Consider the following 121,896-nt stretch of genomic DNA (forward strand, 5'->3'; position numbering starts at 1 on the left):
TAATTGTTGGATATTAAGGGTACAGAAAATCAGGAAATTTAGGATATAGTACCTGAAATGAGCCTTGTAGCTGCCTTGACATCTTCAGCAACTTTTTAAGACCTCTTCTCACAAGAAGGTGAGCAGTGTGACCAGAGGAAGATTTTCTTGCAAAATGTAATTCTTTCAGCGACCAGGCCTGAGCTGCCTGAGTGTGAAACTAACAATCCCAGCCATCATACTACCATGTGTATGTGTGAAACAGTGAATGTAAATGATTCTTCAGTGCTGTTATTTTTGGTAAAGGGAGGGTAAATTCTTTGTTTTTGTGAGACATCTTTGAAAAAAATACATTCATTTATTTAAAAATTTACTAGCACAAATTGATTTACATGATGTACAGAGCACAAAAATATTTTATAAACAATATAATACATTTTATATAGCATTTTTTCCTCAGGTTTTCTTTCCTTTCCTGATATTTCTTCAGTTCACTTTGGAAATTAATTTATCTGAAACTGTAAATATTAAAAGAGCTATGAAAAGTGTTTGACTCCTAGAACAGTTTTTGACATTTTAGCAAATTTTTTAAATGAAAATCCCCATCCTCATTTGAAGAATGTAGAACTGTTAACAGAATTGATTTTATGTAATTAACTAGTAGGCCTACATTTAAAAACATTAAAAAATATAATGCCATGAATATTCTAATTCATTAGGAGCTGGGAAAACACTGTTGGCTGTAGGATGAGCTAACTGGAAAGTCTTATGACGATGTTTAGGGCAAGCCCAAGAGTCACCGGTGACTGGTAATGCTGACTGTTTATACTCAAGTTCCGTTTTGGTTCTTATCTCTTTTTTACGTGTGTGATGTAATGCTGGTCTGCTGGTTTAAGTTGCATGCAGATTTTCTCATGTTTCATACTGATTGTCTTTCATGTGTGATAATTACGTATAAAAGAAAAAACACTGGTCAAGAAAAAAAGACATATCCGTAAATTAACGACTTAGTAAATGTGTCCCTGGCATTCTGAAAATGGTCACTGATGTATTATAAGTTCCTGGTGCAGACATGTGGGTTGAAGCATTGTGCAGTAAAGTTGGTTGGGAGTACGATGTTGTTCAGTATGCGTTTGCTATATTCCTTATTCAACATTCACACAGGGATGTGCATGTAGATGCTCTTTAATGCACTATAATGTGTTATGATAGCCTAAGCTGTCTGTGGGGACATGGCAGTAAGAAAAGAAAACCAAAACGTTACACTGGATGAAGTCACACCTCTTTCAGTGTGTTGTGACAATATATGAATTACTGTGCCACAAATGTTCCTTTATTAACATCCCTTTCCTTCTTTTTCTTTTTCCTTCTACTTTGAATTAAACCTTCAGCAACAATGTCATAGCTTACAGCAGGCCTGCATTGAGAATTACAGTAAGAGTCTGATTCATCAAATTTGGTGAATCAGATATCACATACTAGATTGCAAACTGAAAATCAAAAATTAGACACAGTACCTCAGGCAAATACCACATTAATGAACAGCTTGAGATATAAAATAGCAGGATAGGAATGAGACTGCTTACAGTGCAGCAAGGGGTTCAGGCCATGTTCTGGCCAGGCAACCCAATGCACCAGGTGTGATCTCAATTAAATGAAGACTTTGGAGAGGCCTAGTCAAAGACTTGACCTGAATCCGATTGAGATGCTGTGGCATGACCTTAAAAATGCGGTTCATGCTGAAAAGCCTTCCAAGGTGGCAGAATTACAACAATTCTGCAAAGATGGGGCCAGAATACTTCCACAGCGCTGTAAAAGACTCATTGCCAGTTATCGCAAATGCTTGACTGCATTTGTTGCTGCTAAGGGTGGCCAAACCAGTTATTAGTTTTAGGGGGCAATCACTTTTTCACACAGGGCCATGTAGGTTTGGATTTTTTTCCCCCTTAATAATAAAAACCTTCATTTAAAAACTGCATTTTGTGTTTACTTGTGTTATCTTTGTCTAATATTTAAATTTGTTTGATGATCTGAAACATTTAAGTGTGACAAACATACAAAAAAATATATATATCAGGAAGGGGGCAAACACTTTTTCACACCACTGTATATTGACCTAGTGTTAAGTCAATATCACTAACATTAATGATTAGCTTTTACTGCTTAGAATTAAGTTTACTTAAATATTCATTAGGCCATTCAAAGAGATTCTAGCCCAATGCTAATGCTATTCACATTAATACGTCTACAGAGGTAGCTCAGTAGCTTGGAAAGTTCCCCCGTGTTGCGGGGAAGGCTTGTACTGTATGTCATACTGATATGCAGCTGGAATCAGTGACCACCTTTGCAGCCTAACTGCTGCTAAAGTAGAAACTCCTATTTTGGTCTTGGTTTGCACTTCTGTAGCATGTTGTCTGTTGCACTGTTGTTTTGTGTTGCACCATGGTCCTGGAGGAACATTGTCTCATTTTTGTTGTGTACTTGTATATAGCTGAAATGACAATAAAACCTCTTTGAACTTTGAACTTGAACTTTGAACTTGAGAATCTTCACTATTAGCTTGTGGTCCATGACCAGAGTAAACTTATGTCCATACAAGTATTCAATAACCTTTGTCTTGGTCAATGTGTGGGAAGTGTACCCCATAAGGTTGAGGCATCACAAGTTAAATCAACAGGCAGTCTGGGATTGTAATGAGTTAACACTGGGGCAGACAAAAGGTGTGCTCAAAAGCAACCTGGCACTTTTCTGTCCAGGACCACACTTTGTCTCTATGTTACAGCTCAGTCAGTGGTTTAATCTGTGTAGACAGGTTTAGTATGAATTTGCCATATTAAATGAGCATTGCCAGAAAAAGCTCTGACACATTTTTAGGCACTGGTGCCTTTTCAATAGCTTCAGTTTTTTCTTTAATGATGCTTCACGTCCAAGTTTATCACGTGCCCCAAATATGTAACACTGTTCTGGAAGAAAATGCATTTTTATTCACCCTTAACCCACATTCTTCTGACCTCTGTAGCATTTAAAAAAAAAAAAAATTCCTAAAATGCTCCTGTGTCTTTTATTTCAAAATATCATCTAGCAAACATACAACACCATGTAGCCCTTGCAGAATTTGGTCAATGGTGTACTAAAAAACTGCTGGTGTACTAGCAATGTCATATGGTAGCTGGTTGCACAAATATAACAGAAAATTAGATGATAAAATACATTAAAATGGTATAGAACAACTTTATTAAGCATATCTACTTCCCAGGATGTGAAACCAAAGGTTTTTCATTGTCACAGTTGATGCATAATAGCTGTGGACTCCAGTATGAGTAAGAAACAAGCTAATGCTAATTCTAGCTGGCCAAACGGCTAACCGCATAATGGAGCTTTCATATTCCCTTGTATTAACTATTCCCTTATATGCTGTAGGTAAAACATTTGGATTACAGGGCGTTGGGAATAGCACTGCTTGGGTTCATTTGACCTAGAAACACAGCTAGATTCTTCCATCACCAACACTGAACCGGCTCACTACACAGTGAGGTCGAATAAAACATACCCATTCCATGGTGGTAAGGGCATTGAACTGTTGTCTGACACTGCTGGAACTATATGGACAAGGGCTGTGATTAATTAGAAAATTTACAGTTGAATTGAGAACAGTGAAACCACTGTAAAAACATTCTCTGTGAATGATAGGTTAATGGCCAGTTGTGATATGTATGTGTGTGTGTGTGTGTGTGTGTGTGTGTGTGTGTGTGTGTGTGTAGAGAGAGAGAGATGTTCAGAAAGGTAGTGAAGTACACAGTTTTCAGAGAAACATTTGGACAGAGGTCCTTCATCAGCTATTCAAGCAAAGTGCTTCTCAATTAGTAGTAGGAGGAACCAATTTATATATAAAAACATAGATTCATTAATTCTGTGGGGTTTAAAGGTTCCAAGAGTATAGATGATTCTTTTTCCATTCAGTTTTTCTAATTTTATTGGTGCCATAGCAACAACTGGCAATGCAAACATATATGTCATTAATGCAGTGTCCATTAGTATTAAAATGCTGGGTGACACTACTACCAAAGTCAAAGAGGGAGACAGAAGATGAATGAAAACCTGGAAGTGATTTGGTTGCCATGACAGTGAGGGATGCTTAGGTCTGTGAATGTAACATGCCATTGTTGGGCCCCTGAGCAAGGCTCTTAACCCTCAATTTCTCAAGTTGTACTCAGTCCTAATTGTAAGTTGCTTTGGATAAAAGCATCAGCTAAATGCCATAAATGTGACACTATATGTCAACTCTGTGCTAGTTTCCACTGATATGGTGTCTGGTACTCAGACAAACCAGAGGATATATATCACTGAGGAATGCATAAAGGACGTCAGACACTTAATCCTGACAAAACAGAGGTGCTTCTATTAGGACCTCACTCTCTAATTACTTATTGAACCTCAATGGTCTCCCAATCACATCTTCTCTAACAATTGGAGTTATTATGCATCCCAGTCTCATACGATGCTCATGTAAATAATATTTCTAGGACCACCTTTCTTCACCTTTCTCCATCTCAGCAAAGACTAAGAACATACTCTCATCACATGATGCAAAAAAGCTTGCCCATGCATTTATCAGTTCAGGATTGGACTACTGTAATGCCTTACTATCTGGCTGTATCACTAAGTGCCTAAAGAAGCTCCAGCTAGTTCAAAATGCAGCGGCCAGAGTTCTTACTAGAAATAGAAACTTTGATCACAACAGTCCTATCTTAGGTACTTTATATTGGCTCCTAGTAAAATTTGATATTGAATAGAAAATACTTCGAATGACCTATAAAGCACTGAATGGTCTTTCCCTGTAGTACCATAACAAATGTGTTTATGTACTTTTTTGCCTAGTTTTCGCACTCACCCTGTTAGCCTGTTATTCTGATGTTAACCTGTTTGTTCTTCTTTCTATTCTGTGCTGTTGTTCTGTTTCTGTCATTAAATTTATTTATTTATTCTATTTGATCCGCCCGCCCGTTCCTTATGGCTTCCTTCATTAGTTCCATTACTTCTCACGTCCAAGGTGCCGGTAATTCACAAGTGTGTTCGCACAAGTGTGTTCACACAAGTGTGTTCGCAAGTGTGTTCTACAGTCTCCCTTGGCTTGCTCACTGGGGGCTTGGACTGGGACATTTGTAAAGTTGCTTTGTGACATCTGTTGTAATAACCGCTATATAAATAAATTTGATTTTATTTGATTTGCCACTGGAAACAACAAATCCTTAATTCTGATGGTCCGAAGGTGTTCAACAAACCAGTCAGCAAGCCTTCTCTTTATTTCCCCAGTATAAAGCTAATTACATCTCTTCCAAGTCATACAGTAGACAACTACTGCACTAATGTATGAGGAGGACTGGGTGATGACAGTTAATCCTTTTGTGCAAGTTATTTTAGTGGCAATGTTAATACATTTACATGTAGCACATCTACAGAGGTACCACAGCCATTATTTGAATGATAATTTATCTCACTTTGGACAAGCATGTCTTTTATGTTTTTGTCTCGTCTGTAGGCTGTTAGTGCAGGATCCTTAAAAAGGGTTGTGGTCTATGCATTGTCCCGGAGGATTCTGAAGTGTTTAAGTATAATATCAGCTATTGTTTTAATTGTAGGATCATAAGTCAGCACCAAGAGAATTCTTGTAGTCTTAACAGCAGATGGTTTATAGGTCACTGTGTCTACTCTCTGAATAGGTAAAATATAAACAAGGGCATCATCTATGACTTCCTTAGGAAACCCACAGTTTTGAAGATATTCACACAATTCCATGACACCAGGTATCACCATAATACCATAGATACCAGGGCACGGGCAAGCTATTTCACAAAAAGAGCTGAACAGGGCATCAGCCCAGCAGCAGGACAAGAATCATTTCCTTTGTGTGAGGTGGAACCAGAGGAGCACTGCCAGAGCCCTACAAAATGACCTCCAGTGGGCTACTGGTGTGCATGTTTCTAACCAAACTGTCAGAAACAGACATCATGAGGATTGCATGATGGACCATCATCCTCTAGTGGGACCTGTGCTAACAGTCCAGCATCGTGCAGCTTGATTGGCTTTCACCAGAGAATACCAGAATTGGCAGGTCCCGTTCTCTTCACACATGAGAGCAGGTTCACCCTGAGCACATATGACTTGAAAGAGTCACTGTGTTTAAGATGCCTGTACTGGTACTGTACTGGTACTGGGATTAGAGCCATTATCAGACCTTATTCTGGTGCAGTGGGCCCTGGGTTTCTTCTGGCGCAGGAGAGTAACCCAGCCTCTTGTGGCCAGAGTATGTAGGCAGTTTCTGGATGTAAAAGCATTGATACCACTGACTGGCCCTCATGTTCTCCAGATCTGAATCCATCTGAGAACCTTTGGGGAATCCAATGTCAAAAAGTAGTGCCACAGATGGTCCAGGAGGTTACGAATGCCCGGATCCAGGTCTGTGAGTACATTCCCCAGGACACCATCCATTTTCTCAACAGGAGCATGCCAAGACTTTGCTGGGAGTGCATATAGGCACGTGAGGGGCAGACACAATACTGAGTTGCATCGAGTTGCCATGAAATTCGCACAAATATTTTATATTGATTTTCAATGTGATTTTGAATCCAGCCCTCAGTGGTTTGATGATTTTTGTTTCCATTTACTGTTATATCATTTTTTTCTCAATGAACTACACAATTTATATCAACAAAAAGTTGAACTTGAATCTTTCGTTCAAGATCTAATGTGTGATTCAAGTATTCCTTTAATCTTTTTAGCAGTGTGTGTGTGTGTGTATATATATATATATATATATATATATATATATATATATATATATATATATATATATATAAATACATTTTTAGAGGACACATGTGGAGCTCCTGACTAGCATTTAAGAAGTATTGCCTGCACACTGCTACAAATGTCAAAGTCTAGCCAAAATATATTTGTTCTATAAGAAATACCAGACACAAAATAAGCAAACATTTCAGCTTCTTGCTATCATAGTGCTCGCAAGGCAACCCTCTCAAACCACTCTCCTTTTAAAAAAATACAATTGTAACAGCCCGAGTGCCATAGGGCAAGGAACAGGATGCACAGGCTCCCTTGAGTCTGTTTTATATACACAGACATTACAAGACTAAACCATGTGCAGGGGTGTGCTAATTACAAAGCTGTGGTTACAATAAAAACAAGACAACCAAGACCATACCACGTGAATCATGGGAAGGGGAGCATTCTGTGACAGAACCCCTCTGCCCCCTTCCTGGGACTGTGAACCCCAGGCCACCATATACACATATACAAAAAAATTCATATACAGCGCACGGCAATGCCCGGTGCCCACCCAATATTAGGCAGGCTAGGAGCCACTAACAAGGGAGGTCTCTCAGTATATGAGGGGGAAAGGCAAAGTCCATACTTCTCCAAGGGCAGTCTGGTAACCCTCCGTGGTGGGTTCACAAGCTCCAAAGGAGTGGCCACAACATTCAGCAACCAGACCAGAGGTGCAGCTACATCGTTCAGCGGCTTTTCCACAGCTATGTCAGTCAGTGGCGACAACTACTTCAAGTACCTAGCCTAGACACAACACATTGCACCCACATGCATTATGGATGCACACAACAGCAAGTAAATGCGCCTGTAAACACACACAGAAGGTGCACAGACACTGCGCCAGCTGGAAGTGCAGGCGCTGGAAATGTGTCCTTGGACCTTCAGGACATGCAGAGAGGCACAACTGCCTGGGTCTGGACATGCTGCTACAGATTACAGCAATGACTGACAATGCATGCACACTCCCACAGCGGTTTAAGTACACACAGACATTACAAGATCAAACCGTGTGCAAGTGTATGCTAATTACAAAGGCGTGATTACAATACAAACAGGATAACGAACTCCCACAGCATGCGCTGAGCTGTACCACATGAACCGTGGGAAGGGGAGCATTCCGTGGCAACAATACAATACAAACACCTGTGCAGGTACTGCTGAGGACTTCTTAAAGTGACAGTACATTAAAAAAATCTAATTCAGCTCTTTGAAGAGAGGTGGGGAACAAATGTTGGTTGGCAGGCTTTTTGTGGCCCTTCACCCCTTCATGCAACATTTCATATAAAGAACGTGAGCAGTTGTGTTTGCTGTTTTGCTTATAGAAGCTGTAAATGTCTTGGAGGCCATTTCTAATCCTCCCATTAATCTCTCATTTTATGTTAATTTGAGCTGTAATTTGTGGTCTGATGAGTGAAATGGTAGGTCTGAATGGTTTATATTAATTCCCAAGAAGTCATTCACTTACTGACCACCTGAGAATTCTGGGATCTATACAGCTAAAATGTATTCCATTGAAATAAATACCACAAACTTTATTCTTGTTTAAAAATAAAACATATTCACAGATTAGGGATCTATTTTAGTAATATGTAAGTAAGCCTACTTTAAGTAATCTGAGTGGACATTTCTCTCTGATAGAGTAATATCATCCAAGATTAGTGCTGATCCATGTTCCAAACAAAATACTAATAAATGAATAAATGACCAGTCATTATTTACTGTAAACAATGACCGTTTGATAGTGCATCTTGTGCATCGCAATTTTCTATGATTTTTATGATTTTCCAAAGATTGTATGAAGGACACAAACTTTATTTCCACATTGAGGCTGTTCCTTGACAGTTATATAATGCGATGTAAAGAAGAGGTTTGATTTCATTGTGCTTCATGAAGCCCTGCTTTAAATATTGGAATTGTGAGGTAAGTGCACATAAATGCCATCACAATGTCCTAATTAGTCAGGACGTTGTGTTTGAATCCAGAGTTTACATGTAGGGAGTGTTGATATATGGTGTCGATTTAAGTCACAATGGTTGCCAATATGGATGTTCATTCATGGTACAGGATAAGATGTTTTGTTGTTGGTATCGATGATATTAAGTGTTAATTTTGTAGAATGTTACATAGGCTTACTAGCTCCAGGCCTATTTACTGATAGATATCCACCAAGAGGGAAGACTAATACATTAATCTTATTATCTAAAATTTTGAATGGAGCTTTACCTTTAATAGATGCATATACTTCATCTGTTTCTTATACTTGGTTTAAATCTGATACAACCCAAAGGTCCCACACAGATCATAGATGTCTTATTTCTACCAATTTGTTGCCACAATTAATAGAAACCAATATTTCTACTGCTCCTTTAATGGAACATTTCTGTATTGATATATGGTTGGGTGACAGTAGATTTGCACAAAGAATAAACCCAGGTTATTGTAAAATGAAGTACTTTATTTCAGAGTGAAGGGTATTGTGAGAAGATAAAGTCATGTTTAAAAATTATTTTATTTAGTGATTTTCAGGAATACACAGGATGCATTCACAAAAAGAAATTCAGTGGGAGAAAATCTACATGCTCCAGTGGAAAGCCATACACAGATATGTGATACAAAGAAAACCGATATGGGTAACAGATAAAATGAAACTAAGTCAGGGCAAAAAAAAAAAAAATGCAACAGAGCAAAGCACTTAGACAAGAAACAAAGCTGCATAATTAGCAGCACTACAAATGCTGGAAGCACGCCTAGTTAAGGCAGAAAAGGAAAGGGCACCTTTTTTTTTTCTTCCAAATCTCTAACTGTAGGAAAGTAATAATTGCCTTTAACCATCTTTGAAAGCTGGGTGGAGAAACAGACTTCCAGTCCCTTAATGTAACACTCATAGCTAGTATTTTTCCAGTGGCAAAATCATGTTGTTCACTGTTGGGCCATGAGCTTCCAACTAACCTAGAAAAGTCAATTTAGCATTATGAGTGAATAAAGTTCACATGTGTTTGTCTACATGCTCAGTAAATGAGCAGAAATGGAGCATGTGTGCCAGTGTACTCTCAGCACATTTAAAGGTTCTTTGTCTTCTTTTTTTTTTTTAACTCAGCCAATTGCCTCTAGCTAAGCGGTTAAAACAGACTTGCGTTTCATGTTACGTTATTTAATTTTTTAAAAATCTTTGTTTAATTTCTGACCCTCAGTGCCATCTACTGTTTTACAGAATATGCACTTTGCCATCCATATGGCCCAACAATTCGTAATATTAGCCATTTCCTTTTTACGTTACCAGTTCGTAAATACTTGATTTTACTGTTTATACATCAAAATTGGATCCTTTAACTCCTTCCTCACATCTGCTATGCACCCTCCTCAGTCCTATTTAGTTCCCCCTCAGGTTGTCTCACAACAGTCTCTTCTTTTCTTCTAAGTCTTCCTGTAATACTTTAGTCATGCTCCCTGGGTGGAATTAAGAAAGATACCTTGGGAGCATTAAGAGAAGGGTAAACACCTTATCTGGTGCATCGCTGTTTCAGTGACAACAATGTTACAATGTAACATTGTAATGTTGTAACAATGTAATGTTACAATGTACAATGTAAAATACAAGTGAATTGTTGAAAGAATGCCTGGCTAGTAAATATTTTTCCTTTATTCTTGCAAAACGCTTCATTTACCTGTGGCCAAACTGTTAGACGTGATAATTTGATTGATATTTGTATGATGAATGTGAGACAAAAAAGCATCCGTTTATAAGGAGTTTTTTTTTAAATGCATCAGCTTAATGATCATTACAACTCCTGGAATGCAATTTATTATTCCTCGCGGACGGTCATTACAGACCTTTATTGTGAAATTTATAGATCGCTTGCGACAGAAACTGTTGTGCATCCGGATGTTCTAGGTGTTCTGTTGGCATCCGCATCTAGACTTACATGTTGGCTAGCTAGCTAGCTAGCTTGATGTTCGAAGTTTGATGATTAGCAATGGACGACTTTTATGTTAAGCCAGGTACAAATATTAAATTAATATAGCGTGTGATGGACACGTGTCAGTAATTATTATTCCTATTGCTGTATGCTTGCTAGCTAGCTAATTACCAAGCATATCGATGGGCAGTCCACGTAACTACCTTAACCACGTAACCACAGCACCGGCTTTTTGAAAACAATTTGTCATCGATGTCCTGTTGAGTAAACTATGCTCTGCGTTAGTTATAGCAGTAATTTACGATGTCTTATGTTGCTTAGGAAACCAGGAGCGGGGATGGAACGACCCTCCACAGTTTTCATATGGTTTACAGACACATTCTGGTGGACCGAAACGCAATGTCCTCAACAAGAGGGTGCCCCCACCACAACTGACAGGTCAAAGTAAGTCAAGAGTCCGTGATCTGACCCTAGGTTCAATGAGTCATATTACACTTGAGCTGGACTGGGAACTACCTGTCGAGATGTGGAGATATTTCATATATTGTGTGTAGTTTATTTTATATTCTTTAAAAAAAACAAAAAAACAAAAAACATCTCTGTTGCACACAGTATAGCAAAGGAACATTCCCAACTAGCTCCTCTCCCTGTTTATAACATGTACCACTAATCCTGCACTAATGAGAATTCAGTGTTGATGAAATAAGACATCAGACTAGAAAGGATGTGGTCTCCTCTAGAAAAAAAACAACAACTGAGAAGTTTAAAGCAACCCCACTGCTTTACACTTAATAAATGACAATGGTAAATTTAGTATTAATGAAAGGGAACGCATTTTCCGTGTTCATGATGATTATCACAGGATTATTACAGGAATATCCTAGAAAACTTCTATGGAACCATCACTTTTTATTGAGTAGTCCTGTAAAAAATAATTTAATAGTCAGTAATAGTCAGTATCACAAGACACATGGAACCTAGAAATGAAATCTATGTTACATAGACCATAAAATTTGGCAATGATTTATATTTACACTATCACACGAGTTTTTTCCTTTGCTGTTTGGACAGCCGATGTAGCCTGTCTTCTAAGACTTGCCTTGTAACCCACTTGGGCCCTGTTTCCCAAAAGCACAGTGTTAAAATCATCTTAAATCATCTGAAATTGGAGTATAATTTCAAGATTAAGATGTATATTTACAAGTCCATCTTGATTATTAAGATTATTAATCTTGCATAATGTTTTGCATAAATAATAATAAATAATGCATAATGTTTTGCATTAAAAAAAACCATTTAATTTAGAATAAATTTTCCTTCATATATTTTCAGCAAATTTAAAATGATCATACCACAGTGGTACATTATGTTTTCAGGTCCTGGATTGGGATCACACACTTCTCCAATCAATACGTCAGTCCCTTCAAATAACCCAGTGCCCCCTACCATGGGTGGACTGACCCCACCTCCTCCCAAGAGTCACATGTCCTCAGGTGGAGAAACAAGCTCACGCCCCTGTTCCTCAAAGATTCAGAATGACTCCTCTATGCAACTGGAGAATGAACTCAACCTTACTGATGTTCAGGCACCTCTTCTCTGGGCGTTGACTGCATGTAGACAATCTGTAAAGGTATTAATGTACAACAAAAATTAGAATGGACTAAATTATAAATGTTTTCTTTGTTTGTAAAATGTTCTAAAATGTTCAACTATTTCTAAAAGTTTTCATGCCAGTGTCTGTGTCTCATCCTGGACAGTTCTGCTGTGTGTGAATGCACACCTTGACTGCTTCTTCTTAACCTCATGGAAACAGTGCAGTGAGAATTGTCAGTGCCTCAATTGTCAGGGAACTCAGGAGCATGAAGTCTTCTCTGCATTTTCCTCTCACAGAAACAGGTATGTGATGACGTAGAGCGGCGGTTGAACCTTTTTGAAGACATGTGGAAAGGTGGGAAACTCTCCCTCCCAGTTAAATGTAGGATGAATGGACTTTCCCGAGGTGAGTTGTCTTATACCAGAAATTGGAGAAGTCATAAAGTGTGTGTTAGACTAGAATTACAAAATGTTTTTTTTAACCCCCCCCCCCCCCATAATTTTGGTCATGTGGAGTTGCAACTCACTAGCTAGCTCTCCTCCTAACACTGGCTGGGGAGGGCTAAAACATGCTTCCTCTGAAACATGTAAAGCCACCAACTATAATTTTTCAATGCCTGTTCATGCCATTGGACAACAATATATTTGGAGAAAAGTGCTAACTGCTCATATCTATATATGTGATGTAACAGATGTCAGTACTTAACTACAATGATATTTTATTCAGTGGAAAATGCTTCTTCTTTTATATAGTTTTCTGGGCCTACCCCTCCTAAACATGTGGCCTAATATGATTGTTTTAGATATGATAGTTGTTGTGTCTGTGTGCACATTGGCTAGTGGTTATCTGAAGGACTTCTCTCTTGTGCACATAGCATGATCAGTGCCTGAGTCTACCCTACCATTGTCTACAAACTACATCATCCGACACAAATACAAAGCAGTCTTAAGTGTATTCATTAAAGCATACAGATGTCTGATGAAATGAAATATATCCAAAGAGTCTTTGTGGTCAGACGGTTCAAGTGAAGGTGAGATATGATGTCATCCTAGTACACTGGAGGGTATCCTAAGAATGGTCCAATATGTGGGGGCATCTTCCTCTAGTCCAGTGAGGGTCTGCTTCTTTCTACAGGCCTAGCCTCCAAATATCGACTATTCCAGTACATATGTACAGCTTTCCTTTTGCTAACAAACCAGCTGGAATACAGTAAGGGTGTTAACATTTTCCTCCAAAATACTGATGGAGAATGAATTCCCAATGCATTAATTTAATAGAGCTCTATAGATCTAACCTTATCTTCACCCCTGTGGCCTTGTCTTGTTGGCACCTTTCTTTATAAGGGGCTAGGTGTGGATGGGTGGGTGTGGGTGTGTGTTTTGGTATTATCTTTTAACTAGTCATGCTCTCTGACTCCAAGCCACAGGTGGCTGTGAAGTTGTCGGGATTCAAATTCATAATCCGATAATATAATGGTATTGATCCGAACGGAAATTGCTTCAGAGTATTAGAGAATGAAACCTTGATGCATCAAATGGCAGCATATACATTTCCATTTAAGCTATACTGGCTTTAGGGTTCCCTTATCTTAAACCACTTAAACACATGCAAGGCCCTTTAGAATCTGATTAGTCCCACCAGTCATGGACCATAGTTAGACTAATTTCTGAACATCATTTTTCTAATTTTTTTTCTTAAGAATGTTCTGTAGTTCCTAAATAAGTCATAAATAGACATGAGGAACATGATGCTAGGCTGACACTCTCATTTTGCTTAGAGCTGAGAAGCAGGAGATGGGATGCAGCAGATGAGATTCATAGAGCTCTGATGGTGGACTATGTAAATGAGGTGAGTCACTGGATGGTGGGAGTCAAGCGACTTATTGCAGAGACGCGTAACTTGAGTCCAGAACTTCTCATGGCAGACGTGCTGGCTCAGAGCTCTGATGAACTGGTGCAATGAGTTCTTACAGGGATGTTTTGTACAGATTACTGTACAATATTCTTTGAAACCTCTTTTCATAACTGCTGTGAGACAGATCAAATCAGACATTCTTGATCATGTGAGGGGAATTAATACTTTAAAATCTGCATAATATTGCAACTGGTTAAATTGTAACTTTTCCCATACCCTGTTTATCTTAAAAGTCCTCTTCTCGCTGATTGCATAGTCAAAGAGTTGTTCCCGGAAGTTAAGATTGGCTAAATGCGGTGGGCTTAATATCACCTTACTTGGGATCTTTATGGCAACTTGCTTTTTCAAAGTGGACATCTTCCAAGACAACTGTGGATTTAGCTGACGTGCAGATTGTCTATGCAACTACACCTTGTACTTTTTTTCTCTTTTTTACACAGCATTACTTGTTTTGTTCATTACGTGTCATGATTTTTGTGCTATTTTGTTAAACAGTAATTTACATGGAAAACAAACCTGTTGGCTTCAACCTTCAGTACTGTAGAGTGGGAGTGTGGCTGTTTGTAGCCCATTGGCTAAATATTCATGTATATAATACCCTAAGAATTAAGGAGCTATATGGCACTTGTGTGTATTTCCAACATTGTAGTTCCCACTTCCATTTGAACAAATCTGTGTATTTGTCAATATATTCAAATGTTTAGCATGTTTTCTTACTGTGTAAATAAAATGAATGATATAAATAACACATTCAGTGTTATCCTTATACTGTGTGGTATGCTCAAGTTAGAGGTTTTGATTTCCTAGTTTCCTTTATTCACATTTAGGAAGCATAGAAAATGTTCACTTACAGCCATTACTGAAACAACAACAACAAAAAAATCATGCAAGTGTTTTAATAAATACCCTGTAATTTTAACATATTTATTTCTATGTAATGCCAGAATCACTAGTGAAAATATTAAGTGGCTTGTGTATTTTTATATAAATACTGGCTACTATAACAAAAAAAATGTGTAATAAATTCATTCATATTAATTATTCTAAATGTGGTTTGTTTATATATACAATGACTAAGCACAAAAAGTAAGTGACAATAAATGTCAGAATAGGGTTATGATAATTTTATATTTTTAGTAGTATTGTCTACTCTTTGAAGTATTCTGTCTTCAGGCCAGAACGTGTGTGTACTGTGTACGGTTTCCCTAGCTGGTAGTTACATATGGCACAATGGAACTTAGTTGTCTATCTTTTGATTGTCAGAGATGCAGTGAGTCAAATCTATTCCAGCTGGATGTCTCTTGTACTGGATGTACATTTGGTGCTTGCGTTATAAAAACGCAGAACATAAGCTTAATGTGAATGGATTGAATGGCTCCCTGTAGGAAGGTGAGAAAATGCATTACTCACTGGATCAGGATATCACTCAATCACCTCCTGCTCCTAATGAGGAGCATCCAGGAGTGGGCATCCAATCAAATTCAGTCCAAGCTCAGACCATATAATGCTCAGGCACCGAACAACATAAACATTCCATGCCACTTGACAAGCATGGTGGAGAAGGGGTGATTTGAGTTTGTTTCTCAGGAACTGCATATGATGGGCAAAATGTGAAAATAATAAATCGCTTTCATAAATACTGTTTAATACTTTTTCATGGTAAAAATGACTTACTGCTCCTTTAAACTATGCATTTACAAACATGAGCAATGTATTGAACATGTAAACCTAAATGGGTCAATTATTAGATTAATATGAAATATGGAACAAAAATATTACAGAATGTAATTACTTCGTAAATGCATGTCGCGTCTGCTATGGCTTTTTAAATCAGATGTAGCTGGAGGTTGAAAATTTATACGGTAGCCATAAAAAAAATCACCCCTAAGTAAGTGTACAAGTGCAGGTGAAAATGATTAATAATCAGGAGAGGCTAAGGTAGAGAGGTGTGATTGGTGGATCAGGGTGGAGTGATGGATGAGCTTCTGACAAGTATGCATGCTGTGAGATGAAGTCCATGGCAGGGGTACAACCAGCCTCAGGGCTCACAGGGAGCATGATATCATCCAAATGAAAATGCCTCAAAAAAACAAGATAGCCTCATTAAACGCTCCATTTGGGTTATTAAGTCTAGAAAACAAATACCTGTGGCACTCATTGCAAAAACCATTTAACCTATGAAGAAAGCTATGAAACAGCACCAGCCTGTTTCAACTAGTATCCAAGTCTTCAAGAATTCTGATTTCCTGTCCTTGAGCAATGTAGATATCTTATGTCCTGCCAAATTTGATCCCAGACAGTGTGCAAAAGGAATTGCACTATAATACAATACTCTGACCCTGCGTTATAGGATCGAGAACCCAGTAATCTAGCCAATTACCTATGTCTGGAGAAACTTGAATGAACAATATTATTCATTGCATTGTTCCAGGATCCCTGCAACACATAGGTTCCACCTCCTTTTGTATACATCCAAATCATCACATCGTTTACATTTCTCTCATTTTCTATAAAGATGGTTGTCTAGGAGACATTGCAGCACCTGGCAGACATGAAAAATGTGTTCAAGTGAGCAAGAATAAAGATGCCATCTATGTTTCGGCTACTGTTGGATCAGCATGCCTTGTAGTATTTCATTACAGAGACTAAAGGGGCACAAAACAAACAGTATGACATCTTGGTGTCACATCTGCTGCAAGAGCACCATCTACTCAGGACTATGTTACCCATAAACCTCCTGTTTGTTCCCTGTCACCAGATTGTTAGTCTTACTTGTGTCTCGTTATCCTTATGCTTCTCTGTATGTATATATCTGTCTGTGTTCATTGTGTTTTCATGAAGTGTTGTTTGCATGTCTGACATTTTTGAGCATTTGGATTGTTATGTTTTCTCTGGTTACTCTGATCTTTGCCTGCATTTTTTAGATTACCCTTTTTGCCTGTTCCCCATTGGATTCGTTTGCCTGGTTGGATTGACTTTGGTTATTTAGTACTGCCTGTTTTTGACTATGACTTGGATTGCCATTATCGGATTAAACTACTCTGTTTTACTGCAATTGGCTCCATCTCTCTTCACCAAACATTACACTTGTTACACATAATGGCAACAGGTTGTGATGAAGAAGTGTTTCCATTTGTGTCCTTTGCGATTGTGTATGAGGTTATAGGTGCTTCGCAAATCAAGCATAGTAAAAATCCACACATGGAGTTGTTCTATAGCCACTGGAACTAATGACAGTGGATAGTGGATTTTCACAGTGATTGCATTAAGACAATACAAGGATATTGGTAGTAAATACAGGGATACAGTCCCCTATCTTTATTTTTCTCCACAATAAAACCCCCCTGCAACTGCCGAAGATGCTGAAGGATGTATATATCCCAACTCTAGTGCTTTCTTAATATATTGGTTTCATAGCTTCAGTTTCAGGCATAGAAAGGGGGTCAACTCTACCTCTGGGGGGAGCAAAGCCTTGTACCTGCTGGATCAAGCAGTCCTAAGGGTGATGGGGAGGGACTAACATGGTCTTAGACTGGCTAAAAATATGTTCTAAGGGAATATTAGGGACATCTGTGTTCACTGGACTTTCAAGGCTAGTGGAATGACAAGGCAGGGATAAGTAGGCATTGTGGCAATATGCAATCCCCTGGATCAGTTCCCTTGTTGATAATGATAGGGTAGGGGCATGTTTGGATGGACAGGGGTAAGCTAATACTATGGGGTTGTCAGAGGAGTCAAGAGCAAAAAACAAAGTCTCTCCATGAGGGAGTCTCAGATCTCATTCTTACCATTCAGCTGACTTCTAAAGACTTCCCTCACTCTTTCAGAGATTTCGGCCCATCATGCAGTTGCTGCAGATACACCATAAGGTGAATCTCTTTTCCAACACATCCCAAAGGTGTGCTATAGGACTGAGAAGTGGTGAATGTGGAGGCCATTTGAGTACAGTGAATTCATTGTCATGTTCAAGAAACCAGTTTGAGATGATTGGAGCTTTGTGACATGGTATTATTATACTGCTGGAAGTATCCATCAGAAGATGGGTATACAGTGGTCAAAAAGGAATAGACATAGTACACACACACACAAAGTAGGTTACATCAACAAATACCCTATAGAACAATGACATATAATTACAAAAACATTGAAATCAGGATGTTTTTGAAAAGGAGACAAAATATAGAATTCCCAGTTCTTTGGAGTCATAAAGGTTGTATACAACAGCACCATCTTCATTGCTTTGAGGTATTTCAAGTACAGTGTACAGTGACCATGTATTTCACAGTGTATTAGAATTAGAGTTAGTTATTCTGTGAGGTGAAAGTGAGGAATATGCAGTAGTAACAGCAACAGGGAGTGTGGCTTCCCTCACGCCGGGAATGGGAACTGGCTGGGCGGTTTCCTCCACAGCAGAGACAGGAGCTGACAGGGTGACTGTGAGGGCAGTAGCTGCAGCAGGGAAACAGGGAAACTATGAAAACATGATCCTAGAAAAAAGCTGTAGCTCAGCAGCTAAGCTCATACCTGAATCAGAACCAGATACATGAACTCTATCAGTCAGTTTTTAGGCCTCATCAAAGTACAGAGACAACACTGATTAAAGTAATTAATGACTTGTTGGATTCTGACCAAGATTTGCCATGGTGTCCCACAAGTATCTATACTAGGGTTTCTGTTTTTTCTTTATATATGCTACCTATAGGAAACACTGTGCTAGTTTCCTCTGCTATGCTGAAGATACTGAGCTACATGTCTCAACCAAGTCAGATGACATATATCAGCCAAGTATTATTGAGGTATGCGTAAAGGACATCATACACTGGATGTTGAGAAACGTTCTCTCACTTACTCCTGACAAAACAGAAGTGCTTCTATTAGGCCCACAGACAGCTAGGACCTCACTTACTTAATGAACCTCAGTGGTCTGCCAATCACATCTTCTTCAACAATTCAAGATCTTTGAGTGTTTATAGATCCCAGTCTCATTTGAAGCTCATGTAAATAATATTTCTAGGACTGCCTTTCTTCACCTCAGGAACATTGCATGGATTAGGAACATATTCTCCTCATACGATGCAGAAAAGCTAGTCCATGCATTTATCAGTTCAAGATTGGACAACTGTAATGCCTTGCTATCAGACTGTACTACTAAGTGCCTAAGCAAGCTTCAGCTAATTCAAAATGCAACAGACAAAGTTCTTACTAGAACTAGAAAGTTTGATCACATTACTCGTATCTTAGCTACATTGCATTGGCCCCCAGTAAAATTTTGTATTGATTATAAAATACTTCGAATGACCTATAAAGCACTGAATGCTCTTTCCCCACAGTACCATAATGAACTCCTAGTACATTGTAACCTACTACGTCTGCTCAGATCAAAAGGTGCAGGCTCTTTACTAGTACCAAGAATAAGAACATCTACCAAAGGTGGCAGATCCTTTCCCTATAAAGGTCCCATATTATGGAATAATATTCCTGTAAAAATTCAAGACTCACAGTCTCAATATTTTAGGCTGATAACCTATCTGTACAGTCAGACATTTTATTAAATACTTCCCATCTTGGATAAAGTTGTAGATCTGAGGGTCCATGGGCATTGACAGCTATGGTAAACTGGGATGTTATGATGTTATGTCATCTCTTTTTTGTCACTCAAGTTTGTTGACTGAGAGAGGTGGAGTACCAATGTTCCAGGGAGCCCTCACGGCTGTGTTTCCTTCTGGCTCCATTCTTTTAGCTGTGCTGCCATAGCTAGATCTGCTGGAGTCCATCTTTGCATGTTATACCTCCCTAATAGTTCCTACACATCTTCATACCTGGACATGCCTAATAATCTATTCTCTCTTTCTGCCGAGGTACACCTACTCCTGATGTGATGTTGTTACTGAGCCTCAGCCCATCTCAGCTGCCATGGCTCCTCCCACCACCTCCTGATGCCTCCCTGCTGTAGCCCACCACACTTCCACCTCAGCCAACTACTTCTCTATTGCCCTGGACAGATGTTCTCATGCAAGATAGGTTTCAGACACATGCACATCATTCATTCATTACTTATATGTTTCTTACTTATTTTTTTTCTCTCACTACTTATTCTGTTCTTTATTATTTATATTGTTGCTTTTGTAGTGTCCGTTGTCGGCCAGAGGAGAAATCTTGTTTCCTCTCAAGGTTTCTTCCTCATGCTCCATTTCCTTGCCACTGTCTCCCTTGGCTTGCTCACTGGGGGCTTGGACTCAGACATTTGTAAAGCTGCTTTGTGACAACATCTGTTGTAATAACCGATATATATAAATTAGAATTGATTTGATTTGCCACTGTAAACAACAACTCCTTAATTCTGATGGTCCGAAGGTGTTCAACAAACCAGTCAGCAAGCCTTCTCTTAATTTCCCTAATATAAAGCTGATTACATCTCTTAGAAGAAATACAGTAGACAACTCCTGCAGTAATACATGTGAAGTGGGCAATCACAATTGATCCTTTTGTGCAAGTTATTTTTGTGGCAGTGTTAATAAATTTACATGTAGCACATCTACATTGGTTGCATGCTACAGTACCACAGCCATTATTTGAATGATCATTTATCTCACTCTAGACAAGCATGCCTTTGATGTTTTTGTCTCATCTGTAGGATGTTAGTGGGGGATTCTTAAAAGGGATTTGATCTCTGCAGTAAAGAGCTGAAGTAAAACACACTATATATAAATAAATTTGATATTATGTCAATATTTTTTGTCTGCTGCTAATGACAGTGACTCACCTTTAAAAATTACACATCATTAAAGCTCAATCAAATTCATCCACTTCCATGTACAGTGACCTTTTAAATGAGCTCTTTCTAAAATACTTAATGACAATTTGTTACTTATCTATCAACATGCAGCAAAATAACAAATAGGCCAAAATAAAATGAAAAAAATGTGAAGGTGAAAAAATAAATTTACAGATGGTGGGAACATCTAGCAGATGCGTTTTTTGGATGCTTTCTCTATGCTTTCTCAGATGACTGTGGTGAGGCAAAATGAGTGGCTTTGTGCAGAAGCCTGTTTTAATTTCAAGCAAATATTGCTCACTTTATAATACTGTTGCTTCCTAAAATATGTCAGTTTGAGGGGTAACCAATTAGTCTACATTTAGCCTGTTTCTAAACTTAGAACGCCTGAATCAGAAAGAAAGAAGAACGTCCGTTCTGATCGAGATGTATGCACTGGAAATAATGCTGCTTTCATCTTTGCAGCCTCCGTAACACCCTTTGACCAAATTTACAGTGTTATTGCCCGAATCCGGACGTTGTCATAAACAGCCAGACTCCGAAATATTATGGAAGGCTAATCACGTCCTAGTGGCGTGAAAAGCAAAGCCAATCACATCAAGGCTCAGCAAGACTATCCAATCAAAAGTTGAAAATAGAGTACACATGTCCAAATGGCCAATCAAAGACCGTGCAAAAATTGGTTCTGTACCACATGGAGTTAATCAATAGTCCATGCTGGGAGGAGAAAGTTTGTCGTCTAGGTTTTAGAGACTGCGCACCGTATAATCTGCGGTAGTTTTGTTTAAAACAGAAAAGCATTATTCACACAATGGAAAAGAAAAACATTATTAATTTTGGTGCAGGACCTGCAAAACTTCCACCATCCGTAAGTTTCCAGTTGGATTCATGCATGGATTCATCAGTTGGATAAAATGACGTATATTTGATTAGCTTTCTTTTGTAGCTTTTGTGAGCTCACATAAGGCTTTGAGTTGATCTGCATCTAGAAAATTTTCGCCCGCCGCCATCTTTCGTCTTCTTGATGAAATGTATCAATATATTTACTGACAATCAGCCGACTTGTTACATCAGGTGGTTTGGGGCTTGATGAAGTGTGAATTCAAATTAGCTGCAGTAGAGGTGGACACAGGATCAAGATTACAACCGTCTCCAGTGATGGGTGTTGATGTTACATCAGCCAGTCATTCGGTCTTCAAGCACAAATCGTCAATGCCCTCGTTCAAATGCTTGTGACTTGATCGGCCGTAGTTACTGGTAGTGAACTTCAGCGTTTGTAGATCGTGAAATCATTTTCAACTTTAAGCGTAAATCAACTGTTATTCACAACGTGATTATGCGCACGTCTTTTGCTTATCGTGACGTACATAAATAGCTCAAAGTAAAATCGATTTACAGTACTTGCTTGTAAAATATCGCTTTGATTTAATAGAACAGTATTAAAATATCACTTGTCTTAGGATTTACATGGTTTAACTGGATTTATGCACCATACTTGTCTTTTTCTCTTTTTAAAGGCTAGTGAAGCTTTCAGGTTAGGCGATGTGCTAAATTTACTGCAATAAATTAATTATCATTGGCCTGGAGGGTATTATTTGTATCGTCAGTTCGACTAGACTTGGCCTATAGGCCAATCGTAGGTTTCTTTTTTAAAGAAGGCATTCGGAGTAAGAAAAGACAAAACTAGAGAGCAACGAATGGTCTTGGTCAAACCTCAGTACTAAGTAACTCATTATTACCTCAGTGACTCATCACGAAAACAACCTAGAGTTTGTTAAACTGAGAGAGGATTTATCTGCCTTGTCTCACACAATTGCAAAAAAAGTTTTTTTTCAGAAGGCTCTGCCAACTGAGATAGATGATGGAAGATTGAAATCTCTGATTCTAAAAATTAATACATGGAATAAAAGTTTGCTACATTCATCTCTATTATACCTTAAACAGTGCATACCAGAGAATCATGTCTGGAAGGTTGTGAGATTTAGTTACAGAGCTGTCGGCTATTTCTGATTTGAAAGGTCCACATTATAACTGAAAATCTAGAATGATTTGGGAGCCACTACCTCTTCTGCTCAGCAAACCAGTTACCCATATAAATATGTCAAGCAGTTGCATTAACACTGCAGAAATCAAACAAGTGCACATGAAATGAATGCAGGATAAATGAGTTAAATGTTGAACTTACAAAAATAAGGTTTTTCTCATTTTTCAAATTAATCTACTAGCTCTAATGTTTTGTTGCACATATAATCGCTTTTGTATGAGTTGCTAATGTGATGTTCATTTCAGTTGATCATTTTTAAAATATACATTGTGGAAATTCATTTGCAGCATAGTTGCATGAAATTTGCTTAAGACATCATGCATAAAGCAAATCGATTATCTATTCAGTTTTATAACTGATGGGATGTATGAATATTTGTTTTTATTTGTCCTCATTAAGGGTATTCTATGGTGAGTGTCTGATGGAGGAAGACCAAACTCTAAATGCAGGGCCTAGGCCTTGCTCACAGCCCTTCTGTCACACAGCTCAGCTACAAGAAGTAACAATAATCTTGCTAGCTTGGTTTATAATGCTGTTTAGATTCATCTTATGTTTCACATTATAATTTTAAAACCAACAAATCAATGAAAAATATAAAACAAGCTTGTAAAACATTTCCATTAAGGTTTTTTATCAAAGTTAAAGAATGCAAACTTTCTCAGACAAGACAAATTCTGTAGGCCCTTTTTACACAAATAATCATTCTGGGCTTGCAACAACTTTGTTAGTTATTGTACCTAGGTACTTGTATTCATTAACCCATTCAACCTCTATTTTTATTTATTTATTTTTTTTTTTTATTAATGGTTTTGTCCTGAGCAATGTGTTTTTGTCTAAAATCAATAAGCATATGTTTTAGCTATTCTGATGTATAAAAAGCCTCATCACACCATTTGATAAAATATTTCACAACAGAACCATGTCCTTTTTCATCCTTGGAAAGAAGGACAGTGTCATCAGCAAATTTCACTATATGCCTATTGTGAGTCATGTGTGTAGAATATGTACAATAGAGGAGAGAGTACACAACGTTGTGGTGAACCAGTGCATGACCTTTAATTGTTTGGAAAAATGGCTGTTTACCCTTACCTTTTATTCTGTTTTATTCAATCACTTTTCTTTAAGCAGCTTTTTAAGACAATTCAGAACTATGTGAGGGCTACCAACCTAAAACCATTGAGTGTAGTGCAACATTTAATTTTTGGAACCAGAACTGTTGCTAGTTTACACAACTTTGGCACTGTCTGATAATTAAGTGACGATTGAAAAATATGGCAGAAAATTGGACCCAATTACTCTGCACAGTATTTAAGCAGACTATCTCCTATACCCTCAGGGCCAGGGCTCCTTACCTTATGATGTTTGAATATTGAGCTGATTTGCATCAACACAATTCTTTCCCCTATTATCAATATTTTCCCTTGAAATGTTTCCTGCTTAAAAAAAAGTGATCAAATCTTAGATAAATTTATGTAACTAATTTGCTAGATTTATACCAGAATAAAAAAATAAATCCAAAACCACGCCTCTTTAGCCTATGACTTTAAAACCCATAATAATATACAGCCCAGATTATTATTTCTCAACTTCATTTCCAACTTCTCTTTATAGGTTCGTTTTACTTTTTCAATTGCTCAAGGACACACTTGATGGTTCACTTTCCTTGGTACATAGTGTATCTCTCTCACCATTACTGTTTTACACCAGATTTCAGACACACAAAGGCAAATATATCCAGCTTGCTCTTTACTGGTTCCTCTGGCTTGGTGAAGAGAAGCTCTGAAACTCTGCCTTGGTCCATAGCTAGCTCAGAATCAGCATCTTTTTGTGTAAACCAGGTCTCAGTAAGGCCATTATACAGACATCCCTATAGGTGTGTTGAAACCTCAGTGCAGCTTATAACTCATACGTTTTATTTTGTAGGGACTAAACATTCACTAAAAGTATAATGGGTAAGGAAAACTGAGAGAGATCCATTTTTCTTAATCTCTGATGAATCCCATCCTTACTTCCTCTTTCCACTGTGGAATAGTTGGAGCAGTTTTAATGCTAGTGTTTGATTTGCTTTGCTTTTGGATCCTTGACCCATTGAAAATATGCTAGTTTAAGATTTTTGGCATGGGTGCTCAGATCTCTATTTCCTTCATTTCCTGCTGTGCAGCAGTGTCACACTTTAATGGTGTGCATTGGTTGGTTAACTGCATTTCATCTCAAAGTTACAAAGTTTCCTGCTATGTTCCTGATACTGAGAAATGAACAAGTTGTACTTTAATAGCCATTTTGACTAGAAATTAAATCAATGTAAGGGTGGACTTTAGTACTCCATCCCATAATTATTATTATTATTATTATTATTATTGTTGTTGTTGTTATTATTGTGTATGTATGTCTGCTTATTTAGTGTAGTGGTTAAGAGGTTAAGACAGCTGATTTGCACACAGAATGCCACTACTGTAGGCTCCCCTGATTTAAGATGGCTTTACACTGTGATTCCAGTGGTCTTCCAGTGGTCTTGTTTGTTTATTGCATGTTACACTATGAGATGGTACATCTGAAATCGTGACCAAAGTCAATGACCGACTATACCACTTCACTTGTGCTGAAAGTCAGACTATATAATAGTAATGCTAGAAAATCTTTCTGCTTTTGTCATCCATATATATATATATATATATATCTTATTTTTGCCAAAAGGAGACATCAAAAGGCATGCTTTCTGCTGCCACAATCCCACAATGTTCTTATTTTGGGTCCAACATATTTTGTTGTGATACATCAACTTCAAATCAATAACAAATGTATGGGTTGTGCATAATTCCAGGCCTCTCCCTATAGGTTGTTTTTAGACGCATGTAGCAGCGGTCACACTGAGATTTTGGAGCACTGCCACAAGATGATCATAGCTTCTTCTGCTCTTTGGTTGCAGAAGAACTACAATTGCTGCAGAGGAGCATGACCTATTGTACATTCCACGACCAAAAATTTTAACTCTCTGCCAAATAAATGTTTCATTATCTGTGATTGCCCTGTGTGACAGCATTGTTACAATGACTGCATAGTATATACTTAGCTTTAGTGGCAAGCAAACCATCATACAGTATGCAAGCAGATATGAATGCTACAATAAGCAAAGAGCTCTACTACCAACAACCAGTATAACTGAAACCAACAAACTGGTATATGCCACTGCAATAGTTATGGTAGGGATCCTAGGCAACAAAATACAAGCCATGGAAAACTGACCTTCCCTCTTGGAGACAGAGGCTGTAAGCCAACATAAAAACAACTCTGATGGAAGTCAGCAAATTGACAGAGCTTTGGAAGGGCATAAAGATCAAAGATGGGGTCTGGCTACAGAAGGATTACAACAGGGAGCCAATAAGTGAGGCTATAAAATCTGCTAAACAAAGGTTAAGAGCACTGGCATCAAGACATGCCTACAGGTTAAAGAAAACAGCACTGAATGGCTGACTAGCAGAATAAAAGAAACAGCACTTTAAAAGCTCCCATTCAGGCTGGGACAATACTAGTCATGAGGGGTCCCAACAAGGGATCCAAATGTATCCAGCTACAGACCAATAACCTGCCTGGCTACAACAAGGAAATCCATGTCAGGAATAATAGACACCAAGCTGAATGAGCACATATGCAAGTATGAGCACTGCTCAGAAGGGGCAAACCGGAGACTCAAACCATCACCTGCTGAATGATGGAGCCATCTAGCAGGATTCCAAGACCAGACAGACCAGCCTAAGTGTTGCCTAGATCAACTACAAGAAAGAATGCCTAGCCCCGGATAAAGTCAGTGAAGCCATAAGGGCTAGAACGCTGTGGAATGCTGTAGGATAATGCTAGAAGCCAACTCAGACAATTGACAGAGTGGTATATGTCAAGGAGATGTACTGTCCCCACCACTGTTGTGCATATGCCTGAATCCTCTCAAACAGATTATCAATAAGTGAGTGTGGGTAATTCTGCTCCTTAATCTCTACCATCAGCCATCTCCTGTACATGGATGACATCAAACTATATGCCAAGTTGGAAAGTGACATTTACTCAATGATTGATCTACGGAAAGGACATAGGATTGTTATTCAAATGGGAGAAGTGTAGTCAGCTGTTAGTAAAAAGAGTAAGTGATCAGGGTAGAAGGAATGAAGGTGTGCCTCAGTCAGATGGGGGATGGGGCTGCCATGCATGCAGAGGAGGTTCCATTGTATAATGGGCCCCTCTGTGGAGTTTACCACCAACAAATAGCAGAGGTGACTGACATGGGGTTGAAGGACAGCGGCAGACCCAAGATGCAAACATTACAGAGTAGCCTTTGAGGCAATCCAGAACCTAGAAGCGGTATGCCAGGTGCTGGCAGGGAAAGCATAAGTTGAAAGACAGAACCAAGTGGCAGGGATCATATTCAGGTCCAAATAGCAGGTTGTCCACACATGCATCTTAAATTCGTTTATCCAAACACAAATCCTTAATTTGTCTTATGTCTTAAATCCATCTTGCCTAGGTCTTAAAATGCCACAGTTTTTGTTTTTATGCATTGCATTTCACAATCTCCAGATTTCATATGCAAGTTAGATTCATATGCAAGCTTGTTTTTAAAGGCTGACTGAACTTGGATGAAGCAATGCCAATATTTTATTTTACTTGCTTTTAGCTAGCAGAATCATTATGACTGTAGGCGTTGGGTGAAAATGTAATGGGAACTGGTTGGATAACCCAAATGAATGTGGTTAAAGCCAGTTCTAATCAGAATAAAGCACATTGCACAATGTGCAAGATGTTATAACTATAACATTGCTCATCAGTATACAGTGTGAAAGGCCCCCCACTTTGTTGCAATGTAATGACCTGCTGCTGCAATGGGACTGTACATATCTAGTGCCTGTGATTTGCATCCATGAAGAACAGGAAACCACATGCAGAAAGTTGATGTTCTAATCAGAAGAAATCTGTAGAGCAATTCCTCTGGCTTTCCTCAGGTTTTGATCCAAGCACAGAGGGAGCTGCTGAATTATAGTGGCACTGGGATTAGTGTTCTTGGTAAGGATGATATTAAAAATTAATTATGGCATTAAGTTTTATATGATTGCAGTGGTAATGATCCGTACTCATTATGTCTAGAAATGAGCCACAGGACATCAGATTTCAGCAACATCATAAACACCACAGAAAATCTTCTTCGTGAGCTTCTGTGAGTTTTATTCCTAATGAAAGTACATTGACATGGCTTTGATTGATAGTCATATAATTGCCAAGTATCCATATTAACATTCATGTTTTGTTTTTACCTATTCTGTACACAGGAATATACCTGAAAACTACAAGGTATTGTTTCTTCACGGTGGTGGAACAGGGCAGTTCAGTGCTGTTCCTCTAAATCTGATTGGTCTGAAGAAGGACAGGTGTGCGGATTATATCGTGACTGGGATTTGGTCTGCAAAAGCTGCCAAAGAGGCAGAGAAGTATGGCAAAGTGAATCTAATTCACCCAAACCTGGATAGATACACAAGTAAGTTCTTTAGAATTTTCCTTTTGAAAAAACTGCTGTGAATGACCACCTGATTCTGACTGTAGGAATGGCACATATTTTAAGGACATTATTATGGAAATTGCTCTGCTTCTAAAGAGAACTCAACCATTCAAATTAATAAACCAATCATCCACTGAGGAATGTCCAAAATGCAAAACGATTGTGTATTTGAAGGTAGTTCAGAAATGTTCGATTTGTATACATTTTGTTTTCTTTTACTTCTTGTTGAATTTAACAACAAATTTTTTCAACTATTTTCAACCTGTTTATTTTCACTATTATTGTGTTTAAGAAAAACTGCTAATTAGCCTAACAGTCCTAATTTCACTTGATGAATTGTCTTCAATGCTTAATGCAGGTTTATGATTTTTGTATACTTTGATTTTTGTATTTTTGCATATAGAAAAGGTGACAGACATTTGGTAGAATATTGCTCTGAAAGAAAAATGGAAAGAAATGTGTAGAGCAAAAATTTACATTGGTATAAAGTTTAAAAATGTTGCAATATGTAAAGTAAAAAAGAAATTCCCTTTAAAATACCGGTAAAAAGCTTTTAGCTTTTCATGAATTCTAAAAATAAATGTGGATGTTTACCTTCAGGTATTCCAGACAGCAGCAGTTGGTCATTGAATCCTTCAGCGTCCTATGTCTACTACTGCTGCAATGAAACAGTCCATGGTGTTGAGTTTAATTTCATTCCTGAAACCAAGGATGTCATTATTGTCAGTGATATGTCATCAAATTTCCTGTCCCGACCAATAGATGTATCAAAGGTTGGCGTTATTGCTACTATTTAGGTTTTTCCATTGTGGAACATCTGATTAATGATAAAGTACTATAACTTGTTTTATTTGTTTGTTTTGCTTCATTGGTTTATTTCTGAAATTTGTTTGTTTTTGGTCCAAGTTTGGGCTAATATTTGCAGGTGCCCAAAAGAACATAGGATGTGCTGGAGTCACTGTTGTCATAGTGAAAGAGGATCTATTGGGAAACGCCTTGAAGGAATGCCCTATTGTACTGGATTACCAAGTACAAGCTGGAAACAGTTCCCTCTACAACACACCCTCCTGCTTCAGGTAAGTCTTACTGATGTCCCCCCCCCCCCCCCCCTTTCTTTCAGTGCTCATATGCCTGTTTTAAGTCTCTGGATGACAGTCACAGCAATAACATATTTGTAAGAATTAACACTAAAATAAGCATATAGCATTTAATCTAAAAATTCAGCATGAGAGATTATTTTGCATTCTGCACTCAGAGGTCCCAGGAGTAAACCCAGTTTTGATGAATGGCACTCATGGAATAGTTCTGTGTTTGTATTCCTTATTTATATAGTTGGAACATTTAGAATATCTAGATGTAGAACATCTACAGTTGAACTATGTCTCTTTGCTTATGTCCCTGTAATTCTACTACATACTGTGTAACTGTGGCATGTACACGGTCATATAAGAATATTATGACCATCTACTAAATAGTGGGAATAATCACCCTTTGCTTGGATGACACTAGCGAGACGTCGTGGCATGGACTGTATTAGGTGATGGACGGTATCCAGAGGCACTCGTGCCCATTCCAAGTGTGGCGGAGCACTAAGGTCCCTCAGGTTGTGTGTTTGTGGGTCAGCACGGTGATCCATGTGTTCTCAGATGTGTTCCACTGGATTTATAGCAGGCCAAGGAAGGACACCAAAGTTATTGTCATGCTCCTGAAACCACTCATGCACCACTCTTGTGCAGTGAGTTAGAGCATTATGCTGTTGATGGGTACCATTTTACCATAAGATAAGAATGTACATGTGTATATGATCTCCTAGGATTGCCTATGTACCCATTGGCATTGAGAGTTGTATTAGTGGTCCAAGATCATGCCAGGAAAACAACCCCCAGATGTGTACTCTTCCACCACCACCCTGCCTTTGGCCCATAGTTCTCTCTTGGAGGCAGTTCTCATGCATTTGGTTGTGTATAGACCACTGTCCAGCCACTTTATGTAGCATGAGCCTGGATTTGTCTGAGAAAGCAATATTTTTCCAATCCTCCAGTGTCCAATTATGGTCCTCCCGTGCAAACTAGAGGTAGTTCTGACGATGAGCCTTGGTCAATCTTGGTGCCTTAACCATACTTCTGTTTCATAGGCTCAGACATACCATTAAGCGAACATGGTTGATCTCTGAGACTTTCCTCATTGCTCCTGTGTTCATTACAGAGACTGATTGGTCCACTGTGTTGTGATGAATGGCCTGTACTATGCTGGAGTCATTGTTCCTCTCTGGCATGAATAGCTTATGGGGCACCACTGTTATTCTGTTGGGAGGCACTCGATGTGCGAGGAGTCCATTCTGAGTACACCTTGACCACAGCGGCTCTAAAATGTCCCCATAAAGTTTGCAGTTTCCGAGATGCTACCACTTTTCGCCCGGTACTCTGTCATATCCTTTTTGACATCAGTCATATCGCATCCTTTGCCCATGACTGGAGTGCTCGCTTATTTATACATGCAGAAAACCTTGTTACATGGTGTCTGTGGCATCCCAGGCTGGGTTCATTCCAAACCAGGGGTCATCATAATATTCTGATATGATCGTGTATTACTTCTGTTTTTACATTGCAAGTGTAGTTGAATTCATCATACCAGATGATGGTTTTTTTGAAGTCTCTGTGGTAGTAGACGGTGCTTTGAGGGCTCTTCAGGAGCAGAGTTGGAGCTAATTTCCTGCATGTGGCATCATATCTGTCCAGTTGGGCTGCCGCTTCTTAATATTTTTAATTCAGGGGAATTCATGGTATACAATGATATAAAGTAATAACAGTCAATATGGTCTCTTTCTTTTTTTTCTTTTTTTTCTTTTTTTTAAAACTTATTCCCCAACAACAGAACAGACACTGTCTTCCCACAGAAGAAGAGAGGGAGGGAAAATTAGTTTTATAAATAAATAAACAAATAAAACTAAATGAATAATAAAAAGGAGGGGCAGAGAGTGAAAATAGAATAAATAAGTAAGTGCTTTTGCAATAAATACAGTCATGGCAAGTTTGAGTTTGGTGTTACTTTTTAGTTAGGCCTATTCCTGAGGAAGGCTGGATAACTTTTTAACATATATTGACAATATTGGTTTCCGAGGCATAATTTTTAAATGAACACTTTAAGGGAGTATTTAATATTCTCTAGCTTGAGAAAAAGCATTGTCTTTCATCCATTCATGATCTTTTGCTGGGTCTCTTGGTTTCCAGTTTAACAACATTCTTTCAAGCTAGCAATGGTGAAAAAGCTAGAGCATCCTTTATTTTGTTAGTTGTGCAGATGTTAGGCTAGGCTAGGCTGAAGTTCAACATTAGAAATGCCTCAGACAAAGTTGTAAATACTGTGAGACAAAAGTGCATAAACTTGGGACAATCCCAAAACACACAAACTGAGCTGGCCTTGTCATGGTGAGTTATCGCAAATTTCATCTGTATTCGAATGCATCTTGGCCAGCCTAGTTTTACAGTAGTAAGTACAATGTACAATCTTAAACTGAAAAAGTCTCAAACAAGCACAAGATGCTGACCCATTGATTCTAAACAGGGCAGTTTCCCATGTCCGCTCTGGTATCTCCAGAAGTTTTTCTAGTGATTGTTTTTAAGAGCCATTGTACTTGTATACAGTTTTGAAATTTAAGTCCTTTTAAGTACACTTGGATGTCTAGAATGGCTTCTATTACTGATTTTGGTAATAGGTATGTGAAAGTTTATGCCGTGCATTCTCATGAAATGTTGAATTTGTAAATAGTGGAATAAGTGAGAAATTGCAAGCTTATATTTGGTGGACAAGAAACATGAAATGGGTGAAAGTCCTGTCTTTTGGTCTTTGAGTCTGCAGAGGTCCACTTTCTGCCATTCCATAAAGATGGAGTCAAGGTTAATAGGAAGAAACGTGGTTGTTACGAATGGGTCCTTGAACAGACAAATCCATCACTTTTTTTTTATTTTTTATTTTTATTTTTTATTTTTTTCATAGTTTTTCCTAGATTGTGCGCAAATTCTGAGCATGGAAGGAATGATTGGACATGTGATGTATTGTGAAATAGAAAGGGGTAGTTTTACTGTCACCAAATCTAGAAGGGAAGAAGAACTGCAAGAATCAGGCAGACCAGTCTGTCTCTGGGTCCAGTGTTTTTTTGGGTTTTTTTTTTTGTATTTTGATCAACCACCCAGTAATAATGCCTAAGATTGCACCCTGGAATTCTCTCTGAAGAAATTCTTTATGAATGTTAAGAATCCCATCATTCCTTAAAAAGCATGATTTTTTTTAGACTTGGAAGGAAAGACGGGGAGATGGTGGAATAGGGTGTCCTCTTTTAGTATATTAATTTTAATGCAGTTGATTCTGCCTTTAAGGGACAGGTGTAGAATGTTCTGATTTTTTTTTTTCTCTTCCATTCAGATATTTTGCTGGTTTATACTCTCCATCAACCTATTACAACTGGAACATGACCTTTAATTTTATTTGCCTGCACAACTCCTGCCTGTCTATGTTCTCTGCAATAAGAGACACATTTGCACTACGAGACTTGTACAAAGGAATAATCTTTTCAAATCTACTTTCAAAATCCACTGTGTCCCCTATCCAGCTCTGGTTCTCTGCCTATTATATTGGGTTTATTTGATGAGAACTATGTTAAATTTGTATGCTACAACTTACTGATGAGGCACCTCCTGACCAACAACTTAATGGTCCAAAAAAACTGACCTGTCCTTTCTCATTGATGCATCGCAGCAGCCTGGGGACTGTTTGCATCTTAACACACTCACACTTGGTGGGTATAAATACTTATTTAAACCCAAGCTGAAGGGTACAAGTTGTGGGCTTTGTATTTTTAAAGTAAGTATCTTAACATTTTAGTCACCATGAGTTCCATGATGTAATGTCATTTCAGTAAATAGCGTTGAATATTATTTAGCATCTCTGCTTCCTCAGCTGCCATTTCTTTAACATGTTGCTTGTTTTCAGATGTTCCAAGTTTAACCTATTTCTAATGCACCTTTTCTAGATGTTTTGTAGGAAGGTTTTTTGCCTCACAATTATGTACATTCTTTTTTTGTGGTGATCTTTATGAACATATTCGATCAGACTTTTGTACATGACACAGCACCAATAACCTCCTGTCTTCTGACTTTGGGGTCTTAAGTATTCATCTTCTTTTGGGTCTCTGCTTTTGATTATATATGCCTACTTGTGTCCTGCCTCTCAGGTATCTATCCCTTGTCTGGGTCAGATCATATCTTGCAAACAGAGTACTAGAGTTCTGTGTCTGCTACTGTAGCACAAGATGTTCCTCAGGGATCTGCCCTCTATTCTTCATTATTTACTTGCTACCCCAGGGACACACTTTTTCTTCTCCCTTATCAAAATTTTCATGTAACAACTAGATTTATATCAACATTTACCTGTTGTCCACCCATCTGGTGTCATGTATTCATGACCTTCATATGCAGATGACCTTAAAACTTCTGAAACACTGACCAAATTGAAATTTCACTCATTGGTGCTAAGTCCTTTATAGCAAAATGGTCTGACCTTGCAATTTTTATAATGGGATCAGACAAAACATTGAAACTTTCTTCTGTAACTAATTTCCTTTTCATGGCCTTTCTGACTCTACATGGTTTACTCTCTACATTTATGGCATTTAGCTGACACTTTTATCCCAAGCGATTTACAATTATGACTGAGTACAACTTGAGCAATTGAGGGTTAAGAGCCTTGCTCAGGGGCCCAACAGTGGCAACTTGGCAGTGGTGGGGCTTGAACCAGCAACCTTACAAGTCAAGTACCTTAGCCACTGAGCTACCACTGCACTCTCTAAGGGTACACACCACAAAAACAGTTCACAGGAATCATTTACACAACTACCGGTATATTCATGCATCCAATGCAAACTGTTACTCATGACATTTTAAAGCCTTACTTGAACTTGTTCTGTGCTATTTCTCTGAGCTTCTCCTTCCTTACATACCCTTATGTGCACCTAGGTGCTACGATACTTTTGGCTCTTTACTGTCTAGGAGGTTTTTTTTTTGTTTGTTTGTTTGCCATGGGGGTCAAGTCTTTTAGTAACTTTTAACCCTACCATCAGGAACATCTCATTTAATAAAGGGTGGTCAGTATAATACGTTTGCGATTTGGTTCAAATACCTGTGTTTTTGTTTTTTTTCCTTCTCTCTGTTGTTGTCATTTTACAACTTTATAGCATCTACATCATGAAGCTGGTTCTGGAATGGATCAAAAGTAATGGAGGTGCAGAAGCCATGGAGATATTGAACAAAAAAAAATCATCTTTGATCTATGACATCATAAACACCTCTAATGGATTCTATTGGTTAGTGAAATTGCATGAATAAAAGTATTAATATCTATGAGGAATGTTAATATTGTGCAACTATTTGAGTTGTTGTAAGCAATCTTGCTGTCTTTTTATGGTAATTAAATGTAACTAATTTGCGGTTCCAATGTAATAATAGCAAGTTTCTCCTCTCATTTAGTACAAAGTTTTCAATTAAAATGCCAGTAAAGCTAAAAGCTTTAAATCTGGAAACAAATTGCTGTTAATTAACTTTCTGGTATTTTCTCAGCACTTGCTCTGAAGCAGTGAGAGCCTGAGTACTGGAGCATTTCGGTGTGAACCATGCTGTCCCCCTCACAACCCACCTCCTTTTTCAGTTGCCCCATTGATGTGTCGTGCCGGAGCCGCATGAACATTCCATTCCGCATTGGGAAAAAAGAGGGAGATGAAGCACTGGAAAAACTTTTTTTGGATGGTGCTTCCAAACTTGGAATGATATCATTAAAAGGACACAGGTATTGGACATGCACAAAGATAATCTGTAAATAATTTCAAATTACATTTTACATGGGATCTTAAAGTAAATTCCACTCTTCTGTATCTTTCTGCATGTTTTAGTGTATTCAGAGCTAAATGTAATGATTGCCTGAATACCCAGGACAACAAAACAAGTAAAACGTCAGGACAGCATGAAATATCGCTTTACTAATCGTGCAAGCAAATGTTGGAGGGTGTTTAATATATTAACTGAAGAAAGCATAATCTTTGTGACACTGAACTTGGTTTCCTTGAGTATGTATCACCCTGCCAAAATCTTTTTTATTAGTCAGAACAAATCAAAGGCAATATTTGGTGCTAAACACTGGTAAATTGAGTTGTTCACTAAAATGTCAGCAAAGCACAAGTCTGCAGCTGTGTCCACAGTTTTATTTTCTTACATAAAACTTGGATTCCTGGGCGGAATTTAAACACCATGCCAGAAAGGTTCAGCAAAGTTTGTATTGATTGTCATAACCAAGTTTTTGTACTTTAGATTAACCTAGCTTTCACTGTAGTAATTACTTTCCAAGAGGGAGATTGGAGATTAATTACCTGTGCGGTTAAATGAAGGCGTGTCTCATGTTTTTCTCATGACTGTATAATCTTTGTCTTAACTTTAATAGGAGGCCCCTTGAAGCATAGATGCATTAACTTTTAGAGAACACAAAAAGAACAAAGGACAGCCTCTTTGAATTTTGTGGTTTTATGTATTAGTATGTGTATCTGTAATGGTGAGCATTAAGGAGACAGACGCATCTGTGGAGAAGAGCGAGATTTATTAAGGGAAAATCCAGAGTCATAGTCATCAGAGTAGTCCAGGGTCAAAGAACCAATATGGAGAGTAGGAGGATGCATGATTAAACAAAACAACATCCATTCAATGAACAGCAGAGACACAGGGAACCAGACAGGGTTTAAATGTATGAACTAATTAACACAAAACCAGACAGGTGAAAGAAGTAATAACAGGCATGGTAAAACAGATGTGGTGGCGGAGAAAATGAAACCAAGGAACTGGACTTTGGCTAGGCCCTTTTGTTGTAGATTTGTTGGTGTGCTTGGGATTATTGTCCTGTTGCATGACCCAATTTTGGCCAAGCTTTAGCTGTCAGATAGATGGCCACACATTTGACTCTAGAATACTCTGGTATACAGAGGACTACATGGTTGACTCAATGACTGCATGGTGCCGAGGTCCTGTGGCTGCAAAACATGCTCAAATCACCACCCCTCTACCACTGTGCTTGACAGCTGGTATGAGCTGCTGTGTTTTGGCTCTGTGAATTATGGCCAAATGAAAAATATTACAACAGAGATTTTTAATCTTGCAAAGAATACTGGGGTACTTGAAGCAAAGTATAACTGGCACACGTGATTTATTCTCTGAAATTGAATAAAAATGGACAGAAGTAAAATCCAGAAGAAGGGTGTCCAAATGGACATGGAGAACTTATATTACTAGTGTTACATAAAATTAAATACAAATACTCTGTCCAGGAGAAATCGCTGTGGTCTTCAGTACAAAACAAATTCTCATTGGCATGACTGAGGAGTTAAATTCATAATTGTAGAAGTATGTTGGTATCAGAATCAGTTTGTTGTCAAAAAATCAATAGCTAATGTGTAATTACAAAATGAATCAAAATTTATGTATTTTTTAGCAATTTGATGTCTTAATTCTCCCACTGAGATGCAGAAAATCACTTGAGCTACCTAGTGGCTACAAGAAAATAACCATGATTTGTAATGGGATATCATCATTTATTGCTATAATTCTGGAGATTTGTAATTGTTTGTATATGTTTACATTCACCCTTGCCTATTACCGAAGAGTTTATTGAAAATGTTTGCATTCAAATGGATGTAGGAAGAGTGGAACCATAAATTAGGCTCAGGCAACTTATAAGATCAAGTTCTGTTCTTTATTACCTCTCATCATAAGATGGACATAATAGCACAGCAGTGTAACAGAACTAATAGCCCATCTGATATCACGAGCATTAACAGTGTATTAAGGTTTTAAAGTCAAAACTGTAGTTTCATTAGTTGTCCATGGAAGCCTGTAGTAGCTCATTTTTGCGGAATTTTTTGAGATGAAAAAGCCACTACCGGAATTTGTATGTAGTGTGTATATAGTAGAGAGAGATATTTATGCATTGTACTGCATGTTATGTAATAGGGTATGTAATGTGTGTAGCGTTCATACCCACTGGCAGATTGCCTACTAGAAGGATGAGACTGACTGTGTATGTATACAGAGAAGTATATAAAGCGGTGAATACTTGCTTATTTGCATTATGATGTCATCCTCACTCTTGTTTTTTGACAGATCTGTTGGTGGAATACGAGCTTCTCTGTACAATGCTGTGACTCTGGAAGATGCTCAAGCACTCTCTGCCTATATGAAGGAGTTTCTAAAGGATCATCTTACGGAAATTGATCATTAGTCATATTTACAAATTCACTTAGCCACTTTTGGCGGTAACAGCTGTCCTCTTTAACTAGCGTTGTCCCTGGGATATGTTTTCTTAGAATTTTAAATGTTTTATTTTTAAATTTACTTTTATGTAGCTAGAGAATAGTTCTAATTTTATAACTTGGTTTATTTAAACAACACTACTAAACATGAATGTGTCAGAAAAGAATACCCAATTGGGTTTGTCACTCATTTGTCATTTACTCTGTAAGCTTGTAAACCAATATTAGACTTTTTATCTAAATATACAATGTACCTTTACATTTGTATCAGAAAGCTTTTATGTATATATCTAATCAATTTAAATGCAGAGATATTTGTGCCATGTAGTTTCTTAATATGTAAACAAAGTGGCATAAAAGATTTAAAACAATAGAAATTAAAGTGACAATAGAAATTAAAGTAAAAGATGTTTGAGCACATTTGATGTTTTTTATTTTCTTCCAAAAATTAATTAAAGACCTGCAAAAAGCTTAGTCATTTTATGGCTATTATTGATGTTGACAAAACATGGACAGTGAACTTTATAACGCGCACACACACGCACGTGTGTGTGTGTGTGTGTGTGTGTGTGTTTTAATGTTAATAATATTAGAATAATCAAAATGTAAAATGAATAATTATTAAAATGGCATGAAAAAGTATTGTGCCTGGTTAAAATGGCTTAAAAAGTATAGTTTGTAAACAAACTTGAATTGGCTTGCCAAAGCTTGATTTAACAGTACGGAACCTATGAATGTAATAAATGACCATCATACTATCCTACAAATAACGTATATATAGTTATGTATATATGTTAATGTGTTATGAATTTATTACATCAAGTTTTATGAGTCCATAGTCCACAATAATTGTCTTCTTTTAAAATTCATGCAGCATCAATGGATTTCTTTAGGAGAATGGATGGACTAAAAAGTTGAACAGGATACATTTAGTGTTTAAGGTCAACTCTGGTTTTTTTTTGCCAAGTTTGATGAATGTATTTTAAATTCAGTAATGAAATTAGTGGAACTCTATGGAAGAATGGAGAGATTTAAATCTGTACGATGTATAAATTAAATCTGTACTGATAGGGTGGTAGATGAAATAATGAAAGGGTACTCTCTTCCAGACTGTAACTGCTTATTTCTTGCTTATTAGGAAACGAGTTTCACTGAAAGACAAATTATTTTGGAAACATTGCATGTCAATAGTTAATTACAACTGAAATTAATTTAAGTCTGTAGTGGCTTAGGCTAAATATGAGTCTGGGAAATGGCTCTTAAATGTCTTAAATTCTGGATATGTTCTTATAATTATCTTATTGTATATGTACTAGAATCAAGTATGGCTCAGAACCATTATAGAGAATTTAATAATTTAATGAACTCTCTTGCTTCACATTTTATAGGTTGATCTCTAGTATCAAGCAAACATTTTCACAAATAAGAGTTTGCACAGGGAATTTAAACCAGGTGGTGCAGTCATGCATACACTGAGTTGATATACTAATCAGGAGAAATCTGTAGAGCAATTTTTCTGCCTTTCTTCAGGTTTTGAACCAAGCACAGAGGGAACTGCTGAATTACAATGGTACTCAGATTAGTGTTCTTGGTAAGGAGCATTCTTTTATGAAATTAAATTGCTTATGTTATATATGTGCTGTAGTATTAATTATCCATTAATGTTATATTTAGAAATGAGCCACAGGTCATCAGATTTTAGGAACATCATAAACAACACAGAATGTCTTCTTCGTCAACTTCTGTGAGTTTTAGTCCTTTTGAAAGTACATTTACATAGCTTTGATTGACAGTGATATGCTTGCTCATATAACTATGTTAACATCTATGTTTTCTGTTCCTATTCTGTACACAGGAATATACCTGAAAACTACAAGGTTTTGTTTCTTCAGGGTGGTGGATCAGGGCAGTTCAGTGCTGTTCCTCTAAATCTGATTGGTCTAAAGAAGGACATGTGTGCAGATTATCTTGTGACTGGTATTTTTTCTGCAAGGGCTGCCAAAGAGGCAGAGAAATATGGCAAAGTGAATATGGTTCACACAGAATTGGATAGATTCACAAGTGAGTTATTCCAAAATTATGGTGTAAATAACTCTCAGCCAAAGACAAAAGGAAATGAGAATTACAATGAATGCAAGAATGGGCCCCCATATAGTAGTAGTAGAATAGTAGACCTTTATTTTCATTACAGCTATATACAGTGTGCAGTGCACATCGAGATGAAATAACATTTCTTCTACCCAGGTGCAAGATACATTCATATATGTATGATGCAGACTTTACTGACAGTGCCTAAAGAGTACAAAGAGGAAGGTGTTGGGGGAGGGGTGTGATGGGGCACAGTTCTTCACACAACGGTATTGGAGTAGAGCATCTATGTGACATTTAACATGACAATAAGATATTTCCAGAGAAGAATGACATGTGAAATTAAACTGTGACATGCAATACTGTGACATGCAGTACTGAGTCACATCAGTCTGTCTTAGTGCTGTAAACATTAAGTTCACAAAACACACATGGTGTTTAAAGTCTGACAGTCAGACTTCTTGAACTGCAGAGGAAATAAAGATGCTGCTGGGCTCTCTTGGCCAAGGAGATGGTGTTGGCTGTCCATGTGAAGTCTTTTGCAGCAACGTGGTGTTCATCACTCTCTGTACTATGGAGCCATTTATACACAAAGGGGAGTAATCGGCATGGAACCTCTGGAGTCGACAATCATCGCTTTTGATTTGTCAACATTCAAGGACAGATTGTTGTTGCTGTATAAGGCCGTGAGATAATGTCTCCCCTCTCTGTTTGATTTTTCATCATTGTCAACGATTAGTGCAACCACTGTGGTATCAGTGAAGTTACCAGTGTGGTTTCAACTAGTTCTGGCAGCACAGACGTAGGTCTGCAGCATGAATAATGGTCAGCTGAGCATACAACCATAGGTGGACACCAGTGTTCACAGTGATGATGATGGAGGATGCAGTTGCATAGCAAAGAGCTAAAGCCCAACAGGTACAGCTTATAAGTCTGATGTTGAAAAATGATTATACTGAATGCTGAGCAAAAATCTATGAACAGCATTATGACAAATGTATTCTTGTTGTTGAAGTGGGATAATGCAAGGGGAAGAGCATGTGAGATCACGTCCTCTGTGGGTGATGCCAGGGAAAGAGCATGTGAGATTGTGATTTGGGCAGTACTGCAGAAGGTCCAGTGTCAGGGGAGCCCGGTCTTTATGTGACTCATGACTAACTACTGGAATCATTTCATGATGTTTGGTGCAAAGTGGTATGCAATTTTTGTTACTGTTAAAAGCTAAGCACGTAAGATGACCTGATTTCCAAAAGGCATAAAGTTAAAGTTGACACATTTATTTAATATTTTAAGCAAGATTACATTCTTATTTCCATCTTTTTATATCTATTCATAGATTTTCAGTGACATTTAGGTCAAGGCACTGTGAGGCCCACAGCAAAACTTTAAGCTTGTGCCTCTTGAAGTAGACCATTGTGGATTTTTTAGTGTTTAGGATCAATTTCCTAAGCCATCCTCTTTTCATCTAAAGTTTTTGTGTTGTTTTTTTACAGCTAGTGTGATTTGCCTTTCTAGAAATCATATGAGCAGTTCCCTTGGAAATATTTCTTAGTCTTTCATATAGCCTGACCTCTCTGCCATTTCTTAATTACATTACCAAATGAGGAAATGGAAATACCTGAAAATGCTTGCTTATAGCCTTCTCTTGAGCTGTAGGCATCAATTAATTTAAGATAAATAAGGTTTAAGACCTTGGTAAAAGTTATTTTGTATCCTTAGGGGTGCCCAAACCATTGCTTGGTGCTGGTTTAATTTTTTTTCACTCTAAAACTGTACAAAAAACCCCAAAACACTAATTTGCTTAAAATGTTGAAAAGAACCTTTTGGAGATCAGTTCATCTTCTACTCATTTAACCATTCACAGTAATAGAAATTTTACCACAATGACAAAGCAAAAACATTTACATGCCATTTTACATGCTATGGTGGTCATTGAGGCTTCAGTAGTCACTGCAGACTTCTTTGGCAGCTGTAGTCAGCATATAGTTATACATAGTTCACCAGAACTACTAGTAATTGGAAGCTGTTGTTTCTCTTCTCTTCAGTCTCGAGAGGAAAAATCTAACTAATTGTTTGTGTTAATCTTAAATACCAAAAAGTGGCACTAACACACAAGCATAGCTCAGTTCAGTGTTCCCTCTCAAGTCAGATTATAAAACACAGAAATGGATTATTATATTGTATAAGTATGTAATATCAAAGTAGAAAGATTTGTATTCTGATGACTGTTTCACATAGCCCTCTTTGCTCTTATCCAGTGGCCCGATGAGGTCCACATCAATTATTTGGAAGGTGACCTCAATCAATAGGAGGAGACTCAGTAGCTCATTTGGTATGGTGTTGAGGTAACTGTACATTTGGAATGGTAGTGACATAACTTCACATTTGGTATGGTGGTGAGATAACTGCACATTTGGTATGGTGGTAACATAACTGCACATTTGGTATGGTGGTGAGAACTGCAGTGCATATGGAAAGTCTTCCGACCCTTTCGAGTTTTGCACACTTTGGTATGTTTCAGATTCATCTTAAAATGGATTAAACTCTTTTTTTTCCTCACTAGTCTGCACACAGTACTCCACAATGACAAAGCAAAAATTGATTTTTGGAATGTTCTGAAAATATATTAAAAAGAAAAAAATAACTGACATATTGCATTTGCATAAATATTCAGACTGTTTTTAACACTAGCTATTGAGCTCTGACTTCTATGGTCCTTTAAATGCTTCTGCAAATTAACTGGTGTCTACCTATGTGTAACTGAACTAACTGTATTAGAAAAAGCAAACAACTGTCTATATAAGTTCTCACAGTTGATGGTGTGTCAGTTTGAAAGCCAAGCCACGAGATTGAGAAAACTGTCTAAAGACCTGCGAGACAGGATTATGTCAGGTCTCAGTTATGGAGAATACAAGAAAAAAACTGCATTGAAAGTGCCCAAGAGAACAGTGTCTTCCATCATTCTTAAATGGAAGAAGCTTGGAACCAACAACAATTTTCCTACATCTGGCTGCCCAACCAAACTGGGCAAATGATGAAGGGCTTTGGTCAAACAGGTAACTCCACAGTCACTATGAATGAGATCCAGGGCTCTACTTTTGTGGACACAGCACCACCTTGTCACATTTCTGTCTACCAAATTAACAAATGATGATACATTTATGTGCACCCTATAAAACCATTAAAATGCTGTGTTGGGTATCTTTAACACCTCAGCACAGCCAAAGAAATTGAGCCTCCAGAGTTCTATTGTGGACATAGAAGAAACTTCCAGGAGAACAATCTTCAGTGAATTGACCAGACAAATGCCAATGCAATGGTCAGATGGAAGCCATCCCTCACTGAAAGGCACATTTATTATAGCTTTAATCAAGTATTAACTGACGGGTCTGTATAATTATGCAAATAAGAGTTTTTCAGTTTTTTATTATTAATAAATTGAAAAAAAAAATCCAAAAAATGTAAATTTGCTTTGTCATTGTGGAGTAATGCATAGACTGATGAGAAAAATGAGTTCATTTTAAGATGAGTCTGAAACACTACATTGCAGAAAACTTTAAAACTTTTCATATGCACTATAGCTCACACTGGTGCATAATGCACAGAACCTGCATTCATCAGCTCAATTGCCCAGCGAATAAAAACTGTTGATTAAAGGTGATTTAGTGTCTTATATTGCCCTATATGCCCTGCCATGAGATCATTAAGACTACAACCCATTGCTAATAATAGAAAAATGGGGATATGAAAGTGCAGTCCCTGGCGTCAGGATTTTATTCCACAAATGCACAAAGGGAAAACTCAGAGATGAATCCTAAAGGAAAGATGGCTGGTGTGAGAATGAAGTGGGGTGAGAGTGAAGTGGAGCACTGGAGATCTGGAGCAGGCTTTGGAGAAATTGGTGATCATTGCACTGTTTCTTTCCCAAGGCCTCAATGAAGGTGTTCCTATTTGCAGTTAAAGGCCTATTGTTGGGTTTGTTGCGGGCTAAAGAGAGATGTGACCAGGTCACTGAACAGTGGGCATTTGGTAGTGATGTACATGCATCCTGATCCTGGGTTTTGGTTGGTTTGTTAATGACCTCCAGAAGTCAGTTTGGGATTATCCTGGTTGCATGAGTGGCTCATATTTTATCTGATGGCATTATTATTATTTTACCATTTGCTATTTCTTGTGTCAACCAGAGGAATATGTTTTCCCCTTCTAAGCCTTGCTTCCTCTCAAGGATTCTTTCTCTAGCTCTTCAAATATTTTTCACCTTTGGCCTTTGATTTGCTGAAACACCAATTTCTGTAAAGCTGCTTAATGAAAACACCACTTGTAAAAAGCAGTACAAAAAAAATGTAAATAAATTCAGACACAGCAGACAGGGCTTACTCTGAGCTAACTGGAACTTAAATATTTAGATCAATAAACCAATAAACTAGCCACTTCCAGCATCAAGGTTTAGAATATTTCAACTTACACATTTTTCCTTTTAGTCAGGCATTTGTATATTTTTTACTTATTTGTACACCAGTTTTTCTTTTTTTAATTTCCTCCATTTTTCCCCACAATTGCTGCATTCAAGAGAAACTCAAGAGATCATTACCTTCAATGAGTGTTTAATGCAAGGTTATGTATTTTTAAGACTTATCTACCTTTGACAACTATATTGCACTGAAATTAAATGGAAAAATTTAATAAACTTGCATAATCTTATTGTAAATAGATTAAAATGTATTTCAGAAAAAGACAGAAAAAATATTATTGTTTCATGAAATCAAAAATTAAAATATTTTCCCTCAGGTATTCCAGGTACCAGCAGTTGGTCACTCAATCCTTCGGCATCATATGTCTACATCTGTTGTAATGAAACAGCACATGGTGTTGAGTTTAATTTCATTCCTGACACCAAGGATGTCATTCTTGTTGGTGATATGACCTCAAATTTCCTGTCCCGACCAATAGATGTATCAAAGGTTGGCATTATTTCTGCGGCTTAGGTTTTTAATTTGCTGTTGCACAACTGATTAATGTTAAAGTACATTGTTTGTTTGTTTTATATTTGCTTAATTTGTTTATTTAAGAAATGTTGTCATTGGTCCAAGTTTGGGCTAATATTTGCAGCTGCCCAAAAGAACATAGGATGTGCTGGAGTCACTGTTGTCATAGTGAGAGAGGATCTATTGGGAAACACCTTGAAGGAATGCCCTATTGTACTGGATTACCAAGCACAAGATGGAAACAATTCCTTCTACAACACACCCTCCTGTTTCAGGTAAGTCTCATCAACATGTTTTCTTTAAGTGCTCTTATGCCTCATTTAAGAATGAATACCAGCCAATTCAGTAGCATTTTTGTCAAACCTAACATCAAAATATGCATATTCAGTTTTTTGTAATCTAAGTCAAATGTATTTATGTATTTATTATTTATAGTTGTCATAAGGCCATTTTACAAATGCATGGTTCCAAGTACCAAATGAGCAAGCCAGAAGCCAGAGTAACAAGAAAAAATTCCATTGACGGAATTAAGGAAGAATCTTAGGAAGGACCAATATTCAAGAGGGAACCCATTCTCCTTGGGCAGCTCTGCTACTAATCAGTCTATATTTTATACATTATGTTTGGTCCAAGTAGCCACTTCAGTGTATATGTGGGAGTCTCAGCTACTCATTTCTACATCCATTGGAGTAGATGGAGAGCCTGGATTGATATGGGAGCTTCACTTCATCTAGAATGGTGCCCGGACATTTTCTGGCATCATCTTAGATGCTTTCTTAGCAATGAGCAGCTCTGCTTCAGTATGTGCATCATCTCCACTGTAGCATACAAATAAAATAGAAAGATGTCATTAGATTTGTAAAGATGAACAATGCACAACCAGTTTATATTCAGTAGATATGCCAATGGTAGCAGCATAACTAAAAGGGAGGACCAAAGGGTGACCACAATCCTGAGGGCTCTCTGATACATTGCATTCGACCCACATCTTTGTTACAAACCTGAGTAAATGCATGAAATGGCTGGATGACATCAACTCAATGTCTGGGAACCCCAGGCTCTGCACCTTTTGTATACAGGATGTTAATTATTTACTCAGGTTTTTTGGGTAACTTTCTGTTGCAGGGTTTGCCTTAGCTCCTAAAATTAGTAACATTATAACTGGGGGAAAAGCCTTCTCCTATAAAGCCTCTCAGTCATGGTCCACCCTTCTAGCTTTAATTGGGGACACACTGTCAATTTTTAAATCCAGGTTAAAGATTTAATTAATTACTCAGGTTTTTTGGTTAAGTGATTTGATTCAAAAATCCATATGTTCTTTTTATGCTTCTATTCTTCTTTTTGTTATAATTTTACAACTTTACAGCATCTACATCATGAAGCTGTTTCTGGAATGGATCAAGAATAATGGCGGTGTTGAAGCCATGGAGATACTGAACAAACAGAAGTCTTCTTTGATCTATGACATCATCAACATCTCCAATGGATTCTACTCGTTAGCAAAATTGCATTCATAAATAGATTTAACATAAATATTTAAAAATATATGATTATTAATGTTAAAATAATGGATTAAACTGAAATCTGTATATTACTAAGGCAGATATCTTGCTGAATAAAGGTTTGAAACAGAGGGTGTTTCATTGGTAGGTTAAATGAAACACATAGCTGTTGTTCCTTTCATTTAGTACAAAGTTTTAAATTAAAGTACCTGTAAGGTTAAAACCATCAATTCTAGAAACAAAGCACTGTTTTAATAAATGAATAATCAATTACCTTTTTTTGATAAAGGTATCATTGGCTAATGTTATTCATTGCTTGCCATGACCTTTTTACAGCAAAAGGTAGCCATATAAGTACAAGAAAAGTAAATAGAGAAGTATAGAATTTCTTGAATGACTAGTTAAATCAGTTCTGTATAGAATGATCTTGACATTGCTTCTGCTTGGAATGATCTTGGCATTGGATCTGACATAACAGTTGGCTTGGTAGTAGTTTGGTTTGAAATTAAAATGTGTTCTCAAGTACACTCACTTTTCTCCCTTGTATGCAGCTGCCTCACTGATGTAGAGTGCCGGAGCCGCATGAACATTCCATTCCGTATTGGGAAAAAAGGGGGAGATGAAACACTTGAAAAACTTTTTTTGGATGGTGCTTCAAAACTTGGAATGATTTCATTAAAAGGCCACAGGTACAGGACATTATACAAAAAAATAATATGTGGATTACACATTACATTTTACACTGGATCTAAAGAAACATTCCACCGTTGCAAAGCACGTTTCTGCATATTTCATATTTTTATAAGATGATCTGAGAGCCCTTGAGGGTACATGCCTTGTAATCATATTGCTAAGCTAAAGAGGGGCAAGCCCATGTAAGCATTTTAAAATGCTTCTGCTGACACTTAAGTCCATTCTGAATGACACAAGTATCCAGTGCAATGCTTTAAGGATTGGTGTAAAATACTTGCTCCTCTTTGCATGTTCTGCTTCATTCTGTTCCCTTTGTAGCCTTGAAATACTTTTCTATTTCTAATGAATGTATAAGCTTTTCATTCAGTTGCTGTGGGGATTGTTCCGGCCTTGGCTATGATATGCAGATGTTAGACTGCTCCTCTAGAGACATTACAAACACCACCACTGACTTTGAAACAGGAGATTGGGGGTTCAAATCCTGACCAAGGTGTCTCCAGTGTGGTCCCTTAGGCAAGGCCCTTAAAGCTATCCACCTACCTACCTCATTAACAATGAGAGATTGGAAAATGACTGTGTCAAGATCCCATGGGACTTCCAGATAGAGACAGACAAAATTGTGATGGCTAACCAACCGGATATAGTAGTGGTGGACAAACGGAAGAGCGCTGTAGTGACAGATGTGGCAATCATGAGTGATAATAGAATTATATATATATATATATATATATATATATATATATATATATATATATATATATATATACACATTTATATAGCACCTTTACCACATTCGAGGTCACTTTAAAATTTATAAAAAGAAAAAGTTAGGAGAAATAGGCAGTTATAAAGTGAGTCTTAAATTGTGAAAGGACAGTCACAGAGGTTCTGAGAAATAACAATGCAAAGATGAGAGGGCACAGCACTAAAGGATCTGGGCCCCCTGATTACAGTATGCTCTTAAAAATCACCAGTAAACCAGTATCAGAAGACCTGTCTGTTTGAAGTGGTTTGTAGGGCTACAAAAGCTCAGAAAGATAAGGCAGGGCAAGACCGTATGGTGCTTTTCAAGAGGAAGAACTTTATACTTAATTTTGAGATAAAAGGATAGCCAGTGTAGTTGATACAGAATGGTAGTGATGTGTGCTGATTGTCTCGGATGAATATGGACTCCTGCTGATGTATTTTGAATAAGCTGCAGTTGATTTAAAGTTTTACAGGCAAGCCAATGAAAAGGGCTCTACAGTAATCTAAGCATGAGGTTATGGAAGCATGAACAAGTTTCAGCACGTGAAATGAATACGGGAGGCATACGGGAGGTGATTTTTGAATCATGATTTACATGTCTCTTGAGGGGACAAAAACCACTAATACTGAAACATGCAGAATTATTTTTAATAAACATATTTGCATTGTTAGTGTGTGCTTGCATGCCATATACCAACTGAATTCTCGCTAGACATTGTATATATTCAGGGCTCATGTGTCACTGAATTATAGCAGAATGCTTTGGAGAAATACATATTCAGCAGTGCTGAACACTTGCGTAGTTGCATTATGATGTCATCCTCACTCTTGTTTTTTGACAGATCTGTTGGTGGAATACGAGCTTCTCTGTACAATGCTGTGACTCTGGAAGATGCTCAAGCACTTTCTGCCTATATGAAGCAGTTTCTAAAGGATCATTGTCATTTTAAAGAAAACGATCACTAGATGATGTCTAATTTACAAGTTACAATGTCCTAGTTCACTAGCATTGTCCTATGCAAGAATCCTTATTATTTCAATTTTTGTCTTCTAATTTCAGTAATTTATCATTTGATTTCTAATTTCAGTTCTAATTAATTTCAGTTCAGATTTCATTTATCTGGAGAATATTTCTATTACATAATATCATAAATAATCCAGTGCCAGTAACTAAGGCAAATGTTAGGCTTTACTCAGTGTTTGGATAAGAGTGTCTAAATGATGTAAATTATGGAAACAGTATTCCAGAGTTTAGGTTTCTATCACCTATGGTGCACAGCATAGAAGGAACTATTGAGAGCAGATGGGTATCAGAGGAATAGGGCTACACAAAGATGACTATGCATCTAAAATTGAATGTCTGGCAACCAGAAAAGGTGTTGAAAAGTAGGTCTGTTATGTGTGTCTTTGGATATGAGTATGAGATATAAGTACTCTAGCAGTTGGACTTTACAGATGCTGCAGAATGCTTCCTGACAGGGAGCCCATAGAGTATTACAGTGTCAAATCTAAATACTGCAGACTAAGAAAATGAAGGACATAGTATTATTAAAATGAAGGAAGTTATCTTAGTTTCCTTAAAATGGAAGAAAGCCACCTTTGCAAAATATGTGATGTGATAAAGTGGAACTGAAGATGATGCCAACATTTGTAACCTGGGCAGAAGTAGGCATAAAATCTGGAATTGATCATGCAATGTGTTTGATTTTCATATGGATGGCTGGGAGCACAATTAATATGACTTCAGATTTCTCATTATTTAGTTTCACTTTCACAGAGAATCAGGTCTTTCTATAAGAGAGCCATTTGATGAAAATGGGAGGTGGAAGACTCTTTGAGGGATATGTAAGTATGCCTAAATTTGTGTATCGACATAGCAGTGGAACTGAAAGCCAAGAGGGAGCAAATGTACAGTCATGGCTAAAAGTTTTGAGACTAACACAAATTTTGGTTTTCACAAAGTTTACTGCCTCAGTTTTTTTAGATCCTTTTTTTCAGATGTTTATATGGTATAGAGAAGTACAATTATAAGCATTTAATAAGTTTTTTTTTTAGGTTTTATTGACAAATACATACAGTTTAAGCAAAGACTTAATATTTACAGTGCTGACACTTCTTTTTTAAGATTTCTGCAATTCGCCTTGGCATGTTGGATATCAGCTTCTGGGAAAAATCTTGAATGATGGCAACCCATTTTTGTTTAATCAGTGCTTCGAGTCCATCGCAGTTTCTGTGTTTTTGTTTGTCCATTCTCTTTTTGAGGATTGACCACAGGTTCTCAATGGAAGAGTTTCCTGGCCAATGGACCCAGAATTTCAATGTTTTGTTCACTGAGCCACTTGGCTATCCCTTTTTACTTGTGACATGGTGCTCCATCATGCTGGAAAAAGCATTGTTCATCACCAAATTGCTCCTGAATCATTGGGAGATGTTGCTCTCAGAGGATGTTTTGATACCATTCCTTATATATGGCAGTGTTCTTAGGCAAAATTTTGAGCAAACCCACTCCCTTTGATGAGAAGCAACTCCACACAAGAATGGTCTCAAGATGCCTCACTGTTGGCATGACACATGACTCATGGTAGAGCTCACCTTTTCTTCTCCAGATGTAACAACGAGTCTGAAGTAGGCTTCATCAGAGAAAATAACTTTACCCCAGTCCTTTGCAGTCCAATCCCTATACCTCCTGCAGAATGTCAGTCTGTCCTTTCTTTGAGAGAGAAGTGGCTTCTGAGCTACCAGGGCAGTGGTAGCTCAGTGGTTAAGGTACTTGACTTGTAATTGGAAGGTTGCTGATTCAAGCCCCACAACTGCCACTGTTGGGCCCCTGAGTAAGACCCTTAACCCTCAATTGCTCAAGTTCTACTCAGTCATAATTGTAAGTTGCTTTTTATAAAAGCATCAGCTAAATGCCGTAAATGTTCTTTGCTGCCCTTCTTGACACCAAGCAATCCTCCAAAAGCCTTCACCTCGCTGTGTGTGCAGATGCACTCACACCTGCCTTCTGCCATTCCTACTCTCATCCAACAGAGTGGGTTTGCTCAAGATTTTGCAGTAAACTTTGTGAAAACCAAAATTTGTGTCAATCTCAAAACTTTTGGCCATGAATGTATTTAAAAAAAAAAGAAAAAAAAAAGCTTTCAATCATCTCAATTGCCGTCTGTCTGTGAGATGATCAGATGCATGAATTAAGTCAATGTCTAGTCTATTTAGCAGTGCATTCATGGTATACTATTTCAGAATCAGCAGTAAAGTCCATAGGAAGAAATCTGTTCAGCAACACACCATCAGCTGCAAACAACAAATCATTCATTATTTCATCCAGGGCAGTCTCAGTGCTGTTACTGCTGTTAAACCCAGACTGAAACTCTTCAAACATATCATTAGAAGCTAGGTGTTATTTTTACTTGGCTGTTAACCATACAATTAAGCAACTTGTCAAAGAAAAGCAGGTTAGAAATAGGTCTGTAATTTTGTGGTCCTCAGATGCAACCCCTGGCTTATGCCCCATTTTAGGTTGTGGGGGATAACCAGAGAACTACTGAGAACTTTAATTATGAAAGAGCAAAGAGAGGTAAGATGGTTTCGCTAAAGAAGAAGGCATATGAACCAGACAGCAATTGGCAAAACTCCAGGGATGACATATTCTCAGTGAAAGGATTTATGTCTATGGATTTCCCATGAGAGAGGAGATGTGTGCAGATCAAACAAGTCAGCCTTGTGATCATAAAAATAAGAGATCAGTTCCACATACCTCAGAAGGCCTACTGAGCAGACAATAACTAGAGTGTACCTTTTAAATGTTGAGTAAAGTCCAAGCACTGATGCAAGTACAGAGAACTTGAAGTAAAGGCACAGTTATCTGCCACCATGAATATTACAGTCACCCAACATGGTAAAATACATAATTTGTATATAGTTCACTTGTAAACACTGATGGAACTTTAAAATGTAGGTTAACAAGAAGTCATCAGGGCCTTATTCAGATTATGTGCCATGGACATTACCAACACTGCAATTGTTTGTTTTTGATCAAAGTACACTATCACATCTTGTGACTGCTTTTTGCCATGCTGATGCTTTTTGTTTTGTTTGCATCTGGTTTAGTGATAAGGATTAAGATATCATTTTGAAATAATCTCCCTACCTGTGCATATTTGAATCTTTTGGATTACTGTTGTATGTGGAGCTAACAATTCATTGCTCATCTTGCTACTCCTCTGGGTGAGCTTTATGCTGTGAGCCCTCTTCAACTATCAACTATCAACTATGGTTGGTGAGTGACTCTGTTAGCCATGACTGTCAGTTAATTAAATTATGCCACATTTTGATTTGTTTTAATGACGATAAAACTACAGCTGAGTTAACTGGAAAAATAATTACATCTTAATTCACATTTACTGGAATTAATGTTACAGAGAAACTGGGGCCCACTATGAAAAGAAGACACGCAGCTACATGGGCCTGGTATTCTGGGGCAGGCAAGTTTTAAAATACAAAACCGCCACCAAACTCCAAATTTAAAAAAAAAAACAAAAAAAAAACCCAAGAAAAATAATCCATTAGTCCCAGCTCTACTACAACGCCCTTTCCTCGTCAGGCCTAGTTCAATCCTCAACCAGCAGTCCCAACAGTCTGACATAAATAGAATAATTAGGAAACATTAAAACTATACAAACGTACTAATATTGCTATTCACAATTTAAAGTGACTAATTTGCCGCAACAACTGAAAGGTAGAAAAATAGTGGTTTCCTCTGACAAGCAACGATCTTGAGCCTGTTAATTCATCCTTTTTGCTGTGCAATAAGTCGTCATGAGCGTCCTTCGCAAATAGTTAAAGCACAGCTAAACATCTTCTTAGTATGCAACGCAGAGATGTTTCATTGTCGATTCATTCAAACCGTTCACAAGATTAACAACCAGAAATTAAAATAGGGCGCATCGTAACCTAAAAATACATCTCTTCAAACGAGTTAAATACATAATGCGTTCTGTCCTTCCGGGCCTGTAACCTTAAGTGGAACGCTCTTAAAATGGGTAATCCCCATGACTAATAACAAGTCCCACCTATTCCATATGGGTGAACGGCTTTCGTAGGTTTAATGGAGAACAACATGGGGAACAGAACAAACAGGTAAACACACCATACTGAAACTATAGAAAATAATTACAAAACGAAAGTATAAAAAAGACATTGCCATACGAAAACACTAAATATACGTAGGCTAGCATTAACTACATAATAAGGGGGCCACGTGTGCGCAAATAGAGAATTACAAGGCTGACGGTTTAAATAGCAAAGCTGAGTGTTAGGTGTACCTGCAGAGGACCTGGGGCGGGTAGAGGGGGAACGATCGGCTGAGTGATTGACAACCATTAGCAGAAAATGTCAGAGCAATGGATATTCAGCCAAAAACGATCAATTAGAGCACAGCAAATACATGTTGCTTTTGCGTGGCTTTTTATAGAACAACACCTTCTCATAGCTGAACTCCTCACCTTACTGACGATAGCTGCCTAGCTAGATAAACAGATCTACTGTCACCAGCCGTATAGCTAAAGTTTCATTTATTACTCTGTGAAAATTAGTTTTTATTATCATACGTAATTGCATTGTAAAGGTCTCAAGTACAAATCCAACATTCCCATAAAGATATGATTACAACAGTAGATAATTCACAGTCCTCAGCGGACAGTTCATCTTGTTCTGATCGAGTTCTTTTTGAATACTCCGTCAGTGTTCGCCATCTTCAGATAATCCTCTTGGGGATTATTGGGGATATGTAATGCAGCACAACCCACATTACAAAAAGTTCCTTTGCACGATTAGTGCAATGAAATATTTCCATTATTTTTTCGTTTTCACCGTTTAGCTCCTTTCATCTCCATTATGTTTGGTCTGTTTCGTGGGCGCCTCTAGCGTCTGACAAGATTCCAGATTGGCTAGAAATTCTCTAGTTGTACTAAGTACATAGAACAGTGTGTACTACCATTATAAATAAGTGCTTAATGCTTATGAGCCAATTTCGGAAGCAGTCTTGGTCTTTTTTTTTCTTTTACAGCTTTTGAATACTGAAATGAATTTACTCGACGATTTCGTGCTTCAATCTTTTCCTAATTTCTTTTAGTACTTGTGATTAATGCGTTTTACATAATACGTTGACAATTCTTAATTCATGGAGTTCTCTGAACTACACTTCCCAAAGATTTTAATTTGAACGAATTATTAAAAGATACATAATATAGAAATCTCTGTTAGAAGCGACACTGGGGATTTTATGCTCTGTGTCTTTGTTTCAAAACCAGAAAAACCTCCACAGCATAACCTTTACGGGGGGCTCCTTTCCAGAATTATTTTCAATTATTGCGTAAGTGTCCCGTTGTTGCTAAGGTACTTAATTGGCTTACGAGACTGCCAGTCAAATGAACAGCCAATTGTGTAAGGTTTTTGTAGCAGAGGGTTGAAACATCGTGCTTTGCTGTTTACATGTAGTTGCTTAGAACTTTATAACCCCAGCATGTCTGCCTCCATAGTGAGAGCAACTGTTAAGGCGGTTAGCAGGCGAAAGATTTTAGCCACAAAAGCCGCTTTAACACTGGTGAGTGTTCTCTTCCTGACACATTCGCACATTTTAGTTGGTGAAATCCGAATAACAGAAATTAAACACGCGTTGAAGGTAAACATGGTTAGCTACTTGGCTAGCAAGCTAATATGCGTTCTAAATAGCTAGCTAGCTTTTAGCTCTTTTAATATCTTGCTGGCCTGCTAACGGTAGCTAGGTTAGCTGTTTAGTTAAGTATGTCCCTGACATTTAATTCTGGATCAGTAAGCAAGCTAGAGTGTATATAGCTAGCTCGTTAGCTGCTTATTGTCAATGCTAGCTAGCGACCTACCTAGCTGCCTTAGCTGTCTTATATAGCCTTTGTTCTATAAATTAACGTGAAAGTCAGGTGTAGTTAGTTAGCTAGCTAGCTAGCTAGTATTAAACTGATGTGGTTGAAGATGCAATCTGCATCTTACGTCGTGGAGGACTTAAGACGTTAGCTAGCGTTAGCTAGTTTTACGATCGTTATTGCAGTATTGCTAGATAAGAATGTGTTAAACTGGGTCGAGCCTAGATAACTATGTTAGCATACCTTCAAATTCACTGTAACCGGGTCTTCGAAACAAGGGCAGTTCCCCAGGTTACTTAAATAAATGTAATGTTTTAAATACATGACAACATTGTTATTTTTTGAGATTGACAGAATCTATGCACAGGGAACAATGTAAACAGTATGTTTTCAGACCAGCTAGCTAGCTAGTTGTTTGTACAAGAGAACCTTTAAAATCATCTAGCTAGTTGCTTGTACAGGAAAACCATACCTTCATTCTTGCTGGCGACAATCTTACACTGAACATACTGGCCACTGCTATTCTTCAACAATATACTGAATGAATAATTTAACGCAAACCAAAGTAGACAGATTGATCGATAAGACAGAAAAATTATGTTTCCCAACCTTAGCTTGGGTTAGGCTGCAATTAAAAGGATACAAGTTTTTCTTGTCTGTGTTGTCATTCTGTCTAGCATTAAAACAACTATTATTCACGTGAACCACATTTTATGGTTATGATTTGTTATTCCTCTTCAGACACCTTCAGCTGTGAATAGAATCAAGCTTCTTTTGCAAGATAAGCCAGAATATGTAAGTAATCTCATTGCATGCCTCGAATATTTCTTACTGATAGGATTGTGTCCTAGCTGTGTTGTGTCTGTGTAGATTGGGCTGAAGGTTGGAGTTCGGACCAGAGGTTGTAATGGCCTCACATACACACTGGACTACACAAAAGAGAAGGAAAAATCAGATGAGGAGGTGTGTCAGGATGGTGAGTAATGTGTTCTAAACATGCAGTTAAAAGCCTGATTTTCTTCAGCTAATTTTTTTTTCTTTTTATTAATGTCGTTCTTTTTTTGTTAACGGTAAATAACCTTTTCAAATAACACATGTAGGTAAATTAGTAAATGGTTTGAAGATTTGTTTGCATGGCAGAACACCAGCTTCAATCAGATGACTGTCAATCCTACTTGTAGGGTTGTCTAACTCAATTGCAAAGTAGTACTGCCTTCATTTCAGAGTTGTGCAGTTGTTACATAGACATTTAGAATGTGTTTTAGAATGTGTTTTCAATGTTTTAGAATGTGTTTTCTTAGACTGTGTTTTTCTTTAACACAATTGTTCCCCCCCAGTTTGGAATTTATTATAAAACAAGTCTAGTTAGCACTCTCTCAGACCTCTGAATTAAAACAAGTTATCTGCTAATGCATTGTCTCAGAAGTTTCTAATTAGGACAGCAAGTAATGTCATTAGAATGTCTGATAATCTGCCATCTTCCACAATATAAGGTTGTGTCAGCCTTCAATCACCTCTCAACGTGTAAACATTAATGTTTGTGATGTCTTTTTTTCAGGTGTGAGAGTTTTTATTGAGAAGAAGGCTCAACTTACTTTGTTGGGCACAGAGATGGATTTTGTTGAAACAAAACTCTCCAGTGAGTTTGTGTTTAATAATCCAAACATCAAGGGAACATGTGGCTGTGGGGAGAGTTTTAACATCTGAACTGCTTTGTAACACACACTGGGGCCCCTTTTCTCTTCCTGCCATGTATACCCTGCAGGACATAGTCTTATTTCCAAGTCCAAGGTCAAGAGCCACTGTGTGGCAAAAGTGGAAATATATAAAGAAAGAAAAAAAAAATGACATGAGACTAATGTACATGGAGGGATTTGACATCAGCTGCAACTAGCAAAAATGATCTTCAGTATCATACCACCAACCTTGAGAAGTGCTGTAATTGTTTAGTTGAAATGCGTTCAACTCAGTTCATACCTTCTTTCACTTGTGGCAAATTGTGTACTCTAGGTTATTTTCTAGTCCGTAACCTGTGGAATGAAGGCAATTGATGAAAGTTTATTATTTAGTTTTAGGAAGAATCTGTTGATGTGAGATGTTGACCTACTTGTTGTTTCCAGGTTGCTGCCTTCACCCCATCAAAGATGGGCTGTGGTAGTAAACCAACAGTTATGACATTTACTTGGTTGCCACTTCATGGTTTGACATTTATTTGTGATTTGTAGTCCAGTGTATGCATTTCAGTTACCCTGTGAACCTGAACTGAACTGAGTCAAGTGTCATTCCTAGTTTTCCTAAAGCTTTTCTGAGATGCATAAGAACAAGTTGGACACTTCTGCCCTGAAAGAGAATAATGAAAACTTTATTGTATTATTTCACGTAACCATGTAAGTGAGATGGTGAAAGCCAGAAGTGGTATATTAAACATAAAATGTAGGCAAAGATTAAAGACCCCTGAAGGCTGTTCAAGTAAGAAATGTTTTGAACTGGGTTTGTTTAATATGTGTTGCATTGTTCAGCACATGATGATGAGCAGATTAAATGTTGTCATGCTGCTCACTCTGAAATTTTATGTGGTTGTAAAAACCCAAGAGTAAGTATCGATTGTAATAAGCCTGTCTATCAACGCACAATAAAGTTATACACATACACAAATGTAGGATCTGTTTTTAATTGTTGCACATTTTGTCAAAATATGGACCTTTGTTACTCCATTTGCCTTTATTTGAATGAAAAAGCAGTGCAGTAAATGTCGTGGCTGACGATAGGAGGTGAGCAACATATGAACTTCTCAGTCACAGATAGTTTAAGGCTGCTTTTGTGTAAGGTTTTGTGTCTCTCCTGTCACAGAGGATAACTTCAGAGCCATCTGACATTCAGGAAGTCCCTGAGTACAGATTCTTCTGCAGGTCCTTTAGACTTTCAAAATATTTAAAATGTCTACCACCTAAAAACAAAATATAACATCCTAAAATATGTAATTTGACTGTTCTATCTCATATCTGAGGCCTTACATTTGAAGACAACACTATAACAGCAGATTCACATTTTGTGGATTGGCACTGAAAGCAAATGTCACACCATCCAAATGGAATGCTTTTTCATAGATAGATCACCACATCAACTGAAAATTGTGTCCTTAAAAAAGGTGAGTTTCTCAATTATTTCACATTCCATGCCCTGTCAGATTTCAGGGAATATATATTTCTTGGTCTTTGTGAAAGGACTAAATTGCAATAACCTTTAGAAATGTAAAAAGTCAGTGCAGTGATGTAAAGCATTGTGTGCTACTGCTAGAAGCCTGTCGGTACATGCCTAGCTTTTTACATCTGAGGCTTCATAAAAATAATGACAAGACATCACTTTAAAGCAAAATATCTGGATCAATTTTTTAGACAAATACTCAAAATCACAATCTTATTTTTTTTTACATCATACTGAGAAAATGAACATTTTAGACCTTCAAAATTTCTTGTGGAGTACATGCTGTGTGGTAAAATGATAACCATGAAAATATGTGAATGGTGTTGTACATCACTAAAAGAGTCGAAAGGCATTAAAAAAAATCTTTTAGCAGGACTACAGGGATAGGTACTGTTGACAGTAAAAGTGTACTTGGTATTTCCCCAGCCTCCTTATCATAACCAACTGATGCCTGCTTTACTTTGGGTATGCAGGGCTTTGAATTTTTGGTGGAACCAGTCTTTCATCCCCTGACTATGAGAGAAGAGCAGCCCCCTCTGGAGCAGTTCCCAAGGGATCCTTCCGCGCTGTGACTTAAGGAATGAAATAGTAATGGTGGGGCACTGGAGGAACAGGTGTCCCTCTTGCGTCCATGGTTGGCGTATCCTTCACAGTAGATGCAGTTGATGTCTGATAGCGATATATTCTGCTCTTATGGATGCAAAGTATTTGAATGCCTTCTGGCAGATGATCTACAGTAGGAATATACCATGAAGATGCTGCCAGTGTGTCCAAAGAGGAGGCTGGAAGAAGTAAAGGGTGGTGCAGTGGGTGTTGTGGTTTATTGCGTATCCACTTTTCCAGCTGTATCAGCATCTCTGAAATCTGCACATAATTATGACATGATTACATATATACAAAATAAGTTGAGAAATGTTTAACTTTTTTCATGAACTCAGGCTATGGACATAAGAAACAAAAGAGGTAAATCAGCAAAGAGGGCATGGTGCAGTGTTAAGACACATCCAGACTATGTTTAAACCACCTGTATTAATATTTTTGCCACTACTAAAATATTTAAATAATACCTAAGCAGGTAGACTGATTAAACCAAATTATTCAAACATACACAAAATAATAATGTTGTTGTTATCACAGTAATCTCAGTATTTTCAGTCGCAGTATTTATTTAAAACCAGTCTAAAAACCCCAAGGAGCACTGTTGAAATGTTTCCAATGATTTCATAGGTGTAATTTATGCTGTGGACATATCCCCACCAATTTATGACATGGCAGATTTTGTTCCCACCACCTTTTGAAAGTGTGCTATCATAGGATAAATAGATTTGCCTTTCTGTTTCATCTGGGTAAAGTGTTTCCTCTACATGCTTTCTTTGTTTCATTTATTCAATAATAACTCAAGTCATAATATACTTGTTTTAGTCAATAAAACATATTCTGTTCCTAATGACAAAATGTTGGTCCTTATATTTTGTTATATGATGCAGAGGGTCCTGTCCTTGACCTGCCTCAACCCCTGTTGTCTGATATCTCCTTGGTGGACATAATAAATATGGCACAACTGACTTCATGAAATGAAACAAATTACCTCTTATCAAAATAAATAGAAACAATTTAAGTACAAATATATTTTAAATATATAAATATATTTATATCTGTATAGTTAATCACTGATAGGCTTGACAAATATGACCTTTTTTCAACCTCTTTTTTCAGTCCCAGTACTGATTTCTTTTCACTGAATTTGAGAAGTATCTGAAATGAATGCAACACGCACATCCGCGTGCTTGTCTTCAGCACTTTTCGAATCAAAATTACACCCATAAATGAAGGTACTAACACTTTTTATAAGCTCTGACACTTGATTGCTTTTATGGGGAACCCATATGCTTCAATATAGCACCTTTAATGGTTCCATATTTAAACATTTTGGGAACATGTCTATTTTTTATTAATCATGTTGTGAGCTTAAAAGTTAAATGTGGATAGTTTATTATATTTCAATACTAGACAAAACTTTTACAAAGTAAAAAAGAAAGTGAGAAAGATTACATTTGTGCCCTTTACCAATTCCTGGATGTCACTGTTGGCAAGGAATTTCAGTTTAATGCATATAGCTACCAACTTATAAGACATAAAATACAAATTTGTTGGCATACAGTTTAACATACACAATTATCATATACATTTCATTAATACATGCCAATACACCAAATATATAAGCAACAAATTTCGTAAATACAATTATGGAGATTAGTCAACAAAACACATCAAATAAAACTTGAAATATAGTGTGGCCTTTAACAGGGATCGAGTTCTGTGTTGTATTCTAAGAATTGGCGCAGAAGTTTCTGTAATTTTTTCGCGGACTAGCACAGACACCTGAAATTTCTTAAGAAGCGCTACATGTAATGTAATGTGTTTTTGCTGCTCTAAGGTACTAAAACAAAAAATGTAAACATGACAAGACCAAACCTAAGTCATGTTCATTTGAATTGCTTAACAAAATACAAGCTCCTTCAGGTACTTTAAAATTTCAATGAATCAGGGGGATCATGCCTACTTAAGTTAACGGGCACGTGCCCAACCAGATTTTTGCTATTTGTATTTTTCATAATTATATGTAATATATATGTAATTTTATTTTTATTATTTGTTATAATATAAAGTTATGGACATGTTATCAGTCAAATGTATTCTAAGTGTTTCATAGATCATATTTCAAAAAGTAACATACCTCATTTCCCTATGGTATTGATTTCTTCCAACAGTTGCAGCTATAGATGCACTGTCACGCAGCCGTCCCCAGTTCATAACTGCAACTCCCGTCTTCCCCGGCACAACCTCACCAGATCCGGTGTCTTAGTTTTGCTACCCTATATATTTTCTCCTGTTCCTTTCAAACCATCTAGAAGTATTGCTGCTGTTCTATAGCATGTGCTGAGCGAGTGTCTAGTCTGACTGCATGTTACCGACCTGTTTTGTTTCCTCGCTGCTTCTTTCTTCGCCTGCGCCTTTGGATTTGTCTGCCTCTTTTGATTGTCTTCTGGTTTGTACCTTGGATTGGTTTATCTCGGTGATTCTGGTGCTCCCCCTTGGAATTGATCACCTTTCTGCTCTGTCTTTGACCCTCGCCTGTTTTGCTTTTACGATTGTTAATTTCTCCGTTGTAAATTAAAACTCTGTTTTATCCGCAAGCGCCTGACCTGTTCGAAAATGTCGCATGCAAACAGTACAGTGCTGAAAAGCTGATGAGCGGTGTGTTGCTGAAGTGTTTAGTATATTAGTGTATAAGCTTTCCAAGGCTATGGCTAGTACCAGCTAATGTTAGTACCCATACCCCAGTCCTGTTAAACCTTCTTGCTTTTTGTGACTTTTGATAGTATGAAATGCTATTTAGTATTGTACTGGTATTCTTATGCAGAAGTTCGTGTGAAGAAGCAAGTATCATTTTCAGTAACCATAACGGGACAAATATCAGACATGAAAACAAATATGCTGTATCTACCCTAATGAATATACAGGTACAATGTCTTGCTGTAATGTACTCCGTGCAATATTTTTTTTACTTATGGCATTTAGCTAACACTTTTTTTTCCCCCTTAAAATTCAAAGCAACTTGGAATTATGACTGAATATAACTTGGGGTTGCAGATAAGGAACTCTGGTGCATGTTATTTAAAACATGCACCGAATGAAATGATAAAAAGTAACTTAATTTTTTATTTTTTTTATTTGCATGTTACTGTAATGATGCCAACTTTGCTAATCAGATTAGACCTGCTCATCAGTGATAACGCGTTTGAGATGAAGCCAGAGAATGTCCTGGTGCTGCCCTTATGCTGCCATATTCATCCGTCCTCTCCATCTACTCCAATCGGTTCAGAAACAGCTTGACCACCCTAGACCCATTGGAGTAGCTGAGGCTCCCACACCTATACTGAACTGGCTACACTACCTAATATAATAAACCATTAGTTGGGCCACCCAAGGTTCCCTCTTGAGTCTTGGTCCTCTCACGGTTCCTTCCATAAAATTCCTTCCAGGGAGATTTCATTGCCACTGGCTTTATTAGGGATCTAAACCCAATTATTTGTAAAGCTGCTTTGTGACAACACAAAAAAGCACTGTATAAGTAAATTTGGATTGATTTGACTCTAAAAACCCAAATTATGCTGCTCCCAAAAACAATGGCTTTGTCCTGTGGCAAAACCCAGTGCACAGAAGCACTGCGTAAATGACTACTACGTAGCCTCGTTGAAATGGCCAAATATGAAACAACATCCATAACGTTATGCAGGAGTGTATACGAGCTTGTCCTGTATATACTTTAAATACAATAAATACAAATCTATTGATAACGTTATACCCTTGTTCTCTGCGCGACTTGTCAGGTTCCATTTGGATCATTCATTGGGGTTCCTCTCATCAATGAAAGAGTTAGGCTAAGTAAAAGTAGGATATACATAACAATAGTCGACCAAAAACAACTACCCACAATTATAACAAATGTATACATTTACATTTATATTTACAGCCTAATTATACATAGAATACAAAGAGCACGTTCTACTACTACGGGTAATGGACGCATGCCCCTCCCCCGAAGGTGAGTAGCCACGGCAACGTAAACGCTCGGAGCACTGGGGCTGGCAATGCGCGCTAAGGTGCCCGGGAAAGAGCCTACTATGCACGTCACCCTGTACAACAAAATCATGATTTGGGTTAGTGAAATTCTCAGACAGGCTTCATCCAAAGGTTGGAGTCTACGCATCATCATAGAAAGAAGCCAACAATAAAAATTAGATTCTCAACGGGTTACTGCTAATAGTGATCAAATATGTCCACATTAAGTGATTCTGGCTTCGAAGAGGACTTTCAAAGCCCTTCTCCATCTAACTTCTTTACAATTCCATGGTCAGTAAATCTTAATAACAGACTCATAGCTGACCACCATGAGGTCATTTACGACGAGAGCTGTTTCATAATTCAGAAAAACAACGAGGAGGAATTTCTTGCTCTTAATTGTTTGGCTCGTCAACCGCAGGTAAGATGTAGATGATGCAGCTCGTGACACGCGACTGTTTCTTAACCCGCATTTTATGTCCGGCCACCATTTTTCCCCCCACAGATTACTGCAGAGGCCCGCTGCAAACTAGTAAGCTGGCTTATAGCTGTTTATAAACACTTCAAACTGTCGTTTGAATCCTGTTGCTTGGCTGTCAATATCATGGACCGATTTTTGGTCACGACGTCAGTGGCCGCGGACTGCTTCCAGTTGCTCGGCGTAACGTCTTTACTGATTGCGACAAAACACGTAAGTGACTGTGGCCTATGAAAACTTTGCTTAAATTTTGTTTGATCTCTCGCAGATTATTGCAAATTTACAATGTTTAGCAGTAGTCTACCTCTTAACCTTTAAGCCTACCTATTTTCAATATGAATTCATTTTCAAACAATGAATAAGGACATAAATATTCCCGAATACTATGAAATGGAGGCAAAACAAAAATAATCAAACAAACAAACAAAAACCCGGACCGTTCCATTCCTTAAGGGGTGCGTTGCATTTATTACTTGTAATTTTAAAAAAATATTTCTGTAATGGCATATTTATGCGATTCCAGCGCATTATTAGGTGCGTGTCTTCATTCGGAAATTTGCATTAAGAAAATCTTATGATCTTTTATCCTCCCTAAAATTTGACACACAGTTATGACGTTCCTAAATGAAAACAACAACTGAACTTAAAACTGCTGGTTTTGTGTCTTAAAATGTAAAAAGTAAAAATGCAAACAACATAATTGACATAACTTCTCACTTTTTATGATGTGGCTCCCAAATCTGTATTATGCCAGACTATTTACCTTACACTTTAAGATGCTAGGTCTATAGCAAAGATTCTGCATCATCAATTAACTGCCATCATACTAAGTGTTGTAAAAAATTACTTGACTAAGTGCATACGGGTAGCAGTAAAAACATCTAGGGTGCTTGTTATTAGGGCATGAAAGTGTAGTTATTTAAAGTGTAATCATCCTATGAAAGGAAAAATGTTTTATTAGGAAACTTATGTTTTTAACATTTTTTCTAAAGCAGTGACAGTCATTTTCTCACTAGCAAATACTCAGGGCTTTGTTGGTAATGACACCTGAGTACACAATTTTCAGGATCCTTCTGTTCTGTGTTGACTTAAAGCTCAGTGGTGTGTATCAAATATATGGACTGAGTTTGAAAGCTTAAAGCCCTTGAGTGTTGATATGTATTTTTCCTTGAACCCATCAGGTTGAAGTGTGCTCTCCTCGCATCAAGCAGCTTCTCTCACTCTGCTGCAATGCCTTCTCCAAAGAGCAACTCTGCAATCTTGAATGCCTTATTCTTCTCCGACTCAACTTCAGGTTGGCTGCACCCACTCTCGCTTTCTTCCTCGATTACTTAGTCAGTCAGGAGTTATCCTGGCACAGAGTTGGTGGAAAGGATGATAACTTCACTGATTTGTATGAGGTCAAAAATGACGATGACTGGACAGCCACTGAAGAAGACCAGCTCTCCAGAGTGGAAAAGTATAAATATTTTGCTTGCAAAATCTGTGAACTGAGTCTGGCAGACTATGCTTTCAACAAATACCAGCCATCTGTGATTGTGCAGAGTGCTATAATACTGGCAAAGGACCATTTCAGAAAGCCAGCCTCATTCAAACACACGAGCTCATCAGAGATGGCAGATTTACTCTGTACTGCAGACCACAACTCCATAAATTATTCTTTAATTCAGCAGTGCACAGAAGATCTTAGGTTGTTGGTGTCACTCAATCTAGAGTCACTTCAAGACTTAAAAGCACTCTGAAACAATTGAGTAATTACAACTGCTGGTAAACCTATTCTCTTTGTACTGTTATCTTAAAGACTTTTTGTTTTATGTTTGTAATATATTACCAAATGAAGCACAATTTATTGTGAACATACAGTTGTTATTATTGTCACCCTTGATTGTTTAAATCAAGGCAAATTTCTTCATAAATAAATGGACATGTAGCTACCAACTTTAGAATATTTTAATAGCATGTCAATTCAACAAGAAAAGTGGTCTTTATTTTACAAAAGAATCAGAATGAAATGGATGGGATTAAAAGGCACCCATCCTTAACTCTTGGTTTCACATCCTCTGGCAACAAGGACAGCCTCCAGACATTTCATACAGCCATCTTTGAGTTTCTTTCCTTGTCTTCTGGTAGTTTCTCCTTCCACTGCAGTTCTTTCAGACACTGGCAAGGTGTGTTTGCAAGGTTTAACATATTTTATCTCTCTAAAAGATTGAATTGTTTTGAGATCAGCACCCATTGCTGGGTAGTTGAAAAAGGCCATGTGTATTTGTTCTTTATCCAGCTACAGGACCCATTTCATTGGATCCAAACCTAGTTGCCTTCACTTGGGAGCGCTTTATGCTCTTAGACACTTTGATAATCCTCAGATTTCATTATTCCTATACTATGATGAAGGCCTCCAGTTCCAGAAGCAGCAAAACAGCCCAACACCATTATGGAGCCTCCACAATATTTCACTGTAGGTAGGATGCACTTTTCCTTACAGGCTTCATTTCATTGTCTATAAACATAAGACTTGTCTGCATTGCCAGAGAGTTCAAATTTGGTTTCCTCTCTTGATAGGACATTATCCCACATGGCTTGTGTTAAGCATATTTTGGGAAAGGTCATTCACCTCTTTTTATGCCTTTTTAAAGCAGTGGGTTCCTCCCTGGCCTTCATCCAAATAGCCGTTCTTTGTACAGTGTGCAGTAATGTAGGTTGAATCTATCACTCCAGATGTCCCTGCTCAGCTTGAAATTCTTTGGCTGTTGTATGTGGTTTCTTTTCTTCATTTCATACCAACATTTGCAAGGTTAAGCCATCAATTTTCCTCTTTCTACCACATCCTGGAAGGTTCTTGATTGTTGCAAATGAGTAGCAAATGGCTTTAGGACATTTCAAACCACTGAAGACATCATGCCAATATCTACCCTTGTTCTCTGTGATAATAACATTTGTGGTCTAGTTAGGCAGCTCTCTTTTCTTTGACAATGTGAACAAGAAACATGGAATAAAACTGGCATTCTTAAGCATCAGTCATAGAGTAATTAAATAGGGTAATTCATGAGGTAATTAAAGGCATGCGAGTACCTCAAATCCAAAATTGTTGGTTACAATGCTGTAACCACTGGTAGGACAAGGAACAGTTAGCCACTTTCAAATCACGCCTGACTGTTAGGTAAGTGGAGGGTTGTTGTACCTGAAATTTCAGGGCTGTTTGAATTTGAATACATATTTTTTAAATAACAGAAATTAGCTACCAGTAATTACATGGGGGAATCAGTGCTGAACTCTTCTGACCTGGCATTGCAGAAACAGGAAGGTGAAATTCCAGCAATCTGTATTTTTTCTTTCCTTTATGCATAAGTTATTAGACTTATTCACTGATTTGAATTTTTTGTTTAACATTCCTCTGTAAACCTTTCCATGTACATAAATAATACTTTTTTCAAAAGTATCTTTAAGGTTTAAGATCAGACACATCCGAGTTTCTTATCTCCATGTAAAGCTGGACACCACTGTCTTAATTTGCAACCATTTTGCAGCTGATACAAAACAGAATTTAGAAAGTTGCAACGCAAGGAACGTGTTTGCATTTTTGTTAGTATAGAAGTTGTAACATACATTTTTTAAATGTTATTTGTTAAACTAGGTCACCTTAGGTCAGTAACTTCATGTAACTCACAAACAAGGTTTGCCTGTTGTATTTTCAAACCCTTTGCTGACAAACAATTTTCCCTGTTAAAAATGGCACACTAAATAAACTGTACATTGATATAACCTGGTATGGTTCATTATGGTATGGTATCAAAATGTGCATTTTTATTTTGCTTTGTCATCTACTCTTTATTAGGATCCAAGAAGAAAAGTAATACATTATGTTTAATTTGAGAGTCTCTGTTGGCTGAGTAAGAAAAAAAACAGCCCTTTATCTAGGAGTTTATGGTAGTGTCTTCTTCCTAATAAGGAAAGAAATGTCTGTCTTCTTATGAAATGTCTATTTCTATCTTAAATAGATACAATTTGGATGTAGATAATATTCTACAGTACATTGACAAATAAACAAAATATGTGAAAACCTGCTTGTCTATTCTGTGTTTTCCGTTTTTAAATTATTGTATGTTTTTTAATTGAACAAAAGCTGTAGTGAAAGCTTAGGTTAGCGAGATTTTACATTAGAATATAGATCTACATGGGAGAGTTTAAATAAACAAGCGACGGATTGGAAAAAGTAGAGCTCTTACGATAGATGGCGATACATATGCTCTGTTCGCAACCCGCTAGACATTCAAAGAGTAAGCGATTTATAAACTTCGCTTCGCTATTGGTCGAGACACAAGGGCGGATTTACATTTAATTACTTGGGGGAAGAAAGAAAACAGTTTGTCTACGAGAACAGCAACAAAAACAAATTATTAAGCTATATCCATCTTCGACTTTTAGAGGACAGTGAGTGGACCTTGTTTTTTCTGATGGTTGTTAGTCTTCATGTATAAACTATTTTTGAATAACCGGGATTCGGTTGGGTGCGCCATCATCTCTATCATACAGGATACAGGATCTAAACAGGTGGGAACATTGTGGAACCGGACAATTTATCTACCAGGATTGGGCTGCTGTCTTTTTTTGTGGAATTTCCTTCGTGCCTAAGTTACAGAGCTTCAACACCAAAGCTACACGGACACTTTCTCCACATAACCCAAAGGTTATAAGTAGAAGCTCATGAAGTAGTAACGAGTTTAGCTGATATTGCCAAACAAAAAATTGAGAAGTTGAGTAAGTCGCAGTAACACCGGTATTTTTTTCTGTGGCTACTGTGTCGACCTCCTGGTAGTAGCGTGTTAAGGCTTTGTCCCATTATCCACCAACTTAAAAAGAAGAATAGCACTAACGGGCTAGTCATCTGAAACCCAGCCCAGGCGGAGACCAGAAACTCTGGAGTAACGATAACTAAGAGGGAAGTTTTCCATGCTTAGCTTTTATCGCAACAGCCCGGAATGACTGACCAAAAATATTCAACGTTGGATGAAACGTCGCTTCGGAATTTGGTGAGTCAATTTATCGGTTAGCCTACTCTATTTATAAAGAGAAAATATGGTAGTTTACTGCTCTCTTTGATTTTACAAAAATCTGGAAATTTAGCTAACTTCAGGCTAATGGAACACGCTGCCATCCAAAGTTGAACTTTGTCCATACTCAAGCTTCACATGTGCGTTTCTAGTCATGAAAATGGAACTTGAGGCTGGGGATGCTTTAATTATCCTTATATACTTGTAGCAGCTGTTTTTTTTGGGTGGGGGGTGGCGATGAGCACAGATGAAATTAGGCGAGGGAGGCTACTGTTTCTTCATGTGTATAGGAACAATAATCGATGTATACAGGGTTTAATTCCACGTAATGAGGGAACAAGGCCCACAAGAGTCTTGCACAATGGTCCCAGAATTAAGGTATCCATTAGCTCATGCAAGAACTATAAAAGATGCTGTCCCATTTTTTTTTGGAATTAACACACTTCAGAAATTAAATTGTTTCTTATTTGCAGCATTTTTTGCATGTGTAAGGTTGTAAATTAATGTTTTACTTTTTTTCCTTCCTGAAATTCTTAAATGCATTTAATCAAGGCAATATATAGTCAAATTTGTTAGCCTACTTATGTTTAAAAGCTTGACTTTTGTTTTAGAGTGCACCACTAAAAATGTTATCCATATAGTCAGAACAGTATCAAATAAAGCAGACACCCTTATAATTCACTCAGACATCCTTGATGTCTATCTGACATGTTAATTTACGTTTTGGTAAATTAAGTTCAGTTGACTCACCCAAGCCTTATTTTTCCAACATGTTTTGCAAGGCATGTCCTCATGAGTCACTGTATGTGACAGCACTGTTAACTGTACCCACTGATTCCTATGTCTATATTCCTTCTAAGTCTTCATGCATTTTGGTTTCATACATGCCAGTTATTGGAACCCTCAGAAAATGTAATAGATGCATCTTCTTAAAGTCTTTAAGAACTCAAGTGGTTCTCTGCAGTCCTGTGTCACGGCAGGAAGAATATAGGGTCATGGAGTTCACTGATAATCTCTCATCTTGGAGAAGGTCAGAGAAGAATTTAAATGACTTAAGGTATTGACACCCATAAAAAAGGCACAATAAATAATTCATGTAAATATCTACATTATGATGAATCCATGAGAAAAATGGATTGCAAAAAAAATTTCCCATTGTCTTTTCTCACTTTCTCCTTTTTCTCACAAGACGGTTTTCACATCCTTCGTTCCTCTGGGTTAGAAATGTCCCAGTCTCTCTTGGGACACCCCCAGTTTCCATCGGTTTAGCTCTCCTCAGTTTATTTTTAGTTGTTTATGCATTGGTTTTCTCTTTACTCAAATTTTGCGAAACTTGTCATACATTTTTGGGAGTGTTTCTTAGTATATTGAAAATTAATTGATGGGCTTTTATACACATTTGTTTATATAAAATATACAACTGCTTTGTCCAATGAATACTGAAATAGAGTATTAATTACTATTTCACATGTGTTCAGAACATTTAAAATATATGTACAGTGGAAAGTTGTATTTTTTTTTTTTCTTTTCCTGGTTTCTCTGCAGGAAGCCAGAGCTTTTACAGTTTTTATAGGTTCCTGATTAATCCCCAGGGTCAGTCAGTTTGCTCAGGGTCTGGAGCAGGAAGGCTTCCTCTACAGTGTTTGCTATGAATGTGGGAAAACGTGTTAGGTGATCTGATGCATAGTGACATCTTAAGAACATGATCTGTTTTGTTTTTGTGAACACACAATAATTATTTTTTTCCAGTTCAATTCTGAAGGTACAAACGCAAAGGTGTAAAACAGCTTCTGGCAAAGGACATTTCCATTAGACATATGTAGCTGAGGAATTTAGGTAAACAGTACTGGTTATTTAAAGCTCAGTCTGCTTCTCTTGTGAATTCCCATACATGAAAGCATCTCTTTCCTGGGTTTATTAGAGAGGCATTATAATTAAAGCCCTACTAAATTTGTGGTGAAAGACTTTTATGACCAAGTTTCTCAAAAATGCACATTTCATGGATTTTACAAGAAAAATGGTTGTCAGTCTACAAACAGTTATTTACTTGCATCCTTATTATTTTGATCTGAAAATATGATTCCTACAAAATGCTTCACACACAATTCATATAAATACAGAGGCCCTAAATGATGTGTCCTGTCTCCAAATAAGGGCAAAGTCATGGCGATAGCTGTAAATTTACTGAGTCACAGTGGTGACTTGTTCGCCTCTCCGGGTGGAGGGGGGTGGAGGAAATTATTCCACAGCCTGGGCAGTGTAGAATATACAGTTCTCTAAAATGCCAAAAAACATGAGATGAAGTGTGTGCACTGTAAAGAAGAGAATATTAGATGCTTGTCACAATGGCATATGCATGACAGATTACCAGTTAAAAAATCAAGATGGTTGTAATAAGAGCAGCCAATCAGATTTTTCTTATAAATGGTCACAATCATCTTTTTGAGCATGTTGCATGTTTTGTCAGTACTTTAAGAAAACTCAGCTGCTGGTTTAATAGAAAAAGGGTGGTTTAGACCAGTTACAGAAAATTTGGAAAAAAACAACAACCAAAAAACCACGAAACAAGTAGTTGTCATAGTAACAAGGAGCTGGATAGGTGTTGGCCTGTTATGCTGTTAGTATATTTGTCACCAAATGGTTTTGCTCTTTGGTAAAATTAAAATAAGTCTGGTATTCAGATTTGCATAGCTTTATTTAAAAAAATAAAATTAACGGAACTGCAATGACTTATCAGACTTTTTAGCAAATCTCAGAATGTTTGTGACAACTCTAGATATAGTAACTTGGTCTTGGTGATCTTACAGGCTTCCAGTAAGACAAAGTTGCCCATTGTGGAAGGTGGACCTTTAAAAGTTTAGATGTCAAAACTTTAGTTATAGAGTGGATTTTTGTGAACAAATTTGTCAGTTACTGACATGTTGCCATTATGAAAAAAATCTTGTATTTTTTTTTTTGTTCTATCCTAAAGCAGTTATCAGCATTTATGACTCCAAGTCCTGTGAAACCAATCTTTGATGTTAATCCTCTTTCATAAATCAGTCTTAAAAATTAGATTATCCAGATGAACTCCTTGTATTTTAAGCGCTTTGCTTTGCCACATATAGGTATGAGCAGGATAAAAAAATGTGACCCCTCTTTTAATGTTTTATATTACAAGAAAGACATATGTTAATATAACAACAAAACAGCTTGAAATTGTGTATTCAATGGTTGAAAATGCCTAAAAATTAGGGGAAAGCAATGATGTAACTTTTGATGCTGATAGTCATAGAACAGAGACATAGCAGAGGCCTGTCTCACTTGGTTAATTCTCTTGCATGGAGATTGATGCCAGAGATGTCTCAAGACCATTCAATGTAACTTCATTTCTTTCATTAAAATCATTCCCATGACCTAGCACTCGCTGCCAAAAGGTGAGCAGTTTACCTCCAACACTTTTTATTTTTATTTTTTATTTATTTTTTTTTAATCAGATAATTGTTTTCCAGATGTTACAAATTAAATGGGGAATTCAAATTGTATGGTGACTCACCAGTCACAATGTTCTCATTGTATTGCTTTCATGCAGCCTCTTCATGTGTGCTATATCTTTGGGTAACAAGCTGTGGCTTGTGCCGCCTTATCAGTATGTCAGAAGGGAGGCACAACATGGCTCTGTGTGTGTATTTTGGTGGCACTGTGCCCAAAAGTGACTTGGCACTCTGCTAGATTCTGAACAACAAAACTAAGAAGCTTATGTTTTCTGTAGCTCACCATATTGCTACATGGTTAGGCCTTACATGGGAAGGGAACCCACCTTGCCTGTCTTAAGGAAATTGTTATTTTGATCATTTGACTTAAAAGCTGCCTGTTGCTTGAATATGCTTAATGCAGTTTTTGGAAAGAAATGAACTTTTAAACACCTTAGTAAGTACACCCTACCAATGACTGGATATTTTCACCTTTCCTGATTTTCACACCATGTCTTGCTGAATAGTAACAGTGCATTTCATTAAGTATTAACTGGCCATAGGAAAAAAAGGCTGTGTCTGAAGTCACCATATGGGTCTCTGGCTACTTTAAAATCTTAAAATTGGAATAAACAAAAAGAAAGTCTTTGGATATCTCCCTATTACAAAATTTACATCATACTTGACTTAATGCTGAAATCTGGGATGGTATAAAAGAGCAAAGTAGGACTAAAGTTTAGTACCGTGAGATGGATAGATATATATATTGCATAGTTGTTACACTAGTTGTTACTGCTGCAGTTCTAAAATAGATGTTTTGTGAGGAAAGCAGCGCAACTGGTTTTCAAAAGTCTAAAGTTCTCATGTCACTCCACTGCTGCATTCCCTTCACTGGCTTCCAGTAGCAGCCTGCATCATTTATATATATAAAAAAAAAAACCTTGATGTTCGCCTACAAAGCCAAATATTGACCAGCCCCTCCTTGCATCATGGCAATGGGCAAAGCCTGATCTGTACCTTTAAGTATTTTGAAACTCAAGTATGCTTCAGCTTCAAATGCCATCCTTCAACTGTCATGGAAGATAAGACTTTCTTCTGTCCTGGATGGTGGAATGAACTTCTACTGGCTGTCCAAACAGCAGAATCCATTACTGTCTTTAAATGCATACTGAAGACTCATGTATTCATGAATTATTTAAACAATCACTATTCTTGCACTTGTGGAAATAATATTGCACTTTTATTGATTTAATGGAACATTTTAGCACTAACTGTTTGGTATCATATTTTATTTTCTGATTTTGTACTTGTGTTCAATTTGCATTTCTTTCTGGGTATCGGCTTTGACTCGTTTTGACTCCTTCATTGGTTCAGTTTCACTCTAGCCTGGCTCGGATACATTCTAGTAGAACAGTACTACTAGATACATTCAACTAGAACAGCTGAAATGTGATGTGACTAATGCAACACTAAAGCAGTCATCAAATGATGCAATTTTAATATTCATTATATCTTGTATGGTAGCCAGCAGTAAATTCCACATTTTTCCATTTGCACTGACCTTGAACGTTTAGGATTGTTCTGTATGCTGAAACTCGCAGTATCTGAACAAGAGGTCATTGTATTAGAAATGATTCACACACATACACTGTTGGGTAGAAAGGACTAAACTCGAAGCTTTTTTTTTTTTTTTTTTTTTTTTCTTGCCCATTTTTTGCTCTGTTCTGTTTTTGTTTTTGTATTGACTTTATATATTCACCATATCTTCTGTATATTCTTTATATGCACTTTATATGTACTGCTAGATCTAAATAAAGAGGTATGAGGATATACTGTGGCATTTGTTTGTAACTATATAGCTATCTTTTGAGATCTGATTGGGACATCTCTAGTATGCTGTCTTATGGTATGTTTGTGATGCAGTTAATGATGTTGCTGTAATAAGTAAAACAAGCTACATTAATAATCAAGGTGAAAAAAGTAGATATTTGCACCATAGGATTTATAAACACAAATTGTTTTATTAGTTAGTTGGCTAGTTAGTTGGCTACTGGCTAGTGTAGCTAGCTAGGAAGCAAGGTCATTTACAATTTAACATGAACAAGTTATTGGACACTGCAGTCAAGTCAACATAGGGAAAACCTAAGTTGTAGTTATCTTATTTTCTCAAGGGCAAATCTTTGGTCTATCTTTTTTTCACTATACACAACAGATTAGCTTGCAAGTAAGCAGGCCTTTAAAACCAAGCAGTGTTTCTCAGCACTAAAACAAAGCCTACTCAAATGCTGTGTGTCCTTTGAAACGTTCTAAGGTTTTCAGATATTGTATTACCATTAATGTGAAGGATTGTCTACCTGGCAGTTGAATGATACTGGGCTTGCCTAGTTGTTTTGTTTTTACTATTATTGTCTTGTATTTACAATGTAAAAATACAAAAAAGGTTCTGTTCCAATGGCATTTATAGAGAATACTTAGATAGTAATGGATGATGATTATGATGATGATAATAATAATGAACACATGGGTACTAATGGGAGTAACTTTAAAGCTCACTTAACATTTTAATGTGACCCTCCATTCTTTCTTTCTCTCATTTCATATGTCTCTCTTTACATTGTTGCTCTCGGATATCAATCAAAATTCAAAATGTATTTATATAGCGCTTTTTACAACTTATGTTGTCACAAAGCAGCTTTACAAATGTCCAAGCCCAAGCCCCCAGTGAGCAAGCCAAGGGTGACAGTGGCAAGGAAAAACTTACTAGAGCATGAGGAAGAAACCTTGAGAGGAACCAAGACTCAAAGGGGGGGCCATTCTCCTCTGGCCAAGGACACTATACCAATACAAAATGCACAACACCACTGAAGCAAAATAAGCACTGGTTTGAGTAATCTTTTGTAACTATATGAAACAGTTGATGTATCTATAGTTTTGCACTCATGTTTTCAATACTGCGGTTCAGGCTTTTTCATCAGTTAATAAATTAAATAGATGAATCTGTTTAAAAAAAGTTGATTACATTGCTAGGAAAAAAACAGTAATTTCTGTTATGGCTCTGATGTTTTCAGCTCGATGGAACCGTGGATATTGTGGAGCGTCGTCTCATTAGGACAGCTATACGGGAGCTGCAGCGGTGTGAGATTGAGGACATGGAAGCTGCCCTGACAAACAAGAGGTTCAGACGTGGTTTAGAGCACAGGCATGAGGATAAGGAAAATCAACTTCGGTATGGGAAATTGTTTCAGTATGTTTTGTTCACAATATGAATTATGAAAAGCAAGAAGCAGTTGATCTCAAGAAAGCAATATAATGTTTATCAGTATACTTTTGTTTTGCTTTAGGTTATTTTTGTGCATGTTTTACTCTAAGGGCTGGATTCTTGTACATGGATAACGCCATGGACCAAGCTGTTATGTTAGTGGTCCATGTTGTCCATATGTTATAGTGGAAGACACTTTAGTTTAGGTTTAGGGCTAATTTTGCTCTGCAAAATCACTTTTATATTCACACATTACTGTAGGTAGCAACAACTATTCCTCCATTTGACTGTACTGTGATTGTTCAACTAGTTAGATAATTTCAGTTTCATTGTCTGAACACTTAAAACTGAACGGGTGTTTTTAATTTTAGTCTTTGCTCCCTGTTCTTGGTACTTGTCTTTTGCATAAAGATGCATAAATATTAACGAAAGAAGATTTCACCAATTTGGTTGTTTAAAGACTAAGGATCATGGAAAATTGCAACAAGTGTCTACAGAACTTTTTTATTGGAGTGGTCCAGTCTTTTTATTGAGGTGATTACAGTATTGGCAGATTATAATAAATGCTATTTAAAATCTTTCAGTGATTTTTATGATATCTTATTTAATAATCCCAATTGATGGTCTATGTACCCCTGTATCGACAAAGAGCGTGGAATGGCCTTAGTGAAACAATAACATTTTTTTTCTCTGCGTTATTAATGCTAAAAAGGTTTGTCTATACAAGCTACAAACGGAACACTTTTACGGACAGTTTCTCTTTTAAATTACCTATATTGCCAAACATTTTAGTGCTAATGCAAAAAAAAAAAAAGAAAAAAAGTAATGTAAATGTAGAAGTTGATGCGAAGCAACACTGTGACACAGTTGCCCCTATTGTACTTTTCCCCAGTACCACCAGCTACTGGAGAATTTACTGCTAACAGTGAGTGAATGAGTGAGTCCAGTGTATATGTAGTGTCAAAAAGAATCTGTTTTGAGGTATGTGCTTTCTAGTGTTGTCTGACAAGATGTATTTTGAAAGAGGAGAGGCTACTGCAAGCATAGGTATGTTTTCCAGTTTTACAAAATCTGCAACTCGTGGAGGGCAATTGAGTGGGGAATAGTGAGCAGACCAGTATCAGGCCCTAAATTGGATTATTTGTAAAAAGAAATTGGTACATTCAAACTAAATGCAGTGGCTGCAATGATGAAGCATTGTAGCTGCTGAATTACTTGTTAGTTTCCCTTTTTAAAATGTTATTGTTCATTCTCATGCTACTACAAAACAATTTTTAGGACATGACTAAGGTCATTTTTCATAATACTGTAATGAGGCCTCAGTAGTTGTAGGCCGAGCAAATTCATCTTCTTTTTTTTGAGCAATAGACAATTCAGACATTCGTGAGAAAAGCCAACTTGCTGACATCTCCTTCAGATGTTCATTAGAAATGTCTTTAGACAAGTAACTTGTGTAATTTTAATAAATGTAGTTGCTCAGATTGGGTTAACTGTTTGCTTTTTTTATATCAAAAGTCAATTTCATTGTTCTGCCTCCCATCATAGTCTACTTAAGAATGCTAAAAATGCACGAAGAACTTTTCACTCCTTCCTCCAGAGTCACATTTTCCATTTTGAATCATTTTCTTAAGCTGGAGTCCATTTTTGCCAAGAGCAACTTCTTGGTATGTGGTATGTGTGTGGCTAACAGTTGTCAGTCTGTTATAGGTGAATGACACTTGCCAAGTTGGTATGTTTGTTTATGTGGTGTGTGTGTGTGTGTGTCTGTCTGTCGGGCACATGCCTGTTTATATTCACAGGCCTGATGTGGCAGCATCCTTGGATATGCTTTCAAGGAAGGTTGAGGACATTCAAGACATTGACACACTTTCTGCAATGGTAGGAATGTGTAGGAAGAAAGTATGCAGTACAATTTAATATCAGCTGCACAATGACATGACTAAGGCAGGGAAAGAAAGACAATCATCCCTGATGTTCATGTTTTGTTTTTTGTTTTTTGTTTTTTTTCTGGTTATAATTAAAATGTCATTATAATTTCCAAGCAAAGGTTGAAATATACATTTTAAGAATTTTCTTGTTTATGGCAGCATCAGTGAATACTAGCCACTCCATCCTTTTTAAACTTTAAAAAAAAAATTCTACTTATGGGACACTGTCTGGGTTTTATCACCTGTCTGTCTGTCCAGCTACAAAACACTACAGAGTATGAAGAGAGGAAACTAATTCGTGCAGCCATTCGTCGACTTAGAGCTAAGGAAATCCAGGGTAGGTTTTGTGTAAAGTTGGCTAAAATGGTGTCTTGGTATATATGAATGCCCATCTGCAGCTTGTGTGTTTTCAACCAGGTGCACTAGAGAGGATTCAGTTAACAGGACGGCATGTGGAGCAGCCACAAAATCCCCAAAGAAGAATAAATGTGGAGGTGAGTGAGTAAAGGAAGGTGATTGATGAGATTTGGGTTTGGAGAAAGAGCATTTGGTGCTGTACAGGTATGAAAATAAGACAAAATACCCTTTTGAATTTTATAAATGGTTTGTGTCATGTCATCACCAAAGATTCACTGTTGACCAGATGGTATTTTCACTAGGCAACTCACAAGTACACGTAATGTCATTTATGTAGTTGTAAATAGTTAACAACGGTCATTTGAGGGTACTCTGTATTATTGCTGTGAAGTAGTCTCATCTCTTGATCAAATTCTGTTTTTGTTGTCAGCTTCACTAACATGCACCTTTGCTACTTGACTGGCTACTTAATTAAGGGCTCTGTGCTTGTCATGTTATAAGTAGTAATGGATTACAGTAATTCAGTTTGTATTTCTGTCTGCTGTAGTAGTAGTAGTAGTAGTAGTAGTAAAAATTAAAGTACAAAATATAAAAATATTCTATGCAATATATAAATAATAGCTACAATATATAAAATGGCTACTTTTTCACACTGAAGAGTGCTTTACAAGAGTAGATTCAATATATAAACAGGGTAAAAACAGAAAAGGAGAGCAGACATTTACAGGCAAGAATCAGTGCAGGACACACGCACAAACAGCAAGATGAGTGTTGAGCCAGAAATGGAGCATATGGAGGTTGTTAAGGAGTATGAGTGAAATGGATTATATGTAGATTACAAAAGAATCAGTTTTGAGGTATACGTTTTGTAGTATTGTCTGAAGTGGTGTATTTTGACATGGGTTTTGAAAGAGGAGAGGCTACTACAGGCACAGATATGTTAAAGGATTTTCCAGTTTTACAAAATCTTCAACCCGTGGAGGGCAGTTGAGTGTGGGGAATAGTGAGCAGAACAGTATCAGGCCTTTAAATGGATTACTTTGTAAAAAGAAATTGTTATATTTATAAATGTTGGATGCACTGAGGCATTGTAGATGTTGATTTAGTTATATATGCTGATTTCAATTTCTAATTTAGAGTTGTCAATATGTCTGTTGATTTTCGAACATGTTGCAATTTGTATAGAAATTTGGACTGTGGACCAAAAAAGTGAATTGCAGAGAGGTTATGAAGGGTAAGAGTGGGTAAGAGTTTTAGCATCACACAGATGACGTTGAGCAGTATTACGACTATGGTAAAATAAGTTGGTTATGTTTATAAGGAGCTGTGAAGAGTCAGGAATACTTGCAAAATTTTTGACAGAAGACGATGCAGAGTGTTAACATTCCATCTGAGAGACAGTGGACTAGGCAGGCTGCATTTTTGGCTTTTTTGCACCTACCTAAGATAAAGGCTGTCACATGTGGGCGGCAGCATAAGACATACCTTCTAAGGTATCTTCTCTTGGCCAGATTTGAAGGCAGCATCCCATGTTTCCTGTTTGGGTAAGGCAATCCCATAGTTCAGGTCGCTCAACCTGTGTTCCATCAAAATTTAAAAATCATGGTGGACCCAACTGTTGCTCTGTGCACTCAGTCTAGAAAATATTTAAGGGTATGTATTATAAATTGTTAGTTAGTTTCTAGATTGCTAAACACCAAGTGTTTACTGACAGCTGACATTAGGCTACCTAATAAAGGTACCTGAAAGTTGCTATCCTTTGTTAGTTAGCTAGTGGCTGGTGCTAACACACTTATTAAATAGCTAAGTGTTTATCACCATGTCAGTACTAGTTGTTAGTTAGTTTATAGCTGTTAGGATTGTTGGTTATGTAGTCAGCAGTGTGTTGGAACAAGCTAGTTAACTTGTTGTCTAACTATTTAATCAACAGTTTGTCAGCATGAGAAAAATGGCTACTTCACTATTCTTTTAGTCACATTTTTGCTAGGATTTATTACTAGGAGTGATGTCACTTAAATGAGTGTGATTGTTGCTAAGGTTACTTTTCAGTTACAATGCAGTCCAACAAGACAGGTAAGGCATTTATAGGATATGACCTAAGGTTACAGAATGGAACACAGTTATGACACAGATCAGTGTTTAGGTGCACTTTAGTTTAACAAAATGTATACACATCCACTGTTTTATATCCAGTTTGAGTGCAGGTTGGAGAGGAGTGCTAAAGTAAATTTGCAATAATCAAATGAAACTAGAGGCCTAGAAGCAACATGTGAATGAGGTACAGAAAGGAACAAATAAGAAACCCTTGTGGAGCACTTTGGGGACAGGAATTATGGGAGATTAAAGGTTGTCATAAAATGACCTAGGCTGGCAGATCAGAAGTAGCAAAAATACTTATTTGTGCTAGTTGTTCCAGTAAAGTCATCATTTGTACTTGTAGTATTTGGAGAAATAATTTTATTTACCTGTCACTCAGCGCCCCCGTCAACATCCCATTCACACCAATATAGTTTTGATCATTTGTGTTCTATTCACTTGTGCTGGTTTGTGTGTCTTTTATTCCTCAATTTTATTAAGCAATAATATTTTGTTGAGTGATGTCACTCAGCCACTGGCATGGGTGGCAAACTAACAACACAAAATGTATGAAGTTGCTTTTTTGTGATGAAGTTCTAAAAATGGTAAATTAAGAAATACCCCTGTGCTTAGCTTTCTTACCTTAATGCTGTAAGTATCTTGTAGACAGAGGGATATGAAGTGGCCATTGACAAGAGCTGTGAGAAGAGGGACCATGGAAGGAAGATGAGTTTTATATAAGTAGGTAAAGATGGGATCAAGAGACCGGTGATTGTATTACCACTTGCTGTATTGAGCCTCTCGCACCCTATTTTGTCTGTGTCTGTGTACCGGCTACATTTGTTCAATTCCAAATTATTTGTTCATATTGGATTTGCCTATCTTGCCAGTGTACGTTCATAATTACAAGTTTCCTGTATCTGTCTGTAATGTGAATGCAGCTGTCCTCTAAAACAGCAAACATGCACATACTGAAATAATGTTTGCACAAGTCACCACCAGCAAATATTTATGCATTTGTGAGACAACTCATGATACTTAAACCAGCAAATAGGACATGCTAATATCTCATGTATATGTACTGCAGTTTGCTCTGGTGGATAAGAGTTCTTGAGGCATACATGATCAGCTTGAGAATGTGGAAAACAAAGCCAGACTGCTAGCTTTTGCCGTTTTCACAAATACTGTTGTCACTGCTGTCATTGCTTTCCATCATTGTTTTGACAATGATTGCACTAAGTGAAAAAAGTAAAATGCATTCCGGTCTGCCCAATCTCATTCAAGTTGCATGAGTCGTGGTCGTCATCATCATCATCATCATCATCATCCCTACACCCTGAACTTGGACAATCCCTATTGTGACCATCACTGAAACCAACAAGCTGATGTATGCCATAATAGTGATACTTGACTATAAGAGATACTTGGCTACAAGAAGAGATATGCATGAGAAGTAGAACAGGATGCTCTCCCATGAGCCATCAAAGTTGTACACTCAGCGGCAGGGCAACAGCATAAGAACAGATCCACAGGAGACTGAACAATACTGGAAAGGAATGTGGGAGAAGGAGGCATAACACAACAACAGTGCCCAGAGGTTGGAGAACCTGAGCGCTTACCACAGCAATCTCCCTGAACAGGATCCAGTAACCATCACACTAACAGATATCCAAGAAAGGGTCTCAAGTATGAAAAACTAGACAGCTCCAGACCCTGACATGGTCTATGCCTACAGGCTGAAAGAGCTGACTGCACTCCATGAGCATCTGGCAGGACCAATAAACCAGCTGCTAATGGATGGAACCAACCCTGAATGTTTAACTGAAGACAGTCCTGATCCTGAAGGTCCCCCAGAAAGGGGCAGTTCCATCCAACTGCTAGCCAATAGCCTGCCTCTGTACAATATACAAGCTCCTGTCAGGCCTATGATTTATTGCCCCACACATGGATCCTGGAATGCTTGAGGCTGTGTAACATCAACAGGACTCAACAAGCCTTCATCAAGAAGTCAATGGAGCTGTGGAAGATGACCCTAGAGACTTCAAGCTGAATCACCATTAAGTACAGGGTTTACCAAGGAGATGCCATGTCCCCACTGCTGCTTAGGCCTGAACTCTCTCAGTGAGATCATCACCAAGAGTGGTTATGGATAGTGGTTATGGAATGGATCAACCATCAGCCACCTCCTGTACATGGATGACATCAACATGTATGCAAGAAGTGAATGAGACATAAATTCACTAATCCATTTCACCAGGATATACAGCAACGCCATTGGAATATCATTCGCACTGGATAAGTGTGGACGTATGGTTACAAGGAGAGTGAAAATGGCTAGAACAGAGGAAATTTCACTAACAGACGGTACTATAACAGAAGTTGAGGGCAGCTACATGTACCTTGGAATCTCACAGGCTAATGGGAATCATGAAGATGCAACAAGGAAAGCACCTGTGCCCTGCTGGTCATCAGGTACCCTGCTGGTATAATAAGCTGGCATAAGGAGGAGATGGAAGCCACTGACATCCTGACAAGGGAACTCCTCACAATGCATGGAGAGTTTCATCCCAAATCCAGTCCTCTGAGACTGTACACTAGGCAGAAAGAGGGGGGCTGAGGAGTGAGCATCAGAACCACCGTTCAGGATGAAATGTTCAAGATCCTGGAATATATCAAGACAATGGTCCCAAGTGACAAAGTGCTTAGTGAGTAACTCAGACAGCAGAAACCCAAGGGGGTTGGAAATGAGGTGGAGCAGGGACCATCATGTGAGCGGGAAAAAACCCCTGCATGGTATGTACCACTGGCAGATAGTGGAAGTGGCTGATGTTTCTCAGTCTCTTGGTGTGGGTTTTAATGGCCTTGTATAGCTTTGCTGATAGCAAGAGAAAAAATCGCTCTGGGTGTCCAGGCTGTGGTAGATCACTGCTGATGTTGCAAACCTTCTTATGTAGATGGCCAGCACGCATGCCATTCAAATTTGGGATTCAGTTGCCATAATCCTGTTTTTACCACTCACACAATGTCTCTTCAGTTCTCAGCAGTGTCGCTGGAAAACCATACCATGGCACAGTGAAAGGAATCTCTCCATAGTGCTTTAATAGAAGTTGATTAGTAGCTAAAAGTGAAGCTTCAGAGGTCCCAGCACAGAACCTTGCGGGCTACCATATTTTACTTTTGTCTGAAATGATGATTAACTTTTTACATTTTCAAGGTGATGGTATTTAGTTAGGTTGGATCTGAACAAAGAAATGGCTTTACCTGTGACGACAACCCCCACAAAGGTTTTCTAGCAAGTCTGGTAATATGGTGTGATCTACTATTATGTTAAATGCTGCTCTCAGCTCAAACAAAACCATTAAACATATGTAACCTTGATCAGAGGGTAATAAAAGATTGATTGTCTTTGTACTGTGATGTGGCCAGATCATAGAAGAAGTACAAAGAGATGGCCTGAATCTTTAATACGTTCATGTGATTCTTATGCAATTTCAAGCTTTGCTGTTGTTTCTCCAAAACTTTGAAATAATAAACTGAATATTTAAAATAAGTATCATTTGAAGGTTACCTTAAAAAAAAAAGCACTATAACTGACCCAGAAAAAGATGTTGCCTTTTGCACATTGTTGACTAGTACGTGTCTGTTGCCAGGTTGTGTTGTTTGCTACCTAAATGTAACCATTTGAGAGGTATCTGGCAAATCAGAGGCTAAGGCTAATGTCATGTGCAGATAACATCACAGCAATTAATCTGGGTGGGCTGCAGATAATATTAAACCACAAAGAGATTACAAATTTCTAGATATGCTGACAGTACACCACACAGTATGTATGTTGTGGTTAGAGTTCAAGCACCTGAACCTCAAGGACCAGATGGCAACACCAGCAAAAGATTGCAGCACCATTCCAGTCCACTAGGGAAAATAAAACAAAAAACGAACAAAACCCCCAAATAACCAGCAGGTGTTGATTGTTGGTCCTGAACACTGAATATCCTCTGTCCTGGCTGATATCTCCAGTTGTGTGTAATCAGCAATCTCATGTTTGACAACTGCACCTGAGGTACATATAAAATGTTTGAATGTTGAAGCCTTCTCTGTGATTGGTACATAAATGTAAAAAAAAATCTCCCCCCCCAACCCAAATTCCTTTTGCACAGCACAACGTTATCTAAGAAAGTTTTGTGCAGCACGGCATTATAGGTTTTTTTCACATTGCAAACTGATCTCATACTATATGGTAAATTTGTTTATAGTTGCAGTAACGTTATGCTTGGTGTATCTGTATATACATCCATATATCTCGTGTGTGTGTGTGTGTGTGTGTGTGTGTGTGTGTGTGTGTGTGTGTGTGTGTGTGTGTGTATATAAAATAAACACTTATGTTCCATCTTATCAAACGTGATGGCAGAGCAGAACAATGGTAGGCTGGTTTTAACAATAAATCCTTGGGGCATCCAGGTATTCCATTGTTGCATTACTGCTCATGTACCCTTACAATAAATTGGGTCCCTATTTAATATCTTTTTCTAAGAAAGTTATTAGAGTCCCCAATAAGTAATATTTAGATACTTATTTAGATTTATTAATGTGTAATCCATTTTGCTGGATGCATAAATGTAAGTGTGGTATATGAAAGTAGAATGTGGTAGGTGGGAATTTTGGCTCGTACTTGCTGCTAACTGTTTTGGGATTCACTCCAGTTGAGGCTTGTGGGAATTCACAATAAGAGAATCACATTACAACATTACATTACAGATGTTTTACATCTCTCCACCTGATGACATCTGGCTGATGTCTAGGGTAGTACAGGTTAACCAAGTTATAATTCCCAATGTTGTTAATTGTTAACTGTTAACTGAAGTTATGGTTTAAAATGAAAAGGCATCAGTGAACTTGGAAAAAAAAAATTGTGCTAACAAAAACAATTGGAACTAGAACTTAGCTGCACTATTAACAGGCTGTATCTTCTCAGGAGCAGAAAAGCAAAATTCCAATTTGTTGAAATAATTGAATTTTTTAGAGCCAAATACAAAAACGGCATACTTTTTTGATACAAATTTAAAAAACCCAGCTCAGCCAAGGAATGGTGCAGAAACGATGTCTGTACTGTCAGCACAGTGAGCATTGCCTTGTACCTCCACAAGCATTTGAAGCATTATTCTGTCATCACCGAAATGGTCAGACCTATGAGAAAATGGATACACCCCGTTATGATGACTATATGACTAAGCAGTCTGTTAAACATACCCATTAACAAACTCATTCACACTGACTCACTTCCTCAAGTGCGTATACAGGCCCATGATACTGTGGTCACTGAAATGTGAAGAATGTGAAAAATCTTATTTTCTGATTTCATCTTTTTCCTCCTCTCCGTTCCTCTTGACCCCTTTACCCAAATGTTTCCCCCATCATTTAAAGCTTCCTCATTCTACTGAATTCTGAATTTATCTACCCCCCCCACCCCCTTCCAATGACCTGCTGATTATTTATTGCTCCTGAGGTTTGTAATACCCAGTGTTTACTGCCACCCAGTGGCCACTTAAGTCAGCAAACTCAAAATGTATTTTATGACTGGCAAAGACTGTACAGGACATCTCAATCTGAAGCAAATGTATTGGTTTATACAACCAAATTAAATAAACAGATTAGCTTTCTAAATACATTTTTAGGACCTCACCAAATCTTGTTTTAAGTTTGTTATACTGGTTGTTCCTTTTCTTTGCTCAGCTTTTCTGTAGCATTATCACTTTTTCCAGCCCCATGGAGCAACATAAAAGCATTTCTGAGTGCATAGTTGTATTCTGCAGGACTTTTATTATAGAGGCTGGACTTGGCACTTCTAGCGTATTTCCACAGGTAGTTATGTCTAGACAAGCGTAAAGCTCCAGCACAATGGGATCTTATTTGTCTCCTCAAATATTCGTCTCTCTGAGACACTTATCCATGTTGCAACTTCAATGTATGTTTTTTCAAATGTGGGATTTGCAATGACCATCCTTATATCATGGGGAGTGTCCGTATATACTGCAATTAAACTGCTGTACTGGACTGTTTAGCTTTAAGCTAATTTGGAGACAAATACTTTTTACTTTCCATGCCAGAAAAGTAAATTAACTAAGTAATTCTAACAATTAAAGATGGATTCATAAAATATACAATTTTAAATGATTGGATATGGCATAGTTTATTACAATAAAACAGATTGGAGGCAGGAAGTAAGGCCTATGTTGGCATAGGAAGAAATGTTTCTTACACAGTTGGGGGAAAACCATGAGCCCTCCTTGATTAAAATACACAATCCAAGGAAGATGGGTGCGGAAAGGAGCTACAGTGCAGTTTGCACTCGGGGCTTTTATTTCATTACTTCCCCAGCTTCTGTCTTTGAAACAGGCATGGTGTAGATTCATTTTTATCCCCCCTACACATTCATCTGAAATGTCTTCTGAAAAATTCTATATATGTATATTGGGATTGCAAAAATGCAATCTTTGAGACACATGCAGATTTTTTTCTTTTAGTAATATCCAGCATGATAATGATGATAACTAATAATAATAATAATTATTATTATTATAATATTATTATAATAAAAGCATACATTTGAATGCATTATAATTCTAAATGTTTTTCTCACATTTCCCACAGTCATACTAAAGTGACTCTGGCAGTTAAAACTGCTTTTGGATGATTAATGGAGCCTGATGCACCATGTTAAAATTCTTACAAATCCAGGTCATTTTAGTTTTCTCGTCTTAAAATGGCATAAACGTATCGTGGTGCATTAAAGGTCCATTAGATCAGAAACTTCACTCTTGCATACAGAACAGCCACCTACCTGTTGACAGACTGTCAGAGGAGGAGCCAGCATGACAGAAAATGGGAGGGCAAATGTGGAATAGGGGTGTGGTCAGCCCCAGCATGCGGGTGTGTTTGCGAGAGGGCAGCCTCTGAGACGTGGAATAGTACTCATTCTGAGCGTTGCCCATGCTGGGAGTAGGAGAGGAAAACAGTAGCTCCAAGGAAGGAAGGTAAATGCAGCTCCTTTATCGCTGTGCTGGTAGATGTTCATTTAGTGCTTTCTCTTCTCTGTCCCCCCCCCCCCCTGTTTTTGTACTGAAGATAGACTAACACTCTCATTTTTATAACTGATTCATGGGTTTTGATTGTCTACAAAAATGTGAGGAAATGGTTGGAAAAAATTAGTATTATGAGTTATAATGAGTACACACCATAAACTGATTTTTTTTTTCATTCAATGTAAAAAAAAAAAAAAGAAAAAAAAGGGCAAACCTTTTTGTTTTATTCCGTTTTGTGTATGATTGTGTGTGTGTGAGAGAGAGAGAGATTGGGGGTTAAGAAATTATTTGATGTTCTTGATATTTCTTTGAGGCTGTTTTGAAAGTTTATGGTGTGATCTGGGCACAAGAGAATATGTTTTGGGTTTGTGTGTGTGTGTGTGTGTGTGCCCGCCTGTGCAGTGCATTAAATTGAAAGTCCTCCTTATAGTGGGTTGTGCAAGCAGGTTGCCAGGCAGAGAGAGCCAGTGACACACACATACACCAGGCATAGGGGATCTACCAACCCTGATCCTGCAGGAACATGGAAATGGTCAGAAGTAGTAGGCTGGGTTTTTTTTTGTGTGTGTGTGTGTGTGTGTGGGAGAGAGAGAGAGGTGTGATAATAGAGGGTTCATCTCAGTTCCTTTGGCCCATGTTTTTGTGGTCACAATCTGAAAACCAAGTTGGGCTTCAACTATAGAACAGTATACGTGAAGGTTGAAACCTGATACAGACTCAAGGCCAGACTCACGAATGAACACACACACACACAGCTGGGAAAGAGTTAAATCCATTTGTGCTAGGTCTTGGACATGAGGCCTGTAATTATACTGTAGTGTGGGATTACAGCGATGTGCTACTGATGCGTTTTCCCTTGCTCCTTCACCCGGCACCCTCGATTTTCTCCCCACATAGGGGTGTCTGGCTGAAGTGGCTCTATGCCTGATTCATTTTCTTTTCAAGCCAAACTGCTCCTTTGAATGGGGCACATGAGAACACGGCAGAGCAAGATGCATGCGGCTTTCTTCTCTGCGTCAGTATTTGGAACTGTTTCAGATTGTACTCTTTCACAGCATGAATGACACATGCATGCACGCCTGTGCTTTGGGCTCAGGTAGTGTATGGGACAACTGATGAGCAATTGTTTGGGTGATTAGTAGCGTAGCAGCCCTTAATGCTCTTCTAACAGGTGCTCATGGTCACTCCTGATTTTGCAAAACAAACATGTAGGCAAGTGTTGTGAAGAGTGTTTTGATTGCCCCCATCCATACACCTGTGTATGCACAATTCGTTTCAGGAAATCTTTATGCTCATTTATTACACATGTCTCCTTCATCGCACTAATTTTATCTTGATTTCCTTGTTGAGGATTTGAGATCATGCATCACAGTCTGCCATCGCCAGGTCTTTTCTCTGTTAAAGAGCATGTAACTTTGGGCTGTTTGACAAGCTGTGTGTGGGTGTGGGTGTGGGTGTGGGGGAGACTGCTCTTTGGGAAATGTGACAGTGATTTGCTGAACTGATCAACCAAAGTGCCAGCCATCACATTAGGAATTCACAGCCTTTTTGGTGGTTTCGGTACCATTTTAGCTGGGAAGCCCTTACTTGTGTCAGCAAACCCATTCCACACTGATACAAATATAGAAGTGTGGTGGTAAATGATTGCGACCACAGTCCTTTTTTGTGGAATTTTCTTGATTCCCAAACTACATGCCAGCTCTGCAGCTGTTTAACACATCGTAGAGCTGAGGGGCTCGGTGCAGTCAGACTGGAACCCATTTTTGTCCTCTATGTGTTGTCTCTTCACTTGTTTTCAAGGTGTGCTTCACATTCTGCATAAATGCCCTGTTAGGACACTTGGGTAGAGTGCATGTGTACCAGCTATCTGAAACCTTTTGTTGGTTTTTGATGCGTTTAGAGCATTTTCTGGTGTGCTCACCATCGATTTTTGTCACACTGAGAACAGGGAGAGAAAATTTTTTAACTATGATCATCCAGAGTTGGTCATGATTTAAGGTGCACAATAATTTAAATATTTGCTCCTGTGCATTTGTTAATGAAGAGGTCATTTTTCCTTTGTCGCTAATGATGCAAATAATGTTTGATTTTTCAGTTTGTTTGTTTGTTTGTTTAAACAGGACACACAGAGGGAAAACGTGGACAGGACAGAACGGATTGATAAACTCCAGAACCAAACGCGGCATAAAGAGGCCCTGGCCACAGGTCGGTTAATGATCACTGCACCATAAACGGGCACCAAGCAGTCCTTGAGTGTGTACTGCGCGCTACAGTTTGGCACCATGAGACGCTTCAGCATCAACGCCATAAGATGCTTGACAGATTGCAGCACTACATTGGCTATGTCTCATTCAGCAGGTGTTGAACATCCCCTTTCTACAGCCAGTTCCTTCGCTCTCTCCAGTGTACATGAATGGGAGTCATTCATAGGACTCTGGGTCAAGTCATGGTATACTATTATATAGTATTGTGTTATTGCTATAGTATTGTAATTCTTAATTGGTGTTTAAAAAATGGAATGGTCCCTGCTGTGCTGGTAGCCTGCCTGATGTTTTAAAGGTCCTACTCTTTAAGTTAATGTATCCCCATTTGGTTAGAGGGTGAGGTTTGTAGTATTTTTGACAAGGATCAATCTTTTTTTGCATGGCTAGTTCACTATACCAAAGGTATTATAATAATGCTTCCCCCCGTTCACTATATTTAGCTACCCATGTGGTTAAGGTAACAACTTTTCTTTGCATGGCCCTGAAATTTGTGGTTCTGCTTGTCCTTGCTGAGCTCCTCTAGCCTGTAATTTTGGCCAGGTTGAGAACAGGACAATGCGAGGCCTGAACAGAACAGTTGCATTTTTGGGAGAGCCACCGTTTATTCACTGTGATGTAAAGAAACAGGAAGTTTGGGGTGGGACAGGACAGGGAGGAGTGGCTTGTATCGGAGAGTTGTAGTGAAAGAAGGAGAAGGGAACTTATCATTCCTGAACCTGAACTATCTGAGACCAGAAAACAGCTAAAAAATTGTGTTCTATGCCTGTGAATGGGGCAGAGCAGTTTCATTAACTTAGATGTTCACTTTCTGAACACCCTTTAAAATAACTTTGATTATATACATTTAAACAATTTCAGCCTTTATTCCCACAAAAGATTTAATATGGTTACCAGATAAACTGAAGGCAAACACTCAATACTCCTAACAGAAACATAAAAGCAGCTAATCCTTGTAGCAAGTTCTTCATAACGTCAACTCTTGTGTTTGCTGGGTAGTGCTGCTTGTCTGAGTGCAGCCCTCAGACGCCAGCAACAAAAGACCTACACTTGTTGTTTCAAGACACAGATCAGGAGCTGAGTCTGAAAAGATTTCAAAGGCTGAGATCCCTTAAAGAGATAGTTTTGAAGGGACTGTGGGCCTTTATGTTGAAGTATGCTGAATATTTGCGTGGGGCAGCACTGTAATGGCAACAGAACGTCTGTCTCACTCTGTGCCTCCATGACAGTTAAGCCTTTGTTTTTCAGAGCTCCCATCACCAGCACTGGGTAAAACCCAGTACTGTCCATGACCCTAATGCAAGCCTTACTGTGAAGTGAATTTGTGAATTTATTTTCCACCCTTTGCTTCAGCAGGCACAACTTAGTGCAGAAGGCATGGATGGTGCAGAAACATCAGACCAATTTCTGAAGAGTCCCGCCCCACACTATCAAAAGCTGGACATCTGGAGGGATGTTTACCTATCAGCGTGATGCCGACCCTAACCGCACAGCTAAAGCAACAGTGGCGTGACTAAAAAAACAAAATAGGCGAACTTCCTCGACTGGTTTAGTTGGAACAGCTGGGCAGTGGGCTTGTTAAAGATCACGCGAGTTTTTGTAGAATAGCTGGTCCTTAAGGGAACAGCAGTGGCAGTGGGCACTCTGATCAAGAGGAGTTTAGAATGACCGAATGGGGAATAAAAGTGACAGACCTGCTTAATGTGTGATGTACATGTTCAGTGCATGACACGCTTAGACTGATTACATTTTGGAGTATGAGATAAATGCTTTCTTCTGCCCCAGTCTGGCTCCTTTGCTGTCACTGGTTTGAAAATAGCCTGTTTTTCCACACTGACTTCCATTTTCTTATGAACATCTTATGTGGCAGTAGCCTGCAGTGGTCTGTCTGGAGTTTGAGCAGCACATGTCTGTTTCAGTCCCTAAACAAAGTTATTTAGCATTGTGACCTTTCTTTCCCATTGTAGATGGGGAAAACTTTTACTGAGGTTAAGAGAGACAAAACAGTTTAAATCCATCCCAAAATACTGGGACTTCCTGGCAAAAACCCTTTGTGCATTGGAAATTTGCTCTCCTCAGGGACATCCTTTCAGAGCAGCAGGTGTCTTAAAATGTTCCCATACAATGAGCCCAGTAAATGCCCAAACGGCAATAAACAAGAAAATAGCAAAACGTCCTTTTATCCATCTAAACTAACGTCACTGAGGTCACTTGTTCAAGCCTGACATTCACTCCACTGTGGTCTGTCTGTATAAGGCAGCGATTGTCTACAAGAGGCCTTTTGTTTTTTCTGGTGGAGCAGAATGCACTTGGGGTTTGGAGGTTTAAACCTCACAGCCTGCCTTGTTACTCCTGGTAAACAAACTTTGCACAGCAACAATCAAGTAAGGCTCTGCCTTGTCCTCCCAGTCTGATGCCAAAGCTGTTCCAGTCTATGTGCCATCCAAAAAAAAAAAAAAACACACAAAAAACCCCCCAAAAATCACAAAATATAGCAAGTGAACTTCACAGCTAAGACTTAACAGTCATCAAAGTCAGTTTTAGCAGTGTTTACTCACCGCCATTGTGCCTTATTGAATTGGGGACAGTGGCGCTAAAAGCCTCACTTTATGGACTAGTGAACGTAGGGACAGGGGCTGTAGGCAGCCGAGTTGCTGGAGGACGCGCAGCCTGCGCTCCCTCTGCAAGAGAATGGCAGAAGCAGAAAGGCCACTTCCTCACCAGATGGGAAAAGTATCAGGATGTTGAGCCTGATGGCACTCCCAGAAATGAAGGGGATCTGCCTAGACGTTTTATTACCTTATAGGAGCATTACTGTGACTGTGTCCTGTCCCACAGCCTGGAGCTCTCTGATGGTGACACCAGATTTGGAGGAGGAAATGCCTGCAAGTACTGCATTTAAAAAAAAAAAATCTGTGCTCCTTAATCTTTCCTTTACTCTGTACTTAATTACACTTTTATTTCCATTTCTTTACAGCTGATATAGTACAGCTAGAACTGATACTGGATGACCTTTTAAAAATTCTGTATAAATTTTTTACCTTTTTTGGACTTTTTAGTCTTAAACTATGAGAGGAAAAGTGTTGTGCACCCACCCCACACGTCCTGTACTTGGATCTCCCCTTTCCTGTTCCAGTTCTGCCTGTGCACCCTGTGGTCTGTATACACATGTAGAGTGACAGGAAATGTCTCCATCTCCACCCTCACAACAGCTTTTATAGCACACACACCAAAAAAAGGTCTTGGGCATTCCTTGTGCTTGGGGCCCATTTAGTGTGTGTGTGTGTGTGTGTGTGTGTGTGTGTGTGTGTGTGTGTGTGTGTGTGTGTGTGTGTGTGTGTGTGTGTGTGTGTGTGTGTGTGTGTGTGTGTGTGTGTGTGTGTGTGTGTGTGTGTGTGTGTGTGTGTGTGAAACCTTTCATTTTGCTTTCGCCCAGCTTGTTTTCTTTAACTCTATTTTAACTTTTGTGGTTCTCAAAGGTTTTTGAATGGCAAACCACAAAGGCCCCCCAGTGGATCAGCTGGGTTGGCACTGGCCTTCCTCTGTGGCTCCTGTCCACACTGCTCCTCCACAGGCCCAAAGACCTGGCAATGTGTGCTTGGACACTTAAATCAGGCAGTTTTTCCTACCTTCACTACATAGGAGCTGTCCTCTGGGACTTCCTAAGTCACATAGACAGAAAGATACTCGAGCAAGAGCTTAACTCCAAATAAATAGACTTTAAAATGCTTCCCCCTCAAAAACTAGGAAGATCACTTGGCATTATTCATGCACCCCTTTTTCTGGGCATGTGTGTTGTTCTCTATGGTATGACATGTATGACAAAAGTAATGCAAATTCAGTCCATTTTAAAATGTTACGGAATGTCTCAGAAGGTCATGGTCATTGGTCATTTCTCACTACAAAAATTCTTGCTTTTCGCTCCATCCACTTGCAGAAACTTGCACCTGTAAAAGCACAAAGTGAGACTCAAACTCAAATTTGAAGGGTCTTCATTACTTAGTGTTTGTTTTCCTTGCTTTAAAACATTAGATTCACCTCCATAATTAACAAATGAACTAAACGGGTGTATCAAAGCAGATGAAACCCATACCTGTGCTCTGATGAGCAGCTTTATGCTCTGAGTTGCATAGCCCTGCACCAAATGCGCTTTTCTTCTGACAGCTGTGAGGGTACTTTTTTACTTTAGGCATAATTTAAGATACTGGATGAAATTAACATTAATGAAATTAATGCTAGTAAATATATAATTGTGGTACCATACCCAGAATATTTTGTATACTCTCAGTTGGCCAAGATAGCAGTTCTAAACCCAATGCTTGAGTACTAAACCCTATGACTTCACAGGATAAATGAGTAAAACTAGTAAACTCTAACTGTAAACTCCTTAAGGAAAATTTGACTGTGTCTTCTGTGTGTGTTTAGGTTCTAACTCTGACATGGTGTTGGTATTAGACCCGCTGCTCAGGGAGAGTGTGTCCTGCCCTTTGCCCATCTGTGCTGGCTCGCCTCCGTCTGATGCCCTACCTACGTACAAGGACTGCTCCGACTCCGCGGAGTCCGACCAAAGTGGAGGCTCCTTGCATTGCGGATGCCTAAATTCGAGTGCCCTGGCGCCATGCCATGGCTCCTGCGTCTGCTCCACTTTAGTGTCCGACATATCTGAGCGAGGCACTTCGCAGAAATGGGCTGCAGGGGCGGAGCCGGGAGGAGGCTCCTCACCGGGCACAAACTTGGGGGCTGGTGGTAACGCCCACGGGTCCGGCAAAGCTGTTGACCTGCACTCCACCACAACTGCTGTCACAGAGACACAAGACGAGGAGGTAAACGGCACGACCCCAGCAAGCACCCTGAACCTGGAGCCAAATTGCCCCAGGGGAAGGCCTAAAGGCAGAGCCTTGAAACACCGTGAGGTGAGTCCCACTGCAGTTACACATTACTGAAGACAGTAGAGGTTGATGGGAAGTGGGGCTCAGGGTACATGCTGATGATGGAATGGTTCCACCAGGAGGTACTGTTCCACTGCAGGTAATGTTCGCACACTGGTAGCTTGACGTCTCTGTCTTTCCAGCGCACTTTTCCAGTGCCCTGGCTTTCATAACGCCCTTGTTTAGGCAGCGACCATAAACAGCACTGTTTTATAGGTATGAGAGAGAGTCTTATGGGAGCACAGTTTCCATGCTACATAAACAAGGTATCCTTTTTCTTTTAGACATGCTCGCTCTCTCTCTCTCTCTCTCTCTCTCTCTCTCTCTCTCTCTCTCTCTCTCTCTCTCTCTCTCATAGTAGAAAACTGTGTTTATACTGTCACTGAATCTTGTGTGCAGCCCATCAATGAGAAAACAAGTCAGAAAAGTAATTAAATGTATAGCAACGTTTTTCCTCTAGCTAGGTAAAACAATAGTTATTTAGTGTTTGCAAAATTCAGTGGTATCTTTATGCTGTATTTTTAACTGATAACTGATGAACAGGATGTAACTGATCAACAGGAGAATGATTTTTAATAGCCAAATCTTTGTTCATTTTTCACGGGACATTGGTAGATGGTGAATATTAGCTTTGTTTTGAGATTTAAGAGTAAACTGCAAATAAGCACGTTTATATCAAAGTGAAAATACACCAGTCATTTTATTATTTTAACTTTTCACAGTACAACTGCTGAGAGGTTGTTACTAGCATTCTCAACACACCACTGACCTGGCAGTGGGTTGGTGTGTTTATTAGGGATGATGTATTTTATGGGATGGTGTGTAGTCTGTCACTCAAATATGTCCTGGCCATAAATGACTAGTTTCTGTCTTTCTGTTACTAGGGGAATTGGTTTAAAGTATGGCATTGATGAGGAAAATATCTGTCAGTGTGTACAACTTAAATTTGCCATCACCCAGAGAGTTAATATAAAACATGGTTTAGAACTACAAGACACAATGTAAGAAATCCTTAAAAAAAAAAGTCTTATAGTTTTATAAATTAATCAACACTAACCTATCAGTACATCTCCCCACTGGAAAATGGGATAAAAGGTTTAAATATAACTCCCAGTGCCAGCTTCTGGACCAAAATTCGTACCTAAATGTTCACTAACGATCCAAATCTCCAACTCATTCAGTATAAAATTCTCCATAGATGATAAGATTTGCAGACTGATACAGGCTCATAATACTCCCTAAAGCAACTGATGATTAAGTTCACTCCTTGGCACTTTGGAGAGCAAATCATTGAACACCAGTCCTTCTGCCAAAGTTCTTTGCTTGGGAGATCACACTGCTCTTACTACCCCCAGTCAATACATCCACACCACACTTATTGCTATCACTAAAACCATTATACTGAAATGGTTATCTTGAAAAATATTACAGTAGGATTCCCTACATACTGGACAAATGTTATCCAACATCACTCATCTTCATGAGCAAGACTGTGCCCCATTTATTAACTTACTCTCCCCATAAATATCCGGAAAATGACCCTGCCATCTTAACCTTGAATACACGTCTTCACTCTCAAATATACATGCTCACACATTCCTTACTTTCGCCTCTTCTTTCTCTTTATTTTCGACCTTTCCCCTCTTCTTGTATGAGATTTAAACATGACTACATATTATCATTAGCATATTCACATTATTAGCATATTCACACAAATGTTTATATTTATTGTTAGTTATATTGTTTGTTTTTGCTTGATCATTCTTGAATTTATGTGGGTATCCTCAGTGATATTTGATAATTGAATTGATTATTTTGTATGTAGTTTACCTGTATATACAGTGGCATGCAAAAATTTGGGCACACCTGATCAGTTTCTGTTACTGTGAATGGTTAAGGGCGTAGAAAATCTTCAAAAGGCACAAAGTTAAAGATGAAATGTTCTTTTCAACATTTTAAAATAGATTAGAATTTGGTGATTAGATGACTTTTGTTTAGTCTAGTATTTGAGTGAAAAAAGTAAAGGAGCACCATGCAAAAGTTTGAGCACCCAAAGAGATTTGAGCTCTGTTGTCTTTTACCAAACAGCCCCCTTGCACTCTTAAAATTCAAATAATTTCTGAATAATAAAGCGAGAGAAGGCTATAAGAAGATAGTAAGGCACTTTCAGGTAGCTATTTCCTTGTAATGTAAATATGAAATGGCAGTTAACAGGATTGGTGGAGGTCAAGCTGAGATCTGGAAAACGTTTAGAGAGGACTGCTCATAGAAGACTGCTAGAACGGCAAATAAAAACCCACATTAGACTGCAAAAGACCTTCAGGAAGATTGAGTAGATTCTGGAATGCTGGTGCACTGTTTCACACCTGTACAAATATAACCTGCATGGAAGAGTCATGAGAAGAAAATCTCACCGCAAAATTCAACATCAGACATTTGCAAAGGAACATCAATTCTAAACAATTTTAGAAGTATGTAAAAAGAAAAAAAAAAAAAAAAAGCTAAAAATTAAAAGAGAATGGCCTCTACAACAGGATAATGATCCTAAACGCAGCTCAAAATCCACACTGGGCTACCTCAAGGTTTTGCCATGATCCCCACAGTACCTTGACCTGAACATCATCGAAAATCTGTGGGTGGTCATCAAGTGAGCAGTGCATTAAATATGGCCCAAGATTGTCACAGAACTAGGAGTGTTTTTGCAAGGAAAAATGGGCAAAAATCCCCCAACAAGAATTGAGACACTTAGCTGGCTACAAAAAGCTTTTACAAGCTGGGATACTTGCCAAAGGAGGTGTAACTAAGTACTGGCCATGCAATATGCCCAGACTTTTTTGCATTTCCTTTTTTGTTTTGAAACTGTGAAATGTTACTGGGGGGTCCCAGTAACAGAAGCTTTGACCAGGGGTGAACAAAGCTTTGCATGTCACTGTACATGCACAAATATTAAGACTCCTAGTAATCTTTCAGAGCTGTGTGTGGTGGCAGAAAAACCCTAAGGCCTGGGAATTAACAAAGGGAGGATGACAAATACAAATTATGCATGGCAACATGCTGTAAGACTCTTAACTGTTATCTACGAGGTAGTTGTTTCAAATAAAGTGCCTGCTGAGTGCATATTATTCATTGTATATTTAGTGCTGAAATCAAACTATAGTGGCAATATGAACCACCATAAGTAGTGCAACTGTGGTGGTAAGGGTTCCTGCTGTAGGCTCTAATTAAGTTGCAATTCCTGTGCTTTTTTTGGGGGGAGTTAATTTTGTAGTTAATTGATTATGCTCTTTCTCTAGGTCACATTAGGCATCGACACCTTGCTGTTTCCTCTCAACAAAGATGCAGGTAATTTTGAATATTGTACAGAATGGTAGTGACATATGCTGCGACATCATTAGTGATAGAAAATGCAAATGTGAGTATTCTTACTTTTGTTTATCACTTTTAAAGTTATGTTAAAGCACCCGCCCCCCATAATTCCTTTCACAAGGCAAACCTGCTTAATGTTAACATTTGGGGGGATGTGGTGGAAGGGGGGAGGGTGTTCCCACTCTTTTCGCTATCAAGACGTCCTCTCCTCCCCGCTTACTAATGGCTACATCCCAAAGCCCTCATTCGTTCTCATGACCGAATAGGGCAATTACAGCATGCAAGTTTAGGGGCCGAATCCAGCGCAAGATTGTAATCAAAGCTTTATTATTTTTCCCTTTTTTCTTCATGTCTTCGTGACTTTGAAGAAAGGTTGTCTATATGAGCTGTGGTAGAAAGGAAATAAAATTTGGAACACACCCAGAGTTGGAATATAATTATTTTTCCTTTGTGTGTCTGTGTAAATTTGTTTGTTCACTGTCTGCTGATATGGGTTCTGTGTGCATGTGGGAAATTGATGTGTGTACATACTTGTCTAAATACTGCAATCTTTACTTTTTGCCCCACTTCTAATTTTTTAAAGTGTTATCTGCGTCCTGTTCTCGTGATATTCTCTGGGTACATGTTTGAATGGGAAGCATTATTCTTTGGCTGAGAACCTTTTTTTCATGCTCCATTTTTTTTTTTTTCTTTCTAGTATTTACAAACAGACCCACGTCCTGTCAGCCACTCAGCCAGGCGGGCTCAGTCCCCGACAGTGTGTGCAAATTTACAGAACCTTTGGAAACCTTGGTCCAGAGGAGGAATGAGCAGCACAGCATCCAGAGCCCAGATACATCTTCCCACTGCTCTCCTCTCCTTCCTTCCTCCTGCCTGGCTGCCTCTACTGCCCGTGGGGGTGGTCACGGCAACGACTCGCCCGCCCAGTCCCAGGCTTGTGCCGACCAATCGCTAGGGGTTGTGGGTGGGTCGCAGAATGCCGCTGAGAATGTGAGGAGGTCCTCGTGCAGCTCAGATGAAGGCCAGGCTCCCGAGGGAGAAGCATCTTCAGGGATAGCAGACACACACAGAGATCCCCTTGCCAGCATGAAGACCTTCCTCACCATCGAGATCAAGGATGGCCGCACTGCCAGCCAGCAATCACCATTGTCTTCCTCCACGGCGGGCACTGTGATGCCACGGATCCTCTCTGGCCCTGGAGGACAGAGATCGGGTAGGTACTTCACTGGCCAGACACTGACAGCACGTTGTCACCTGATTGGAAAATACCTATTCGCATAGTTTGCATGCATGCATTTGTGTGTACATGAGCTGATAGTCTTGAACAGATTTTAATTTTTTTTTATTACCTTTGTACATTTTACATGCTTCTGCTCTTCTGATCTTTATGCTTCGCATATTTGTCAGCAATCCTGTCTGTTTAGTTTCTGTTTACATCAGATATGAAATGCAGCAGCATATATAAACAGAGGCTGATTTATTCTCTCATATAAAAGGGACACGTTATATCAAATCAAATCTTTATAGTAAGTCAGTGTATTGTAATTTAGACATCTTGCTCCATGGGCACTGTACATTTTCATATTTCCCATTGTCACTTGGGAAAGTAAAGGATCATCAAGATTTGTGCTGATAAGTGAAAGGTCAAAAGCTAATGGTTTCACTGGATGCTGGTAAATGGAATGGAACTGGTGTATAAAAATGTCTCTTTGATAAAATGCCTTATCAAACCTCACATACATAGTGAATGCCTCATCAGACCTCACATGTGCTGAACACCTCTGCATAAAACACCTTATCAGATCTCACATACATGGTGAATGCTTCGTCATAAAATGCCTCATCAGACCTCACATGCATGGTGAACGCATCGTCATAAAACACCTTATCAGACCTCACATACATGGAGAACGCCCTGTCAGAAAATGCCTTATCAGACCTCACATGCATGGTGAACAAATCATTGTAAAATGCCTTATCAGACCACATATTTGAATGCTGGAATTGGAAAAATCTGTCACTTTTTCCCCCAAAAGCTACTTTCAGTTCAGAGAATTTGCTGAATTTCTGCACATGGCGAGTACTACTAGCTACAAATCGTGAAGAGATGTTTAAAAAAAACAAAAAAAACACACAACATAGTTTAGGTCACATGAAGCTATGCCACAGTATAGCACACAGTTTGCATTATATGCTCGACATGCAAATGTTTGGGTTTTTTTCTCCCCATCTCTCTGACTGTACATATAATGGAAAGATGCGGATCATGCAAGGTAACCTGGGAAGGCTTCAGATAGTGGGTTGAAGACACCCAGAGCAAGTTTTAGGTATTTAAATTGCATTAGGTAATCCAAGCTTTCTTCTGAGATCACAGATGTCTGCCTGAGAAGATTTGATTGGTTAAATGGAATGCACTGTAGTGCATTTCATCATTCAGAAAACCATGTGTTTTTGGCAGCCATGCTGGAAATGTAGCCATATAGCATCTAAATATTTCTATAAATACTTTTTCCTCAGAGTTGGATGATGAATAATAAATAAATAATGAAAATAAATAATGATGAGAGCAAATTGCAGAATAATTACTAGATGTCTGTTTTTTATATTCCCACTTTCAATTTCTGGTGCTGAACTATTAGAAGCGTTTTTTTTTTTTTTTTTGGCTGCATTCACTTAGCTCCATTTGCACTATCCCTATGACTCACTGCCGATTTGAGAGAGAACTGATTTAATGCTGACACTAAGAGGATTAAACATTAAGAGTGAATAGTGTTTACAATTGTGGAGAAACACTGTACTAAAAGCTTTGCTTAACAATCCACTAATTAAGGGTTGCTACACACCAGCTGCGAGAAGGCTAACCAGATAAGACTGTATCCCTGTAATCAGAAGGCACTAACATTTCAGCACACTTTTTTTTCCCCCCCTCTCTGTCTAACACGTGTGCGCGCACGCGCGCACACACAAACACGTGTGTGCACTCTCTCTCACACACCCATCCAGAGCATACACAGTGCTTCCTTATTTGGAAGCACTGTACTAGTCTTTGCCTCAGACAGCAACATGCAGATGTTCTTTGCACATTTCAAAGCCTCCTCATTTCCATTCTCTCATGTAGCTCATTCTTTTCACTTCGACACATTAGCCAATAGTTGTAGAGAGGGCTTTTACTAAGGGTGTCATGGTGGGAGAGCTCAGGTAAACCCATATCTTGAGATAAACCCATTATCTTCAGTCATAGCTGGCCACTAAACCATGACTGTCTTGCTGTCTTATGTGCACTCTGTAGCTGTACCTAATAGGCTACCATTCAACCTACCTCAATTGTAGCTTTTAATCAACCACTGCTGCTATGACTGTTGTACTCTGCGGACAGACTGTACTGGAATCTGGGTTTGCAACCTTTAATGTTCTCTTTCATAAGTAACCTGGTTTTGACCTAAGGGTAGGCATTGGCTAGAAGCTTGTATGATTTGTACTGCAAATATACTTATCCTATTTATGCAAACACTCAAGAATGCAGCAAAACCTAAAATATATGCATTTAAATATACACAAACAAAATATTCAGAGATCTACACCCAGTGAGTAAAAACTTTCCCTTCTGTGCTCCGTAAAACACCAAAGGTGGGGTGTGAGATTACCAATTGCGTTCTGAGTAAAGATGTTCATGAGTCGCTGGTCTGCAAGCTAACGTTAGTTAAAAAAAAAATGCCAGTAGGACATGGAGCATGTACAAAAGCCAGAAACCCATTACTGCTTAAAATTTTACGTTATGTTTAAGTTTTCTTCAACTGGTTGGGTTCTTGTTCCCGCCTCTTAAATTTCGCAAGTCTTGAGTCAAAAGTCGTAAGTCGAGTCACGAGTCTCAAAATGTGTCAGAAGTGCGACTTGAGGTAGAGTCGCTGACTCGAGTCCCCATTTCTGGTGCTGGATACTTGTTTTTCCCCTCCAATGCAGAACAGTCTCACAAGTGCTAATGGTTATATTGATAGGCAGAGTTAAACCTTTTCTAATCTATATTCTAAAATTTCCTCAGTGTTGTTACTTCACATAAGGGTTCTTTGATAGTTGCTGAACTTAGAGGGCCAGTCATTCTTAGACTCACTGTGGGTGAGGTGCAAAGATTGATGATTGGGATTTATAAAATGTCCATGTCAGTCGACTTTAATGTCATTCTTTTCCTAAGATGTGCTATTTGAGAACTTTATCCATGTCTCCCCAGTAATGATTTTCTAGTTTTTTTCTGTTTTTCTTTTAAATTCACTTCTTGGCCAGTGATCCTCAAAAATGCAGGCACTAATTCATATAGACACAATTTCTATGGGTTTGTGCCAATAAAAGCTGTTTGAAGGTTTTTTTTCCATCCATCTCGTGCACTAGATTTGCTAGGTCCCATGCATTAGAAACAGATATTTTTCAATTTTAACATTTTAAAAGACATAATTAATCCTATGAACTTAACTTTTACTGCTTCAAATTCAGTGTGACCAGACATTTTATATGTTGATGCAACTTTGTGTGAGAACTTGTGAGTGTGAAACATTTGTGTCATCACTAACCCAAAGTGTTCTGGATATCTTGTTTATGTTAGTAGCGACGTGACTTGTTCTGCTCATTCATTTATAACTCTTAAGTGGTGCCAGGGTGACAGTTTACGTAACTGAATAACAGCCACCTCTTCTTTATCCCTTATACCTCACCTCATCCATAAGTTTTAAATGTATACAAATACTTGTCGACTGGTTGGAACTGGGTCTTTTTAATTTCTAAATATTTATGGTTACATTTTCTCTGGCATGACTTGACCATGTTTGAAACTGACATTTTTCAGTTTTTCAGTAACCTGTACATGTTTTTCATTCTTCTCAGTTTTCTTTCTTCCTTTTTATTGTTTTTTTGCAGAGCTGACACTTGGTCTGAGAGCAACACCATTCAAGTTCAGCAACTCCAGCTTCTCAATGGGATCTTCCATTAAGGTACCGTGACGTCACACAAGACTTTTGCTCAAACTACCCTCACACAGTTACCTTCCTGAGAGAACCAAAAGATGGTCTACTATCTCACATATCCCCCATACTGTGCAGGTAGCTATTTGGTATCTTATTTCTTTGCCCACACAGACATGTGGGTCAGTGGAGTAAACTTGTTTAGGGATCAGAATGGGACAGTCTAGTGAGGGGAAAGGGCCACTGAACAAACAGGATTTCTGTTGCTGAGAGAGAGAGAGTAGAGAGAGAGAGAGAGAGAGAGAGTAGAGAGAGTAGAGAGAGAGAGAGAGAGGGAGAGAGAGTTGAGAGAGAGGAGGGAGAGAGTTGAGAGAGGGAGAGAGAGTTGAGAGGGAGAGAGAGAGTTGAGAGAGGAGAGAGTTGAGAGAGAGGAGAGAGTTGAGAGAGAGGAGAGAGTTGAGAGAGAGGAGAGAGTTGAGAGAGAGGAGAGAGTTGAGAGAGAGGAGAGAGTTGAGAGAGAGGAGAGAGTTGAGAGAGAGGAGAGTTGAGAGAGAGGAGAGAGTTGAGAGAGAGGAGAGAGTTGAGAGAGAGAGGAGAGAGTGGAGAGAGAGGAGAGAGAGGAGAGAGTTGAGAGAGTTGAGAGAGAGGAGAGAGTTGAGAGAGAGGAGAGAGTTGAGAGAGAGGAGAGAGAGGAGAGAGTTGAGGGAGAGAGAATTGAGAGGGAGAGAGTTGAGAGGGAGAGAGAGAGTAGAGAGAGAGAGAGAGAGTAGAGAGAGAGAGAGTAGAGAGAGTTGAGAGAGAGAGAGTTGAGAGAGAGAGAGAGAGAAGAGAGAGAGAGAGAGAGAGAGAGTTGAGAGAGAGAGAGGGAGAGAGAGTTGGGAGAGAGAGTTGAGAGAGAGAGAGAGTTGAGAGAGAGAGTTGAGAGAGAGAGAGAGAGAGAGTTGAGAGAGAGAGTTGAGAGAGAGAGTTGAGAGAGAGAGTTGAGAGAGAGAGAGAGAGAGAGTTGAGAGAGAGAGAGAGTGGAGAGAGAGAGAGTGGAGAGAGAGAGAGTGGAGAGAGAGAGAGAGAGAGAGTGGAGAGAGAGAGAGAGTGGAGAGAGAGAGAGAGTGGAGAGAGAGAGAGAGTGGAGAGAGAGAGAGAGTTGAGAGAGAGAGAGAGAGAGAGAGAGAGGGAGAGAGAGTTGAGAGAGAGAGAGAGAGAGTTGAGAGAGATGGAGTAGAGAGAGAGAGAGTTGAGAGAGATGGAGTTGAGAGAGATGGAGTTGAGAGAGATGGAGTAGAGAGAGATGGAGTAGAGAGAGATGGAGTAGAGAGAGAGAGAGTTGAGAGAGAGAGTTGAGAGAGAGAGAGTTGAGAGAGAGAGAGTTGAGAGAGAGTTGAGAGAGAGAGAGAGTTGAGAGAGAGAGTTGAGAGAGAGAGATGGAGTTGAGGGAGAGATGGAGTTGAGGGAGAGAGAGAGAGTAGAGAGAGATGGAGTTGAGGGAGAGAGAGAGTAGAGAGAGAGAGAGTAGAGAGAGAGAGTAGAGAGAGAGAGAGTTGAGAGAGAGAGAGATGGAGTTGAGAGAGAGAGTTGAGAGAGAGAGAGATGGAGATGGGAGAGAGAGATGGAGTTGAGAGAGAGGGAGAGAGATGGAGTTGAGAGAGAGGGAGAGAGATGGAGTTGAGAGAGAGGGAGAGAGAGATGGAGTTGAGAGAGAGGGAGAGAGATGGAGTTGAGAGAGAGAGAGAGAGATGGAGTTGAGAGAGAGGGAGAGAGAGGGAGAGAGAGATGGAGTTGAGAGGGAGAGAGAGACAGAGATGGAGTTGAGAGAGAGACAGAGAGATGGAGTTGAGAGAGAGACAGAGAGATGGAGTTGAGAGAGAGACAGAGAGAGAGAGAGAGACAGAGAGAGATGGAGTTGAGAGAGAGATGGAGTTGAGAGAGAGAGAGAGAGTTGAGAGAGAGAGAGAGTTGAGAGAGAGAGAGAGTTGAGAGAGAGAGAGTTGAGAGAGAGAGAGTTGAGAGAGAGAGAGAGTTGAGAGAGAGAGAGAGATGGAGTTGAGAGAGAGAGTTGAGGGAGAGAGTTGGAGTTGAGAGAGAGAGATGGAGTTGAGAGAGAGAGGGAGAGAGTTGAGGGAGAGAGTTGAGGGAGAGAGTTGGAGTTTGAGAGAGAGAGAGAGATGGAGTTGAGAGAGAGAGATGGAGTTGAGAGAGAGAGAGAGAGATGGAGTTGAGAGAGAGAGAGAGATGGAGTTGAGAGGGAGAGAGAGATGGAGTTGAGAGGGGGAGAGAGTTGAGGGAGAGAGTTGAGAGATGGAGTTGAGAGAGAGAGAGAGATGGAGTTGAGAGAGAGAGAGAGAGAGAGAGAGAGAGAGAGAGATGGAGTTGAGAGAGAGAGAGATGGAGTTGAGAGAGAGAGAGATGGAGTTGAGAGAGAGAGAGATGGAGTTGAGAGAGAGAGAGAGATGGAGTTGAGAGAGAGAGAGAGATGGAGTTGAGAGAGAGAGAGAGATGGAGTTGAGAGAGAGAGAGAGATGGAGTTGAGAGAGAGAGATGGAGTTGAGAGAGAGAGAGATGGAGTTGAGAGAGGGAGAGAGAGACAGAGAGAGATGGAGTTGAGAGAGCGACAGAGAGAGATGGAGTTGAGAGAGCGACAGAGAGATGGAGTTGAGAGAGAGACAGAGAGAGATGGAGTCGAGAGAGAGACATAGAGACAGAGAGATGGAGTTGAGGGAGAGACAGAGAGACAGAGAGATGGAGTTGAGAGAGAGGGAGAGAGACAGAGAGATGGAGTTGAGAGAGAGATGGAGTTGAGAGAGAGGGAGAGAGATGGAGTTGAGAGGGAGAGAGAGACAGAGAGATGGAGTTGAGAGAGAGAGAGGAGAGAGAGAGAGTTGAGAGAGAGAGAGAGTTGAGAGAGAGAGAGAGAGAGAGAGATGGAGTTGAGGGAGAGAGTTGAGGGAGAGAGTTGAGGGAGAGAGTTGGAGTTGAGAGAGAGAGAGAGTTGGAGTTGAGAGAGAGAGAGAGATGGAGTTGAGAGAGAGAGAGAGATGGAGTTGAGAGAGAGAGAGAGATGGAGTTGAGAGAGAGAGAGATGGAGTTGAGAGGGAGAGAGAGATGGAGTTGAGAGGGGGAGAGAGTTGAGGGAGAGAGTTGAGAGATGGAGTTGAGAGAGAGAGAGAGATGGAGTTGAGAGAGAGAGATGGAGTTGAGAGAGAGAGATGGAGTTGAGAGAGAGAGAGAGATGGAGTTGAGAGAGAGATGGAGTTGAGAGGGAGAGAGAGACAGAGAGAGATGGAGTTGAGAGAGCGACAGAGAGAGATGGAGTTGAGAGAGAGAGAGAGAGAGAGAGATGGAGTTGAGAGAGAGAGAGATGGAGTTGAGAGAGAGAGAGAGACAGAGAGAGATGGAGTTGAGAGAGCGACAGAGAGAGATGGAGTTGAGAGAGCGACAGAGAGAGATGGAGTTGAGAGAGCGACAGAGAGAGATGGAGTTGAGAGAGCGACAGAGAGAGATGGAGTTGAGAGAGAGACAGAGAGACAGAGATGGAGTTGAGGGAGAGACAGAGAGACAGAGAGATGGAGTTGAGAGAGAGGGAGAGAGACAGAGAGATGGAGTTGAGAGACAGAGAGATGGAGTTGAGAGAGAGAGAGATGGAGTTGAGAGAGAGAGAGATGGAGTTGAGAGAGAGAGAGATGGAGTTGAGAGAGAGAGAGACAGAGAGAGATGGAGTTGAGAGAGCGACAGAGAGAGATGGAGTTGAGAGAGCGACAGAGAGAGATGGAGTTGAGAGAGCGACAGAGAGAGATGGAGTTGAGAGAGAGACAGAGATGGAGTTGAGGGAGAGACAGAGAGACAGAGAGATGGAGTTGAGAGAGAGGGAGAGAGACAGAGAGATGGAGTTGAGAGAGAGAGAGATGGAGTTGAGAGAGAGAGAGATGGAGTTGAGAGAGAGAGAGATGGAGTTGAGAGAGAGAGAGATGGAGTTGAGAGAGAGAGATGGAGTTGAGAGAGAGATGGAGTTGAGAGAGAGAGAGAGATGGAGTTGAGAGAGAGAGAGATGGAGTTGAGAGGGAGAGAGAGACAGAGAGAGATGGAGTTGAGAGCGACAGAGAGAGATGGAGTTGAGAGAGCGACAGAGAGAGATGGAGTTGAGAGAGAGACAGAGAGAGATGGAGTCGAGAGAGAGACATAGAGACAGAGAGATGGAGTCGAGAGAGAGACATAGAGACAGAGAGATGGAGTCGAGGGAGAGACAGAGAGACAGAGAGATGGAGTTGAGAGAGAGGGAGAGAGACAGAGAGATGGAGTTGAGAGAGAGAGAGAGATGGAGTTGAGAGAGAGAGTTGAGGGAGAGAGTGAGAGAGAGAGTTGAGAGAGAGAGATGGAGTTGAGGGAGAGAGAGATGGAGTTGAGAGAGAGTTGAGAGAGAGAGAGAGAGAGAGAGTTGAGGGAGAGAGAGATGGAGTTGAGAGAGAGATGGAGTTGAGAGAGAGATGGAGTTGAGAGAGAGAGTTGAGAGAGAGGGAGAGAGAGATGGAGTTGAGAGAGAGGGAGAGAGAGATGGAGTTGAGAGAGAGGGAGAGAGATGGAGTTGAGAGAGAGGGAGAGAGAGATGGAGTTGAGAGAGAGGGAGAGAGAGATGGAGTTGAGAGAGAGGGAGAGAGAGATGGAGTTGAGAGAGAGGGAGAGAGAGATGGAGTTGAGAGAGAGAGAGAGAGATGGAGTTGAGAGAGAGAGAGATGGAGTTGAGAGAGAGATGGAGTTGAGAGAAAGGGAGAGAGAGGGAGAGAGAGATGGAGTTGAGAGGGAGAGAGAGACAGAGAGATGGAGTTGAGAGAGAGACAGAGACAGAGAGATGGAGTTGAGGGAGAGATAGAGACAGAGAGATGGAGTTGAGAGATAGAGGAGAGAGAGAGAGTTGAGAGAGAGAGAGAGTTGAGAGAGAGAGAGAGAGAGTTGAGAGAGAGAGAGAGAGAGAGAGATGGAGTTGAGGGAGAGAGTTGAGGGAGAGAGTTGAGGGAGAGAGTTGAGGGAGAGAGTTGGAGTTGAGAGAGAGAGAGAGAGAGATGGAGTTGAGAGAGAGAGAGAGATGGAGTTGAGAGAGAGAGAGAGATGGAGTTGAGAGAGAGAGAGAGAGAGATGGAGTTGAGAGAGAGAGAGAGAGAGAGAGATGGAGTTGAGAGAGAGAGAGAGAGAGAGAGAGAGATGGAGTTGAGAGAGAGAGAGATGGAGTTGAGAGAGAGGGAGAGAGAGATGGAGTTGAGAGGGAGAGAGAGACAGAGAGAGATGGAGTTGAGAGGGAGAGAGAGACAGAGAGAGATGGAGTTGAGAGGGAGAGAGAGACAGAGAGAGATGGAGTTGAGAGAGAGAGAGACAGAGAGAGATGGAGTTGAGAGAGAGAGGAGAGAGGGAGAGAGAGAGAGAGAGAGTTGAGAGAGAGAGAGAGAGAGAGAGAGAGATGGAGTTGAGAGAGATGGAGTTGAGAGAGATGGAGTTGAGAGAGATGGAGTTGAGAGAGATGGAGTTGAGAGAGATGGAGTTGAGGGAGAGAGTTGAGGGAGAGAGATGGAGTTGAGAGGGAGAGAGAGATGGAGTTGGGAGGGAGAGAGAGATGGAGTTGAGAGGGAGAGAGAGTTGAGGGAGAGAGTTGAGGGAGAGAGTTGAGGGAGAGAGTTGAGGGAGAGAGTTGAGGGAGAGAGTTGAGGGAGAGAGTTGAGGGAGAGAGTTGAGAGATGGAGTTGAGAGAGAGAGAGAGATGGAGTTGAGAGAGAGAGAGAGATGGAGTTGAGAGAGAGAGAGAGACAGAGAGATGGAGTAGAGAGAGAGAGAGAGAGAGAGAGAGAGAGAGATGGAGTTGAGGGAGAGAGAGAGAGTTGAGGGAGAGAAAGAGAGAGAGGAGAGAGAGAGGAGAGAGAGATGGAGTTGAGAGATGGAGTTGAGGGAGAGAGTTGAGAGAGAGAGATGGAGTTGAGGGAGAGAGAGATGGAGTTGAGGGAGAGAGAGATGGAGTTGAGGGAGAGAGAGAGAGAGTTGAGAGAGAGAGATGGAGTTGAGGGAGAGAGAGAGTTGAGAGAGAGAGAGAGAGTTGAGAGAGACAGAGAGAGAGATGGAGTTGAGAGAGACGGAGAGAGAGAGTTGAGGGAGAGAGAGAGAGGAGAGAGAGAGTTGAGGGAGAGAGAGAGAGGAGAGAGAGAGGAGAAAGAGAGAGTTGAGAGAGAGAGAGATGGAGTTGAGAGAGAGACAGAGAGATGGAGTTGAGAGAGACAGAGAGAGAGAGATGGAGTTGAGGGAGAGAGAGAGAGAGGAGAGAGAGAGAGAGAGAGGAGAGAGAGAGTTGAGGGAGAGAGAGAGGAGAGAGAGAGAGTTGAGAGAGAGAGAGATGGTGTTGAGAGATGGAGTTGAGGGAGAGAGTTGAGAGAGAGAGAGATGGAGTTGAGGGAGAGAGAGATGGAGTTGAGAGAGAGTAGAGAGAGAGAGAGTAGAGGGAGAGAGAGAGATGGAGTTGAGAGAGAGAGAGAGAATAGGTGAGAGAGAGAGATGGAGTTGAGGAAGAGAGAGATGGAGTTGAGAGAGAGAGGAAGATGGAGTTGAGAGGGAGAGAGAGAGAGAGAGAGAGTGAGTTGAGAGGGAGAGAGAGAGAGAGTTGGAGTTGAGAGAGAGAGAGAGAGAGTTGGAGTTGAGAGAGCGAGAGAGAGAGAAAGTAGGCAAAGAAACAAACATTTACTGTAAGGGCAATGAGGTAAACTTGCCCAAAGTAAATTGTTTGGGTGGTCTTAGACAGGATATGGTTCTCTTACACATCCTCTGGGCTTCTGAAATCACAGCAATGAGCGGTACAGATTAGGGTGGCAGTGCTGAGCTTTGGATGGCTGTATAATGCCATGTAAATCTTTTGACTAGAATTATGCAGTAAAAAGTCAAAGAAATGTTGTTGTTTTTTTTGTTTTTTTTAACTGGTGTTCTAAACAAGCCATTTGGGGAAAGATCTAAAAAGGATGGTTTGGAAGGACAAAGACCAGAGGTGAGTTTGTTTAACTACCAGTGTTTTGGAAATAATCTAGTGGTATAAACTAAAAGGGATATTAAAATACAAGTGATGTAATCTTGTGAACGTTATTGAGGAGCAACTGCACACCTCCCGCCCGGCCTTTGATGGCAAACCTGCTTGAAACCAAACTTTATTTGGACGTCACAGCTCTTAAAAGGGGGTGTTAGTCCCACCCACTAAAGGAGGGACGTTTGGCCAATTTGTTACAATTATATCAACTACCCAACTAGAATAATCCTGTTCTAATCAGTCATACTATGACAGTTGAGCACAGTTCAGCCTGTAAATGTGCCTTTGTTTACCATTTTAATCTGTATTATTGGATTACTGGTAGCATTGCTTGGAAGAACTTGCGCCATTTATGTTGATGTGTTTTGTGTGCCAAGGAGATAAGTGAATAGTACTTGTTATGGTACTATAAGGCAGAGAAAGCACGCATGAGCGTATAGTTTTTGTTATGGTGCTATAAGGCAGAGAAAGAATGCTTGAGCATATAGTACTTGTTTGGGGTGCTATAAGGCAGAGAAAGCTTGTATGAGTCTCTCTGACGCCTAGAAATGCTTTTTACCAACATGCTCTGGCGTGCTCTATGAGTTACTGTGTTGATAATTTAATGATGCATAATTGTAAACTTCATTGTAAATAGCTTAAAGCTTTAATTATTAGTAATTTCTAACGTAATAATTCTGTATTATCATCATTATGTAAATTGCCATTGTCATCTGGATGCCCCCTAAGGCACACTGTTGGGCAGTGGTAACTGTGGTTAAGGTACTTGACTTGTAATTGGAAGATTGCTGGTTCAAGCCCTGCCACTGTTGGGCCCTCAATTGCTCAAGTTGTGCTCAGTCATTTTATTGTAAGTTGCTTTGGATAAAAGCATCAGCTAAATGCCACAAATGTAAATGTACAGGTAATTATCTGTAGTCATGGCTATCATTGGTGATAATTTATATGTTTAGTTTTACCTATGGCTTTGTACTCCATATTTTTTCTGTGCTATATTTTGTGAAAGCATTAACATTAAAGTGTTTCAGCCATGAAGGCATTGTAGTGCCTATAGCCACTGCCATCTCTTGGCTATATCATTAGAATTATATACTATTATAAGTGATATATTGAAGGCATTCACTGAAAATTTGATTATGCCTTAGCTAATTGTTTTTTTTCAGATCCTTACCTGCTTCCACTTTGTTTGCTGGGTTAAATCAGTGACCACTAGCATAAAACAAGCAGTGGTATTTTTGGATGACCTTTTTTGGGATATGGCTGATATTTTTAGATGCATTGCTATAAGTGTCCAGAATGGTCAGTCACATTTGTTATTTCAGTAGCAGTTGCCTGATGAATGTCCCTCTGTGGTACTGTTTCAGTTGTGTGCGAACAAGACATACCATTTTAAACTAAGGGTGTAACAGAGAATCAATTAAGTGACTTATCCTACCATATCCTTGTGACGTCCATGAAAGAGAAAGACCTCTGAGTAGTTGGACACTGAATTTTTAATAGCTGCCCCCACCCCAATCACACATTTTTAAGGTCATTTCTGACCTCTTTTGTTTTCAGATATCAGCTGAGTGATCCGATTAGGTTTTAGTCAAAGATGTGATGTATATCTCAATCATACCAATTTAGCCACATGAAATATGATTATTTGATTATAATACACACTCAAACTCAGCATGTAAATACTAACTGCCAGGACTTATCTTGGACTGCAGCCTAGCTATGTGCATGTGGGACGAGAGTATACTTGTACCAAGAACTGTTGAATGTTTGCAACACCCAGCATGCCAGAATGTGAGGATCTGTGATCAGGTTTAGTTTATTTTGCATTTGTGCACATTTGGTGTCTAGGTCCAGAATGAAGAAGAACAGCCTCCTCTTTGCTATTGCCCATAGCCTCTCTGTGTTCTGCCAGTGGAGGTGTGAAGGGCAAGAGCTCTAAATAAAGAGAGCAGTAGGGGTTGAAGGGGGTGTACCCACTAGAATAATGGAATGACTGGTGATAAATAGACATGACTATGGCACCTGAGCTAGAGGGGGGCCCTGGGCCTTTGCTGCCATGGTGACAGAATTCCAGGCCTGTTCATTGGTTCTCATGTTCTGGCCATTTGAAGAGAAAGGATGTGGAGTGGTTATAAAGGGATAGGGGTTTGTCCCAGGGACCTTTCAGAGTAGATGTGAGTTTGTGTGATCTGCAGCTTTTTGTTAGCTTTGATATTTCATCCAAATTTCAACCAAACATTGCTGAAAATAGAAGAACAATCCAGCATTATTGAGAAGCCAGGTCACCTGTTTGTTAGTCACTTGTAGGCTGAACACTAAAATACCTGTGAACCTCACCATGCCTGGGGTCAACCTGGACCTAGTGTCAGCCCTGGAGGATAAAGTGGCTTCCCTTGGCAGCCCGAGTGGAGAGTGTGCTGAGTCTGGCCTGGAGGCCGTAATTGGAGACCTTCTTGTGGAATCGGTGGTGGACGAAGATCCAGATGAGAACTTGGACAATACTGAAGAGGGGGTGAGCAGGCTGGAACTTACCCTTCAGTGTGCTGTTCAGGAGATCCATTGCGATCTGAAGGCATTCGGCAAGTACGTAGATGTGCGCTTGGAGGAAGCCACTGCAAAGGTTAACCCAGCTATTGAAGCCATCGCAACCTTGCAAGAGGAGAATCTGAGGTTAAGGCTTCAACAGGAAAAGCTCGCCAGGCAGATTGAGGCCCTTTGCCAGGCTCTTGGGCTTCCTGAAGATCAGCCCTCACAAGATCAAGATATAATCATTGTGCCATTGGAACCCAGTGCTGATCCGGTCCCGCATCCACCCACCTTTTCCACCCGCCGGTCGTCTTCCACACCTTCACTGATCAGCAGCTTCTCCCGGAGCAACAGTATGGTAGGGTTAGGATTGTGCATGCTTATATGGTTTTGTGTTTTTTCTGTGTAGTTCTGTAGGCAACCTTATATTGGTGTTCTATACTAAACTGTTCTAGGCTGGATTTGCAGACATGGATTAAGTAAAATTGCAGTGCCAATGGTGGATCTCATTTGGAAAATCTTTTTGGACTAGGCTTAATCTGAACTGTCCCTAAATGTCTTTTGGCTCATACAGAAGAGGGTTCAATGGGGTTTGTGTACAATTGTTTTTCATCTACTCCTCAAAACTGGTTGGCAGTGTAAGACAAAGCTTCTGTGTGTTCTGGGCCTTTTACGTTGTTCAAACAAAGATGCCAATGACACAGGCACCTCTTTAGGCAGGACACTCTCCAGTTACACTGCACATATGTGGTCTAAAGGGACCATGGACTCTATTATTGGTATTGACCAGCACGTAGGTCAAACAAAAAGCATGCGAGAGCTGTCCCCAGGGTACACCAGCTGTCAGAGCAAGGGTTGACTTGCATACCCCTTTTTTTCACGCATTCTCCTGTTGCCTGAATGCCATACCACAGGAGTATACAGGTCCATCCTGCACTGTGCTCAGCTCTCTACTCTGTCTTCTTTTAATCCTTTAAATCAGAGCTGTGGCCAGCATGCCAAAGTTTGGCCCCAAAAGGACTTTTGTCCTAGTGGCGAACTGAGTTTTAAGCAGCTGGATTTTCTTTGCTGTTTGCTGCCATCACAGATGGGCTTCTGTTGCACATCACTGGGATGTAGTGCAGTATGTGTGTGCAATGCCAGGACTGCATGTATCGTGTGTCCTTCCTATTCTTCATTAACTTCTACTTCAGCTTTATTTCTGAAGCTCATTTAAAAGACAGCAGGTGTCAGTCAGAGTGCTGCACAATTAGATAAACTCCAACATGGATTTGAAAAAATAAGAGATTAACTAAAAATGAGTACTACAAAAGACTTAAAACTGCATAATAATCTAAAATAGTGCAACTAGGGAAGTAACATGCTGGGAGTAACCAGTTAATAAAAATCGCAAAGCAACTGATGGCAGCACAGAAAAGTTAGAACAGATGACTGAAAGTATGATCTCATTAGAGTTCATTTAGAGAAGTTTTTAAATGTAATTTAAAATACCTTTTTGGGGCGGGGGGGGGATGATTTGATAAAAAATGGGAGACTGAGTTTAACTTCGTTTGTTTTGATGTGGGTGAGCTGTGATTGGAGGTGTGCCACCATGTGCAGGTGTAGTTGTGCTTATCTGTAATGGCTACAGCGTTAAGGCTTTTAACATGCGGGCTCTGCATGCAGCCTGTCCAGCTTTGTGCCTGGTCCGAGGAGACACCTGGCACAGCATTATTAACTAGGCCTTAGCAATGGTGAATGATGACTAACTGGTCGAGTCTTGAAATAGACTTGCATCCTATCTGGACATCCAGTACCACTAATTCCAAATGTTATGGTTTTCATGGCAGATGGCATGTGCGATTGGGTAGAAATGTCTTTATTCACTGCTATGCTAATTAGAAAGCTTTACTGTAATACTGTGATAACAGATGGTTGACAGAATACGCTGGGCTGTCTGGTATGTATTCCTGATACAGTTAAGTGACCTCAAGTGCCTTTAACTTGCATAATATCTTTGAATGATTCTATGCTCACACTACTTATTCAATTAATAAGCTTTGTTTAGCCTTTGCTAAGTGCCTTGTGTATACTCACAGATTTGGTATAAGGCTGAGACTATTTTTTACCAAGCAGCTGGGAGGTGTGTGTGTTTTCGGGTTCGCGGGTTCGGGTTCGTGTTTGCGTGTTCGTGTATTCGAGGGTTCGTGTGTGCATGCGTTCCATCGAGACAGTGGGGCAGGTCTCTTGGGAGCTCTGTTACAACAGAAGTACAATGAACGCAAATAAGGGCCTGCGGTGTTTCCTATAAAGAGAACCAGTAGGAGTCTGGAGACATGCTGGCTGGATGTATAGAGCTCTCAGCCAGTCTGAATAAAGCCCCACACACAGCCTCCAGCAGGAGAGCACTTTCGGGAAACATGCCTCTGCTGTTTTATTAAAGGCTCTTGTCTGCCATGTTCCCATGTCATCATCAGAGGTGCACAGCACATCCCTGGTTGTCTCTGACACCCACACAATTGTACATACACATGCCTTCTGTTATTTCTTTTATAGATTTGCTGTTGTTAAAGGGCAAATAATATAAAGGGGTGTACAGAGAGGGTTCAGCAAATTGAGCAGTGTACTTGTAGAGAGAGGGTTCAGCGGATAGTTGTAGTGCATTTGCATGCTATATTCCCAAACCTGCAATTACATTTGTTTTATACTTATTTTTCCACTTTGTTTTTTCAGCAACAAATGCCTTTTGTTTGATTCGTCATGCCTTTGATTTTCATGTCAAGTAAGAAATATTAAAAAGGTGTTTTCATCTTACTAAACCCAAGCTTTATTTAGCCATACAGTTACTGTTTGGTCCATTTGCCTTCCTCTGACACATCTAAAAATTAATGTTATAGCCATATTAATGTAATCTCTGGGATTAGCTGTCCAAGCCCCTTTCATCCCACCTGGCCGGACAGGTAGCTGGTGGTGAAGCTGGGAAGGGGAATCGGCAGGCCTGTGGGTCCTTAGGATTGGTGTGCTCTCATTCCTGCTTAAATGTCAGCGAGCTTCCATGGCCTTTGTGTAAACACAGCTGCAAGAATAGATATAATTTGGACCCCCCCCCCCCCCCCCCCCCGAAGAACAGTCCCACCATGCTTGTGTCTCTCTCCCTGTTCCACCTTCCATGCCAGTTATGTGCTTGCAAATTGTGACTTCAATGTGGTCTGTAATTATTACATATTAAAGTTTTGAGTTGTCTTTAACCTGCCCATTCTTTCACAAAGCCCAGGCAAAGTGAAAAATCAAACTGCACTGGGGGACCTGTTGATTTCAGTGCTGCGATTTTCCAAGTGCTGCCCAAGCAGAGCGCTCATTCTGTGCCTGCCCCTCTGCAGATGGAGGAATCTGCCTTTACGGTCGCCTCTGCGGTCCAGATGGCCAGTGACGCTCCAGCGGTCCCTAATGGCTCCTCGCTAGCTCAGCTGAAAAGTGAGGCGGCCAGCAGCAGCAGTGGAAGCAAGCTCACTTCAGAACAGCTGGAAGCCATACAGGACGAAGAGATCCTAGACAAAATGGTAGTGCCAAATGGCCACCACACCAAAGTACATTTTTCACTGAAATTTGAAAAATGAACTGTGTTAAAAGCATACAATTGTCAGTGAGTCATTTAGTATTGATCTTTGTGTTTCTTGTAATAGCTTGATGACTCCAAAGACTTTGAAGAGAGGAAAATGATTAGGGCTGCAATGAGAGAACTCAGGAAGAAAAAGAGAGGTAAGAGATTCACTCACATTCACACTCATGCTGTGTCCATCTCCTTCTTTCTCTGTCTTCTGTGTGTGTGTCTGTCTCTCTCTCTCTTTCTCTCACTTTTTCCCCCCTTATATCCACATCAATGAAAATGTGGTTCTCTAGTCTTTTCCCTCCTCATTCCATCACTTCATGTTTCCCTCTCTGCCTTTAGAAGCAAGGTTGGGATGTTCAGTGGAAGAACTAGGTAGGGCAGCTTCTGTGTGCTTTGCGTGTGGGGTTTTATCCCCCATCTGTGTGCATATGCAGTACATTCACTCATTTTGCACATAATGTGTAATTCTGATAACTGCATTTGCATGACCTTTGCATAATTTCTCATAATGGTACTGTACACAGTTTTTGGTTGCTTGCATTATTTGACGAGGGTTCAATTACACATTTTTTGCAGTGTTCTCACTTCACATGGGAATGTATTCCTTTAAATAACTATCAAAAACCACCATGATCAAAAGTCAGTTTCCTAAAATTGTTGAACCTTTCTCACTATCAGAAGACACTGTCTCAGCCTGAGTGTTTTTTCCCTTTTGGCCTGTGTTATTTGTTTTTATGGCTTACAAATGAAAACACAAAAGTAAGAAAAGAAGCCCAGGCCTCCTGGAGGACTACAAATTTGAGGCTTATTTGCCTCAGAACCTTTTCAGTTATAGAAAATATTCCTTGGTTTGTTATTGTGGGTTTGGTTTGCAGTGAAACTGTGCCTTGTGCTTTAAACAGTATGTGAATGTTTGAATCATTTTTCCAAGTGCCTCAGGTCTCCTAGAGGTCACACAGTGATTTGCTTTGTTCATGTTTATGTACAAATGAACTGACCAAACCTCCTCAGACCAAAGGGAGAAGGAGAGGGAGGTGCGTCTGCAGGAGCTGAGGCAACAGAGAGAGGAGAGGGCGCAGAAGGACCGGTCGGGCGCAGGCGAGGTGGTGGTGAGAAAGGTGGAGAAGTCTGTGGATGGCTCCACTGTCAGCGAGATCACAAAAACCAACCGCTTTGCCCAGTCAGGTGACATGAATCCCCAGAAATCACTTAAATGAGCAGAGTGTCTTGGATGTGGCCAAGACTGAATGAGTGCTAGCAGCTAGCAGGGACCATTTAACATGGTGTATTATGGTGCATAATGCTACCTCCCAACAGCTTTTGTTCTTTAGATCCATAATTAGCACATTTGGGTGAAGGATTTCTTTTATGTGGCATATAAATGAATAAATCAAAAATATGGGGTGGGTGGGTGGGTGTGTGTAGAATTTACAGTTTTTACAGAATTTACAGTTTTTAGAATTTGCTTGGTACAGTTTAAACTGTCTGTGTTTGTGCCTGTACAGACGAGGGCAGCCGGATGTCCCGCAGCACCATCACAGAAACCACTTGCACACAGAAGTCTGATCGTGAGTCTTGGCTTTTACTGATGTGTGATGTGTGATCTGAATGAGAATTTGTAAGTTTCCATAAATCTCATCATCCCCCTCTACTTTTCAACTGATCTGCTTTGGTTTCAGGGGGGACCATGCAGACCAAATCCTACAGTTACTCTTCCTCCAGTTCGACCAAGAAAGTTGGAAGGTGAACATCAGACACGTGGCAGTCATGTGGAACCATGTTTTGTGCTCGCACATCGAAAAAGCACATTGGCCTTGGCAGGCTTGCCCTCTGCTGACCTCTAATGTTCTCTCTATCCTGCACATCTGCATCCCCTCCAGCGTGTTTGACCGAGAGGATGATTCAGCATTGGAGCGCCGGCAGGCCGAGCGTAGGAAGGAGCTGGTGAGGGCACAGACGTTGCCCAAGACGTCGGCCGTGCAGGCACGCAGGGCCATGATGGAGAAGCTGGATAAGGACAGTGGAAGGTGAGTGCTAGAACATCCTCCAAGTCTTCCTAGTCGCACAGCTGTCTGTGGGACGTTAGCCACGACTGCTTTCCCGCTCAGAAGAATGGTAAAGTGTATTTTAAAGAGGTACAAAGAAATGTCTAAGTAGAAAGCTTTTTTCTAATTGTTCCCAGATTAAGATGTCTATGTATATGCAAGTTTGTCTTGGTGATCTTGGCTTTGTTATATGTACAGCATGTGCAAGTAGAGAGATACATACTTAAAATAATTAATGTGGGTTTTTTTTTTTGTTTTTTAACATGGCCTTTCGAGCAAAGTGTAGTTCACTGTTATTTCTGCACTGTTATTCTTTTTAGATTTGTATGAAATGCCACCTGCAAGGTGCCATGATGGACCTTTTTTCTTTTCTCATGCTCCTGTCTCGCTGTTGGCAGCAGCCCAGCACAGGTGAACAAAGTCCACCGCTCCACCAGCTTCGGGGTGCCCAATGCCAACTCTATCAAGCAGATGCTCCTCGACTGGTGCAGAGCCAAGACCCGTGACTACGAGGTGCGGAGGCCGCCACGTGCACCTCTTCATCTGAAGTATCCTGAGAAAAATATACAGATCGTACTCCAATGCTAATTGATGTGGTTTTACAACAGAGCCTGGCAGTTTAGTCACTTAAATACAAGACTGCTGTGTACTGGTGACCTGTGATATTGCTCCTTTCTGTGTTCTTTCTCACTGTTCTTGTTCTTTGCCTCTCATTTGCCCTTGTTTCAGAATGTGGACATTCAGAACTTTTCCTCTAGCTGGAGTGATGGGATGGCTTTTTGTGCCCTGGTGCACAACTTCTTCCCTGAGGCGTTCGACTACTCTGCCCTGAGTCCCAGCAATCGACGACAGAACTTTGAGGTGGCCTTCAAAACAGCAGAGTGAGTATATAAATATTTGCACATCTACTTAAGATTTCACCACAGAGATTGACACATTTGTACAAATGTTTAATGGTGACAATTAAATGTTTTCTAAATATTTTTTATATATGGCAGCAGAATTATTTTAACCATTTTTGCTTTGTTAATTTTTTGTCCACGTTAGAAAATCCCACCACTAATATTATTGAAATGCTTGCTAGTGATTCATGTTATAGAGAAATGTGCAGGCACTCAGAATACTCTAAATTTACTTACAGAATGATAATTATACATTACACCAAGTCACCTCCAGAATTATCATTTACATTTTTACTGCAACTTACCAAAGCAGGGCCAACACAATTTTAGCCTCAAAGGGCCGATTGTTCCAACAAAGCAGAAGAATACCTCATGCCACTTGGTTAATTAATTGATCTCAGTCTTAAAATGATTGATTAGGTGTAGTCACTGACCCCTTTGCCTATCCCTACACAGCATTCCTTCTCGGCTTCTTTACCGAAAGTGTTTTTCGGATCAAAGTTGCTTTGAGACTCATTCTATTGTTAAAAGTGCTATATAAATAAAATTGAATTGAGGTTCAGAATATTTCATAATGTAGTCACCATTTGTCTAGAGAGGCTCTGAGTGCCTGCAGGGTTGTAAAAGAAGGAATGTCCTAAATCTAACCTATAGCCCCTGGTGAAAGCCTTCTAGTTACTTGCAGTGTTCTGATGTTCGCTTCATCATTGAAGCGAATCTGCACGTTCTTCGTGCTCCAGGGACCGTTATGCCGCTTTGACCAATGACCTCCTCTGAAATGACTGGCCTGTAAATACTTTCTGCTGATTTGCCATTTCCCTTTTCCACTGTCCTGCCTCTACCTAGAGAGGTAACCCCTCCTACAGCTCGACTAAACCAGCCGTGTCCGCGTCTAATGATCAAGACCCGCAGGTCCTCCACTGGATAAGCTCTACTTTGCGTCATTTAGTCACTCCTTGAATCTTTCAGTTAACCGTGAATGGGCATTCAGATTCCCCTTGACCCTTTCCCCTCTAGTCAATCTGTCGCCTGTTTATTCTCTTCTCAATTTCCCGACTCTTGTAAACAGCTGTTTAGAACAGATCATTCACCATGACTGACTAACAGAATGACTGGCCACTTAAACATCATTGGCTATTGCTTCTCACTGCCTGTCAGTCTTAGGTTTTGGGTGGTATCACTTCTCTGCTCTTGCATGTTTCTCTGCTATGGCCAACTTGCCTGTGGATGCATAAATGCCATAATCTAGTCATTGTTCACTTTTCTTCTCACTTTGCATTCTGTGTCCGGATCACTTCGTGCCCACATTCACAGTGCACATGTAAAGGCCGAACACAAAGCAGCAGGTTCACCTCGTGACCCACAGTTGTCTAGCGCTAGTTTTTAGATTAGGGGACAAAACCATACGTATGAAGCTCAGCTGTTAAAAGTGCCTTGTGTCTTGGTCCTGCTGTATATTCCTCCATGTGTCCTGAAAAGCAAACCTTGCATCACAGCCACAAAACTGAATGGATGCGAGCTAATGCTCCATTTATCCCTTTTTTGTGTCTGTGTGTGCATATGATCATGCAAGCACATCAAGCATGAAAGCACATCAAACTGTATGTCAACACACATGTAATGTTTATCCTGTTTTTGTGTCCTTTTTCCGTCCTCTTTCCTCACTGTCCCCATGTTTCACCCTGATGTTTGGCTGCCCACTGCTGCCTTCCTTTGCCCTTTCTTGCTGTATTTCCTCCCTCCTTTCTTTTGTGTTTGTATTTCTGCCTTTCTACCTTGTATGTCTTTCTTTTATTCTCTCTCTGTCTCTTTGTCCCATATACCCTTCCCTTCATCTCCTGACATGGTTTTGCGAGCAGGAAGCTTGCCGACTGTCCCCAGCTTTTGGATGTGGATGATATGGTGCGTCTGCGGGAGCCTGACTGGAAGTGCGTGTATACGTACCTCCAGGAGTTCTACAGAGGTCTGGTGCAGAAGGGCTTGGTCAAAACCAAACACTCCACATAAGGTCCAAACTGACACTGAACGGTGAGAGTAGCATCAAGGCCTTTAAGGAAAGACCTGACCCATGATGTGGGGTTTTTTTGGGGGGAAGTGGGTTTCATTTATGATTAAGGTGATGGTAATTTGGGGTTACAAGCTGTTAAAAATGTTATGGTTAATGCAGTTCTGGAGTTCAGTGGGCATTGTTTTACTAAAACCATGATGGTCATACATAAAGTATAACTGGAGTGTTATGTGTAATAGTTCAAGTCTGCTTCCAAACCTGCTCCCATTTGTTACATTTGGAAATCTTGATGAATCTGGAGACAAGAAGTTGCTATAAATTACAGGTGAAGACACCAAAGAGATTTTTTTGGGACCATAAAAAGATGGAAGCTAACTTAAAAGGCAATGCTTTATCTAAGTTGAGGTCATGTATGTGTGAGAACAGTACAAAGTCAGGTGATGTTCTTTATCAAGGTTTTGTTTGTCAGTTTCAGTGGACCAACATAACGTCATATCAAGAGCCTGGCCACGTTCACCATCACTCAGTGTGTGCGAGAGTGAATAGCGCAGTGAAATCCAACGCCCAAACATGGTCTTGGTTTGGGCCAGAGACACAAGGACAGAGCCCGCCAGGATCAAAGATTCCTGCTGTCTGCTTTAGCTACCAGTTTAGAACATATGATGTACTGTTTTGTTTCCAAAACAAAGCCAGAAATCCTTTCATTTGCCAAATGTCTTCAGGAATATTAACTGCCAACCAATTAGCATGGTCATGTTTTAAATTTGCACAATAACCTGTATTTCTTTTTGGCAAGAAAACTGAAAATTATAATTAATCTTACTGTATAGGGGTCATTTAAAGGATAGAATAACTACACACCTTCAACTTCCCAGTATTAATAAATCACTGGTCTGTAGTATAAACATATCTGCCCATTTACTGCTCTGTTTAGGCCTATTGAGGGGTATCTTTGTAGGGTAGCAAAGGAAGTGATGGGTCCATTTCCTTTCCTATTTCAAGCTGTGCTGGGTGAGAATCAGTTTGGGGATGTCTGTAAATGTTTTCTATAGTCCTCACAGAGTTGATCTCCCACCTGCTGGTTAGTTGTGCAAGTGATTTTTATTTCACACTCCTCCTCAGTAAATATACAGAGTGTATGTTTATTCTCTGATTCACTGTTCCTTTATTGCTCCCTCAATCTTTCTCCATCAGGGCCTTTGCTAATTGTATGCCCTTGCTGGAAGTGGAGGACATGATGATAATGGGCAAGAAACCTGACTCCAAGTGTGTCTTCACCTACGTGCAGTCCCTGGTCAATCACCTGCGTAGATATGAGATGGCCTGTCAAGCTCTCTCAGACCACTGACCGCTTGCTGGTTCAACCCCCCGAGAAAACCTGAAGGCCCATTCCATGACACTCTGGTTGAAGACAGAACTGTTTCTTAGTTGTATATTGTTTTCCACACCTCAGTACCCTAATTTCAGTTATAACAAGCCAATCGTAGTGTTGTTTGAAGTCATGGGGCTTCAATCAAGCTGTAGTCAAGTATATGCCTTTATGCCCTAATGATAAGACCCATAAAATTTGAATTAAAAGTTATGTATTTATTTATGACAAAATTGGTGGGAAAAATATATTTGTCCATCCCCCCCCCCCAAAAAAAAAGCTGATTCCCTTAACCTCATGTTTTATTTCCTGTATACATTAAAGTGAATTTAAGGGAACTGCCTATCTATCTAAATGTTTTAAATAGCATGTGAGCTTATTATATGGTACTCATGCTTTTTAGATGAATTCAGATCTGCATGCTTCACATTTACTTGAACTTTTTACAATTTTATTTTCATTTATAGGGAGCAAGTTTTCTGAGCACTGGTATGCACACATAATTTTCACTGTATTATATAATGACCCCCTTGTTTAAACATTTAATC

At 39.2% G+C, this 121,896-nt stretch overlaps 6 protein-coding genes across 21 annotated transcripts; all 6 read left to right on the forward strand.

Annotated features, from left to right (window-relative positions):
* Positions 1–10,696: 10,696 nt before the first annotated feature.
* On the forward strand, positions 10,697–14,997 carry sra1 (steroid receptor RNA activator 1). 2 transcript variants are annotated; one of them, XM_027009254.2, is made up of 6 exons: positions 10,697–10,821; positions 11,061–11,183; positions 12,116–12,369; positions 12,630–12,738; positions 14,111–14,181; positions 14,688–14,997. In XM_027009254.2, the coding sequence occupies exons 1-6, from the start codon at positions 10,797–10,799 to the stop codon at positions 14,736–14,738; spliced, it is 633 nt and encodes a 210-aa protein (XP_026865055.1). In that variant the 5' UTR covers positions 10,697–10,796; the 3' UTR covers positions 14,739–14,997. The 2 variants fall into 2 exon arrangements, with proteins under 2 accessions (XP_026865055.1, XP_026865054.1); XM_027009253.3 differs by having other exon boundaries at positions 14,111–14,997.
* A 6,718-nt stretch (positions 14,998–21,715) lies between these two features.
* Positions 21,716–38,419, forward strand: LOC113576936 (phosphoserine aminotransferase). 2 transcript variants are annotated; one of them, XM_027009311.3, is made up of 9 exons: positions 21,721–21,890; positions 28,055–28,115; positions 28,197–28,266; positions 28,379–28,584; positions 29,206–29,378; positions 29,512–29,681; positions 34,835–34,963; positions 35,305–35,442; positions 37,797–38,419. In XM_027009311.3, exons 1-9 carry the CDS (start codon positions 21,834–21,836, stop codon positions 37,912–37,914), a joined length of 1,122 nt encoding a protein of 373 aa, XP_026865112.2. In that variant the 5' UTR covers positions 21,721–21,833; the 3' UTR covers positions 37,915–38,419. The 2 variants fall into 2 exon arrangements, with proteins under 2 accessions (XP_081569852.1, XP_026865112.2); XM_081713726.1 differs by lacking the exons at positions 34,835–34,963; positions 35,305–35,442; positions 37,797–38,419 and adding an exon at positions 33,028–34,795 and having other exon boundaries at positions 21,716–21,890.
* A 547-nt stretch (positions 38,420–38,966) lies between these two features.
* LOC145643286 (phosphoserine aminotransferase-like) lies at positions 38,967–49,649 on the forward strand. Its single transcript, XM_081722283.1, has 9 exons — positions 38,967–38,984; positions 39,476–39,536; positions 39,620–39,689; positions 39,801–40,006; positions 44,822–44,994; positions 45,124–45,293; positions 46,385–46,513; positions 47,072–47,209; positions 48,803–49,649. The coding sequence occupies exons 1-9, from the start codon at positions 38,967–38,969 to the stop codon at positions 48,924–48,926; spliced, it is 1,089 nt and encodes a 362-aa protein (XP_081578409.1). The 3' UTR covers positions 48,927–49,649.
* Positions 49,650–54,406: 4,757 nt separating this feature from the next.
* On the forward strand, positions 54,407–59,488 carry isca1 (iron-sulfur cluster assembly 1). Of its 5 annotated transcripts, XM_081713730.1 has the most exons (6): positions 54,407–54,561; positions 55,598–55,651; positions 55,727–55,832; positions 56,415–56,495; positions 57,964–58,004; positions 58,534–59,488. In XM_081713730.1, exons 1-6 carry the CDS (start codon positions 54,481–54,483, stop codon positions 58,630–58,632), a joined length of 462 nt encoding a protein of 153 aa, XP_081569856.1. In that variant the 5' UTR covers positions 54,407–54,480; the 3' UTR covers positions 58,633–59,488. The 5 variants fall into 5 exon arrangements, with proteins under 5 accessions (XP_081569856.1, XP_081569872.1, XP_081569865.1 ...); XM_081713746.1 differs by lacking the exon at positions 57,964–58,004 and having other exon boundaries at positions 58,534–58,556; XM_081713739.1 differs by lacking the exons at positions 57,964–58,004; positions 58,534–59,488 and adding an exon at positions 57,707–57,744.
* A 3,235-nt stretch (positions 59,489–62,723) lies between these two features.
* On the forward strand, positions 62,724–67,220 carry ccno (cyclin O). Its single transcript, XM_027009258.3, has 3 exons — positions 62,724–63,107; positions 63,192–63,377; positions 64,346–67,220. Exons 1-3 carry the CDS (start codon positions 62,901–62,903, stop codon positions 64,904–64,906), a joined length of 954 nt encoding a protein of 317 aa, XP_026865059.2. The 5' UTR covers positions 62,724–62,900; the 3' UTR covers positions 64,907–67,220.
* A 278-nt stretch (positions 67,221–67,498) lies between these two features.
* On the forward strand, positions 67,499–121,428 carry smtnb (smoothelin b). Of its 10 annotated transcripts, none has more exons than XM_081713776.1 (22): positions 67,500–68,194; positions 74,736–74,893; positions 76,726–76,804; positions 77,113–77,191; positions 77,272–77,348; positions 88,487–88,571; positions 93,053–93,540; positions 96,849–96,897; positions 97,619–98,134; positions 101,827–101,900; positions 108,823–108,873; positions 114,795–114,974; positions 115,098–115,173; positions 115,364–115,396; positions 116,036–116,209; positions 116,530–116,592; positions 116,704–116,767; positions 116,905–117,051; positions 117,468–117,582; positions 117,799–117,950; positions 119,831–119,999; positions 120,449–121,312. In XM_081713776.1, exons 1-21 carry the CDS (start codon positions 68,144–68,146, stop codon positions 119,976–119,978), a joined length of 2,859 nt encoding a protein of 952 aa, XP_081569902.1. In that variant the 5' UTR covers positions 67,500–68,143; the 3' UTR covers positions 119,979–119,999; positions 120,449–121,312. The 10 variants fall into 10 exon arrangements, with proteins under 10 accessions (XP_081569880.1, XP_081569902.1, XP_081569890.1 ...); XM_081713764.1 differs by having other exon boundaries at positions 121,174–121,312; XM_081713781.1 differs by having other exon boundaries at positions 67,501–68,194; positions 117,471–117,582; positions 121,174–121,312.
* Positions 121,429–121,896: the final 468 nt, after the last annotated feature.

The sequence above is a fragment of the Electrophorus electricus genome, chromosome 1 (assembly GCF_041902795.1).
Source record: "Electrophorus electricus isolate QZ-2024a chromosome 1, ASM4190279v1, whole genome shotgun sequence".
Lineage (NCBI taxonomy): Eukaryota > Metazoa > Chordata > Actinopteri > Gymnotiformes > Gymnotidae > Electrophorus > Electrophorus electricus.

What these genes read in the sequence shown, in the direction of transcription:
- sra1 (XM_027009253.3), top strand. Translation starts at nt 10,797, where the DNA reads ATGGACGACTTTTATGTTAAGCCAG. An exon ending in CGACTTTTATGTTAAGCCAG is followed by an intron (nt 10,822 to 11,060) that starts GTACAAATATTA and finishes TATGTTGCTTAG; the next exon opens with GAAACCAGGAGCGGGGATGG. An exon ending in CATGTAGACAATCTGTAAAG is followed by an intron (nt 12,370 to 12,629) that starts GTATTAATGTAC and finishes TTCCTCTCACAG; the next exon opens with AAACAGGTATGTGATGACGT.
- LOC113576936 (XM_027009311.3), top strand. Translation starts at nt 21,834, where the DNA reads ATGGAAAAGAAAAACATTATTAATTTTGGTGCAGGACCTGCAAAACTT. An exon ending in AATCTTCTTCGTGAGCTTCT is followed by an intron (nt 28,267 to 28,378) that starts GTGAGTTTTATT and finishes TTCTGTACACAG; the next exon opens with GAATATACCTGAAAACTACA. An exon ending in GACCAATAGATGTATCAAAG is followed by an intron (nt 29,379 to 29,511) that starts GTTGGCGTTATT and finishes TTTTGGTCCAAG; the next exon opens with TTTGGGCTAATATTTGCAGG.
- LOC145643286 (XM_081722283.1), top strand. An exon ending in AACACACCCTCCTGTTTCAG is followed by an intron (nt 45,294 to 46,384) that starts GTAAGTCTCATC and finishes ACAACTTTACAG; the next exon opens with CATCTACATCATGAAGCTGT. An exon ending in ATCTCCAATGGATTCTACTC is followed by an intron (nt 46,514 to 47,071) that starts GTTAGCAAAATT and finishes CCTTGTATGCAG; the next exon opens with CTGCCTCACTGATGTAGAGT.
- isca1 (XM_081713730.1), top strand. Translation starts at nt 54,481, where the DNA reads ATGTCTGCCTCCATAGTGAGAGCAACTGTTAAGGCGGTTAGCAGGCGA. An exon ending in TGCAAGATAAGCCAGAATAT is followed by an intron (nt 55,652 to 55,726) that starts GTAAGTAATCTC and finishes GTGTCTGTGTAG; the next exon opens with ATTGGGCTGAAGGTTGGAGT. An exon ending in AAATTGTGTCCTTAAAAAAG is followed by an intron (nt 58,005 to 58,533) that starts GTGAGTTTCTCA and finishes TTGGGTATGCAG; the next exon opens with GGCTTTGAATTTTTGGTGGA.
- ccno (XM_027009258.3), top strand. Translation starts at nt 62,901, where the DNA reads ATGTCCACATTAAGTGATTCTGGCTTCGAAGAGGACTTTCAAAGCCCT. An exon ending in GTTTGGCTCGTCAACCGCAG is followed by an intron (nt 63,108 to 63,191) that starts GTAAGATGTAGA and finishes TTCCCCCCACAG; the next exon opens with ATTACTGCAGAGGCCCGCTG. An exon ending in TACTGATTGCGACAAAACAC is followed by an intron (nt 63,378 to 64,345) that starts GTAAGTGACTGT and finishes TGAACCCATCAG; the next exon opens with GTTGAAGTGTGCTCTCCTCG.
- smtnb (XM_081713754.1), top strand. Translation starts at nt 68,144, where the DNA reads ATGACTGACCAAAAATATTCAACGTTGGATGAAACGTCGCTTCGGAAT. An exon ending in TAAAGAGGCCCTGGCCACAG is followed by an intron (nt 88,572 to 93,052) that starts GTCGGTTAATGA and finishes GTGTGTGTTTAG; the next exon opens with GTTCTAACTCTGACATGGTG. An exon ending in GAGCCTTGAAACACCGTGAG is followed by an intron (nt 93,541 to 96,848) that starts GTGAGTCCCACT and finishes CTCTTTCTCTAG; the next exon opens with GTCACATTAGGCATCGACAC.